Source organism: Athene noctua, chromosome Z (assembly GCF_965140245.1).
Source record: "Athene noctua chromosome Z, bAthNoc1.hap1.1, whole genome shotgun sequence".
Classification (NCBI taxonomy): Eukaryota; Metazoa; Chordata; class Aves; order Strigiformes; family Strigidae; genus Athene; species Athene noctua.
In genome coordinates, this window is record NC_134077.1 from 122958 (window position 1) to 244853 (window position 121896).

The 121896-nt window shown below is 46.1% G+C and overlaps 5 protein-coding genes and 2 long non-coding RNA genes across 11 annotated transcripts; 4 read left to right on the top strand and 3 right to left on the bottom strand.

The window, feature by feature from the left end:
* Positions 1–25359: 25359 nt before the first annotated feature.
* Positions 25360–30100, bottom strand: LOC141973675 (uncharacterized). Its single transcript, XR_012635587.1, has 3 exons — positions 29955–30100; positions 29701–29877; positions 25360–26340 (listed from the first exon to the last, which is right to left on the bottom strand). It is a non-coding gene; the product is annotated as an uncharacterized LOC141973675 (long non-coding RNA).
* A 372-nt stretch (positions 30101–30472) lies between these two features.
* LMAN1 (lectin, mannose binding 1) lies at positions 30473–53205 on the top strand. Its single transcript, XM_074932268.1, has 14 exons — positions 30473–30744; positions 32149–32303; positions 32393–32500; positions 35638–35699; positions 36407–36506; positions 40869–40992; positions 41363–41421; positions 42012–42144; positions 43781–43974; positions 44099–44169; positions 47645–47798; positions 48537–48658; positions 50180–50248; positions 52594–53205. The coding sequence occupies exons 1-13, from the start codon at positions 30531–30533 to the stop codon at positions 50214–50216; spliced, it is 1533 nt and encodes a 510-aa protein (XP_074788369.1). The 5' UTR covers positions 30473–30530; the 3' UTR covers positions 50217–50248; positions 52594–53205.
* A 3090-nt stretch (positions 53206–56295) lies between these two features.
* CPLX4 (complexin 4) lies at positions 56296–80977 on the top strand. Of its 3 annotated transcripts, XR_012635546.1 has the most exons (5): positions 56296–57641; positions 60635–60722; positions 73670–75148; positions 76172–76282; positions 78132–80977. XR_012635546.1 is itself a non-coding variant. In XM_074932269.1 (3 exons), the coding sequence occupies exons 1-3, from the start codon at positions 57475–57477 to the stop codon at positions 73895–73897; spliced, it is 483 nt and encodes a 160-aa protein (XP_074788370.1). In that variant the 5' UTR covers positions 56296–57474; the 3' UTR covers positions 73898–75538. The 3 variants fall into 3 exon arrangements, 1 of the variants encoding a protein (XP_074788370.1); XR_012635545.1 differs by having other exon boundaries at positions 76172–80977; XM_074932269.1 differs by lacking the exons at positions 76172–76282; positions 78132–80977 and having other exon boundaries at positions 73670–75538.
* Positions 80978–81034: 57 nt separating this feature from the next.
* RAX (retina and anterior neural fold homeobox) lies at positions 81035–86093 on the top strand. Of its 2 annotated transcripts, none has more exons than XM_074932621.1 (3): positions 81035–81571; positions 81677–81897; positions 82571–86093. In XM_074932621.1, exons 1-3 carry the CDS (start codon positions 81052–81054, stop codon positions 83021–83023), a joined length of 1194 nt encoding a protein of 397 aa, XP_074788722.1. In that variant the 5' UTR covers positions 81035–81051; the 3' UTR covers positions 83024–86093. The 2 variants fall into 2 exon arrangements, with proteins under 2 accessions (XP_074788722.1, XP_074788721.1); XM_074932620.1 differs by having other exon boundaries at positions 81040–81571; positions 81677–81909; positions 82571–86091.
* A 2857-nt stretch (positions 86094–88950) lies between these two features.
* Positions 88951–96568, top strand: LOC141973192 (uncharacterized). Its single transcript, XR_012635491.1, has 3 exons — positions 88951–89012; positions 89114–89284; positions 96469–96568. It is a non-coding gene; the product is annotated as an uncharacterized LOC141973192 (long non-coding RNA).
* On the bottom strand, positions 90209–95332 carry GRP (gastrin releasing peptide). Its single transcript, XM_074932568.1, has 3 exons — positions 95077–95332; positions 93838–94088; positions 90209–90577 (listed from the first exon to the last, which is right to left on the bottom strand). The coding sequence occupies exons 1-3, from the start codon at positions 95222–95224 to the stop codon at positions 90524–90526; spliced, it is 453 nt and encodes a 150-aa protein (XP_074788669.1). The 5' UTR covers positions 95225–95332; the 3' UTR covers positions 90209–90523.
* Positions 96569–103653: 7085 nt separating the features above from the next.
* SEC11C (SEC11 homolog C, signal peptidase complex subunit) lies at positions 103654–111550 on the bottom strand. Of its 2 annotated transcripts, XR_012635490.1 has the most exons (7): positions 111409–111550; positions 110293–110402; positions 109333–109482; positions 107379–107498; positions 106744–106801; positions 106177–106328; positions 103654–103753 (listed from the first exon to the last, which is right to left on the bottom strand). XR_012635490.1 is itself a non-coding variant. In XM_074931471.1 (6 exons), exons 1-6 carry the CDS (start codon positions 111448–111450, stop codon positions 106275–106277), a joined length of 534 nt encoding a protein of 177 aa, XP_074787572.1. In that variant the 5' UTR covers positions 111451–111550; the 3' UTR covers positions 106131–106274. The 2 variants fall into 2 exon arrangements, 1 of the variants encoding a protein (XP_074787572.1); XM_074931471.1 differs by lacking the exon at positions 103654–103753 and having other exon boundaries at positions 106131–106328.
* Positions 111551–121896: the final 10346 nt, after the last annotated feature.

Below are 121896 nucleotides of genomic sequence, written 5' to 3' on the forward strand. Positions count from 1 at the left end.
CCCCCCGGCACCGGGCACCGCCCCCCGGCACCGGCACCGCCCCCCGGCACCGGGCACCGCGCCCCGGCACCGGCACCGCCCCCCGGCACCGGCACCGCCCGCCGGCACCGCCCCCCCGGCACCGGGCACCGCCCCCCGGCACCGGCACCCGGCACCGCCCCCCGGCACCGGCACCGCGCCCCGGCACCGGCACCGCCCCCCGGCACCGGCACCCGGCACCGCCCCCCGGCACCGGCACCGCCCCCCGGCACCGGCACCCGGCACCGCCCCCCCGGCACCGGCACCGCCCCCCGGCACCGGGCACCGCGCCCCGGCACCGGCACCGCCCCCCGGCACCGGGCACCGCCCCCCGGCACCGGCACCGCCCCCCGGCACCGGCACCCGGCACCGCCCCCCCGGCACCGGCACCGCCCCCCGGCACCGGGCACCGCTCCCCGGCACCGGCACCGCCCCCCGGCACCGGCACCGCCCCCCGGCTCTATTTACACTCTGGACCGAGTGCGGCGCCTCCAGCATCTCGTCACGATTACAATAAAAGCGACACACGCAGTCACTGAAGGCAGGCTTGTACTTAGTCTCCCCCCAGAGCTGCCAGTACCCCTGGAGAGCAGAATCCTCTCTCATTTTTTGTTCGGAGCCTTCAACAGGATGTCAAATCCCGCTCTCCTTTCCTCGATGTCGCTGACGCCACAAAGCTGCGCTGCAGTTACACCCAGAAGGGCCGCAGAGCACAGCAGAGCTGTCCCGGTTGTGACCTTACCGTTGGCAGTGCTGTCCCGCAACGGGAAAGGGACCAGGCGTTTATTGCCGCGGGGCAGGGCTGGGCAGGACCTCCGACAGAGGGGCTTTAGATTGCGCCTCGCTGCTGCAGTTCATGTTTTAAAGCATCTTCCTTGCAGATATGAATCAAACAGCTCGGGATTGCAGAGGAATAATGTCACCTTATGACTTCTGACCCTGTGTGACCTTTGACCCCGATGGTATGCGGCCTTAGACCCTGGGTGACTGATGACCATTGACCCCAGGGTGACCTTTGACCCCTACCCTGAGTGCCCTGTGTACTTTGACCCCAAGCGACCCTTTGACCTTTGAGCCCAGTGTGACCATTGACATTGGGTGACCTTTGACCTCAGTTGACCTTTGACCACGTGTGACATCTTGACACCTGGATGGCCTGTGACCTTTGACCTCTCACCTACACTAACTTTTGAACCCCTCCCAGCCATGGCCAACCTCGTCGCCTCCTCCCAGCCCCTTCCCAGCCCTGTGTCCTCCATTGACCTTCCACAAGGCCATGGCTCTGAATCCATCTACAACAAAACCCACCCACCATCAGCAAACCAGGACGCTCCCGCAGCTGCCAAGTTCCTCTTCATCATCTGCGATAGCGAACAAGCACAAACCAAAATGCAGCTGGCGGTCAGCAGCGACAGCGCGGTCTGACCCCTTCCACACAGCCCCCCCACGGAAGCTCCGTCATGTTCCGCTCACCTGCTCGTTTCGCGCTTGGACATTGCAGCCATCGCGGCTTCTAGTACTGGAGAGACCGAGAGACAAAATTGCTGTCACACTTCTGAGAAGTCACCAGCCCCGCCAACCTCCTCGGTACCACCCCAGCTCACCTTCAAACGCTCCTCCAATCCCAAAGGTGGATCCACAGCACCTGCAAAACCAAAAGGCAAATGCTGGACCAAAGTCACAGTGTAATTCTTCTCTGTTAGATGCCAACCTGAACAGCCAGTACCTTCTCGGACTGCTCGCTGGCATGTGCCTTCACCCCTCTGAGGCTACATGCAGCACCGGCAAGAACCAAAGCACGAGACCCATGCTGAGATACTGCCCTCTCCAGCTCCAGCCGCGGCGGCTCCCGCCCGCTGCCCACGGCCGGGAAGGCTCTGCCCGTCCCTTTTGGCCCCCGAGCCGTGAGAAGCGCCGGGCCGGGCAGAGACACCCCACGCCAGCCCGAGGCAGCTGCAGTCAGTGGCATCCCCGGGGCAGGAACGGACACGCGCGGCCCCAGCGCAGCCGCTGGAAGAGGGAAAGAGGCAGCGCTGACCATTGTTGCCGTAGGTCGCCCCCGGCTCTGGCCCCCTCTTCCACAGGGGCTTCTGCAGACGCACCGCGGGCCAGCCTGCTGCTCTCACCACAGGGCTTGGCGGTGACCTGGGCTACGGGACGGGCTTCAGGGCAGGTGCTGGAGCTCGAGGCAGCTGCACCAAGATGCACAGCTCCAGCTACACGCACCCCCACCCCCACTGGGACCCCCGTCGGGACTTTCCTCAGGGTCGCCCTTTTGCAGGGCCCTGACCTCCCCCCCAGTGCTGCCCAGGAATGCTGCCCCGTGGGGACCCCCAGAGCTCAGGCAGCCCCACGGTGCCAGTGCACCAGCTTCCCGCCACCTCCTTGGGCTCTGGGCCACCCGCAACCACGGCGCCGCACCCTCCCCTCCTTGGCCCTAGCGTGGGTCTTCCTGGCCTGGTCGCTCCGCACCCCAGGCCCCTCAACGCCTCCGTGTCACCTTCCCTGGGATATCCCTGGTGGCCGGGATGCCCCCGGCCCCATACACTGGTTCTGCAGTTGCAGTCTCAGTCCTGGTCCCAGCACGTGGTGCTCAGCGCTGGCTTTGCTGTCCTGGACCTACGCTGACATGGTGATGTGAATGCTACTCTACCAACAGGAGCCCAGCTCAGCACCCCCGAGCCCACAGTGGCAGCCCATGGAACACAGTGTCATGCTCACCGGTCCTGCTGGCCTCTCCAGAGGACTGTTGGACTGTTGTCCCCAGGCCCTTGGCCCACAGCTGCATCCCACAGAGGACATGGGATGTTGCCATCACAGAATTCCAGAATCCCAGAATCATCTGGGCTGGAAAAGCTTCAGCTCCTCCAGTCCAACCATAACGCTCACCCTGACCCTTCCCAACTCCCCCAAATCCCTCAGCGCTGGCTCAGCCCGACTCTTCAACCCCTCCAGGGATCCCGGGGACTCCCCCCCTGCCCTGGGCAGCCCATTCCAATGCCCAACAGCCCCTTCTGCACAGAAATCCTTCCTCAGAGCCAGCCTGACCCTGCCCTGGGCAGCTTGAGGCCATTCCCTCGGGGCCTGGCGCTGGGGCCTTGGCTCCAGAGACTCATCCCCCCTCTCTGCACCCTCCTGGCAGGGAGTTGCAGAGGGCCAGGAGGTCTCCCCTCAGCCTCCTCTTCTCCAGACTGAACCCCCCCCAATTCTCCTCAGTGGGGACAGCTGTGGCTGCTGGGACAGCAGAGGTGTGTCCAAGCTCAGGGCAGCTAAAGGGAGAGTCCGGGGACGCACAGGAAGGGAAAAGGAGATGAGAGCAAAGGGAGAGCTCTGGAGTGCAGGGCTGGAGGGGGGAACATCAGCAGGTGACAAGGAAGACATAGGAGTCTGGGGGTGCAGAAAGGCAAAGGGGAGGGTCTTGGGCCACACAGAAGGGAAAATGGATGACCATAGAGCACACCAAAGAAGCACTGGCAAAACTCTGGGGTGGGAGGAAAGCTAAAGAGGAAGCACTGTAGCATACTGTATGACAAACATGGGGCCTTGGGACACACAGAAGGACTTGGGAGGAACCTAAAATATGAATTCAGGAGTTCAGAAGGCTCCAGGGCACAGCCAAATACAAAGTGGTGCACAACAAGGGGCCGTGCAGCATGCCGTGGGGCTCAGCATGGTGGATCAGAAGTGGCCTTCAGCCACCACCAGACTCTATGGAAACTCCCTCTCCTGGCACCGCTTGCGCTAGCCTCAGCCCTTCACCAGCATCTTGGGTATTGTATGTGGTTGTCCCTTTTGGGGATCCTGGAAGAGGAGGCTGCAGTGACCTCGATGGGGATGAAGAGCTCACAGCCTGTACTCCTTCAGATCCTCCTCACTATCCCCTCTGTCCATGCTTTCTGCAGCCCAGACAGCCCAGACCAGCCCTTGCCATGCTCTGGCCTCACTCACCCCTCACCTGCCTAACACACAGCCTTCTCTCCCCACTAACTTGCACCAACTCAGCCCAAAGCCTGCTTCCAGCACACTTGCGTGCCTGCCTCTCTGCAGCCCCAGAGTGCCTGCACCTGTGAGAGCAAGAGCACATGCGCAGGCGCAGAACAGGGAGCAATCCTGGGTTCCATTATTGTATTTTACTATTGTTTGTGCTCTGTTCCCACCCAAACCTTTATCTGTGCATACCTAACTCAAAAATCACTTAGACCTTAGCAACTTCAGTCACTCATAACACTTTCTGTACATTCTCCCTTAAAATAACATGACTGAAATCAACAAAAAGGGTCAAGCAGCCACTATTCAAGTTGGTGGCTCTGAGAGGATTATCACACAAATGAATCAAACTACTAAGGTCATTAACAGTGCTACTTTTAGAGCACTTTTCCAAAGCTTTAACTGTGGTTCCCTGCTAGGTTATGTTATAAGAAGCTTGTCTCCATAAACGCAGAGTCACACAGAGGCACTATGGCAGGTGAGGAGCCCAGTGACCCCGTCAAAGAAGCAGAGCCCCTGCCGTGCCTCCTGCCAGAGCCACTAGCCCTGGTGTGGGATGACACTCGCCACAGGAGAGGCTCCTGTGTCACCATACAGAGGAAGGTTACTGCCTAAGGGTATAGGACCTGCTATGGATGCGAGGGAAAGGTGTTTGGGGACTGCACAGGAGGTACTCTGGTATGTTTACTGGAGGAAAGAAACAGAGGCAGGAAGGGGAGATGTCAGAGCAGCTTGGGGCAGATCAAGTGCAGGAAAAGAGGACAAGGACAAAAAGGGCTGGTGGCATGCAAATAGGTTGCTGGTCAGTAGGATTGTCTGGCCATGCCCTGCACCTGATCAGCACAGGCTGCCCTGTCTTCTCATTAAACTCCATCTCTAGGTATTTTCATGAATGAAAGGTTCTCTGGTTTTGTGTGTGTAGGTTTGAGTGCCCACAGCGGAAGTCATATTGCAGGTCACAGGGGCCCATGTGTCTATGGTGCCAGCAACTGGAGAGACCTGAAAGAGCAACCAGAGTCAGAGCACAGGTCATAAGGACCTTGTGCCAACAGCTGTAGCAAGTGAGAGTGTGTGTGCCAGTGTGTGGTCACTAACAAATACAAAGCCAGACAGTGTAGGTCTAGTGCTTGGGAGCCAGGTACACATGTATGTCTAAGAGTGAGGGACCTGAAGGAGCTGGATATCACAGGGACCAGGACACTTGCCCGCTGGGTTTGTGTCTCTGTGCAGGAAGAAAGCAGGGAGAGCAAGAATCCAGTGCCAGCTGCGGGACAGCCTGTGTGTCTCAGCGCTGTTGCCTGAGGGATCCACAGTGAGAGCAGGACCTGTGTCAGCCACTGGAGCAGGACTGCGAGCCTCAGGGGCTTGTGTGCCCCGAGGCTGGGGAGACCTGAGACCTAGGGACCAGCCACTGGGGAAACTGAGGCCAGCTGCTGGCGGACTGACAGCGTGTGTGAGAGTGAGGGGAGCCTGGAGGCCTGGAGACCCAGAGCTGAGCTACAGGACAGGCTGTCTGCCCAGCTACCGGAGGGACTCACCTTCTTCTTATGCTATATATTTTCTACTAATGAACCACCATCCTAATCAGCCAGAGAGAGGAACAGGATGAGGCCGTTAGTGCCATTTGCATTTTTATGAGTGCTGGATGTTGCTGCCCACGTTGATCTGTGTGGCTGGCATATATATATTTATATGTATGTTGCATTTGTGTGTTTGCCTGTGCCTGTGAACAGATGCCCAGCCCCATCACTAGCTGGACCCAGGGACATGGAGCTGCAGCAGTTCAGCTGACACCAGGGAAATAACTTATGTGTTCATGACTCCCCTCAGAAGGGTTGCCATTTGCGCCCCACCCCGTAGCCAGGGGTGGAAAGGACTGCCAGGCCTTTAACCAGGACAGACTGGTGCTGCTGGGCACAGCCCTGGAGCCACAAAAGGCACCAGCCTCTCTGGGATAATCATTTTGCCCAGAGACTTTTTGCCCCACGTTGTGCTGGTGAAAGCAGGCAAGTGGAGACTTACATGTGGTGTTTCCAAGATAAATGAGCAGAGGAAATTTGAGGCTGTTGTACTCGCTAAACCACTTAAATGTGTGCTTGTGGGTGTTAGCTACAGTCCTAAAATGTCAGTAATGCTGGGGATCAGAAAGGCAGGCCTGGCCCCTGAGGGACAGATACGTGAACACAGTTAAGTTTCCAAATGCACAGATATGCACCTGCTATTTCTGAGAGGTCTTTGTCCATAGGCTTTGGCTGAGGGGTTCCACCGCCCTGTTAGGCACTGCTGATTGTGCCTTGCTTCAACACGCTGCTCTGGGGAACAAGGGCCACCCTCATGTTAAAGTGCTGAATACAACTTTGGTGGCTGCAACTGCTGGCAATTAGTTAGATCTTGTATTGTAATGATGTCAGTGTAATTTTTTCAACTAACAGTATCAGGAAGAGAAGTGCAATGGACACTTCATCTCCTACCACCAACAGCCGGCTGTCTAACAGCATCTTAAGTGAAAGATAAATTTATGCAGACAATTTGTTAAAAATGTGCCTTCTTCCATCACTGAAGCCTAACTTACACATGTGCGAGGGATAGGTATCCTTCCTACAAATATATTTACCTTTATTACTTTACAATTAAGATCCTTTCTGACACTGTTTATTCCCTGTTCCTTTTAGTTCTTTTACCACAAAGTGGTAAGCCCACATGACAGCTAAATCAGATGCCTTTTCTATGCTCATTTTCTTTTCTTTAATGGTGTTGCTCTGGCTCCCTGATGCAGATCTTCAAAAACAATATGCATTGAGTATTTTCAAAACAGGAACTATCACCCTATAGCTTGCTAGTTTCCTCTAACATCACTGCTGCTGTCGGTTAGGAAAATAACTGATTTTACTTGCTGCTTCTAATAACTCCCTTGTATTTCACATGCAAATACATAAATCACAGACCTTAGGGGAACAGAAACCCCTTCCACCAAAGCATTGCATTAATCACTAGCTTTCTTCTCCTGCAGTCACACCAGTTCTGACCACGTTCTTTTACATGACCACCTCTTAGTAGGTGGTGTGAATTTTCAACCTGTTTTCACCGTAACCACCTTACTGTTACTGTGATGCAGGGGCTAAGCAGAATACCAGTGTCTGCATGCTGCTGGCTTCATGCAGAACCTGACTGACCTGCTTACAAGAAGCAGTGTTGTCTTAATACCCTAACTGAGCCCTACAAAGAATCTCTCCCTTCTTCTTTCATCTACCCTGAGTTCCCACAGGCCTTCATTATGAGGATTTCAATCGATTGCTGTTGACATACACTTGAATTCAAATATGTATGCTATTCATAGTGAAATGCTTGGCTGTCAGGGATCTTTTGATCAAACTGAATAAAAGACTTGACCAGGTATTCTGCATAGCCCCAGGTCATACGAAGGAATTCACCAGTGCAGGGACCACATGCAGTATGCATCGTAGATCACATCCAGGGGTCCAGCAGACAGAAGGAAAGGTCCTGCCAGGGTAGGACTTGATCTGACTTTCAAAGCCTTTCTAAGCGGTAGGCAGAGAGGTGTAGGTAAGTGTATCCAAGTAAGATGATCCTTGTGATCAAGAGTGAAGTGCAGGCTGCACACAAATTACTCATTTATTCTGAGTGTTTGATTTTTTGTCCTCTTTCCTGAGGACTGTAGAGAAATTTGGTGTTGTATTTACCTCCCATTACCCACCTCAGGGATGTGATGTCTCAGTGACGAGATCCCCACTGTCCTACACTTCACTGTCCCACAGCTCCTTGCTGCCTTCCCACAGGGAGCAGACAGCCCTCTCCACTCCCAGACACCTTAATCTGGAAGATGGGGAGGACGGGGAATACGGGGGACATGGCTGTAGGGAGCATCCAGGCCTATGGGCTCCCACAAGCAGCACTGCCGGTTGTCCCACCAGAGTCCCTAGCTTCATTAGACCTGGTGGCTATTTGCTGTGTTCTTATGCGATGCGACAGAGATCTTTCATCTTGGACTCTGCTATGCCCAAGCAATGCATTACCCTAGAGCCTGCTGATACTATACTTCAGCCATTTTTCTGGTCAGAGTAATGCAGAAAGAGATTCTGCCTTCTTACCCTTCTCCCCTATGGTTGCATGAGTCTCCTGGTTATCCTTGCGCTGTTCTCCCAGGATCAGTGCTTTGTAACTAACCCTCCTGGCTTCTGCAACCTCCCCTGTGACATACCACTTTTCCCACTGTGAAAGTCAGCTTTCAATGCTGTGAAGCCTTTCTTCTATGTATGATCCGTTTACAGCTCTCAAAGTCTCATGAGAGCAAAAGGGGGCACTCTCGCACTGCGCTCTCATCTGTATGGGCTCGTTTAACAAATACTCAGGCTGCAGTAGAAGAGCTCTTCTGACCAGTCACCGTTCATCAGTGGGTAGTTAATTCTCTGGTTTGCAACTGATCACCTCTGTTAAGAATCCTTCTTGATAAATGGATGGCAAAGTCATGCTCCTCAGGTGTGTGTCGTTCCTTAAAGTTGCTTTAAAGTGTCTCCTACTCAAGGGGAGACTAGCATTTCCATCAATGCCTGACACGTTCAGCTGTTTCATCCTCCTCTGTTGCTCTTTCTGCTTCCTCCTGCCCAGCAAGCAGTGCCAGCAGATGGATGGAGAGGGCAGTGCAATGAACTCCAACCGGGAACTTAAAATTAACCTGTCAACAACGGGGTGGGTGGGGCCGCTATTTTTAACCTAACTCATTGCCTAGTCCCACAACCAGTTTAATGCCCAAAGGCGGGAGCAAATGGCAGCGGTCAAGGAGTGTGCCACTGCTGCCACTGTGGCATGTCTGTGCAGTGGAGCTCTGCCTGCACTGTCCCCTCAAGGTCGGGAGGGCCACCACAGGGTGCTCTGGGCCACCAAGGATGGAGCCAGGCTGACCCTTCTGGCTGTCACCCCTCTTGGGCAGCACAAGCTTTCCCTGAGACCCCTGTGCCCAGCACACTGCCTGAGAGGCAGTTCTGCTGGCCTTTTACACTACGTACACCTTCCCCTTGTTTCTCTCCTTATGTCTGTCCCATAGACCTGGATTCTCCTGTTTCTTTTTATTCCATACTCACTGATGAACAGAAATGTGTTTGAACTGTCACTTCAGTTGATCCTTGTGGTTTTTTGGTTGTCATTCTTGCTGCTCATACTTAGTGCTTCCTCCCATCTGCCTAAGCCTTCTGCCTGAGCATAGATTGCAGGCACGCAACAGAGGTTACATCCTCGTGTCCTGCAGTGTCTTCAGGCTGAGGCAAATAAGCCTTGGGATCAGCATTCAGACTAAGCCCAGTTTTTCACTGAGCCACTATCTGTAGCCACTCAGTTCTACCCCTGAGCTCACCATGTACAACTTCCTCTTTTGGCGAACAGGCTCCCTTGCTGCTCTCCATACCCCAGTGTAGAAGGAGCAGAGGCTGAGCTCTTTAGGTGATTCCTATGATCATGGTATCCTGCAGCAAGGACCTTGGAGAGAGGATTCCTTCTTCCTTGTCTCCGTTCCTAGTACTGTATTATTAAATAATCATACAAGCATAAAATACAGGGACAGTTCTTGGAGCAGAGACCAAACGCAGCCCTAGCTCTCAGACTGAGGGTCTTGTCTGCTCTCTCTGATTGTTTTTCTGCATAATGTCATGTTGCAGAGGGAAAGAAGTGGATAGCAAGAAGCGTTCCTTCCCCTTTCTCCTAGAAAGACATGGTGTGATGATTTGAGAGGCACATACTTCCTGGGGATGAGCAGAGAATTGGATTGGCTATCTCACTCCTTGATCATACGCTTCAGTCACTGGACTAACAGGGACCTGAGGGAGAATGCTGATGGGTGTCAGGAGAAGCCCAGGTTTGGCAGCATACATTAAACTGCAAAACTCCCTGGACAGGGGCCTTCATGTGGCATAGAGAAACAGTATCTGCAGAATGATTAGACTTAAGCTAGTTCTTCATAAACCACCCATAATATTCTCAGCTGACCTAGAACAGGAACACGACTTTACAGCATGTTCTCACAGCAAAAAAAACAAAGCCAGAGAGCTAGCTCAGCTTTTGAACCCCAGTCACTCACACTGCCTAACTGCTAGCACAGTTCTGGCCCCTGATAAGTAGGAATTTATGAGAGGGCTTTGGTGCACCACAGAGCAATAGCACACTCTGAGGATCATTGACAATGGACAGGACAGGTGAGACGGTATCAAAACCAGTTCCCTGAACCCTTTTTCAGCTGCCTTCTGCAGGTTTTATGCTTCACACCATATTATACACCCTAACGCCACAATGCGCAGCAGGCAATGCACACTCTTTAAGCTTACAGTGCTTGCTCTGTCTCAGGCACTCTGAACTGGAAAAGCACACATGCAAAAAAAACCCCACGTCTTCCATGTTTTAGGGCTAGACAGTCCTCACGTGAAACACAGTGGAAACCCAGAGTTAGAAGTCAGGTAATGGGGATACTCTGCACCGCACGGACTCAGGGCAGAAAGCAGTTCCTGGCACTGTTTCATCTGTAGTACAGATGTAGTCAAGGCACCATCTGAACCAAAAGGCCAAACAAGCTGGTCCCAAAATGCTGCAAAGGGTGGCAGCAGAAGGGAATTTTTGCATGGCAGTGCAGGGGTTGTACCTGTCACTTCCCTTCCGTCTTTCCTCAGCCACCAACAGCCCTCCCAGCTACGTCCTCACTCCACACAGGGTGAGACCTGAATATACGTACCTCAATATATGTACAGGGAAAGGTAACCTGAGACAGGTAACCTGCATACTCTTATAATAAATTTCTATAATTATATTGTAAGATTTAAATAATATAAGTAATAATATAATTCTATATTGTATTATATATGCAATTAATGTATCAAATATTTATATGTAATACATTATTATAGAGTTATCATTTAAATCTGTCCATTCTTTAGAGAGAAAAAACATTGTCATATGATATTTAATGCTTGTATTGAAAATATAATTATTTCCTTATAATGATGTAAGGAAAACGCCACTACGGAGGTGGAACGGGAGCCCGGAGAGGTCATGGGATCTCCATCCTTGGAGACGTTCAAAACTTAAAGGCCCTGGACAACGGGGCAAGGCTGTGAGCCAGCTGATGTAACTGCGCCTGCTTTGAGCTGAGGGTTACACTAGAGCCTTCCAGCAGTCCTGTCCCCATGTATGTGACTGATTTTTGACCTCGGGTAGCACTGCAGCCACACAATAAACTATAACATGCACATAACAAGCAATCTAGAGGTTGCTTAAGTCTTCTGACCTGCATGTTTCTCCGATGCATCTCAGATATTTTGGACCTGAGTTGTAAATGAAAGGAGGGAGAAAAGAGAGCATTAAAGATCAAGGATCAGATGTTAAATCCTGCCTGCTCAGTTGCAGGTATCAAAACAGCTTGTAACTGTGCCTTCACCATTAATAGCAGACATACTTGGTGCCACTGTACTCTGCAAGTAAATCATCGGTGCTGTTAAACATGGCTAAGGTGGTTTCTGTTTGACAATATTTAGAACTCAGCAGTTCTTGCAAATAAAAAGCCTTATCCTACTGACCGTATGTAGGCAAGTCTCCATCCAGACTTTGCATGACTGTGAAGTACAGGATGAGCTCCTGTGTTAGCATTACTAACCAAGCAATGAGGTCAGTGTAGGATAATGGGGAAAACTGAACTCTGCTACAACTAAATGTCATGTTGATAAACGCAACTTCACCGGTTTTTATAAACAAAATTAAACTTAATTTGCTTCACAGTAGCTAAGGTGCCGGTAATTCAAACCCCACAAAATAACTTATTGGACACAGCTAATAGTCAGCAGACCACATAGGCCAGACTTTGAAAGCATTTAATATTCACTGAAGTGCTGCTTGTATCCAATTATAACTCACTACTTGCCATCTTAATAATTTAAATCTGTCCACTCTTTAGAGAGAAAAAAATGCACTAATCAAAGACATGAATGCACCTTTTGCTTTTGACAGCATTAAATTAAAACTAAATGGTAGATCTTGAATGAGTTACTCTGCAAGAATAAAGGCATTAATGAGGTAATTTCATTATAGAGGCTCATCCAAGCCTATGTGAAAACAAGGGAAGTAAATGGAGAGGAAAGCCGCTGAGGAAATTAGGGTTCCTTCCACACTAATTAATGTTTTGGGGCATTTAGTACAGGCACCAAATTAACTGCTCCAAAGAACTCCATTGAAAAAAAAAATACATTGTTGCCCTGCCATGTAATTAGAAGACAGTACAAGCAGAACACTTAATGAGTATAAAGCCAGCCTTTAAGTTATTCTGCCCAGCTTCTGAAAACATGTCATTGTGGAGGCCTAAGTTTAAGGAAGCACTAGGCGTACAATATAGGATTGTTTAGGTCCTTCTGTTCGGTGAGCTGTAAACAGGTAGCCCTGAATGAGAGACTCTGAGACTCCTGGGAGGCCCGGCTTCCCAGCAGAAGGGGAAAAAAAAAAAAAGTCTTAAATGCATCCAGAGAGAAGAAAAAAAGGTGAATAGGCCCGGCACAGCCAGCACAGTGAATGCTCACCGCTGTCTTAAGTGATTACATGATGTTGTGCCACCCCCTCTCATTGAGTTATCTTTACACTGCTTTTGTCTCCTCTAATTGGAGCTGATGAGGTGCTAATTGGTTGCTTTTTTAAAAAAGCACTACTTAAGCACTGGCAAACAGAGTAAGACAGCGTGAGTGGAGTTAATGAGGGCTTAGGAAAAAAAACCACCCAAACCAAAAAAACAACTAACCTCAAAAAACCAAACCCCAACCAAAACTAAACCAACCCCCCATACGAATGTGTACACAAACGTATATGTAGGCTGCCCTCCTGGTGGTATAAACAAAAATGTGAAGGGAAGTGACTGAATTTAGGTAAATGGCTATGAGGATTTGAGTTTTGTGAGAAAAGGGGCCACACCAGGCATAAAAGCCCACCACGTTGGTTGGCATCAATGGCACCTCGGAGGAGTGCTGGAGCACGCTGGTACCCGGTGGGATAGTTTATGGGTCCTGTGCAGTGCCACGAGCATTCCCGTACCCCTGGGATTGCTTACGGGCCCTGGGCCGTGCCACGAGCATTCCCGTACTCCTGGGATTGCTTACGGGCCCTGGGCCGTGCCACGAGCATTCCCGTACCCCTGGGATTGCTTACGGGCCCTGGGCCGTGCCACGAGCATTCCCGTACCCCTGGGATTGCTTACGGGCCCTGGGCCGTGCCACACCGGGCTGTGCCACGGCCTGGCCCGCCCCACAGTGTTCCTGGTCTCAGCATGCCAGGGGTATGCCCTCGAGGTTGTTTTTACCCTTACACGGGTTGCGGAGGTAAGTTTTACATCTGCCTCAGAAAAATGCAGGCTAGTGAGTTGACTTTGTCTCACCCCACTTTGCCGCTCGCAGGCAAGCCGCCTGCCAGGGCTCCCCTCGTGGCCCAGGGAAACGCTGGCGTTTCCAGGCTGTCACAGCCGGGCCTCGCCCTGGCGAGTCGCCGTGGACGTGGCACTGCAGCCGTGGGACAGGTGACATCGCGGTGGCAGCAATGCGTGCCAACCCTGCTCCTGAGGCTGCACCCTGCGAACTGCAGCCTCACAGGTGACACCTGAAAACATTTCTAGTTCAAAGTCATTTAGTATCTTTACTTTTAAACTGAGGTACAAGCAGGTTAGAAACAGCCCGAGCACCTGTGTCTTGTTTAACAGCCGCTACCCGCGGTCCGTGCCACCCCTCCAGCAGAAATGCTCCGGCTTTGGGGAGTGTGCCGGCGGCAGCAGACGCCTGCCCTGCCCTCCCAGCACATCAGGGCAGGACTCGCTCTGCCCTGGTTGCTCACGAACCACACGGAATACGGGACTCGGAAGCGAGTGGGGCTGCAGGCCACGGCGGGAGCAGTGCACCTCACCAGCAGGAGCTGCCGGCAGGACCACGGCCCTTGGCCCCACGGCCTGCAGGAGAGGCTGGCACCGGGCACTTCACCGGCCCCGCTACCCCTGCCTGCAATTAGCACCGAAACCAGCAATGAGGCCTTTTGTCACTGAGAGCCTGTCACCTTCCCACTGTAACGTACAGCCATGATTTATGTGAAAGCAGTAACAGGTGTTGGAGGACACTTCTGAATGACCTTATTTTCAAATGGGCTTGTATTAAAAAATGTTACCTTTAAAAATGTTTAAATGCTTAGCCTTTGGGTAATTTTTTTCTTTTGAAAATATTCTTAATATAGTTACTTTATTTGGGCATGTGTGTAATAACTTTGACAACATTTTCAATAACAACTTGGATATGGAAATACTCTGAATAATTTGAACCCCACAAAGAAAAAGATTTTTTTTAAATGCTTTGTGTGGTTTTACCTTTTCTTTTTTTTTTTTTTTTTTCTGCCAGCTTTATGCAAAGTATCGTGATTAGGGTATATAGTGTTAAACCTGTTGCCATTACAAGTGGATTGAGCTTTGCCATACCTGTACGTATTCCCTAAAAAAAAGTTTTGAGTACCATTAGGTACTCTGCATTTTACATATATTCTGTAGGTGGGTTGATATTGCCTCCTGCATTTCTAGACCAGTTCTGAAGTTCCCTGCTATTTAAAGTATTCTGAGTCCTACAGGAGAGTACAAAAAGTACCTGGTCTATCACTGATGTTGCCTGGCAATACACAAAAATAATTCTGCAAGCTTTTTGAAAAGGACACTGCAAATGCCTACGTTAAACAGAGCCTTCTGCCCTTTCTCAATATGTTTATATACAGTCTACACAGACATGTGGGCATAGAATGGTTTTTCAGTAGCTGCAGGGCTGCATTTCTTACAAGTAATACCTTTTGGACTCCAGGGAGAGGTTGCCCAATGATGACAAGTTTGTCCTCTCTGTCATGGGCTCAGTACCACCAGGCAATTCTCTAAATCCTTCAAAACTCCTCTGCTGACCAGTTTCATATTGGACAAAAAGAGGAAAGTGGAGTCGAAACTATAAAACCTACAGTCATCACAGGAAGACAATGCACCTTTTATTAAGACAACTCAGATGATCTATTTATGCTGAAGAGAGATAAGCAGTCAGGGCCCCCCTTTCCTCACTTCTGTTCTTTTATCTTTTTTTGCCTGTGTGTAATGCAGTTAGAAAAACCAATTAGTTTGCAAACAGCCAGTTACTTGGGCATGTGTTTATGCTTGGTAATTTGTACCCCTATTCACATTCTAAACCGGATTCTTTTCACTTTAATGCATGGTCACTTGCTTTTCTTTCGGTTGTCATGAAAACGAGGGATTTCTTGCTGGCTGGTAGAAAGAAACTTCCTAGTGAACAAAGTTACAATTAATTCCTCTAAACATGTGTTCCTAGAGCCATCCATCTATAAAATAGGCAACAAAGCAGAGCTCCTTGCATTAAGAAGTCCCAAAAGATGCAGAGCTGACAGAAAAACTTGGATCCCCTAAGGCTAATTGAGCAAATATCTTTTATTCTTTTTTTCTTTTGCAATTCATGCACTTGAAAATCTTCATGTGTTTTCCAAGGCAGGTATGACTGTGCCTGCAGAGATCTGTGCTCTCGTCACTGCGGCCTGCTGTGTTCTCACAGAATGCTTGCAGGAGGTAGTCCCTCAGGTTTCCTTTGTTTCCCATGGGATTAATAGCTTCTGGTTTACCACAAGCTAGTGTGACATGAGTTGTGAAATTACATGCTGTGCATGCCAAGATGTAATCCTTAAACATGTTCTACCTTCTTTCCACTTCCTCCTCGGTTTACTTTTTGCCTTGCTGCTGTGGGGCAAGATGCTTCCCAGGCCCCCTCCCTTCCTAATGAGCACGGCCAATTGTGCACCAATTCAAATAGGAATGACCTTCATTTTCTGAAGGTGAAGGTGATCCTATTCTTAAGAAACAAAGAGGCAAGAGGGCTGGGGTCCTTCCCCAGCTCCTAGTGTTCCCAGTCTTGCTGAGTGGTGGCTTCATTGCTCTGGCTGCTGCTTCACAGCTGGGCACATGCAGAGGATGAACGCAGCCCTACCACACCCCTCAAGATGGCCTATCTCATCAGCCACTGCTAATGAGGGGACTAGAGGGGCCTTAACCCATCTCCTCTTGTTGGGAAATTTGGATCTAGAAACCGTATTTTTTCTCTTGCAGAAGTAGCGAGTAGTTTAGTGGTTGCAAAGTGCATGGAGTTGATGTCATGTGACAAAGTCAAAATCACATTTGTAATCAGTGTTGCACCTGCTAGAGCAGAAGCATCTTTTGATTCCTGCTGGGAATTGTTCCTGAATGCATTTTCAGGCTATCTGGTCTGTGAGCCTGAGTCAGTGGCTCCTACAATTGATGGATGATAAATCTCACACCTTTTCCCTCGGAGGCAATGTGGCAGCTCTCCTGGCCTGAGAGGTTCCAGATGGCAGCATATGCTCAGTACAGCAGCACAGCACCTCACGTGGAAAGTGGAAGCATCAACACAACTTCCCTGCCACTGTAATGTCCCCACAGCAGAGTAGAGCAGGTAAGTGAAACCTCCCTGCCCTTCCCCATCATCCTTCCTGCTGCTTTGTCCCATAGAGTCTGAAAATGGCTCTTCCTTGATATCAATCACTCCAGAAACGTTAGCTCAGCACAAATTCACATGGGCTAATGTTTAACAGGTAAGTCCTCTCAAAGGGAAGTAAAGCCTGTTTATGAACATCATGTGAAGGGAAAAGGCACAAGGTGTGACAGAAAAGGACTCTAACATATACCAGGTAATCTCTGAAAGTGAAAAATTGCTGTTTCCAGAGGAAATACCTTAAAACTATCACGAAGGCTCCGAAAATACAAAAAGGTTGGAAACAATCCCTCCTAGGGAAGGGTGGGCAGGTTTTCACTCCTGTCCTTTCAAAGCCCTTCTCTGTGTAGGTTGACCAGGACAGAGGCTGTTGGTGAGTCAGGCCTGCGAGCTGCCTGCAGTGTGCTGTGGCCTTAGACACCACAGGCACAGTGAGCAGCTGGAAAAGCTACCAGACTGATGGCAATGGTAATACCATGAGCCAGACTCCCTGGCTTTAAAGGAAGGCATATGAAATGGGTTGCCTGAAACTGATGAGAGCAAAAGAAACGGCATACTGTGAGTAAAGTGCTCAAAGCAAAACACACCTGATTTGCAGGCTCCGTCTTCTGTTTGTACTTGCTGGCTCTGCCCACTGGGGCTGTATCTCAGGCAGATGAAGTGCTCCCATATGTACTACTACCTTTTCCAAAGCACAGCACCATGCAGGGTGCTGCTGTTAGAGCCTACTCCTTTGGTTTGTGATGACTGGAAACTAACGTGCGTCATGAGGAAGGCACTTGACAGCTCAGGGACCTGATTCTCTGGGATACTGCATGCACTACTAGTCACAAGCTCAGCACTCCAGAAAAAGCAAGCAGTATCTCACGAGAAAGGCGAGAAGTGGCTCCTGTGATGCAAGCTCCATTATCTTCACTATAGCTAACAGAGTAAAAGTGCAGTGTTGGGAAAGGCACATGACCTCTTTTTTTTTAATGCCAAAAGAACAAAAAAAATCTCTCCATCCTTCAGGTAATACTGGATGCTAAAAATACGAACTGTGTGAACCTGCACTGAAATAACTGCCATCTAGGCTGAAACAAGCTTTGTAGCTTTCAGTGTGACTGAAGAAAGATGAGGCACACACAGCCAAGGTCACTGGGAATCAGCTGCAAATTGAAGATGTGGGCTTTGAATGCAGTCGGAGTCCAAGCGGGCTGACCTGAGCAGGGGCAGGGAGTACCAGTGTGGCTGACCAAGGACAGTTGGGAACGGGCTCTCAAATCCTCTCGTGGGGACTCATGTGGCGACCCAGTGCAGTAACAGGGGAGGCTGGGGCAGCCCAGTCAGCTGTGCTGTGTGCTTTCTGGTGGTGGCAGCCCTGACATCCTAGGTCCTGGCCAGCCAGTTGACCAGGATGGTGTGTGTGTCTCTCTGTGTGTGTCCATTTCCCCCTGAATTCTGCACATTTCTTCCTTCTGTTTCAGAGATCTATTCTCCATAAAATCAAACTGAATGGGACTTTCATCTGACTAGTTATGCCTTTAGGCAACAACATCACTGGGAGCTCCTTCCTGCTCAATATAGAAATTAAAGGGGAAAAGTGTGCAGTGCACATGCTTGTGATGAAAACAATCTGGATGGTTCTCCACCCATAAGCTGATGCTTTAGAGATCATTCCTTATATTGTCCTTCCCACTGAGATTGGCACTTGTATTGCATTAGAGAAACAATCAAGTATCTGAAAACATGTCCAGCCGCTGAGGGAGGGCCTATTGTCAGGAGGCAGATAAATATACCGGAGAAAGCAAAGAACAAAAAAAAAGGGAGTTAAGGTAAAACAAATGAGAAAACAGAAGCACGGCAGAGGCAAGGCTCAAGGTCTGGGCTAGACATCTGAAAAGTGAAAGGGATTCGTCATGTAGCCAGAAGAGAGGTAGCAGCAAGAAAATTGGGCAGTTGAAGCTGCACTGTGCTGAGGATCACATGAGCAGTTCCCCCAGAGGCTGCACTCGAGAAGCCAAAGTTCAAAGCCAGGGATGTTTCCATGTTTTTCATGGTTCACTTCCAGGTCATTTGATTTAAAAGATTCTAAATTTGACAACTTCTAATGTTCAAAGAGGTTCAGATGTTTTTAAATCTGTTCAGTTCATCCCTGCTTGAGATAAACATGAATGGGTCAATTGTTCATTTTAATAAAGTTTGACTCAAAAATAGCCATTCAGAGACACAGAAGGGTGTGCTAGGAAGGGGGTCTTTCACTGAACAGGAAAGTGAGGATGTTCAGTTTTTAAAATGCTCGATAAAATTAGGGAAGATCTGGCTGAATGTTGTCACTCTGCAACCCTAGAGCTGAGTAAAGCATAAAAGGTAAGTATGAGACAGAGGATGAATCACAGAATATCTCAGGTTGGAAGGAACCCATAAGGATCATCAAGCCCAACTCCCTGCTCCTCGCAGGACTACCTAGAACTAAGCCATATGACTAAGAGCATCGTCCAGATGTTCCTTAAGCTCTGACAGGCTTGGTGCCATGACCACTTCCCTGGGGAGCTTATTCTAGTGACCACCCTCTCAGCGAAGAACCTTTTCCCAATGTCCAATCTGAACTTCCCTTGATGTAGCTTCATTCCCTTCCCTTGTATCCTGTCACTGGTCACCAGGGAGAGATCAGCAGGTCTCCCTCTGCGGCCCCCCTTGTAGGCTGTGATCCTCGGGCACCCCTCAGCCTTCTCTTCTCCAGGCTGAACAAACCAAGTGACCTCAGCCACTGCTCATAAGTCTTGCCCTCGAGACCTTTCACCATCTTGGTTGCTCTCCTCTGGACACGCTCTACTAGTTTGATGTCCTTATACTGAGGCGTCCCAAACTGCACACAGCACTCGAGGTGAGGCTGTACCAGTGCAGTGGAGAGTGGGACAATCACCTCTCTCAACACATCTACTGGCTTCCCTTAGTCAACTAGATGGATGACCTTGTCATAAAAGGAAATTAAGTTGATTAAACAAGACTTTCCACTTGTGACCCCGTGCTGGCTATGACCATTGACTGCATTGTCTTTCAAGTGTTTTTCCATAACCTCCAGAATAACCTTCTCCATAATTTTACCAGGCACTGAAGTGAGACTGACAGGCCTGTAATTACCAGGGTCTTCCTTCTTTCATTTCTTGAAAACTGGGACAACATTTGCCAGCTTCCAGCCGACTGGGACCTCTCCAGAGTCCCAAGATCATTGAAAAACAATGGAGAGAGGTTCCATGATGACACTGGACAGCTCTTTCAGTACCCTGGGATGAATCCCATGAGCTGCTGTCCCGCTCTGCTTGTCCCTTGGGGATCAAAAAGAATTCTTGCATGGTGAGATATTCCCACCAATTTCCAGTGGACATTTATGAAAGCTAAAACTATCGTACTTGCTACTATGGGGCTTCTACAGGCCAAATTTAGATTAAGTCATTTCCAAATATGTTAAACTCTCCACAGCTCATTTATTCATGTTTGTGGATTCAGCCGCAAAATTTATGCATCCTTTTGAAATCTAGCCTCTTATACTAAGAGGGCTGTAAAAGGACTAATGCCTTTCATTAATTGATGACTATGCACTATTTCTAAGGTTTAGACTCGATCTGGGAATAATAATTAGCAAATTGTGTCTCCTGAAGAAAATTTATCAGTGACAGTATCCGCAAATTGGTGGCTGAGAAGGAGGTGCCTTGCCTTTATCTCATACTCATGTCATTTGTTTAACTAACCTGATACTTATTTTGGGAACTGGAGCAAATATGAACATAAAGCTGTCTGCGCAGTGAAAAGCATTTACTACCTTTACTATGAAATGCCAGCATCAGCAGTATTTCCTTAAGAAAAGTGAACAAACAGAAGGCTGGAATCATTTAAGAAGTCAAGAGCTTGTTGAATAATAACTGATACCTACATGAAAGCTACAAGGCCTCACCATAACCTTCATTTGTGGAGTGTCTGAATCAATCACAGGGTTCATTTGTTACCCTTGGTAAAATTTTGGCTGGTACATCTGCCAGGTCAAATGCTGAACTGAATCAGGCTAAGCTAACTGTTTTCTTTATACATAAATTTTCCAGTGATGTTGGGATTCTGAGACAGCCTCAGTACACTAATATGACTTAGAGCAGATAGAGACCAAAACTACTTTCCAGCCCAAGCTCTGTTAAGTCAGGCAGGTTATTTTTGTTTGCTCCATACCAAGATAAATTCATACCAGAGAACCTCCAAGCCATCTTTGGCACAGCTGAAAGCTTTACTTGGGCTTGCTCAGCAGTCATCTGCAATAGATAACACACACTACAACAATATGTGTGAGAGGATTCACAGCCCAGGGGTATGCCACAGAATATTTTCTGAAACAAAACAGCCTCACTGTACTGTTTGAATCAGGATACTTCATTCTGGAAACTCTGGTGTTAGTCCAGACTGGGGGAACCACAGACCTAGCATGACTGTTGGGTTTTCCAAGCTCCAGATGAACTTTTTGTTGATTTACTTAAGACTTATACAGTTACCTTTGATTCTCTGCAATCAAAATAACCTGAAAAATTATGTTCTTTGTCCCTGTCTGTACAGTGTCTTCAGATGCAGTCAAATTATTACTTCCAACACTGCTCAAGTCCTTTAACTGTAGTGGTAAAAACACTTGAGGAATTAAATACTGTTGTGACTTCTTTAGCCTGGAAGTGTGAAATATGAAGAATAAAGCAGAGCAACAGCGATCACAGGAAGCAGGTGGGAAGGAAAGAAGAAATTCTGAGAGATATCTGTCCTGCCCAGCACCAGGCAGCACAGAGGCTGCTCCTAAAATGGCTTGTGCAGAGATGCTATAGGCCTCATCAGCACTCTCTAGTGACTCACCAGTTGGAAAAAATGCAAAATGTCCACTAATATCTTGCATAAATTCTCCTTGACACTGTTTAACCTGTTAATTATTTAAGGCCATTACATTTTTTTTCCAGCTGCCTGTGGACACAGAAGGTAAATTCCCTTCTGTCTTCTGTTTTTGTTGTTGGCTTTTTGGAGGGTTTTAACAAGAAGTTTTAGGCTTGAATGGCTGTGCTGTCCTTCCTTCCACCTGATCTCTGCTGATATAAGAAGTCTGCCTTTCCTGACAGCGTTTTCCAGATCTCTCCTCATTCCGGCGCTATCCTTTGGTCATGCTTTTCTGTGAGCAACAGTATATGTAACACTCACTGCAGACTCGAACTGTCCCAAACAGCTGTCATCACAGCTTGTCAGCTCACCTTCACTTGACTGTAGAGAGTTCCACAGTGCATGTTTGAGAGAGCAGAGCTCTAAATTCCCCCAGGGCAAGCAGAGGTGGTCTAATGCAAAATGGCCTGCTTTTATGTCAAAGCTGTCCATAAAAAACCCATAATGTCATCTGGTTGTAGCAAAAAGTAGACAACACGCATTTGTTTTAAAGAGAGCTTTGAAAAACACCTGTGCAATTCTTTCTTTCACAGATCACGAGGGATAGCTATGGTACAACTGAACTGAGAAAGCATTTAAGAGCTAATGGGTCATTCCTACTCTTTGTACTCTGTAATATTTCTGTTCTGCTGCTTTATAGCACAATAATCAGATTCACAAATATTTTTTTACAGGATGCAATGCTTGCATGAGAGAATGTTGACTTATTTGCTTGTTAAAAAAGCCTCTTCCACTGAAAACTTTGTGTATTTTCAAAGGAATAAAAGCAGGCGAGAAAAGAAATTTCTGAAATTAGGGGAATTCATTTTAAACAAGACAGAAATCTGAAAATTACTCTGAAATTAAAAAGAAAAAATTGCTTTGTTTTTATAAAGCTAAAAATAAAGAATCTATATAATGTTTTTTTGGTTAATAAATTACATTAAAATCCTATACATATGGTATCAAAATATCCGATTTCGAAATATTACAGCACTAGAAGATGTTTTGCCATCTAGTGAAGTAAGTCAGAATATTCTCCCCATCATTCAAACTCTAGCTGAAATAAATTACCTTGAAAAAATACTCAGTTTTGACAATACAATATTTTTTTCCAAAGAAATCCTGTATTGAAATGCTTTGATTACCTCTAGTTGAAAACATCTTGCTTCCCCTGATTCTATTGCCACGTTTGTACATAGGGTCATTGCTCCCTTTGGCGACAGATTAGTCGTAAGTATTGAAAACAAATTTAAAAATTCCATCCAACTCTGCAAGCTGCACAGGCTTGCAGGTAGTCAGACATCTTAGAGATAAATTCAAGTCCCTGAAAAATCAGGTATGACTTCTGGATAAGTCGGTAGGGGCTGCACCTCCCTTGATTAGCTCTGAAACTTGTTATTGTAGAGCCGCAGTTTGGAGATGTGCATCTGGGAGTTTTATTAAACAGAGCAGGAAGAAAAGCAAAGAAATTCTTCCTGGTGCCAGCAATATGTTGTCACAGAGTTACGGGAGCACAACCTTTATTTGTCAAAACCTGCTGATTATCAGGGGGAGTGGATGGAGATCAAGCCTACGCACTGTTCGTAAAGCATCAAAATTAAGGTTATGAGATTTGCAGCAAAAGCAAACCCCATGCAAGATTTAATTTTTAAAATATTAACATGTTCTAATAAAGCTGCTTATGTTTGCTACGTATGAGCTGCTTGGACATTTTAGCCGTGTCCATGCTGTTCGTGTGGACATTTTGCCCTGTCAAATCTTCCACGAGGATTATTTCCCAGAGCCTACTGTGCTACATCCTGAGCTCCTGGAAGTCTAGTGTCTTGCTCTTCAGAGTGCTAAATCCATCAGGCTGATTTCATTCCGATAGCGTTACACAGGTAGTAACCTCTGTCAGAACTAACCTCGGGAAGAAACGAACATCTAGCACAGAGTGCACGTGTTAGCAACGGCAGCTTACGCAAACATTGACAGCTTCACACTGAGAAGCCATAAAATCCATGAATGATGACTAAAGTAATTTTCGCTTAAAAAAAGAATGAGGTTTGTCAAGCGTCATTGTTTTGGACTTCTTGTGACCTCACTTAGCAGAATGGTGCCACTGCCTGTAACCTTTGTCTCCAGTATTTTCTGCGATAACTAGCTTTGTAGGCATTTGTTTTCTATCATCAAATCATTAAATGGTAATGCAATTGTTAGTTTCATTTCCCCAGTTCTAATACATTTTGCAGCCAGTAACCATTCCCAGTTCATTAACTGACTGACCTCAGCATTAACACCCCCTCTGCTAGGGTTGCCTTGGAAACAAAGCTTCCTGTGCGTAATCCAAGCTTATCTAGCTCTTTATCCTACATGTGACCCTTAATTACTTGCTAAATTAGAATGGTTTTCTGAAAATCACAAGAGGAGGTTAATATGTTCTTCCAGAGCTGGTCAAGCTAAGATGACACTAAATTCACAGGGAATTCAAATTACATGATCCCTGAAGGCGTCTCTTTCAGAAGGAAGATGAACTTTCCCAATGGGAGGCAGTGTGCCATGATAATGCTCCTGTCACTCACTTTCCTTGCCCTGCTTGTCCAGCTACAGCTTAATCCAGTATGAACAATGTAGTAAGTAAATATCAGGTTGATTAATTATGGTGCAAGATTCAGTAACCACTTGTCTTCTGTAATTAACATTGTAATTGAAATTAAGTAATACACTTTATATACAGATTTCTGGACTAGGAGGAGGAAGGGAGAATCCTCAAGACTGCAAGAGGGAAAATTAAGAAAATAATAACAGGATTCAAGATACTAATTGTCTCTTTAAAATTGTGGTACATTTTAAGAAACTCTCCAGTCAAAAAGAAAAGTTATTACTTCCAGGTGTCTCGGAGAAGAGATGAAATCGGGTTGTTTTGTCAAAATATTGTTTACAATTTCTGAAAATACACCTTTCCTTCACCAATTTGATAAATGGAAATCATAAGAAAAGGTGATGCCCTCTAGAATGCCCAGTGGTTTTCCTCTCCATTGTTTCCAGTGGCCCATTACTTAAAGGAGAGTCTTTAGCTTATGTAAGCAGCTTTATAAAGCTGTGCTAAGGCTAAAATGTTATTGCATGGTGTCAGAGAAAACCAAAACCAAAACCCCTCGTGTCCCAGTTGGAGAACACAGGCAAGGCTCAAGTATCTCCTCGGTAGAGCCAAAAATGGGACTAGTGCCATTTACCTCTCCTCACTGCGGCTGGCCCAGCCCTCAGTGCTTCTGCCTAAGCCCAAGCCCAACTTAGCCACACGATCTGGCTTGCAGAGCTGTTCTGAGGGCGACTTTCCAGGGGAGGCACTCTTGTCTTACGTACACTGTTGTCAGGGCATACATCTATCTTGACAGACCAACGCTGACTTGTTCAAAGGCAGCACTTACAAGTTGCTTATATGTCCTCCATCTTTTTTTGACATAAAACATGAGGTAAATTTTGCATTGGTTTTATACTGTTATCTAAATCCATAATTACTGTCTTTATTACCTTACACGTGGGGCACTGACATATTTCTGGAAATATGGAAATAAGTCTATGGATGTGTCAGCACTTTATCTCTCAGCTCTCAATGTGCCCTGGGAAATGCTCTGGATCTTGGTCTGCTCTGGGGCTGCAGTACTGTTTACTTCGCTGCTTTTAAGTCTGTGTTAAGCTTGCAACCTGTCTAGGAAATCTCATCGGTCCTGCAGGCAAAACCCCAGCAGAGAAGGATCCTTAATCACCATCTGACGATAATAGACATGTACCCCTCGGGCAAATGCTGTCTGCGCTGTCTATCTGTGCCTATCTTTGCGGTTCCTCTTCACGCTGTGCATTTGGGTGAATGTGCCAGGTCAGCTGTTTGCCACAATTGCCTTGCGGAAATACCTTTTCTTTTGCAGGTCTCCAGGGAGCAGCACTCTGTGTCAGTAAGCTACTGGAATGCCTCAGTTTCACAGAGCTCACTGGAACAACATGATTTAATGGTTCTTTTCCATCTCACAGGCATACTGCCTCTCTGCTGAGCAGCAGCACACTCGTGGCCTTGCAGATCCATTTTCCCATACAGATGTCACAGAAAAGGAGGAGAAAGGCAGCCTGAGGTTGGCAAAAACACCAGTCCTGGAGCAAACAGCCATCTTCTTTAGGCCCTCCAAAAGTTCATGCTTCTGAACATTACCATCAGTGGTAAGAATCCCTGGGTTCTCCGTTCTGGAGGTGTCAACATCTAGATTGTTACCGATGTAGCATTTTCACCAGGAGTCTAATGTCCAGTTTAGCAATTACGTGTTTCTCCTAGCTGGCCACAGTTTCTTTACACGCAGCATTTAATTCACCCCACATAAATTTAAGCACAGCCAATGCAAAGCCCACAGTCTGTTTCCACATGCCCCTATCTATTGTGAAACATAAACCAGTTTGGGTCTGTATACAAACGCTTGCCTTCATGGATATACATAAAACTCACGGACTAACCATTAAGATGGGAAGAGACTAGTCAGGTAAGTGCAGTCTACCAGTTGTACTGCGGATGTGGTGTAAGACATATTTGTATTTTACGCTTCACAGACACAGTCACCCGCATTTCTGCTCAGAATTCCTAAGTTCAACACAAGATACCTCAGAATTTTATTAGCATGATCAGCAATGTTCCCCCTACACTTTTTAGAAAGACTTCACTGTGGCCTCATTTGTTTTCTCCTTTTTCTTTCATCTGCCCTCTTCCAACGTAGTCTTGTTAGTGTGTCCAAATGCTCACAACGTTGGAGGCTTGGAGACAGATTCATAGGTACTGTATATCAACAAGGCCTTTGACTTCCCTGCTGAGGCCTCTGGAAAATACGATGGCATTTTTCTAAGAATAATGACAGAGAAACAATACCATGTATTGCTTGGCAGGATCTGAGACAGTTAAAGTATTTAATTCTTTATGATTATACAGAATGTATCATCCTGCCAGTGGATCCCCGCCCAAGGAAGTATCCTATGAAGATGCATTCTAGATGTGTGAGAGATTAGCCAGAGCTAAGCAAGAACATACTCACATGTTCTTTGGTGTTTCTGCTGAAACTTCCAGCAAATACGAATATGCTTTTCTGAGTGAGCATCTATCCATTGGTAACTGGACTGATGGTGGTAAATATCTTCTCGAATAAAGAAAGCTGTCAGTCCCTGCTAATCCAAATAGGTTTCAAGCCAGTAAGCCATTTTCTGTACTCTCTTTGCTGAACCATCACCTCCCTGTTACTGTATTTGAACTGAAATGTAATCTTCAGGATAGAATTCAAGAGAGTTCTTACAAATAGGAAACATTTTTTGTTTCCTATAGTGAGCTCATGTAGTCAAAACAACTTGTCTCAGCTGCTAATTTCTATAATTTGGGAGTCTCTGGATGTTTTCCTGTGAGTCACAGTGGATTGCAGGGCAGCTTTCCATGCCTGGAAAGAAGACTTTTAAAGGAGTGACTTTCCATTTTCAAAGGAGGTTTTAAAAATCCTCATGCACAACTGCTAATACAGCCTTGTAACCATGATAAAATCTCTGGATGCCATCCAGATTCTTGAAAGCCACCTAGGTTTTCATGTGAGCACACACACACAAATATGCACACACCCTTTCTCCCTCCCTCAGGGTATTAGACTTCATACATTTCATCTTCACTGAAAAAAACCCCTTATTATCAGGACTGGGGAGCCCTATGACATTTGGGGGTGGGAGGAGGCTTTCCAAGCATTTTGAGTATTTTTTTCCAACTCCTTTGATTTCCCTGAGAACATAGGGAGCATTTCAAGACATCTACCTCAGATATCCACCCTTCCTTCAGTCTCTACATTCAAGGTATGGGGAATTACAGAGATGAAAAACAGGATTATTGCTGTTCATTCACCTGCCCCCTCCTTTCTAGCCCCCTATAACACTAGGAACAAGGAAATTATCTTCCTTCTTCCTTTGGAGAAGGATCAGTTCAGAAACGTGGGCCTGACCTTCACATTCACTGCGGGAACCTCATGACTACCACAAGAAATCAGACCCCAACTATCCTCAGCTAACAGTTACACTGGCCCAGCTTCACATGTATGTGCAACTTTAACCTGCAAAAACCTCTTTTGGCAAGTTTACTGGTATTTTATGCTGTTAAAGATGGCTTTCATGCATTGGTAGGAGTCCTTTGTGCTGGTATGAATTGTGCATGGTACTGTGCATTCTATAGAAAAATCAGGAGCGCAGTACCTTTGCAAACTTGATACGATGATAAACAGGTCCACATTAACAGACCATTGTACAACCTGCAATGTACAGTGGTAGAACTGGCCTGCCAAGAGGCACCTCTGGCAGAAACTGAGTTGGAGTTACCTCGGTGAGACCACAGCGATCTTGACAGCAGGCACTGCAACCAACACGGGCTTTAATGAAGACTTTTCATGCAGTTGCACTGCTGCAGGGCTTCTCAGAATGGTTACATGGTTATACGCGTTGTTCATGTGTGTGGGCCAAACCTCCCTGGCACCAAGAGGGACGAGAGTTTATCAGTGTAAGTGCAAAGGCCACAAAGGGAAGAGATGACAAAAACTGGTCATTTGCTGTCTTTTTAAATCAAGTATTTTGAGGTTTGATATCCCTAGACCTTCTGCCACTTAGCCACTTATATGTTTAAAATACATATTTACACATGTGAGAGTTTGTATGTGTGCATTATACATGTACAGTTTGATTACTTCATTTTCTTCTTCAACTGAGGGAAACGAGTAGCTGAACTGAGAGTTACTGCGGTGAAGAGGAGCCATTCAGTACAGAGTGATCATACAAACTGAGTGGAGTTCTCCTTTTTGATACTATGGTAATTAAGAAATAACCGTATGAGGATGTAGGAAATCCTGCTCCTTCACTGTGGACTGCTGTCAACTACTCTGGAGTTCTGTATGCTCTGTGGCAATTATGAAACAACTATAAAATATTACATAAAACAACTGAGCACAACCAGTCAGATGACAGACAAGATGATCGCAAGAGTGATATACACAAGAGTAACTGCATAATGTTCTATTTTACCAACTAGTAAGTTGAGACAATTTACCATAACATCATAAAGTTATGAGGTACAGCATCTGTTTTTGTAAATCATGTATTGCTTCTATGCTAGTGCCTCTAAGTGGCAGAATTTCAGACCTGCTTATGCGTGTGGGTGAGTGCGTAAGAGAGAGATTTGTTTCAAGGCTAGTGCTTTTGGTTTTCTAGTCTCTTTTGGTGTGGTTCAGTTACTTTATTGGCATATTGGATAAGTTCCAAGATTACTGCCAATGTATGAAGTAGACAGTATAAGGCTTCATGCCGTTCTGTTTGGATCTCTGATGCATACACCCTCCTGAAGTAATTGCAGCATCACTGTATTGCTCCACTGTTCTAGAATTCTACCTTAAAAAATATTTTCTAGATCTTTAAAGAAGAACAGCTGAGTTTTCTGTGTCTAGTTAGCTGCCAAGAGACTCCTAATTCCCTTAACATCTCCCGCAGATGTACTCTAAAAAGCCAAAATACATTATTTAGAGGTTTATAGTTGGATGGAAGACACTACACATAACATCAAGTACTTCTTTCTCTATGTTAATAAGTATTAACTTACCAAGAATACTCAAGACACTTATATAAATTCTTCTAAAATTTATCTCAGAAATATTTTGCTTGCACGTCTCATCTGATCAATATATTTGCTTAATCCTTTGTGTAACTGAGAAAGAGAATGCACCTTTCCCAGTGAATATGTAATATGTAAGGTTTTATTTTCATCCATGCTGAAGTAGATGTGTCCCATTTTAAAAAAAAGAACTTAATCTCTCCTGAATGACTTCAAGATCATCCTCTCTTCTTTAGTAGGCTCTGAACCTACTTACTCTTAAATGGCTCATACTCACAGATTAGGTAAGAGGAACAGAAGGGATGTCAGAAACAAATGGATACGAAAAAGGTAGAACAAAACAAAAGGGTGAAAAGAAACTGAAAAAACCCACTCCTGATAATTATTTTCTTCTGGAATGAAGCTGTAAGACAGAGTGATAGATGGTATTTAAGAATGAAAAAGGAAGTTCTGTTGGTTCGGTCAGAGATTTAACAAGGGCACACTCTGGTGAGGTGGACTGCTGCTCCAGTCATACAAAGCTGACACCTGCCCCTGCTCTGTGATGCTGCACACTGACAAAAAACCATCTGTATTTCTCACCTTTATAAATCTGACCCTCCCTGCAGCAGCGTCCGGATCACTAACCAACTCTCACCACTGTCAGCTCGCATAATCGAGGGTGTCACCAAAGGCTGCCTTCACTCACTTCCATGGAAGAAGGTTGGTCTCATGCTGGGAGAAACGGTGTCATTTTTTTGCGCAGGACTTCCGACTACTCTAAAAATGAACAGAGCCTGTGTAAGTGGAATCTTTGCTCAGGAAATATTACTGAGGGAAAAGAACAGGTTATTTACCGTTGCAACGCTCTGCAGACTGTTACTGGCCTGCAGCGAGCAGTGAGGGGCGCGCAGGGCGGCCGGAGGGTCGCCAGGCCCCGCTGCCGGCGGAGGGGACGGCCGCCGGGCCGCCGCGCACCCCCGCAGCCGCGGCACGGCGGGGCCGGGCGGGCACCCCTGCGCGGGCAGAGAAGGGCCTCGGCAGCGCCGCTGCCTCGGCGGCACACGCGCGCCCGCGGCTGCTCGGGGCCGCCCCCAGCCCGGCCGGCTCCCGGCGGGCCCCGCCGCGGCGGCCCGGCCCGCCCCACCCACACGCGGCGCCCTCCCTCCGCCCCCCCGGGCCCGCCACCCCGGCTCCGGGCCCCCCGCCGGCGGGGTGGGGGGTGCTGCCTCCCGCGTGGCCCCGGGCGGGGGCCGAGGCCCCGGCCCTAAGCCCGGCCCTAAGCCCGGCCCTAAGCCCGGCCCTAAGCCCGGCCCCAGGCCCGGCCCCAGGCCCGCCCAGCCCCGCCGCCCTGTCCTTTGCCCGGCCCCCGCGCTCGGCCAATCGGGCGGCGCCCTGTTGGCTGTGCCCGGCGGCCCGCAGCACGGGCCAAGATGGCGGCGCGCGCGCAGCGGGGAGGCCTGGCCGCGGCCCTCCTCGCCGGTGTCCTGCTCGCCTCCGGCTGCTGGCCGCTGGCCCTCGGGCAGGCGGCGGCGGAGGGCGCGGCGGCCGCTCAGCCGCACCGCCGCTTTGAGTACAAGTACAGCTTCAAGGGCCCGCACCTGGTGCAGGCGGATGGGACGGTGCCGTTCTGGGTGCACACGGGCAGTAAGTACCGGGCGGCGGGAGCGCGAGCGGGGCTGGGCCGCGCCATCTTCCTGCCCCGCGGCGGGCACGTCGTCCTCGTTACCTGAGGAAAAGGCGCGGGAGGCAGCGGCCGCAGGCCGTGGGGCTGAGGGGCGCGGTGGAGGTGGCCGCGGCCGGCGGGACTACCCGCCCTTGTCCGGTTCCGGGTCCGCCGAGGCTCTTGTGGGAGCCGAGAGGGAGAGGAGCCCGACTCGCCCCCCGCGCTTCCCGCCTCCGCCTGAGAGCCCGGCGCCCTCCGCGCCTGCGGGGCCACGTCCTGTGGATATCCAGGTAGCTCGCGCGGGCCGGAGGAGACCCTGTGGTAGAGGTAAAATGGAAACCCGCCCGTAACCCCCCGGCGCCTCCGGCGTGCGGTTCGGAGCTACCCGTGACCTTTCTCGCGATGTGGTAGCTCCGTGCTGTGAGGAGGTGGCTCGAGAGGTACGAAACTCGCTTTGTGGAGTGATGATGTGTCACTCGGTCAGCATGGAAGTCGGCCTCACGCCTGTGTGGTGTGCCAGAGACAGGCTGCCGTGCTCTCTATGGCTAGGAGTCCTGGGGAATTTCAGAATACAGAAGCTTGAAATGGAAACTTTACCTTGGCAAATATGATTTCATTGAACGTAGTTTATGCAATTTATGTATCCTCTGCAGTATGGGTTAAGCATTTGGTTGCACTCAAAAAGGTGTACAGTCTGCTGTAAGGCTTCCCCCTTAATGATATTTATTGTGCATAAGGTTCTACCTTAGTATAGTTTCTCTGTAGTAAATTCTGCTGTGGGTTTTTTTTTTTTTTGGCAGTGTTTAGATTATATTGGTTAATTCGTGAGTGATAATTTTGGTTTCTTGACATTATGCTACATGTGACATGAAGGAAGCTGTATATAGCTGAGCTTTTTTCCTGCTTTTTGAAGCAGATAATAAAAATAAAAGTTACTTAGCAACAAGTGAATGCATCCCCTTTTAAACCATTAAATAGAAAATTTAAACATTTGTTTTTAAAAAGCAGAACAGAAATCTGTGATTTGTGAAAAGTTATGTGGGATACAGCAAAAAGCTAAACCTGATTTAAAAAAAAAATAATTAATACGTATCTTAATAGCAAGACCAGTGTTCTATTAAGTTGTGGTCCCAAAAGAAAGGGGATTAAGTCTTCTGTAAAGCAGTAGTAATTGAGTTGTTGAAAGTAAAAGTATAGGGGTTTGGTTTTTTTTTCCCCCCCCCCTTCCAAGTGGTTGAGTACTCCATTAAAAATTTATTTTGAAAACTGCTCTCTAGTTGAGTAGGCCAGAAAATTTTGTGGCTTTAGAAGATTTGTTAATTGGCTAGTTAAGCACTTGAAATACTTTTTTTCATATATTCAGTGTTGTTTCCTTTCCTTTCTAGATGCCATACCAAGTGCAGATCAGATTCGTATAACAACATCCTTGAAAAGCCAGAGAGGGTCGGTGTGGACAAAAAACAAGTCAATATTTGAATATTGGGAAGTCGAAGTGACCTTCCGAGTTACAGGAAGAGGCCGCATTGGAGCTGATGGATTGGTATTAAGAATTTTATCTAACTGAAAACAAATAGACAGGCTTTAAAAAGTGAATCTTGACTTACCACTCTTAATTTCTTTCTGTCCTAGGCAATCTGGTTTACAGAAGAACAAGGCTTGGAAGGTCCTGTTTTTGGGGCAGCTGATAAATGGAACGGTGTTGGAATTTTCTTTGATTCCTTTGACAACGATGGAAAGGTTAGTTGGAAGCAAACTCTTCTAGAAAATATTATAAATTAATTCCCTGCCTGTTTTGTACATATAACTCCAGAAAAAAAAAAGTTATTTTCCTACTCTCACCTCTTCACTTCAAAGGGATAAATTAAAATAGTTAAGTTTCCCTTATAGAATTTTTACTGCTTTTTCCCACTTCTTTTTTTTTAAGCTTGAAAGTTGAACATTAACACATAATGAATCTCCACTGAACATTGGTTCAAGTGTTAGGTTTGGAGAGAGAATACCATGTACATACATACAAGCTAAAATTTGGAATGACCATGCACAGTTTGAATGTTGCTATGTCTGAAGATGGGTGATTTTGGAAGAGGCATGTTGTACCAAAATATGACACTCTGGAAACACGAATTTCTATGTCTGTCTTCAGAGATGCTCTTTTTCTTGGAACAAATCTGCCTTTAATTCAGCAGCAAAAATTCTGTAGCAGATGGAGGTGACAGTTGCTGTTTTGAATTTCCACTTTTCCAGTCCAGAATGATCCTGGGAAACTTTAATAATACATAGTAGGTTGGCTTTGCTTTTTTGGCTTTTCCTGCACTTGCTTTTAGATGTTTTTAGGTGTATTTTTGTAGGTGTAAAAGCTTTTTTCCTACAGATGGCTTTTGGTCTTTTCTGATCTTCAAAGACAAGACATAAGAGTGTTGCTCAACTTACTAAAAATTTTTGAGTCTTTTTTTTTTTTCCTTATTTTTCTGACTTATGACATGAATATGGACACTGGTGTAGTTTAGCTGGCTGAAGATGCCAAATTTACCAAAAGTTGCATGTAGAACAACACTGTTTGCCAGAACTTTGATAGCACTGGGATGCTGATCATAAGTTTAGTCAGTGTGGTGTGAAACCCTTTTTTAGAAAGTGATGATGTGTCACTTGTAGTCAAAACAAAAGTCTTCGTCATGCCTGTATTGGTCTGACGCATCTTAAAATACTGGAGTTTGTAAGACTTTTTCTAATGACAACCTGTTACCTTCCTCAGTCCCAGTATGGAGAAATTCTTGTTGCTGTTTCAGTGTGTTGGTGCTGTAACTGATCCTCCGCCTAGTATGTTGGCATCCAGAAGTAGACTCCATCTAGTACTGCCAACTCAAAAGCACCCTGCATATGGTGCTGGTTTAAAAACTGCAAAGCCTTTTTCCTCTTCCTTCCAAGGTTCTAGGCTATACTAGAGTTGAATTTTTGTTTCTCTTTAGAAGTAGTGACGAGCTTTTTAAAAAGAGAAACACAGTTTCATAGCTCTGAACACCTGAAATTGTGAGAACCACACTGAATGTCACAAGGATTTATAGCTCATCTTTGCTGTGACCTTTGGAGGCAAAACCCAGAAGTTACTTGGCACTCTGGATTCTCTGCTACTTTTGAAGTTCTTGTATGGCTTGTGTCCAGACATGATCCCCAGCAGAAATTGGGCCGCCCATCAACCGTTAGCATTGGATACTTTTGTTAGTACCTGTCTGCTGTACTCTAAAGTAGATTGGACTTGGTTTGCACTCATGAATGCTTTGAAGTGGAACTGTTTGCACACACTTCGTGCAGAATGCATGCAAGTGTGCTCTGAAATATTTCACTATTACTGCTGTTAAACTGACATAAGTAGTAAGAAGGTGACACTGAAGTATTCCCGTGGTACTGAGGAGGTAATACTGATGTTGAAACAATTAAACTAACCAAATCCCATACTGAGAAGTGGAAACACTGGTGTATTTCTGTATACCAGTTTACCATTCCGTTGTTGTCACAATCTGTGATGAAGGAAAAGAAACATAGTTTGGCTGTAGTGTTTCTCTGAAGACAAAGGACCCACCCTACCCCACCACTGTAAATTGAGAAGGACATTATTTGTTGAATTTTTGAAGTATGAGTCTTGTTTTCTTAAGAGCTGGCAATCTGTCTAGTGGGTCAGTGTATTCCTTTATGTCATGGTTTAACCCTGGTAGGCAGCTAAGCACCACACAGCTGCTTCCTCACTCCTCCCTATTAGCATGGGGGAGAAAATCAGAAGGGTAAATGAGAAAAATTGTGGGTTGAGATAGGACAGTTTAATAAGTAAAGCAAAAGCTGCATGCTCAAGCAAAACAAAACAGAGAATTAATTTACTACATCCCATTGCGAGGCAGGTAGGTGTTCAGCTGTCTCCAGGACAGCAGGGCTTCATCATTCATAACAATGACTTGGGAAGACAAATGCCATCATTCTGAATGTCCCCCTCCTTCCTCCCCTCCCAGCTGCTATTGCTGAACGTGACACCATATGATCTGGGATATCCCTTGGTCAGTCGGGGTCAGCTGTCCCAGCTGTGTCCCCTCACAACTCCTTGTGGACCAAAACTGTCACAGTGTTACCCACACTGTTTTCATCATAAATCCAAAACAAAGCCCCCTAAAATGTACCGTGAAGAAATCTAACTCTGTCCTAGCCAAAACCAGTACACTTTAGATGATGAATTGAAATGTTGAGGGGCGTAACTCTGAAATCTTGTGCTGTTGTAAAAGCTGGAGTTTGCTTCGTAAACTCCTGGAGGCAACCAGAGTAGCACTGTAAATCTGTTCTGCCATTATCATTTCAGCTTGTTCTCATCCTCTAGCAATTTAAACAACTGGGGGTGTGTTTAACAGACTTTGTTTAGTCTCTGACAGATAGCTCCTGAGGCTTTTCCAATGACTGTGATAAGGTCATAAGGCAGCATAGTGTCTGGGTGTTTTTCCCCGTGTTACGTGGCCAAAGATGGATGTATTAAGTCATGTATTAGTTTGAAGATCTGTATCTTCACTATGTATACATTTCTCCTATCTGCGAGTAATTTGTTATGTTAATTGGTAATTACGATAATTGGAAGTATATCCAAGAACTTAATTTATGTGGGTTTTTTCACCCTAACTATGCAAAGAATGTGGCAGCCTGTTGCAAAACATGCAGCACAACACAGTGCTACTCGGTCGTTTTGCTTATGTAGTCCTGAAGTGCAGAAAAAATAAAAACATCTGTGGTGTATCTGTAGTGTAGTGACTTCAGGTGCTTTATCACAGAAGGGCTATCAGTGGTGTTACTTATGCTTCATTTTGAATTAAACTATCCCATTTGTTTGTGATTTCTTTTTCTAGAAAAACAATCCTGGAGTGGTTGTGGTAGGCAACAACGGAAAACTTCTGTATGACCATCAGAAGTAAGTTTATTTTCAGTGTTAATGATGAACGTTTGCTTTTGAATGATGTGTTATATGAAACTCTTTAAGAAACATTATAAAGGTTTATTTCATATGAAGCTTTCTTGTTTCCTTTACATTTGAGTTTTTCTATCTGTTAAAACACTGCTTTGGCAGTAAGAGCGCAGAAATTGGTAACTGATGGATATTTAAATGGCATATGTCCTTTGGGATGGGTGAACTCAGATAAATGGAGGTACAGACTTTTCATTGCTTATGGGTATCTTCCACACAGCTGATCACTGACAGAAGTGACTAACTGAAAGCTAATTGCCTGTTACTAAAATTAATTGGTTTAATTTTGATTTCTGATTGTTTATTGTCAACAGCACAATTGACATTTTGGATTCTCTGAGAAGAGAGGTGTCTAGCTTAGTTGGTGCAGTCCAGACTAGTTTATTTTCATCTCAGTTCACAGGTATGGGAATATGTCTCAGAAGCAAACAGATTTCCCCGTTACTGCATTCTATCTATATTGTGTCCTGTGTAAAGCACGTAGTACTGGTGATCCCAGACTTCAGAAAAGCTCAGTGCAGTTGTGGGACAGCTTTTGAAAAACTTGCATATTGAAAAATTATCATGATGTTGCTTAGTGATACATTGATGCTTTTCTGTCTTAGCTGATAAATCATAAGATATAGTTTTATGCAAGTTGTCTTCTTGCATAGTGATGGTTCCACGCAAGCATTGGCATCCTGTCAGAGGGACTTTCGTAACAAGCCCTATCCTGTTCGAGTAAAGATAACGTACTATCAAAAAACACTGACTGTAAGTACTCTGAAATAATACAATTACTCATGTTTCTCAGCTTTTGAAGTGTGAGAGTGTTGCAACTGTGTGAAAACCCAAAGACCCCATATGTTAATTCCAGTATTCTTGAAAATGTTGAGCTCTGTAGCAGAGGTGCAGTATGTTCGAATGCTAGACGAGTTCTTTTAGCTCCATTAGTGTATCTGTAGTTTTCTGAGCTAATTTGGCAGGTATTATTGATTTTTCTGATGTTACTGAGGAGTCAGTCATGCTAACACCCTCACATGTGTTCATACCCTTCTGTTGCTGTTGACTTGCCTGTAGAGGTGTCCCAAAGCCAGCATCTGTTCCTCAACTTCCAAGCGGTTGAGCAGCTCCTTAATTTGAACGCTATTTCTCAAGCTGATCTGAAAGCTTCAGAGGGGTTTGTAGCCAACTGTAAGAGGTTCTTGAAATGTGACTAAAAAAATTGAAGCTTGCTTTTTGACAGTAGATTTAAATTTGCTAATTGAAGCTTCCCACTTCCAAGAAATAGTAGGGCTTTAAAGCAGATAGAAAACCCCTGGTATAAGGGAGTCTTCGAGACTTAAATGCTATTCCGATGATTGTGAATCCCTTCTAGATATGGAGAGAAAAATACTCGTGGTGCTGGGTTGCAGCAACTATGAAGTGTGTGTTTCTTGGCTTCTGATTTCTTCTGAAAAGGTGCTATTCATAGGTATTAGCCATAAAACACACAGCTGTTATTTTGTAGTAAAAGTTTCTCTAAAAGTAAACATGAATTACACCTAAAAGGGTGGACCTTGTACTGTGTTGTAATGGTAAAAGCTATGTTACTCCTAAATGAAAATCAAATTTCAGACTCCAAGGCTTCTCTCTTTTTGAATGTACCTGATCCCTGACGCCTTATCTAGGAACTCCTTTGGCCCAAATGCTGCTAACCTTAGCAGTTCTGCAAATGCATTTGAGGAGGAAGAGAGAATTTCTCTAAGCTTAGAATCAACCTAAGAACAGAAAGGGATGAGTCTTCTAGATCAGGCCAACAATTTGTGTTACCCAGAATGTTATTGGCTATCTTCTGATAGACTGGCCTTTAGGGATGCCTGAGTCGGGAGTTTCTTGAACCAGGGGTGATGATATTATGGCATGATCAGTTTTAGAATAGAATAATTCAATTGGGAAGGGACCTACAACAATCATCTCGTCCAACTCCTGAGCCCTCCGGGGCTGACCAAAAGTTAAAGCCTGTTGTTAAGGGCATTGTCCAAACACGGACAGGCCTGGGGCAGCGACCCCCTCTCCAGGAAGCCTGTTCCAGGGTTTGACCACCTCTGGGGGAAGAAATGCTTCCTCACGTCCAGTCTGAATCTGCCCAGGCACAGCTCTGAACTATTCCCATGTGTCCTATTGCTGGATACCAGGGAGAAGAGCTCAGCACCTCCTTCTCCATGTGCCCTCCTCAGGAAGCTGTGGAGAGCAACAAGGTCACCCCTCAGCTTCCTTTTCTCCAAACGAGACAAGCCCGGAGTCCTTGGCTGCTCCTCACAGGACCTGCCTTCCAGCCCTCTCACCAGATTTGTTACCCTTCTTTGCATTTAAGTACACATTCAAGTACCTTAACATCCTTTTTAAAATTGTGGGGCCCACAGTACTCAACATGAGGCCATGTCAGTGCAAGATACAGTGGGATAATCACTTCTCTTGACCAGCTGCTCGTGCTGTGTTTAACATTCCCCGGGATGCTGTTTGCCCTCTTGGCTGTCAGGGCGCACTGCTGACTCAGTCGAGCCTGCCGTCACCAGCACCCCCAGATCCCTCTCTGCAGGGCTGCTCCCCAGCCACTTCTCTCCCAATTTATACTTGTGCCCAGTGTCACTCTGTCCCAGGTGCAGAATCCAACGTTTGTTCTTGTTAAATTTCATGCCACTGATGATTTCTCAATGCTCCAATCTATCTGTATCTGTCTGCAAGGCCTCTTGTCCCCTGAGTCAACAACACCTCCCAGTTCAGTATCTTCAGTAAACTTACAAAGTGTGTGTTCAACTCCTGCTTCCAGATCATTGATAAAAATGTTGAATAGCCCTGGCCCTAGAGTTGAGCCCTGAGGAGCACTGCTGGTGTTGGGTCGCCAGCCAGATGTAGCCCCATTCACTGCAGTGTGTTGAGCGCTGCTCTCCAGTCAGTTCTTCACCCGGTGCACCATGAACCTGCTCATCTCGCAGCTGGATGGCTTGTCCAGGATTCTGTGAGGGACAGTATTAAAAGCCTTACTGAAATCCAGAAGAACTATATCCACCACCTTCCATACCTACACTAGGTGGATGACCTTGTCGTAAGATATCATGTTACTTAGACTGGACTTTCCCTTCATGAGCCCTGTCTGTGCCTGATGATTGCATTGTTCTTTAGACGCCTTTTAATAGCACTCAGTATGATCTTCATAATTTTTGCAGGCACTGAGGTTAGACTAACAGGTCTGTAGTTTCCTACATCTTTCCTCATGCCCTTGTAAATTGGAATAACGCTGGCTAGCTTCCAGTCAGCAGGGACCTCCCCAGACTCCTAAGACGTTTGGTAGATGATTGGGAGGGTTCCTGCTGTAACATCTGCCAGCTCCTTCAGTACTCTGGGATGAATCCCATCCAGCCCTGTGGACTTAGAAACATTCAGCTCTTACAGCTGCTCACTTAGAGTTTCTGTGTCCGCAAATGGAAAGTCACTGCTTCCACAGCTATGGTCCTCCAACTTGGAGGACCAGGCAGCACAAGGTCTGTCAGTATTAGTACAGACTAAGGCAAAAGAAGAGTTGAATGCTTCCATCTTTTCTTCATCCCTATTTGTCAGGTGGCCATTTTCAACAAGTACTGGTCCAGTGTTTTCCTTGGACCTCCTCTTGCTATTAACATACTTTAAAAAGCCTTTCTTGTTGTCTGACACAACACTGGCTGATTTCAACCCTTGTGGAGTTTTGGCCTTTTGTGTCTTCCTGCGTATGCAAACCACGGCTCTGTAATCTTCCTGCAAAGCCTGACTTTGCTTCCAGAGATCATACAATTTCTTTTTACTCTTGAGTTCCAAGAGGGTTCCGTGTTCAGCCAAGCTGGTTGCCTGCCCCAGTTGCTTGACTTTTGATGCAGTGGGATTGCCTGCTCCTGTGCATGATTCTTAACAAGAAAAAAAAAGAAGAAAAAAAAAATGGTGGTTCCATGGACCCCAAGCCCTCAAAAGCAGTTTCTCAGGGGACACTCCTAACTTGCTCTCTGGGTATCTTAAAGTTTGCTGTCTTGAAATCCAGGGCAGGAATCCTGATGACCTTTTTTTCTCATTACACTGAATATTTTAAACTACCATTTCATGATCACTATGGCTAAGGCAGCCACCTACCGTCACACTTCCCACGCGCCTGCCTCTACTCACAAACAAGTCTAGGGGGGCATCTTTCCTAGTTGATTCACCTGAGTACTTGTGATGAGAAATTATCTTCATCTTCAGGGATTTCCCAGACTTGCTTGTCACAGCAGTATAGCATTCCCAGTTGATATCTGGGAGGTTGAAATCTCCCACAGACACAAGGACTACTGATCCAGAGATTTCTCCTAATGGCTTATAGAATAGCTCATAGGTGCTCTCATCCTGGCTGAGTGATCAGTCGTGGATGCCCACAATGACATCTGCTTTGTTTTCCATCCCCCTAATCGTCACCCAGAGGCTCTCAACCACATCACCCCTAACTGTAAGGGCCGTGCCGAGACACCTCTTCACTACCACCTTGCCTGCGCTGCCTCTTCTGAACAGCCCGTAGTCCTCCATCCCAGTGCTCCAGCTGGGGGACTCCTTTCACAATGCCAGTGACATCATAGCTCTGGGAATGGACCAGCGTTTCCTGTCCTGTTTCTTGTACAGTGCGTTGATGTGCAAGCATTCCGCATGTGCTCCCAAACCCTCAGTGCTCCCTGGAGCTGGAAAATGGTCCCATTAGCACCCTCAGGCAGTGGCGTGCCATCCCTTGGCTTACCTTCCCCTCTCCTAAAGGTATCCCTTTCCCCCATGTGCTAATTTGTCTTGCTGCTTCTTATAACTGAAATGGATCCATTTTTATACGTGTCTGAATTATATGCAGTATGTTCTCTTACGTGATGAATAGAAAATGTTGAATTTTGTTCATGCTGAACTTTGAATCGGGCCTTTTTTTCCTTTTTAAAATAGAAAGCTTATGCATTTTCTTTGTAAAAAATGTCTTTCAGAAAATAAATAGGTTTTGGTTTCTGGTATCAGCTGCTGAATTAACTGATAAGTTGTATTTGTGACCATTACCGTAAACTGACAAAACAATCGACACAAATAGATTTATATGGTAAAAAATTCTGTTTATCCTTTCAGGTTTTAATTAACAATGGCTTTACTCCGGATAAAGAAGACTATGAATTTTGTGCAAAAGTGGAAGATATGGTGTTGCCTTCACAAGGATATTTTGGAATATCTGCAGCAACAGGAGGACTTGCAGGTAGCAAATGTTAAAAATTCTGACAAATGGTGTGGGGACTTGCAGGGCTTGCAAGAGAGATGGTTTTTTTTTTTACCACTAGTGTTGATCCATTATCCCAATTTTTGACCATGATGATGTAATCCTCTCCCATTCCCAAATTATTGATATGCTCAGGTGTTCCCTGGCTAGAGCAGGACTTTCAGTTTGTTCCAACAGAGATGTTGCACGGTCTCATTCCCTGCTGTATAAACTTGTGAGAGGACTCTGTGTGGATGCTGTTGCCTCGAGATCCTTTGCAAGTGCAAGATTGATTTGGGAAGTACCAGGATTTGTAATGTGTAGCAGTAGCAATTAACAGTGGTTTTTTTGTTCTGTTTCTGGAATACAGATGATCATGATGTCCTGTCTTTTCTGACCTTCCAGTTGACGGAGCCTGGGAAGGAAGTAGTAAGCATCTTTATGTATAATTCATAGAACATGTTACTGTGTATGTTTTATATGTAGTACCAGATGATGGTATTTCCTCTGATGTCATTCTTGGCATCCCTGTTTCAGGATTTTGGCATGTAGCTGTGCTGTCATGTGTTTTAGAAAAATGAAACAAAAACTGTAATGTTTTTGTAATATTTTAATTAACGTTTTCAAGACCAGAATTGAAGCACACTGAATCAACAAAAATCATGATGTTAAATCAAAACATGCAGCAAAAATAAACTAAGTAGTACACTTTGTTTGGAAAGTAGACAAACAATCTGTTCTTGCTTTCAACTTTCCATATCTCTAGAACAGTTCTGTATTGCTAAACAGCATCTATCCTTGTAAAACTTGGTTTCATTTTAATCACAGAAAGTATGCATGTATTGGGAAAAAGCTATGGGTCTCCATAGGAATGTCCGGTTTCTCACTCCAACTTCATATATTAATGTGCTTCACGAATTATGTTACGTCTTCAATTCTGAAATCTGGAAAATAAGTTATATAGGAGTGGTGGAGAACATGAAAAAATCTTCCCCCCCCTCTTTGATAATGTTTTGAAGCCATTACCAGATGCAGAAATTCCTCAAAAAGATAAAGAGAAGTATCAAGAAGAGTTTGAACACTTTCAACAAGAATTGGATAAAAAGAAAGAAGAATTTCAAAAGGACCATCCTGATGTGCAAGGACAGCCAGGCAAGTTATTTGAGAGATTTAAATTTTTTTTTTCCAGTTGTCAAGGAAAATACTTTACGTTCTGGGATATTCAGAACTAAGATCTGATACTCTGACTGATCTTACTACGCTCTGACTGATTTTATTTACTTTCTTTAAGAATCGTTGGTCTTTTGTAAAGTGCTTTCTGAAATATCAAGTCCCTTTTGTCATGCCTGGACTGAGAACAAAACAAACGAACAGAAAGACAATGGGAACGATGAGACTCTGTATGGAACAGTAGAAAGGAGAGGAGGGCACGCATCCCTCTGTAAAGGGGTGGTTAAGGAAGCATGGCTGCCTTGGTTATTTGAAAATGTGTATGAAAGGTCATCTTTTTGGTTTGTTTCTGCACACTGATAACAAACTTTTTTTCCCATCTTGTTTTATGGATGGTTATGAAAGATGGGCTCGTGGATGTGCTGGAACATGTGTGTACTTGGAAAAGCTTTTTAATGCTTGCCTGGTATTGGACATGTCTTGAGTTCTGTCAGGTTCAGCACCTCAGCATTAGCTGGCATTCAGGGGTGGTGTCTGGGTTGCTAATAGCCACATTTCCAGCTTAGTTTTCTTAAAAACTGTGGCCTTTAATTTTGCATTTTAAGCTATTGATAAGAAACTGGCTGGGTAAGGGAGAATTGCCCTTTTCACTATTGACCCCATAAATCTGCGGCTCTCAGCAAGTATTGGTTTAAAGATATTTCAGACTGAACAGCATTTTCCCACTGATTTTTAAATGGTTTTTAATTTAGGAAAATTCTAATAATGACTCTTGCTCACTTTGAGTATTTAGTCAAAATCTTTGGCTTTGATGGGTGGGGGTTTTGTTTGTTTGCTTGAGTTGGGTTGTGGGAAGTTTCTTTGTTTTTTAGAGCTGGGCAGAAAATAATCTGCTTATTTGAATATATAATAAAGTGGTTATTTCTTATTTTTTTGGATTGAATAAGTTATGTTGGAACACACACATAACAGGAATGTACTTTGGGCATCTAGACCTGAGATTTCAGGTTGCCGTATTTTTTTTTTGCACAGTGATAAGTTATGACTGTTCTAAAGGCCCTATGCCACTTTATCTTCATCTGTGTTTTTGAAATATTGTCCAGACTTCCACTGATAAAAAACAGTAATCTTTTTGCCACGGTCTTTTGGAGTTCTTTCTGATGTTGAAGCTGCAGAGGAACTCCCTCAAAATGTGCAGTCACTTCTCTATTTCAGGCTGCTCTTTAAAGATACTTTGCCTAAAAAGGAGCTGTTACTTAATACCTGTAAGTCTCTTTAAAAGAGTACTTGGTAATACAGTATGAGTTTATGCAAAAAGATCTGCCTCCTGAGAATAACAGCATCCTGTTTCCATTTTATGTTGCACATTACCCCAGTATTGAAATAGGAACTTTTAAGGTGGTGTCTGGGTTTGAATGTGTGGTTATCTCTGTTCAGTTGTTCTGATCCCATTTGGGTATCCTTTGCCATGGCAATGACGATAAATAAACACCAGACATGTCAAATTATGGTAAAGTATATCCATGTGGAAAGTTTAAGGGTGCAAGAAAAAGGTTACAATGCAACTTATGAGGAATGCATATGTGTAAGAACTACCTGTGCTTTTTTTCCTTATCAGCGGATGATCTTTTTGAAACTGTAAGTGATCGTGAACTGAGGCAAATTTTTGAGGGGCAGAATCGAATTCACCTTGAAATCAAACAGCTTAATAGGCAATTGGACATGATTCTGGATGAGCAGAGGAGATACGTCTCCGCAGTCACAGATGAGATTGCTAAAAGAGGAGCTGGTTTTCCAGGTCAACAAGGACAGGTAAATAGAAGAAAAACCCAAACCACTGTGATTGGTAGCTCAGCTTAATTTCAGCAGCATAATCGATGTGCTTTTTCTAAGATACGTTGATCTTTTTCTCCCCCCTCACCCTCTCCCCCGCCAGGTTTCCCAGCAAGAGATTGAGACAGTTGTGAAAACTCAAGAAGAAGTCATTAGACAAGTAAATGAAATAAGGTAAATGCTTTCTAAATATTAGGGCTGTATTTTGAATTCTATATAATTTTCCACCTTTTAAATCCCTATTTATTATTTCAGTAGGATAATATTGACAAGCTTGAAATTTTTCTGTGTCGGTTCCTTAGTGATGACTCTGCATACATTTAATTTCTATAATAAAGTAAGTTCATGTCCCTAGGGTGGCTAAGCTTCCTAGTTTGCTTCTTTTTTTAATCATGAGATTCCACTTCAACTAGTAAGTCCAGTCCCTCTAAAAACAATCAATTTCTGCTAACGTGATAACCTGCTACCTCACGGAAACTTGTTGCTCTGACTTTGGAGTATTGATAACAACACGAGCATAAATGCCTTCGATTTTTATAGCTAGTGCGCTCCCAAAAAAAGGGTGTGTTTGGAGTATCTTGTAAATATACTTAGTCTACTTCTGATATAATGTTTACATGGGTTCGTTATTATATTATGAATAAAATATCTAATAGTATATGAGCTGTATTTGAGGTTTTGTTTAGTGTAAACCATCTGTAAAGGCACGTAAGTAATTCTGAGTAGTTCTGTACAAATTAAAAGTGTCTCTGCGTGTAATAAGGGTTGTTGAGACGTATTGCTTATTCTTCTAATGATTATTTTTGAGTTCACTTCCTCCTTCAATTTAGACATATCTTTTGGGTTTGTGTTTTTTCACTAATTCTGCTATGACTGCCTAAAGCTCATATATTGATTATTGCTTCATAGTAGTCTGTTAGTGTTACCGATTTAAAAAAAAGGAGAAAAACCATTCCTACAGTTGTGGGTTTTTTCCTGTATTAGTTCTAGGGCATCTCTTGTGATTTACCTAAGTAGGTCAGTTTTTTGTAGAATGAAGATTAGAAAGCTTCCATTTTTGCACTTGTTCTTCCACGAAAGCTTTCATGTTAATATTCTTGCAAGCAAATTAGATTTTCTTGTTAACATTGCCATTCTGCCCTTTCAGTGACTACTTACTGGGTATGAGTTTGTGTAACATCATCTTAATATTTTTCTTAGATTAAATAAATGTTTTATTTATAGCTAGAAATAAACAGTCCGCTGTTGCATTGCTGTTCATCCCAGAGGAAAAGGACTTACTGTCAAAGTAATTTTCTTGTCAAGATTTATGTATTTCTTAATCATCTGCTTACAGAAGAATCCTGCATGTTCATAGAAACTATCAGCATGGTATTGTTCATGCAGAAGTAAATGTGAATTAAATTTGTTACAGACCATGTCTATTTAGGGAAGTTACTTTGCTCTTAACAAACAGGGGAAGGTGGGTGTGCAGATTTTTATTAGTTACGTAGGGATGGTGGAATTAGGAGCGACACAATGAGTGTTCTAGCACTGGAAATAGTGGGGCAAGACAATGACATGGGTAGATAGAATTCCTATCAGCATTTGTTAGGCAGTGGTCACGGTGGTGGTGGCAAGGGTTTGCATAGGTTATTTAAGAAAAACATCTTCCACAGAAATTCTAAAGTATGTTATTATAACACAAATTCAAAGTACAGGTAAACATTTATCAATTTACTTGAAATAATCTATACCATGACAATATAAAAATACAAAATAATTTCTGGGTAATGTATATGCTAATTTAAGTTAGGAGAGATGAGGGGCTTTTTGCATTCATTTTGTGTGTATAAATTCCAAACCAGAACTGTAGAATGAGAGAAGTGAGAGCTGCTTTGATTGGTTTCGTTTGCAGTGGCTTACAGAAGCCAACAGCTGGTTTTTGGTAATTGCTTTTGGTAATTTTGTAATATTAAAAACAAGTTTATTGAGGTAAGGGTTGAGAATTTTGCAGAAATCATGGCTAACTCCATCTGGCCTAAAGTGTGGTACATTATCTGGAATAACTGGAAATGTAACTGTAGAGAGTAATTGATCTTCTAACGTGTGCTGGAAGTGGAATTGAGTTTTTTACAGTGATGACACAAAAGGGTGAATTGTCTTTTTGTTACTGAAAGTGAGAAGAAATTTTTTCTCGTTCTGTTGGAAGTATGCAGGATACTGGCAGTCTAGTATGTTAAGTTTATTTGTGTGTCAAAGTGGTATTTTTAAGAAAATCTGATAGTCTTCAGTTTGAAGAAAAGTATATATGTCTATGTTAAAGTGGTATGTCTGCAACTTGATATAATTGTGTGGATTAATGTGTGGCTTTGACTTAGTATGTAACTACTTCAAGTAGTTTAAACATGATGCATAGCTCTTACAATGGAGCGAGAGCTGCTGTAACGCTAATACAGCAAAAATCTATGCTTGCGATTTTTATGTCTGGAGAGCTTTCGTAGTGCATAACACAAATATGATTATATGTTGTTGTTGTCAGTTTACTCAAGGAATGGTATTCAAGCCAGGTTTTTTATTTTGTTTTTGTTTTGTTCTTATGTGAAATTTAAAATTGAAAGTGTTCAAGGCCAGGTTGGACAGGGCTTTGGGCAACCTGATCTAGTGAAAGATGTCCCTGCCCACAGCTGGGGGTTGAACCAGATGATCTCTAAAGGTCCCTTCCAACCCAGCTGTTCCATGATAAATTGCTGACCACTGTACAAAGAGTTAGGACTGCACCTGGAAGGCATCGAAGTAAGCTCTCATCTGAAAAAAAAATGTGAAGTTTTAAGTAAATTAAAAAGAAATCCAGATACATACATTTTTATTATTCTGTTAATAATGAAGAGATTAACATTCACATGATAAATATTATTTTCTTTAGCTGTGGAATAATCCTTTTTGCAATTGGAAGGAGACATGACAGCAGGGGAAAATTATATAAACATATTGATTAGAGATTAAGTATTTTTCTCTTATTGACTAGTTTACCTCAAACAGAATTAGTTATGGAACCTCAGCTTTTTATGGATTTAATTTTATTTGCTACAGAAGCAAAATTAATTCACATGAAGACCATGTTAAGTATTATGACAGTGCATATGGGGAATGAGTTTCTTGTATAAATGATAATCATGAAACAAGGATGTATCTAAATCTTTTCTTATCCCTAAAGCCTCTGCTTTATTTTTATTTCTTACATGACTGCTCTTATTTATTTATTTTTCAAACAGCTTTCAGTTTTCTTCAAAGATTGCATTAAACTCTGCTTATCCTGAAGCCTTGGCAAAAGCCTCAGATAAAGCACTTGTTCTAGACTTCCTTAGTCAGGCAAAGCAGATGTCTAGCAATATAATATTTGCCACATCTTGTTTTCAGCATGACTTTGGGAGATGGTGCACTGTATGAATTGAAACTATCTGCAAAATTAAGTATTTTTAAGAATCATGGTTTGAAGGAGTTGTTTCTTGATAGGTATTATTGGAAGCTAGAAAAAATGTTTTCTGCCTTTTGGGGCAACTATGTATTTCAAACTAATTATGATGGACTAAAAGGTGTCCAGGATAACTGCTTTTTGTAGAAAAGCTGTTGTGTACTGAAAGATGTTTTGTTCTTTGTCTTGTTTCAGAAATTCCATGGCTGATACTCTGAGGTTGATCAGTGGAGCACAACATCCTGGCTCTGCTGCAGGAGTCTATGAAACAACCCAGCACTTCAACGACATCAAAGAACACCTTCACGTCGTCAAGAGGGACATTGAGCATTTAGTACAACGAAATATGGTAAATGTGCTGATAGCGTAAAACATGACTGTAATACTTCTTTATGTGACTGTTAGTGAAAAGTTAGGATGAGCCAGCATGCAATTTACGGAGCAATTAATCCTTCATTAAGCTGCTTCGCTAAAACTGCACTGGCTTGACCCAACTGCATGATCTGTGTTTTGGTGAGAAGTTTTGAACAAAGATCATGATTTTTAGTCTGATTTCCTGTTGAAACAAGGTCAAGCAATTCGATTTTCTGGGTGCTTTTTTTTTGTATTTGTCCCTCTACTTAACAGCTCTATACAAAGGAGAATCTTCATTGCTTCTGCACAGAAGGGAGAGCTTTAATCAGAGGAAACTTGGGCAGGCTCCACTTAAAGTCTCTAAGTGTGAACGACGTCTGTGTTCACATTCAGGAGCACCTTAGTCTAGGCTAGGTAGCAATCAAGATGAATTAGTTTATAGTCCCAGAGAAGGTTCTTGATTTCTGGGTTAAATTACTGGAAGACTTATTCTTTCCCCTATAACCCTCAAATTAACATCAGTCAGTTTATGTAAGAAACATAAAAGTGAAAGGGGAAAGAGAGAGGGATTAAGATGATTTTTTTCAGAGTAGTGTCATTGCTGTCTGTTTTCTGGTTGCGTTCTGATTTTTAGGTCATACTGCAAAGACCTTGTTTTGTTTCTTACATAGAACAGTCTTTTGATGGCATGTCTTGTTTGCTCTTCTCAAACACTGTTTTTCTTGGGTTTTAGCCATCTAGTGAGAAATCAAAGTGCCCAGACTTGCCACCGTTTCCATCATGCTTATCTACAGTGCACTTCTTTATATTTGTAGCCGTGCAAACAGTGTTATTCATTGGTTATATCATGTATAGGTAAGTATATTTTTGTTTAAAGACAATAGGGCAAAGGGTTTTAGAACTTCTGACTGGAAGTGCAATTGCAATGGTATAATTGTGTTAATCTTCTTTAAAACAAGCAGTTGTTCAGGTTGGACGAGACCTTGGGAAGTTTCCAGTTCAACCTCTGGCTCAAAGCAGGGTTGACACTGAATTCAGACCAGGGTGCTTAGTGTTTAGACCAGTCATGTCTGGAAATCCTCCAAGACTGGAAAATATACCACTGTTATGGACCCCACTGGAAACTTAATTATCATAATGAAGTTTGTTTTATTCTCCCCCCACTCCCATGGTACATCTACTGGGAACCTGTTTCAATTTGACTGTTGTGTGTCTTTCTTAAAATGGGCATCTCTGTGAAGAAACTGTCCTTGTCTCCTCAATAACATCCTGTGGGTGTTTAGAAAGCTGCTGTTAGACCACCTGAAGCATTCTTTTGTCCAGGATGAACAAGGCCAGTTCCCACCCAAGTGCTTCAGCTCTTGACCACCATCCTTGTGGTCCTTGCTGGACTTACTGAGATTTATTAATATTTTAACAAAATCTGATGTGATTTCCCTCCCCCCCCCATGTACCTACGAGCTATTTATCCCATCTTTTTTTTCACCACTCTCCTACATAGGATACTGATAATGTACAGACTTCCTGACACCCTCCTGCCCCCAGCCCCACTAATTGGGATGTTTTCTCAGTTCTCTTCCTCCTTCTTGTAATGTCATAATGTTCAAATTATATTTGTGTTGGTGGAAAGGAAAACCTACTGAGAGTAAGGACTGACTTGCTTGGTAGTCCTCCCTCCTGCTTCTCACACACACTAATCAGAACAAGGAGTAGGGACCAAAATATCTGCATTGCTCTTCAAAGGGAAAATCCCGTTTGCTACCTCTGTGGAAGAGGAACTAGTATTAATATAAGACCAGTGCTGCCAATAGCACTAACTTTTATTGTGTCTGCTTCTCTGTGAAGTGGAGAGTGCGCGTTTCTTAGGTATGTCGTGTTATGCCATCAACTGGAAAGGTGGCTTCAAGACAGATGAGGAGCTGGTCCCCTCCAGTTCTTTTTGGTACCCTTGCAATTCTAGCATCTGTGTGTGGTTGATCCACAGTACCTGTATCCACTAAGAAAACAACTATGTTCTGTGCCAGAGGGAAAAGAAAATCCCATTTCAAGTAGATTCTTTCACTGCTTAGTAGCATGTGTTTCTTTTTCTATGATGATCTTTAAGCCAATCAGGTACTGAGAAGCTTTAGAAAATTTTAAAAATCAGTTCATATGTTCTTTCACAGTGTCTTGCTTCTGTCTAGAAGGTTTTGTTTCCTTCTGTGCCTGATGCAAAATTGAAACTACAGTGATGCTACCAGTGTCTGTAAATAGAAAAATTCCCTAAGACTATTGACAAGGAGTGGAATCTCTTAATCCCCAAGTAAATGAAATATTTAAGACAGTTACCTAGCTTTGTACTGTATTTAATGAATTCTTGTCTGCCTTTTCTTTCAGGAGTCAACAAGAAGCAGCAGCCAAAAAGTTCTTTTGATGACCTGTTCCTTTTGTGTGTACATAACAGCAGTATGTATGCACAGAAAACGATACACTTCTGTAAATGAGGGAAATTTTAGTGTTTGATATACTTCAATATTGTAAATTATTGAATTTTGTTAAAGAAAATGAGTTCTCATTTAAAATGTTAATGTTAAAGTTAAAAACAGACTGAGGAGCAGTGGGGCAAATGCTAGATAGGGTCTGCAGTCTTCCCCTATCTAGGTCTGTGTTCTCGGCTAATTTTCACAAATACTGGAAGGCAAGTGCTGTATTCCTCCTCTTTTGTTCATATTCCAGAGAAGGGAATTGGAACATCCAGGTTTGGTGGTTGTTCATAATGAGAATTGCAGATGGATGCTTTGTGCAGAAAGCTTGCCACTAAGTGTCCTGACATACCATTTTAAAAAAACAAAAAAAGCACCAAACAAACAAAAAACTTCACAAAAACCCCAACAAGCAAAAAAAAAAACCCAGTTACAGACCCCAAACAACTGTTCTTCTCTATTTTGGGAGAAGAGTAAAAACTTACTATAAATACTTCATTTCTTTACCACTCAGATTTAACAGTTTAATAATTATTTAGTTAATTCTAACTTCATGAAATACAAACGCTTTTTAGTATGTGGACACAAAGGTGGCCCTTTAACAGTCTGACTGTTGATACCTGATGTAAAAAACAAACTACACAGAACCAGCAAATAAAGGCTCATCTCCTTATTTTGGGTTTTTGTTTTAGGCAGTGAGAGAAAACATGATAAAGTAGTTTTCTTCAAGTATATCACGGGACTGATTTCTTTTTTGTAGTTTCAAGTCTGTAATTTTGTTTGGAGATTTGTGGAACTTTTTCAGCAAAGATATCATTGCTTTATACCTCTTAATCTGATTTTATTAGGGATGTGTTTAGCATATGAATATGTCTTTACTTTTACAAAGCTGTCTTGTCTTTCATGTATCAAATACAGATGCCTTGATTTAAATCTTGTCATGGCAAGTATTCTAAACTACAGGTATTGAGTGTTAACCTGTTTCTCACAAGCTGTTGCTTCAGACATGTTTGTTAATCCAGCAGCTATTGTAGAACCAGTATTGTGTGTCAATTCCTGCTTTAATATCAAAAGCATGAGGCTGAACATGTGTTTTTGATACTGCTTATCAGGTGAGCATTTGCTTCAGGAAGGAAACAAAGCAGATAGCCCAAATTAGGAATGTGAAATGAATTCATTTTGCCTTGTTTACATATCTGTGATAACTTTGTCCTTGAGTTGTGTGTAGAGTTAAAATAGGGAGTTTTGTTTGTTTTGTTCAAATTCTATAAAATACACAAATGCATCAGGATATTTCACTTCTAATTATTAATCTGTTTGTCTGAATCTGCAAAAAATTATCTGGAATCTAGCGTACTACTACTGCATTCCTACAATCTACTCCCTTGGAGTGCAACACATGCTGCCAAATTCACTGTAATGAAGAACACTTCAGTATTGTGCCTGTCAGTTTGGAGAAATGATAAATCTATGCAATATATTTTGTAACTTAAAATACAGTGTCCAAAAAGTGGATGCCTGTGCTATACCAATAAAATTACATTGCCTACACACCTATTTACATAGCTACAGTATGTAGTATACTGTAGGTGGTAGAGCTTTGTAGATTCATTTCTAAATTTGAGAAGATTTTGCTGTACTAATTGGAGAAACTACTGCCTCAAGCTAACCTTGCTAGATAAATAGTGTAAATCAATGAACAAAACCTTTTCACATAAGCCAGAATAACATGTAGGAATTTATCTATTCAGTTCTTTCAACACCAGCAAATATGTACAGGTGCCTTGAGTCTAAGCTGTTACAACCCTGACTCTTCAAACTAAATGTATTTTCTTAAATTGTTCTGAAAATGTACAGTGATGTTCCTTTCAATTGCAAGCCTGCCTTCATGAGTGTGACACCTAAACAGAACTCGCCTCTCTCACTGCAGGGTTTGAAAGACCCTTTATGCAGAAAGGCTAGCAATTGTATTTTGATAAGTAGGTGCATGTATCTGGCATAATGAGGGACAGCTCTTAGCGTAGCAGTCGGAGGAAGCCTGTATATTTTGTTACTGTGAATTTACCCAACCATAACTTTGTTTAAAAGCTGGAGCAGACCATGCTTTTTGTGTCTTTTCTTAGAAAGAAGAGAAGGCTGGGGATGGTGTCTAGGGGAAAACTTGAACCTACAATTGTGTCTTCAGTGTGAGGCTCAGCTTGTGTGTTTGTGCTGCTAATAGATCTGACACATCCCATGTGCAACTAGGAAACTTTTGTTTTGGGGAGCAAAAGGTCTAAAGCATAACACCCAAAAAGTGATAACTTTACTTCATGCTTCATTTCACAGTCATCTCTCCTTGGAACTTCCATAATTGCCTCGTCACTCAATGGATCAAAGGAAAGCTCCCAGCTGCCCAGCTCAAATTTTGTCCTGTCTGTTCTTGAGGTGATAGCAACAAATTTGGACTTTAAGAATATTTGTCAGTCAATATAGCTTCCTCTTATGGGTGGCTCATAGAAGTTTCTTTCAACACTGATACTGTGTTTGATTCTTATCAAGTAAGATTTCAGGAGTAGGATGAGAAGACATCTTGGAATCCAGTTTGACAATACGGGGGAGAACAAATTTAATAATTGTATTTGGAGTGTGGATGATAAGTAGCAAATACTTGGCCGTGACAAGAGAATCTCATCGTACTGGTCAGTATATCAAATACATGGTCACACCTGAATCCTTCAAAAGTAAGATTCACAATATTGTTTGTAAATTACCTAACTTCCTATGTGAAGAAAATCTGACATTTATCAGTGCATCAATTCCTGTAATACTGAAGACTGTCTACTGGTTTTTTTTAAGCCCAAACAGCTGACATTTTCATGTTTGTTTCTGACTAATGTAAGTTGACACTTGGAGTTCAGAAATAACCTTGTTTGAATAAAGATGCATATTTTTAGTAAACTTTTTTGTTTTAATTTGGTGCATGTGCATGAAATCCAAGCAAGTGTATTTGAAGCATTCTTTGCCCTCTTGTTCAGAGAGTTTGAACGCTTTGAGATCCGTGTGCAGTCCTGCCTGACACTGGAGAGTTAAGGGCACTTGGAGGTTGAGGCTTGGCCTGTGTTGGGGACAGATGGCTGCCCCACTTAGCAGAATGTGCTGCATCCAGCCCTGGTTCATTCTGTGTGAGGGGATTATCTCCTCTCTGCAGCAGTCTAATGCAAGAGGGACTAACCTGAAAGTAAGATTCGTTCAAAAGCTTGTGTTAAGAGTATCTGACTTGCCTTGAGTGTCAGACACTTGGGGTCAAATGTGAAGTAGTATGTCAACTTCTAAGTCTCTTAACAGCAAATCAAGTTGCTTGCTGGCTGCTTAGAGTATACAAAGTACCTCATTTTTGTGAGTTGAAGATTGCTTACATCTCTGAAGGTCTTTCTTCAGATTCTCCATGCTGGGTGCTCTGCTCCTGTTTGTTGGAAAACAACATGCCTACCCAAAACAAGTCAGTCTGTGTCTCCTTGGTTTTTGTTTGTGGTTTTTTGTTGGTTTTTTGTTTGTTTGTTTGGGTTTTTTTTTATTTTTGTTTGGTTTTTTACTGTTCTATTCAGTAAACTGTGTGTGTCTCTGGTAACCTCCCACAGGAAGAGTAAAAAGTCCTTCACTGGCCATCATTTTGCCCCAGCAAGGAGTAATTTCTCCAATAGGTGGAGGAGAGGAATCTTTAATTGAATCTATTTAGTCTGAGAAGACCTTAGAATATTTATTTCTCTCTTTATGTGCATGTGATCTGATGTTCCAACTTACATAAAAGGTGACATCCCCTTTTAGAGGGATGAAGTGGGGGAAGAGTCTTGGTCCTTTCAGAGAACACTTGGATACTACTGAAACGTGGTTGGAGTTGTCTGCTGTGACTGTGTTTGGGAACACAGTCTGTGGAAGAGGCTGGAAGCCAGGATGCTTGCTTGTCTATGGCATTTCTGTGCTGGCCTCCCTGTGAGGCTTTTAGATTTTGCTCTTTGATTTGCCTGTTGTGGGGCTGGAGATGCCTGCATTCTTTGGGTATGGAACACAGGCTTTTTTCACATCGCCCAGCTCCATCAGATAAAACAGGAACTGGTTTAGTTTTCATTTTACTTAAGCTAGAGGGAAAGGACTTGTTTTAAAGCAGAGGAAGTGGCAACATGAGTACTTAATTAGCAGCTGTCCATATGTTTTCATTAAGCCTGTGATCCCTGTAATCAACAACAAGCAGTAAGTGTTTTGTAACTTCAATATAGGCTAGTAGTGAAAGCACCTGCCAGGAATGGGAGTTATTCTGGAGGTATTGGTCCTTGTTGACAGCCAAGGCAGCTACTTAAAACTTGATAATTTAGGTGCTCTGTAAGCAATTGGTTCCTTGTCAGTCTGACTGTTTATTCATTATTTCTGTACACAGATTTGTGATAGATATCTAAACCCACACTGAAGTGAGCAATTTGCTAGAGAGTTATGCAGTGTCTTCCAAAGTTTCATCACTTCTCCTTTGTGTTTCTCAGCAGTTTCCAGTGCCAGTAGGGCCAATATTTTTTAAAGCGCTTTTTGTTGTCTGATTTTGAATCTAACACTGGAAAGCCTTTTGCTGTTAGGAAGGTTCATGAGACCTCTCTCAAGACCTGGATGGCAATATCTCTCAGGTTCTTAGGAATCCCTTCTCAAGCCAGTTTGCAGCTTTCTTGCCTTCTCAGTCAGTTCTGTGAAAGCATCTCTTTTAGGCAGAAGGTGGTTTCTAGAGATGCCTGAACTGATGAAGCACCTTCTCCCCTCACTGAGGACTTTGTCTCCTGCTCTTGAGAGCCACTGAGCAGTGGAGGGCGCAGTGGAGGGCAAGTCCCTTACATGAGTCTGGCTGCAGTCTAGGAGCTAGGGATTGGCTTTTCAGGGCTGTGCTCGTAAGCAGCATTTAACTCCATTTTCTAGAATTAGCACTTTATTTTCATTTCTTCCTTTTAAAGTTGGTTGCGTAGAAGAGAGAGGCTCTTCTGGTCTTGTCCTGGGTCCTGGGGTGGCCGCTACTTCTCAGCAGTCAGAGTGCTCATCCAAAGACTGTCCTGGAAAGATGCTAGAATTAGGCCTGTTTTCAGGATTTCTCAAATACCAGCAAAGTGAGCAAGGTCTTAGTTTTAGCAGAAGGCAAAAGGTTTCAGGTTAGAACCATCCCTGCTTGTCTCCATGCTGGGAAAATGGTTTAAAAGTACCTTTGAGCAGAGTTGGCCAGCGCTTGCAGATGGCACAGCTGCACACTGGTGGGGCCGTGGCGTAGGTGTGCTGTGTTCTGCTGGAGTTCCGCTGGCCCGCCGCGCTGGCGAGTTGTCAGCTCTTGAACAAACACAGCCTTCTCTGAAGTGTGGAAGGATGGGGAAGGGGGATGCTCAGCCCTTCTGCCCTCGGAATGCCTCGAAGGCAGCAAATTGAGCCAGGGCAGCTGTTGGGCATGACAAAGGCAGCCTGACTTTGCCAAGCCCATTTTGAAGTGACTCCCTGAGGTAGGAGCAGCAATACCTTATGTGTAAACTCAGTGCTGGATTTTTAGGTTTTAAATTTTGCCAGATAACAAACTTTATTTCACTTGAGCATGCAATAGTCTGAAGTTGAATGCATAAAGTTTAGCATTCTCTGCTTAAATTGGGATTAGCTATTCAGTGTCTGTGATCTCAGTTGTGTTAGCCTTTTGGGCAAGTAAAATACAGTTTTGGTAATTAAGGTCAGAGTTGGTCAGATGTAAAAAGTTGATTCTTCCCACAAATTCTCACAACTTTAGCATAGTTCTGAAAGTGCACAGTGATTATAAAAATCAATTTTGATTTAAGAAAAATGCTTTCTAGGTATTTGTAGTATATCAAAGTGGGTTTTTTGTGATTTGGAATTCATCCTTCTGAGTGATACTCCATTTCAAAAAGAAATTTAATGTTTCTTGTTTAATCACTAATAATCCAGGATTACAGAATGTTCTGCCTTTTTTTTTTTTTTTTTTAAATAGTAACAGGTCTGCTTTAATTAGAAAGGCTCAAATACAGATTAAGGCATTAGGCAAACTGGAATCCTTCCCCCTCTCAGTGAAATTATGAGAGTGCTGGGAGAACCATTTTGATAATCAGAATTACAGAATGTTTCCCTAAGGCATGAGCAGTCAGTCATAGTAGGATAAATGGTCAAAACCCAAAATCATGAACTTTTGAGACCTAGCAGATTATTTTATTTCCCAAAATAGTCTATAATCTAGATTGCAGATCCTGCAAATCTTCACCTGAGTAGACCTGGTGAGACTAATGATAGGAATAAAAGCTTGAAAGATGAGAACCTACACAAGCAACCCACAAACAAAAGATATCAAGGCTGTATTACAGCATACAGGATCTGTCAGATTCATTTCTCCTTTACTGACAGTTAAGATTAAAACCACTAGGTATATTCTATGCAGCACCAGTCAAAGTGGTGATCTAGATGGAGAAAACCTGGGGAAGAGTTGAAATAAACCCTAAGGAATGAAAAGTAGGAAGGTGTGATTTGCTTTTTTTGTGATTTTTGTCTTGGAAAAAAAAAAAAAGATTGCCGTAATGCCCCATTCATCTGTGAGACAAACCAACCATATGAAAAGTGGATGAAGAATAATCATTCAATGTACTTTCTGTCCAATGTGCTAAAATGTTAATGGATAAAAAGGATTGGATTTTTCACTTAAAGAATTTCAGTTTTCAAATCTCATTGGGTTGTGTAAATCCAAAAGGGTTTTCTGCTCAGTAGCCCAAATGTTACAATTTTACTGTGGTCATTTAGTCAGCCAGGCTTTTGATTCAGATCTGTTGTGTTCCAGGGAATGGTTCCATCTCTGTGAAAGTGACAGTTTCAAGACTGAAGAAGTCAAAATGCTATTGCACACCATAGTTGATTTGTGTGTGTGTGTACACAATTAGCTTAAGGTATTAATACAAACAGTAGGTAGCTGTGTCTAATGATTTTTTTTTTTGAGTAATCTGAACCATCTGCCTCTAGATATTAAGGAGTTCACTCTTTAATCCAGATTATGGCTGACAAACTGGTTTTGGCATTCACGTTTCACTATCATTGTGCCCTTGAAGAGCTGATGTGACTGTAGAAACTTCTCTTGCTTACAGTTGTTGGTATTGAGAACATTTTTGATTTGCTTTGGCTTTCTTGTAGCTGCTTGCTTATAGCTCCTTTTTTCTTGAGAAGATGGCCTTTCTAATGAAAAGTATGTTGAGCAACCAGGTAAAGAACTTGGGACTTGGAGGTGGAGGGGAAGAAAGCAAAGAAGAAAGCACTCCTTCTGATCCAGCAGCAGCTGCAGGAATGACCAGAGAGGAATATGAGGAATATCAAAAGCAAATGGTTGAGGAGAAGTGAGTACCTGTTCCCTTATTACCAGTATGGGGCTGATTCTTGGTAACTTTGTGCAGATAAAAATAAACCAAGACAAAGCCAAACATTCAGCGCTCTTCCCTTTTTTAAAGCAGACAGATCTTTGCTAGACTTTCTGAGATAAAAATTCCTGACTGGAAATGATAAAATCTGTTCCCCCCTTCCTCCCCCTCATCCTGCACCTCTCTCCTGCAGTTCCCTGCTATCTCCACACCTTGATATGCTGGATTCATTCCTAGCTGATGTTACTTTATCTATCAGATTTTTCCATAGGTACAAAGCTGTTTGTAGTGCAGGAGTTAATTCTAAAATGTGTATGATTTGTTCTCCTAGAAGTCCATGTGGAGTATGCTTTCAATACACGATCTTTTCTTTGTCCACATTACTTTTCCATGTCTGCCATAATAAATGAGTGCCATGTTAAATTGGATTATATTTATCTAGAGAAAAGTTTTAAGACGGTTATTTTTTGTACTTGTGTTTTCAGTTATTTCTTGTAAAATATAGTAAATTAGAACTTTTCAGCTGAATAAATTACAATTTCATTTTGTCTTTAATTATAATCTTTACCGCTTGCTATGTTTAAATATCAAAACAGAATTAAAATAAAGGACTTAGCATGTAGGAGTTCAAATCATGCATAATTGTAAATAAAACGATTGACTTTTAAATCTCAAATGCATCTGTTCCTCTAATGGTCAATTACATAATGGTTGTGTAAATCCTTCACGTAAGGTGATTATAGGTGAAAGGTTAATGACTGACGGAATTTGAGGTATCCGGGTCTGTATTTAGCGGCAGCCATTTCACTCATAAAACCTTGAATAGGTATCCCTTAGTTTGGAATAAAATACGGAATGTTCTGCTATGCATTTTGTCAAGGGATATTTAAAAGAGAAATAACCACCTGCTAGCAGGAAGATGCTTCGGAACTGAGAAGCAAAACAGGATTGCTGAAACAGAAATAATTCTTTTTCCAAGCATTTTCCCTGTATGTTTTCAAGTGTGGCATGTGCCTGTTACATGCTGAACTGTATTGAGGAATTGGTGCAGGAGGACTTCTGAAAGTACAGTTTGGAACTATAATAGGAATGTTTGAAGTACTTTCCAAGAGAAAAACAGGACAGTGCACACTGGTATGGTTATGTAAATGTGTGTCAGAAACCTTTTGTCACAAGCAGAGCATCTGTTTCAGGGCTCTCTGGATTTTACCCAGTTTTCAGCTGTATGGGAGTGCAGATCAGAGAAGTGCCTTGCTGGAGTCGTACTTGGGTGGAGTTTGGCCTTTGCGTGACCATCCTGGCTCTGGGTTCTCAGGTTTGGTGTTTGGGCTTTTATTTGGTGAATAAACACACAAAAATGCGCAGATTGCTGTTTCTCAGGAAAATGTGTAATACACAGGAACAAACAGGTGGCTTGTGCTGGCAGCCTCTAGCATGGTCACACAGAATTTTTTCCAGTATCTCAAGAGTTTAAGCAAGAGGTGACCACCAGTTTGTGCTGCCTGTCACGGGCATTAGACTGTTGTGCAACTACTCTTATACCTGTTTCCTGTTCCCACAAAGCTCCATGTTCCAGGGAATTGATTAGATTCTCCATAACAGAAATGTCAATTAGGCCCACACTAGGGCCCAGGCAGTGCTGGGAGGTTGGCTGAGTGAGTTTTGCCAGGTCTTCCCATGATGCCAGGACAAGTGAAAAGCTCAGACCTTCCTGAGCAGAAAATCCCCTCCTGCCCCGCAGCCTCACAGGACACCTGAAGGGATGCGCAGTGGGAACAGCCCCATACGGGCTACGGCTAACAGCTCCTCTGGAGGAGGAGCAGGCAACAGAAGAGGGAGGTGGAGGAAGAGAAGGAAAATGTGCCAGAAGGGCTCAGAAAATCTCTTTCCAGTCTTTCCATCAATGACTGAAAGTAATTTAAGAGGGCTCTTGTTTAACGTGAAACTTCTTGAGAGAGAGAGAAACAAAAAAAATTATTTGTGGAAGCACAGGAAAAATAACATTTCATCTTGAAAGTAGCTTTTATATGACAAAATACTTGAACAAAATCAATTTTGCCATAGAATTTTCATGATAGTGCTTCTGGGGGAAAAAGGGAGATGGGGAAGGTGAAAGTTATCAAATGGTGACCAAAAATCTTTGAGGAGAAACATTTTGCAAATAAATACATAAATAGTCTAACTAAAAATTGTGCTGAACAGTTCTTAAATCTAATGAAAGCATTTTATGAGATCACAGATAAAAGAATTACTTTTTCATACAAGGAGTCTGTGGAATTAATTGCTGTAGGATGTTCTGAAACAATAAATGGATGCAGAAAAGACCGAGAAAATTCATAGGTGACAGAGGCCATCCAGGGCTATTAGAGACAACAGTGTAGGGGCAATTTCCAGCTCCAGTACCCTACTCCACTGATTTTTTGGAAGCTGGGCAGTTTTGATACAAGATGCTTATCCTCCTCTTAAATTCTTTCTCTGAGTATCCACTACTGTCTGCTGTTGGAGATGGGACTCTAGGATAGGTAAACTTTTGGTCTGACCCAGAAGGACCGTTCTGCTGTTGCGTGTGGTGTTATTCTGTGAGGATGTGGTGGTTGTAGAACAGGAGCATTGGCAGGCAGCCATGTCTCAGTAAGTGCCCCAGCAGAGTAAGCGAGGAATAAGCCTAACTCTTCTGTTCTGCTTATTGGAATTGTTCATTGTTATAGTGAGAAATATCAGCTAGTACACGTACAAACTCCAGACGAGTAGTGTTGGCTTATCCTTCATTCTTCACGGGACTCAAGGGAACTGTTCTGAGAACAAGCTTGGGGTGCCGGAAGTCTGGCCCCTTAGCACTGCTCCTTTTGTGGACAAGTTACATAACTTTGGGAATAACTCCTGCGTGTAGCTTTTTGCAGCTGAGCAACTGGCTCAGTGTAAAAGATCATATTTTATTAGTATCTTGAAGAAAAATCTTTTCTGATTTCCAGGATGGAAAGAGATGCAGCATTTGCACAGAAAAAAGCAGAGCGAGCCTGTCTGAGGGTTCATCTGAGAGAGAAGTACAGACTCCCTAAGGTAAGCCTGTAGTTCTTGATCTCATCTAGTTCAGTGGCCAATTTTAAAACAAACTGACAACCAGCACAGAATTCTGAAAATGGCAAATTGCCTTCATTTTCATCACATCCAGCTCAGTACAGAAATGGAGGCCGGAACCATGGCTTTCCCTAGTGACTGCTCCTTTTAGACCCTTTTTTCTCCATTCAGTAGATGAATCCAACAGAAAGATTCTTGCAATCCTTCTCTACACTGTCAGATCTGAAAAAGGTGACTAGGCAAGTTGAGTATCTGGTCTGACTGTTAGTATAAGTTCTTAACTTGGCAACATGCAACAGTTAAAACCATAAGCAAATAAGCGGAGTCCCTGAAAACTCCTCTGCAAGCTGTACACTTGAGTTCTGCTAAACTTCTCAAGGTTTATTTTTAGTATCTTCTTCCAAGAAGTGCACAAAAACTGTCCATTCTTTTTTCTTTAGTCCTGACACTGTCAAATTTTCCCAGGAAAACCAAAATACAGACAACAGAAGCTTCAAGCAGCAGAGAAATCTAGTGGTTTGTTAGAGGCTGTCCAGGCAGCTTCTCGATTGTGACAGAAAGCGCAGTTAGCATATGGGTTGACAGTATTTTCCTGGCATAAAAACACATGGATGCAAACAAGAATAGCTCTCTACTGTATTTGAAGTGTTTTCCTAGTTTAGAGGGAAGACATGCTCCTCTGTTTATTTTCTGATTCTTCTACATGTTCAGGGATTTAACATCAGAACTCTTGTTTATCGAGGGTTTATCAAAGTACAGACTTTAGCACTAAGCCAATACTGAACATCTACAGATCTTGCCTATTTAAAAAAAAAGTTTGGAAACTTGAATATTCTGGAGATTATTTCCTATTGCAAGATGGTGATACTTCTGTAATGAAGAAAGCTGGTATCTCGTCTAGGACTGTGGGCTGGAATTGAAGGGAGCTAATGGAGCGAGAGCCAGAGGAGGGCTCTGCAACAGAATCAGGGAAGATTAGCCCACAGCAGGATCTCTGCATCCATTTTGACTGCAGGATCGCTGTGAAGGTCCCTAGGTAGGTGTCCCTGTGATAGTCTCTTTTATGGGCGTGAATCAGGTGAGTTTTCTCAGCTTAGTGTTGTAGGACAAGGTTGTGAAATGGCGTGTGGTACACCAGGGCCAGCGGCTATCTACCCGAGTATTCTAAAGGATTTAAAATTAGGAATTGCCAAACTTACTGAGGCATGTAGCCTGCCATTTAACATCAGAAGATGGGAAATGTGAAGACATTTTCAAAAAGAATCTCCCAGAGATATACAGAGAACAACAAATCAGTAGCTGACTTCTGTAACGGAGATGAAGGAAAACTACTATAGACAGCTACCAGATACATGGGCAAAAATGATGTGATGGGGAGAAGAGAAAGAAGACTTGTACCAGACAGCTCAGCCTTTCAAATCTGTTGGCATGCTCTGGAGGGATGACTGATCCTAAGGGTGAAAATTATTAGTTCTAGGGGTTTTTTTAAAAACAAAGTTGAACAAATCCTTTCCCCAAAAACTCATTAAAGAAAACAAACTGTTCACTGGGTGTGAAGGAAGGTCCGTGAAGTCATGAATATTATTTTCCATTCATTTTGAAGACTTGTTTGTGCAAATTAGTATTGGGCCTTTTACTACTTTGCATTTAGGAGCTCCCTAAAATCTGAGATTCTGCTCTGGGCCATGGAATTGGAAGGCTTTGTGTCTGTCCATGGCTTTCCAGCACATGGTTATGGCGCGTGGCTGCAGCCCACTTGTGTTTTATGGTTTTATTCTGAGTGGGTTGCACTGTTAGCTCCAGCATAGAGAAAGTAATTTGGGGTTCTGTGCTTGGAAGAATTGTTATTGTGTGATTTTTGCATGCTTCTTCCATGGGCAGGAGATGTGTAATATGGGATGGAGTAATCTATGTAGGATTTTGGATCATGCATCTGCTCTGAAGTGAGAAGCTAGTGTGAAGATGTTAGTGTTTCTGAAGATTTTTATTTATATCCCACAAGGAAGCATTTAGTGGTTCTTAGCAATTTGAGACCTTGTTTATATTGCTAATACTCACCTGCCATTTCTGAGTCATTACCACTTGTTTTCTAATCAGTACTTTCCAGTGATTTTTAATTAAAATGGAGGAAGGTAAAGAATCCATCTCACCTAAATTTAGCTGCTAAAAAATTTAGTACTTAACCCAAGCAAGTCATTTAAGGACTGTCATTGATGGAGAGACCAGCACTTCTAGCCTCATCTATCCAAACTTTCAGATAAGTGTTTAAGGTGAAGTTGGGTCACTTTCCAGCGATGTGTGCCTCTCTGAGGGAGGCCAGGTTGCTACCTTAGACCAGACAGCTGAAGTCAGGTGAGATGTATTCCACCCTTAAGACCCTGGTTCTTCCAACGCTGTAGCTGGAATTAGCAGAACAACCCAGTCTTTGATTCTGTGCTCACAAACTGGAGCTTGAATCTGAACTTAGTGTGACCATGGAGGGCCCTGGATTTCTGGGTAGGGTCCCTGGTCATTGCCAGCTGGATGCCTTCAACTGGAGAAATGTAGGAAGGTGTGCAGGAAGCTGCAGGTGAGGGATAAAGGAACAGCAGAGATCAGAGTGTGATCACAGTCTTAGTGACAGGATTGTGAACAGACAGGGAATCTGGTGGCCTTGCAACTTTGGACCTGGTTCACCAGGCACTGTAGAGCCCAACGCCTATGAAACGTGCACCAGGAGGCACTGAAGTCTCCTGGAGAGCAAGAAACTGCGGGTTGGAGGGCTGTCTTTGCTAGAATCAGTGCTGTCTTAAGCAGAGTTATACAGAGTTCCCAGAGATCCGTATAGTTCCAGAGACTCTGAAATATGGTTCAGACCCTTCTGAGAGCAGGATCTTTGTTTCTTGAGCTGAATTATTCCACTGTGTACGTGCCTAACCTTTATTGGCTTCGTGTTCTGATCTCTCATGTTTCTTTAGTTTAGCCTAACGTGTTGTTTTACTCTGCACTATTTGCACCATGACACAGGCTCTCTAGTTGCTGGTGTTGACTTGGTAGATTTACTGGGAAAGGAGGAATGTTTGAGCTTCTTCCTTCCACCCTGCCACAGACAAGTAAACCATGTGTTCCCACAGCCTGTGATACCAGTGGGAGCCTTCCCTCTGCTAGAACCTGGGTTGTATCCATCCCTGAACTTGAGTCTGTATGTAGGCAGTGAAAAAAGCTTATTTCTGGAAAGTCTTTGAAGACTCAGGTTTGCGTAGGCTCCTTATTCACAGGTTGTTAAAAGGTCATGTAGAGTTCTCCCAGTAATAACTAATCTTAGACCAGTGGTGGTTGTATGCTATTAAACTGCTCTTATCCTGGTCACTCTTTCTTTCATTGCTTATAAAAGATTTCTAAAGAGATTTATTTTTCCATCTTCACTAAGATATCCTTCAGATACAGTTATGTCAAATACAACATAAGTGACTTGCTGAAAATTTATCATTTGAGCAAATTCCTCCTGGAAATAATGTCTGTTATCTGGAGTTGCCCAGTTGCTTTTCCCTTTGCAGACAGTGCTACAGCTGTCTGATCTGTGCTCTCTGTGATTCTCATTCCATCTCCGGCAGTCAGCAGAGCCTGGGGCTTGCTGGTTCATCGGTCACATGAAGATACAGACTTTGTGTTTTGGTGACCTTTTGTGTATCATCCAGCTTCCAAATAGGATGAACTGAGATATGTTTAACTGAAGGCCCGGGCCCCTGCTCTGTGGCACAGAGCTAACCACACAGGTATTCAGCTGCTGGACTCCAAGGGATTTCAAGGAAATTAGAGTCTATATGGTCCTGTGAGTGTGAGCCCAGGAAGACAGAGGTCTGATTATTATAGGAGTAATTCAAATATTCTAGCAGTATATGGCTTGCATTTCCCAGACCCTTCTACCCTGGGATGATGGCCCTAGTCAAGGTTGAGAACTATCCATGCCACTTTTTAGTCTATATTAATTAAGCAGCAGTAAATAAATTAACTATCAACAGGGAGTTCAACATGTTCAAAATACGCTCAGCTAACAAATTAATAATGCCCTGGCGTACTTCATTCATAATTGCCCAGGGTTACTGTCACAGAAATTATCTAACAGCAGGGAAGCAAGTCAGCTGAGGCCTGCAGGTGCCTACCTTGTTAGGACCCAACTCAAACATTGAGGGAAAAGTCTTCCCGGGAGCCATCAAGTCTTGTGATTTTAGCTCTGTAAAAGCACAAGCATTGTAAGGGCTTGTCTGAATCTGAAATACCTGTCACACCTTCCAGCACCTACAGGAGGAATACAGTATCCTGAAGTGAGGAAGAAAAATGCAAGGTTGCACAGCTGCAGGATAGGCCTGTCTGTCTGAAGGCTGTTGTTATGCTGGTTTAGGCTGTGTTCTTCACAGGCCATCCATTACCTGAAAGCGTTATGCAGTTTTTATCTGCTCAGCATTCATCTCAATACTGGTTTAACTTGGATGAAATAAGTTGTGCTGTAAGAGCCAGTCCATGGCCCAGACTTGCCAATGGAATAGTTGAAGATGAGGAAAAGAGCTTTGAAAACATTTCTTTTTATTGTACTATTTTGCAGGATTTAAAAGGAGCCACTTTTTCTCTTGGATTTTTTTTTGAAGTTATTCATAATATTTTTAATGAAAATATTTTTAATGAAAAATCTGTTAAACAAACAAACAACACCTCTTTGTAAAGGTGTTCTTTCCTGGAAATAAAATTTCCAATTGTGACTGAAAAAAAAAAAAGCTATTATTTTAAAATAGTTGGAGATTTTTGATATAAAAATTTTGATGTGGCAAAACATCACACTGATGTTCTTCTACGGAAACAGGTTTTTGTGTGTAAAATTTCTATCAAACCTAACTAGCAATATTAGACCTCCTCACACAAATGATTTGTTCTTTCCTTCTTGAACTGAGTGGGAAGGATTTAACCTGTCCAAAGGTATTAAAGATACCAAAGATAATTTGCATCCTTTCTTATCCTTGCTCTGGAAGGAATTTGAGAAGATCAGTGGAAGTGTTGGTCAAGATTACATTTATCAGGTTTCCTGACCTATCCCTCTGGAGTCTTGCTCCCAGATACCAAATTCAGGAGTACACCAACAGACTGGGTTTTCCCAGCAGATTATTTAAAGCCATCACATATTCCCACTGTCTTCAAGGACTGATCTTTGACTTTATAGCCACCTCTGCATACATCATCTCCGCTACCTTCTCCCACAGCGCTGAACCTTTTCAGATAGCTCCTCTAGTAATTACTTTTCCTTCTCCTCAAAGTAAATTAATAAATTAATAGGGAGGGTCCATTCAGTCACTTCTGTCTACATCCAGGTCTGTGGGGACACCGATGTTGTTTGGCTGTCTGTGAGCAGAGGGTTCGTGGTTCCACGTGTTCCCTTTCCTGTCGGGGGCTTTTGGTGGTGCTTCTGGCCCTGGGCTAGTAGAGTCCTCCAGCTTGGCAGGAACCGCCAGATGTGAAGGGTTCCTTGTGGAGGGTGCATTTTAAGAAGGTCTACCATTTGCCAGCGAAGGGGGTTTTGTGCAGTTTCCTCAGTGCCCTGTGAATCTAGTGCTAAATCTAACCTCCTAAATGAACCTGTGCTGGGGCATGCTCTTCGGTGCTGGAGTGCCATCACATGAACTACTTGACAGCCCCTAACACAGTTTCGTTAGATTCCATTACCTGGCATGACTTGGGATCAAAGGCAGATATGACTGAGGAATTAAAAAACCTATCATAGAACCTTCAAGCAATAGAATTGAATGTTTATGCATTTTCTGTGGCAAGCACTATTAAATACTAAAACATTTGCAACCATCTTTGCCCACTGAAGCATCAGAAATGCCAGAAGGAAAGGACCCAACAGTCAAGTGATTAAAAGTTAACAAAGTTACCTAGGCTCAGAAAGTGATTATATAATGTAAACACAAATCGTAAATCATCTATTTTTTCTACAGTTGTTAGTTTGATGCTGTTTCTAACCCTGAGCCACCAAAGGCCCTCTAGTGCCACGTTCATGAAATTGCACCACTCTTAAAACAATCATTTGCTTGAACCCTTAAAGGCAAATTACAATTTGGCTCAAAAGTGATTCAGTCTTGTGACTTAGATAAAATTATACTATTTGTATTTAATCAGTCAGGTAGGCCTCATTCATAGTCAGGGATAAAAATTGGATTTTTCTCTAACTTTGAAAACAAGGTTTTTGCAACCAAAACATTGCTAACTGACTTTCCAGAAGGAGAGGTGCTGTCTTAAAAAAGTATGGCAGAATGTTTTGAGACAGGTACTGGGGAAAAGCGAAGCAAGAGAAAAAATCCTGTGGAGAAACCTCAAATAAGCAACTTCTGCCTGCTTTCCCAGTATGTCAACGTTGAACAAAGCTTTCATAAGCAAATTTTTGAAGTGAATGCAATTCTGTATAACAACTTTATTTCAGATCAGCAAACTCTCTGTAAGGACATTTGACTTTTAAAATTATCTGAAGTTACAGTTTGTCATCTTCAAAGATAAAGGCATATTGCTACACCTGTAGCATGACCCCTTTAAGTGGAAGTATGATTAGCTCCTGTGTCTTTCTCAGGTAGTTATCAGGGTCACACACTGACTTGCACTTGAACTTTGATCTCTCTTTCTTTCCCTGGAGATGTTGCTGTTAGGGCTGCAGGTGGCTCTGCAGCGACGCCCCTGTCTGCACTGTGTAGTCTAATTTAGTTTCCAGGCATTATCAAGCTGCAAACGGCACGGATCGTCTGTGATGCATCCTGCTTGTCAGGGATGAAGTGGAGGTGCTGAGCTCTTTCAGCTTGCCGAGGCAGGCAGACTGGGCACGCTGCCTGGGCGCAGCACGAGGTCTGCGCAGTCGCCGGGCTGGGTGGAAGCACAGGATCCGCGCCACGTGCGTGAGGCTGACGTTGTTCCTGCAGTAGGTGTGTTGGGAGCTGCTGGCACTCCCCCACAGCTGTAGCCTGACAGCAGAAAGACTAGAGAAATGCACCATGTCTTCAGATTCCCTCTGGACAGAATATCCATCTGGAAGAGAAAGGAGTATGCCTGGAAAAACAGATATAGGTTAGTGCATGACCAGTATCATGTACAGGTGCAGAAGAAGGGCAGATTATCCACTGTGCTCTTCTGTATTCATCAGTTGCAATATACCTTTTGTCCAGGGTGTTCAGCACAGTGATGAGAAAGAGATCAAATCCTGAGGGCGAGTTTAATTACCAAAAGATTAATTATGCAAAAAAATGAAGTACAAGATTTCAAGTGGGTGATTGGATTGTAGACCTGAATCTCTAAACACCAGCATTTCAATTAGCAGCTGAGTATTAAAATATCATTAGTCTTTGTTTTCCTTTTGGAGGCATACACTGAGCCAGCTACTGAACAGCATTTGCCCAAGGCCTCACCATATCCTGCCAGGCCCCAGCTTTAGCTCGCAAGAAGGGCTAGTTTCAAAGGCTTTGGGACACTTATGTGCCCAGCTGTCAGCTGAAAGTTAGTAGAGCTGGGTGTCTCTCTCTGAGTCTGGAAGTCTGCAATCCGTGGTGCTTCCTCCAGTTCTGAGGGGTGTTTGGGTCCCCACGGTCGCCCCTGGCTGACACCCGAGAGCACACAGTGGCCGCCTGCCCCCTCCCCAGCAGGATCTCAGCTTTGGTATACACCAAGCGGTCTTTGGGGCCAAATTTCAGTCATAACGGTAGAAGGCTTGCCTCCAAGGCAGGACAGGAGCTCTAAGCTAGCAAAGAAGTTAAGCATATCCTTAGCTTTGCTGATTTGCGGTGATTGCAGTTGAATGCTTCTCTGCGTTTGTGTCTACGTATATAGCATTTCTTGGCTGAAGGTCTGTTTTCATCAGCCCTTATGAAAACATATATCGGGAAGAAAATGAAATTATTACATGCATGCTATATGTCTCTGAAAGATTCAACTCTAAGATACAATATTATGGCAGAAAAATGCTCTCAAACCTGTGATAGTGCATTGTGTTTTAAAATGAAAGTATTTTCAGGTAGTCTAGTATGGGATAGAAACCTGGAATATTACCGGTATCAATCACTAGCACACACTGTAAATGAAAGCATGAAATTCAAGACTAAGCAGGGCCCCCTTTTCAGTGCAAAATCTAAAGCTCCATGCTATCTGGGCCAGATTTATAAGAGAAAGCAGTCCCTTAATGAACCTAATCCTATTAACAGAATTGTCAACTTAGGTTTGTCATCAGAAAGATGTTTTTAGCCATGAGACATTTGATCTATGGACAACTTTTTCATCTTTGGAGTATTCAATTCATCACCTTCATACAAAACATTCTTTAAAAATTATATAAATACATATATAAATATTTTAATTTAAAACAAAACCACACCAAACTCTTTTATTCACTTACTGCCTTTTTCCTGAACTGGGATCCGGTAATCAGTTAACTTCAAGGTCTAAACACAGGGGCTTGAGGTGATGGTACCTGTGATACAGGAGAGGAACATCTGATCCCAGGCCTGTCCAACCTGTCCAGAGACACAGGCTGCAGCATGGCGACCTCCCCCATGGGCCCCACCACCCTTTTCACATCACTGGTCTGCACCGTGTGTCCATCATGTCATCTCTAAAGCCACCGCTCTCTCTCAGGGTATTGTCACATCAGTGCTGAGTGTTGGGGGTTGTGGTAGAAGAATTTCTAGCACCTCAGGAAGTGACTGTGTTATCTGCTCCAAGCAGGTGGATCCCTTCCCCTAGTCAAAGGACTGCTCTACAAGATTCTCAGTTACTGAACAGCAGGATGTTTTTTGCTCATTGATATTTAGAGAGAAGGAGTATTCAGATGCAATCAGGTGTCTTTTCAATAACAAGTGCTGCTTAAGACATTAAAAAGCTTCTTACTGTGAAAGGGACATGTAGGCATGTAATCTCAAACAGCTCTTGCTCTATTGTGCTGTGATGGGAATATTGTTAAAACTTGATTTAATGAATAGTGCTGCTCCAGAATTAAAGGGTTTTTCACTGTATGCAGTGAAAACATTACATAAGCTCTAGCTGTGCTGCGGGGGATGCATATTGACCAGGCAGAAAGAGAATCTCGTCTTGGGCAAAGCTCTTCACTGCGCACAGGCTTTATTTAAGTATGTGAAAACAAGTAGTTGCTAAGCTTGAAGAATTCTTTTGCTGACCCAAATGTTTTCTTGATAGGCCAGAGTGAAACAGCTGTGGATCCACTGTGGCAAATGGAGCCATGATGTGGCTGTCAGGACTGCTCCCTGGGAGGGTGCAGGCCGGGGCGATGGGCGCCGCGGCACAAGCTGAGCCCTCAGCCCCCGCGCGGCCCCCCAGGCCGGAGGAGCTGGGGCTGGTGGCAGGGCCCAGGGATGCTCCGGGAAGGCAAAGCATGGTCTGTCCTGGGAAACCAGTCACCACGCTAGGCTCAGCAGGGACCAGCTTGGCACAGGCACAGCTGTGACCTAGCGGGGGCCTGGCACATGCAGAAATGGGGTTTTGGAGCCCCGGGTGCAAGGGGATTCTCACTGAGGCCAGTTTGGGCAATGACATGATGGTGCCTGTGAGGCCCGGAGAGCTGGGGTGTCACACAGCCTCTGCACACCCTCCCTGTGCTCCAGACTCTGCTCTCTGTGCAGGGATGGCACAAGAGGGTGTTTGTAAGAGAGAAGGCTGGTGGTTCCAACCTCGAACCTCCTTGAACCTGCCTGTGAGGTACCTCAGCCCGCGGTTGGCACGGGTCAGTGCTGCTGTATTGCTCACCACAAATTCCACCTGTGGGTCAAGGCATGATGAACTCTGATTTTGTATGTAAGTAACTGGTGCATTACAGGTGATCGATCACCATGTCAGGGCTGGATTCACCTACTAAAGGATCTCTGTGCACAGGCATAGGTAGATTTCATGACAGGGTAAGTTAGACATAAGGAAAGCAGTGCATTGCACAGTGACGCTGGAAAACAGTTTGGCTCCCCTGTGCATTATTCTGTGAGCTTTGATCTCTTTTGTTTACTCAGACTTCATATAAACAGATGTTTAGACTGTCTGTTTTCTGCTTACACCTGTGTATCATGTATGTGTAAAGAACTCTGTATTATATTGCACCTGTAAGAAAATGGATCTGACTGACTACATCAGATGCATCATCAGGGTCAAAGAGTATTACCAGGCACTAGGACTGTGTTGCCTACACTGTTGAATTGTCAGGGTAGTGCCTGTCCCAGTTTTGGCCTGGGCACTCTCCCAAGCAGTTCCAGGGCGGCTCTGGGGGTTAGGTCAGGCATTCCCAGGGGGGAGTTAGATGGGACCACCCTGTTTGGTATGGCAAGAGAGTTCAATAGCATCGCAGTGGGTTGTTTCAGGCCAGCTGGCCTTGGGGCAGGAGACTAGTGCCAGGCATATTTAATTTACTAGGATAGTAAATTAGTTGCTTCTGTGTTCTCGGAGATCCTAAAAGGGTGGCTAAACACTTGCAGAGACCTGTGGAGATTAAAGTCATCAGGAGAGAGGCGTCTAGTGCAGTGCAGGTTTGCCAGGCTCCAGCAGGACTTTGGTACGGGTTTGTTCGAGCCCGTGGCTCCAGCTGTCCTGCCCATGAGATCTGCCTGGTTTGGGTGCTCTCTGTGGTCCCAGGTGAGTGTGTTCTGATGCAGGGCAGTGCTGCTCTCATTGTCAGAGCCATGTCTGGTCTTGGGTGAGGAGCAGTCCTGTGTGCGTGCGTGCTGGGACAGGAGGGGTCTGCACACCCTGCTCACACTCTGATTGTGAGCTGCTGTCTGGAGCCAACAGACAAGGTGCATTTCCAGCACCACACTTCTGGTCCTGACTTTCAGAAGTGAGTGCTTGGAGCTGCAGGATCACTGGATATTTGGACATTTGCAGCATTAGCCTGACTTTAAGAACATCCTGTGGGAAAATCTTCTGGTCTCTCCATGTGAGAAAATAAGCTTTACCTTATTTCCACCAGACTTTAAAAAAAAACCCAAGTAAAATTAGAAACTTAATCCTCCATTTCCATTTAAAATAGAAATAACAGAACCAGATCTGTCAAATTTTAGAAGATAAGAGGCCATACCTATCTGATGTGCTTCTTGGCTGCTTGTTGAGCAGCCCTGTCCTGCTGAAGCTCATACTAGGTCTGCTCAAAGGCAGGCTAAATGCCAAGTGGGTAGAGGAAGGTGACTTGGGCAGAACTCTGCTGCTTTAGACTGCATCTGAATATGTCCTTCTTTGAACCCCTGAACTGCATTGTGCATCACATCTCAGACTTCAGTAGGACGGGGGGCTTTGGTGCAAGAATGTGCCAAACAATTGTTGACACGGCCAAAGTGGCGTTTGTGTACGCTGTATGGGCATCTCTCCACCCCGTACACAGTAGTGTGCAGTGATGAAGTCTTATATTACAAACAGTTCTAAAGAAAACAACATGTGTCATTGTCTGTTTAGTACTTTTATTGCTCGGTAATTAACCCAGTATCTTTTTTTTATCATCGTCTGCTGCTACTTGGGAGAATTTCAAAAGGTCTAACTCATCCAATAGCTAGCACTGGCTGATTAGAAGCTTAACACATTTTTTTCCTGCTACACAATCAATAAAGAACACTTTGGGTAATTGGGATATTGTTTCTAGCTCCCACAGATCTGAGAGCAGCAACCCTTACCCAAAGGGGTCAAGAGACGTCCTCGCCCACTTTAGCCACATAGTAGTAATGATCATGGGGAGAAATCAGGTTAAAGGGAAGTACAGTTATTGCAAACATAAAGCTGTGCAGCTATAGTAACAGTAAATAGTGGCTATTCAGTCAGGCATCCCCATCTGCCTGTCCTTGCTAAGGCCTGAAACGACACAGACATTGCTCATATGTGTCCCTCCATTCATTCTTGCATTCATTCATTCATGCAAACCCAAGACCCCTCTCACTTGCAGAAACACCTCCTGCTGACAGCGTTGCTGCTTATTCATATCAGGCCTTTGCTGCTGTCATGCTTCATTTTGAAGATGTAATGAGGCATTAATGCTTATCTTTGATGTGTGAACTGTGTCAAAATATCCTGTTCTTCTGAGCTCTGGATCCATCAGAATCCACCATAAAATGTGAACAAAATCGCCATTGTTTGAAAAATTGACATAGCCCCACTGCTAGAGCGTTTCAGCGGGCAGCAGGAAGCAAGTATGAGCAGCACTTACTGCGTCTCAACCCTTTTAATTGCTTAACCAGTTCCTTCTCCTGTCTCCTCCTGCCTTCTCAGACTCACATCGAACCTCCATCCTCTCTTGTTTTCTAAGTCCTCCTATTACCCCACTTACCAGCTCTGCAGCGCTGCTCTGATTATGTGCCAGGCAGTCCCTGCTCCTCACCGCAACTCGCAGAGGCCAGCCAAAGGCCTAGATATAATTTAGGCATGGTTTGGGGAAGATGGGGACCTTTTTTCCAGCAATTATTCCCTAAGTGTAATACATCCTCAGGAAGGCTTAAGTTTAGTGCTGATACCTAAAACTACCCACCAACAAATGATTTGGGGAATGGTACCCACACAGTTTTTCTAAAACTATTGCTTCATCGACCAGATCGCATGACAGATGACTGTCTAGGCAGTATATTGCAGCACATTATTTGGTGGATACAACTAATTTGTAGTGGATTTCCTGCAGTATCATCATGTTACCACAGTTAACACATATGGCAAAGATTTCTAAAATGGCAAGTGACACTGAGGGCTTCTGTTCTGACACTACTGAAACTCTTCAAAGAAATGTAATTGACGTTATCTGAAAAATCTTAGCACTTGTATGCTGAACTCACTTTGAAAAAATCTGTGCATATGTTTTTGGTTCTCCCTAAAACAAACGAATTAACAAAAGAGGCTCATTGGTAGATCCTGGAGTAGCAGCAGTATGTACTGTTTTTATTTTCTGTTTTTTGTATCAGAGTGAAATGGATGAGAATCAAATTCAGATGGCTGGAGATGATGTGGGTTTGCCAGAAGAGCTTCAGAAGATGGTGGAAGAAGACCAGGAGGAGGAGGAGGACAAGGACTCTATCCTGGCACAGCTGCAGAACATCCAGAATATGGACATGGATGCGATCAAAGAAAAGGCACAAGCCACCTTCACCGAAATCAAACAGGCTGCTGAGCAGAAATGTTCTGTGATGTAGGAGAGATACCACTATCCCAGGGCTGTGAATTCAGTCTTGTCTCGCAGGGGCTGCAGAGTGAGGTCACGCAGAGGAATGCACTTAACTCTATAGCATTAAATGTACATATAGAAAAGTGAGAGAGAGACTTTAAAACCCCAAGGGGGGTGTCAAAATTTACCTGCTGTGACTGCTTAGTGCAAAGTTAGAACTGGTCCTCATTTTTTGACATAACGTTTTTCCCCTTGGAAAAAAATGACTTCAAAAAAACTAATATTGGAGAAAAAATGTGCCTTTTTCCATTTTTTTTCAAAAAGCGATCAGTATGCTATTAAATATGTATTTTTTTAGCAAAATTGTGCTTCTGATGCATAACATATAGGTAACTACTCATTTAAAACTGCTTTCAGAAATAAAGATATATTTCTAAGAAAAACATGTCTGTTTCAAACCTTTTGAAACAATTCAGATGTTGACATTTTCTACAAAAACTTTTTTTAAAAATGATTTGGACCATCTCTGTATTAAATAGTGCAAATGACAAAAAGTGAAGCATATAACTCTACAGCTTGGGACCAAAATGTCACCATATATAGAACTGAGTGGGAACTTGTAGAAAACCAAGTCTTGGCAGCTCTTAGCGAACTGTGGTCAGTCAGCAATGCAGACGTCTCCAGGCTGCTTTAATTTCACAGCTTCTTGGTCTTGCAGCTCGAATGTCAAGTGACAGCAGTGTCCCTCTGCTTGGCTCCTCTGTGTGCCAAATTCTGAGGCTCGGGGTATGAGCAGATAACTTGCATAGGCTAAAATGAGCTCACCACATTTATTGTAGGAGTTACCTCTGTACGAGGCTATACGTAAATCTGGCCCACCTGGAAGATGATGCCAGGGTAGGGCACCTGAACCCTGAGAAAAAGCTTGGCTTGCACTAGGTCTAAATCTGAGTCTGTAGACAGGCAGGGCCCAGTTCAGTGGTTGTAGATTCAGGACCCAGCAAGATTTTCTTTGATGTTTTTCAGAGCTTTTTCTGGAGAAAACCTCAGCAGGTGGTGGCCTGGTTGCCTCCCACTCCCCAAAAGTGGAGCTGCTGCTGGCTGACGGTGGGAGGTGGGACGAGTGCGGCCGCACACCCAGCAGCTGGCTGGCTGAGGGATGGCTGCTGCACCCCGCGGTGCTGCAGCCCGGGAGCCCCACGCAGCCCGGGCAGGCAGTGATGGGCCAGCAGCAGTCATCGCCGCCGGCCCGGGGAGCAGAGCCCTGTGCTTACGGCAGGTAGGAGCATCAGTCTGTCTCTGCGCTTGCATAGCCAGAGCAGTTCTCGCCCATCATGACCCCCACAGAAGCTGTACGGCCCTTGCACAGGGATGGTGTTGACAGTGCTGCTCCCGAGGGGCTCAGATATTCTGTAAAATTAAGGACTTTGTAAATTCTCCAGGAACTACCCTGTGAATAAAATTTGCAAATGAATACACGTAGCACCTTCCTACAGGTTTATAAGTCTCTTTCTCTCTTTCTCTCTGATTCCACCCACTTAAGTAAAAATACTAATTTTAAATGAATAAATGCACTAAGTATGGTTTCCTTCCTTCCTTCCTTCCTTCCTTCCTTCCTTCCTTCCTTCCTTCCTTCCTTCCTTCCTTCCTTCCTTCCTTCCTTCCTTCCTTCCTTCCTTCCTTCCTTCCTTCCTTCCTTCCTTCCTTCCTTCCTTCCTTCCTTCCTTCCTTCCTTCCTTCCTTCCTTCCTTCCTTCCTTCCTTTTTCTGTATTTTCACTCATCTCTTTCTCCTCTCCACTCCCCTCCTCTCTCATTGTTTCTTCCTTAACCCCGGTATCAGGTGTTGGTCTGTGAAGTGCAAAAGGTACAATTACAGTGCACTCCAGATGTGAAATCCATGCTGATCTGAGCCCCCTTTGCCTGGGCTGGGCCGCATCCCCCAGCCCCACGGAACAGCGGTGGCTGTGCCAAGCCCCAGTGACTTGCTGGGAGCAGCTGGGTGATCCAAGGGAGCAGCTTTGTGGAGGGTCCCATCACCCACAGGGAGGATCCACTGGGAGTTGCAGCAGCCAGCCAGGTGTCCCTGGTACTAGGCACAGGAAAAATGCCTTTGTACCTGGAAATGTAAACCAGGTCTTGTAAACACCTTTAGTGCCTCCATTAGTCACTCCCTGGGCACATTCACGGTAACAGGACCTGTTCATCCTATCTGGCAGTCCCAAGAAAATACAATTTCTTCTTCCTCGCTTCTTTCTTAAAAAATACAGAAGTTGTTGAGTTTACCTCCCTTGCTTTTTCCAGAGGATGCCCTGGGCTGTTCAGAGAGGGATGTCAGTGGCTCTTGTACTGTAACAGGTCATTTCTCTAGCGGAGAAGCCCTACCTTCAGCGCGTTTGTCAAGCATCGGAGCAGGTAATGCTGACTCAATCTCAAACACTCTGCCTAAAACCACCAGGACTTTTGATCCAATTTCTGTCTCTTGGGTCCTTCTCTCACATGTCACCAGAGAATTTAATTATCTATGTGGAAAGACAAGTAGGACCTTTTAAGAGGTCTTTACATAAAGTAGTTAAAATAGTCACCAGCTCAGCTCAACCAGCCTTTGGTTTGTAAGGATCAATCTGTTTTCCTCTGTATTAATCTGGTGTCTCCATACTGTTCTGCTACTTTACAGACTGAATTGTCTTATCTATAAAATACCGAAGTAAACAAGCCTAAGGCTTTTGACCTTTGAATTAAAATGTGCCTGGGACATCCTGAAAATCTTACTGAAAGCAGCTGGTGGTTTAAAGGAGCTAATTAAATTCGTCAGCACATATAGGATCAGCATTTTCATGGTTTAAAGGGTCAGAGAAGAAAGTACAGTTAGAATCACCAAACAAGCGATTAATGAGATTCCAAAAAAATGTCAGGGCTGGCAGAGGCAAACGGGGCTGGGAGGGGGCTGGAGGCTGGCGTGGGACGGAGGCTCCCCCATGCACAGTGCCGATGCTCCCCAGCCCTGGCAGCGCCTGCGGCCGTGCTGATCTGCTGTCGGGAGGGGAGTCGGCTGCCTTAGGCACCACTTTTAGAGCCAGCGACGTAAAACCTCTCGGTCTGGAGTGGCAGAGCTGGGCTACATCCCAGGAGGGGCTATTTTCTGAGCTCCCGAGCACAGTTTCCCTCTGGCGCTGGTGTCAGGGCTTGCCCCCTGCCCCGGGGCTGGCATCAGGCTGTGCACAGGAGCGGCGGGGCACCATGGGTCATGGCTGCATGGGGAGCCAGCACCGTTGCCCCAGATCCCCCTGAGAGCCCCCACATGGAGCATCGCGATGGCCAGGGCACAGCTTGTGCGTACTGGCACACGTGTTCAGGGATGCACTTGTGCATGTCTCTGTGTGTGTTGTGTGTGCACGTCTGTTACGTGTGTCTCTGTGTGCGTGTTGTGTGTGTGCCGCATGGAAGAGGAGCAGATTAAAGCGTTAGGTCACATGGGAGCTACCGCTGGATGGACCCCACCTGGGATTTGGGTTCTTATAGTTAATAGGATCGCTGGAGCTCAAGGCTGTCATCCCATCAAGATAAATGCCTCTAGTGCCCACTTTTAAGCAATCCGAATTCAATTAGGCTAATTGGAAAACAAGTAAAGAAGGATTGCATTAATGCAGCCTTACAGCATGAACCTCCACGCCTTCCCTGCGGAGGGTGGCTGAGCGTGGCGAGCCTCAGTGTCGGAGCCCTTGCACCGGGGCCGTGCTGCTCACCCCGGGAAGGGCCGCCCCGCTCCCGGAGCAGCCGCCGCTCATTCCTGCCCGTAGCCAGGCTGAGCACCGCCCGCAGCTCGGTCCATGTGTGCTCGGGCACAGCGCTGCGCAGGGGTCGGCTCAGCACTCCGCAGGGTACCTGCGGGCTACAGGGTGCCTGGTAGGAGGTGGACAAACACAGCTGACTCTCCCAGGGGCAGAAAAATCTCACCAGAGAAAAAGCAGGAGGTGACTGTCAAGGCATGTGTGATGCAGTGGCGGAGGAGGCAGCAGCTTCCTTACACAGCGTGCTTTCAAAAAGGTTCTTAAACTGCACCCTTAGGAACTTCTGGGGAGAAAAGCAAAGCCAGTTCTTTCAGCCTTTAACAATCTGTTGGATGGTACAGAGTATGCAAACTGCAGCAGGATGCAGGTTCCCACTGGGCAAACATTTCCCCCTTTTCTTCACTCCCCCTTTCCCTTGACCCCTCCCCTTGTCGATTTGCTGTCTGCCCTCAGAAGTCCTGTTTATCTTTCAGGGAGGGGCTCCCTGCTGCACATCATCACTGGTCTGGAGAGCCAAGTCCCACCTGCAGAGTGACTTCAACTTCAAATGTCTGCTCTGCAAGGCAGTAATTATTTCAGCTTGACATAAAGAAAAGACAGGAGGAAAGGAAGCAAGAATCCGTGGCATTTTATGATGCTGATTTCATGGTGCGAAGGCACGTCCCGTACGTAGGTCTCAGCAGCACCAGTGGGATCAAAACTATTCCCATTTAGTCTTCACTATCCATGCACGGGAAGGAGGTATAGCAGACAGCTGTGCCCTAGAGGTTGTCCAACTTGAGAATTTTTGTTAGCTTCCAAACATAATTTCAGCAGTAATTGTAATAATACATTGCAAAAAAACCTAAAAAAAGCGATGAAATGGGGGCTTTCTTTTGGAAAGGCAAGTAACAAATCCCACCTTTTTCATTCCTTAATGGATATTCTCAAATTTGATCCTGATTGCCCCTGTAAATTTCCAAAGGTAAATGGTCTGTGCGAAGCTGTGATGTACCACAGTATCATTTATACTAGTAGGACATACACCCCCAGTGACTCCGTGGCAGCAGGGCATTTAGCTAACAGCCAGTACATTAGACCCAAAAGGAAATGTTCACGCTGTTACCTTTCTTTGCCATCCTAAACTCTCTGTGTTACTTTCTGACTATCAGAGGAACCGTTAGACTTCCTCCCTCGCCAGCGCAGCGTGATGCCTCCTCTGTGTGTCGGGGCACCACAGTCTGTGCCTGAAGCATGGCAAGAGAGAACAGATCTGGAGCTGGAAGAGTCAGAGCTGCTCTCTGCTCTGCTACAGGGTTGTGGGGTTTTTACAGACTCCACTCCTGTGCAAGAAGGATGCTGCAGGACAAATGCAGTTCCATAGAGCAAATGCAACTGTAATAATCTACTGCTGAGAAAAGAGGATCCAAGAAGGAAGGTCTTTTGTGTACTGTGTGGGATGCATACCCTGCTCTGGGGGGTGGAAGTGCTTTTGCCATACACTGTGATTAACAGCAAAAGGAATTGAGTCTTATCCCTGTATTTGACAATTTTGACAGGTGCCCTCAAAGCAGCCTCTGTGCCAGGACCCAGTGCCCTTTGTGCCACTTCCTGCCAGACCAGAGCCTGGCTAAATGGGTTTTGCTCCTTCCTCTCACCTTGGTATCTTTTTTTGCTACAGCAAGCAAAAACGATTCCCAGGTTTGTCCAGGGCTTCTGGAGGGATAGGCATGTTTTGTGCTGGTTGTGAGTGCCATAAAACCCCAGCTCCAAATTAGAAGAAATTAGGGACATTGCACAGTCCATTCAACTTCACTAATAGAGTTCTTGGGAAATACACATGTAGATTAAAGGAACACAATGGACTCTGGCTGATTGCTTTGAGTACCCTCCAATGCCCCTACAATGGTATTGACTTGCTTTTCATATCGTGCACAAAAGCCACACTAACCTTTTCTTGTCTCTTCTGTTGGCCTCTTCCCTCTTTGCCAACGGATGGCTGAGTTCTTTCGGCCCCAGCCCACCCCGGTCAGAAGCAGTCAGTGAAGGCAAACCTCACCTGGAGCTAGCAGGCAAAGCTGAGCGCTTCTAAAAGGAATTCACTTTGGGACATCAGACCGTAAACCTTAAAGAGGGGTGGGCACTGGCAGAGGCAAGCACTGCCAATCTTTGTTTTGAAGCGATTCCTCTGGCAAAATCTACACAAAATGCATCCTCTTGTGGTGGGGGAGAAGCAAAAATGAAGATTTGTTGAGAGAGGTCATACCTTTTGTTAGACTATCTAATATATTTGGAAGAAGAAGCAGCAGTGGTGTTTTTCACTCACATACAGTCTCCTCAGGCTTGAAACAGAAGCATCACCAAAGCTAACTGCAGGCTGGAAACCACTCTGGACGTGACTGCGTTTGTCCCTGAAACCATCTGGGATAAAAGATGGCTGGTGTCTCAGAGGAACCAGCAAGTGCTAGCAAAAAAACTGACCGAGTGACGGGAAGACAAAAGCAGAAAAATACTGATGCAGAAAAGACTGTGCTGGAGGCAGGAGACGTGGTGCTGCTGCCTGGTTCGTACTGCGCTGAGCCCATGTCCTCCCCCAAGCCCAGTGCAAAGCAAGGCGTGGGCTTTGGCTCTCTGCCTTACTTCCAGGAGCGTTTTGTGGATCTCCCACGACGCCATGCCCTGCCCTCCGGCCTCGCAGCCCCACTCACGCCGTGGACGACAGCGTCACAGAACCGGCTCTTCTCACAGGGACTGTCCTATACCAACACATCGGAAAATTTCCTCAGAACTCTTGCCTAGCGCTTTCCCCTGACTCCTGCAGGCCAGAAGGCAGCGCCACCTCCTTCACGTGTCCCCAGCATCCGTTCTCGCCAAGGGCCCGCACGCGTTTCCGCCGGGTCTGTAAACCCGGCTGTGAAGGCAGCCAGATGCCGGGACAAGGGAGCGGAGCATCGACTTTTTACCCCGTGCATCTGGCACAGAGGGGTGCCACGGCGTCCTCCTGCACGTCACCGTCTGGGAGGCTACCTCCTCCTCTGAGAGGGCACCTGTGAACCCGGGGCGCTTCAGAACCGCCTGGGAGAGACGCGGGCGGGGGCTGCCAGGCGAGAGAAAGTCAGAGAAGCCCCGAGAGCCCCAGCGCAGGGAGCCGAGCCGGGCACCCACTGCCCTCCGCGCCGGCCGCCTCCCCCAGCGGCCCCCGGCCCTGCCCAGCCCCTCCGGGGACCCCCCCGCTTCCCGAGCGGCTCCCGCCGGGCCCCCGCCCCACGGCGGTTTCCGACGGCCCGAGGCTCCGGCTGCGCGGCTCGGCAGGCCGCCGGCCCGGGGCCAGCCCCCTCCGCCCCGCACTGGGGGGGGGGGGGGGGGGGGGGGGGGGGGGGGGGGGGCCGGCCCGCCCCGCCTCGAGGGCCCCGGATGGCATCGCCCGGCGCCGACCGTCCGGGGCCGGGCCCGGCGGGGCGGGGCGGCCGCGGGGCCCCGGGGATGCCCTGCCCCCCCGCTCCCCCCCGCCGGGCCGCAGCGGCGCGGGGGCCTCGCCTTCCCTCTGTCCCGCCGCCCCCCGGCACTCCTCCCCCGCCCCGCGGAGGCCAGCCCGCCGGGCCGCGCCGCGCCGCGCCAGAGCTGCCCGCCCCGGGGCCGGGAGCGCAGCGCCGTGCCGGGGCCCCCATGCACCCCCCCGGCGCCCCGCTCGCCATGGCCGAGGGCGCCTTCTCGCTGTCGGCTCAGGCGGCGCGGAGCCCCGGGGGGAACCCCTCGAGGCTGCACAGCATCGAGGCCATCCTGGGGTTCACCAAAGAGGACGGGCTGCTCGGCCCCTTCCCGCCCGACGGCAGCGCCAAGGAGGGGGACAGGCGGGGGCCCCGGCACTGCCTCCCCAAGATGCCCGGAGAGCCGCCGCCGGCCGAGCCCCAGGGCCGCGCCGAGCGCTTCCAAGGTGAGCGCGGCGGGCGAGAGGCGCCGGGTGGCGGGCGGGTGGGCGCCGCTGCTCCGCGCCCTCGGAGATCGCCCTCCCGGTGACCCGCCTGCCTTCCCCTCCCAGAGCCCTTCTGCCCCGGCAGCGCCAGCCCCGAGCTGCCCGCCGGCAGCAGCGGCGAGGGGAAGCCGTCGGACGAGGAGGAGCAGCCCAAGAAGAAGCACCGGCGGAACCGCACCACCTTCACCACCTACCAGCTCCACGAGCTGGAGCGCGCCTTCGAGAAGTCCCACTACCCCGACGTGTACAGCCGCGAGGAGCTCGCCATGAAGGTCAACCTCCCCGAGGTCCGCGTCCAGGTAACGCCCGACGGCAGCCCCCGCCTCGGCCCGGAGCCGCGCTCCCGGCGCCGGGAGCCCCCGCACAGCCCGGCGCAGCCCCGCGCTCCCGGCGCCGGGAGCTCCCGGCACGGCCCGGCCCGGACCCCCGCTCCGGGCGGCCGGAGCAGCCTGGCCCCGGTGTGCGGACGGCCCCGGCCCCGCTGGCCGCGGCCGGTGCGTGGCTGAGCGGCCCCGGGGACACCGCGGAGCCCGGGGCCGTCTTCCCTTTGGTGGCCGCAGACCGGCCCCGCTGCCCAGCCTGGCCGCTGGCTGCTGCCCCTTGTCTGGCGTGTCGCGGCCCGGCGCAGCTGAAGCCGCCGTGCGCCCGCCGGGGTGGTGGCTAGCGGTTGGCTAGCGGGTGGCCGGGCCGGGCGGGTGGGCAGTCAGGGCGGGCCAGCTCCGCCACGGGGTTCCTGCTGTGCTAAGCCTGCGGGGCTGGTCCCCGCCAAGCGCGGGGCTGCGGGGGGCCGAGCCCGCGGGGAAGCGCCGCTGAACCCGCTCCTGCCCCAGCTTGGCACGGCGCGCGTTGGCTGCTCTCTGGTGCTTCCCTCGCTCCGTTCCGTGTGTGCCGCTGCACCCCGGGGAGAGCCTCTGCCTTCCGCGGCGTCCCATGGCCCGGCTAACGCGGCTGTGCTTGCAGGTGTGGTTTCAGAACAGACGGGCCAAGTGGAGGCGGCAGGAGAAGCTGGAGGTGACCTCCATGAAGCTGCAGGACTCACCCATCCTCTCCTTCAACCGCTCACCGCAAGCAGCGCCCATGGGCCCTCTCAGCAGCAACCTGCCCCTGGAGACCTGGCTCAGCCCGCCGGTGCCCAGCAGCACAGCCCTGCAGAGCCTGCCTGGCTTCGTGGCCTCGCCGCAGAGCCTGCCTGGCAGCTACACGCCACCACCCTTCCTGAACTCTCCGGCCGTGACCCACGCGCTGCAGCCGCTGGGGGCCATGGGGCCGCCGCCGCCTTACCAGTGCGGGGCCACCTTTGTGGACAAGTTCCCCTTGGATGAGGCAGACCCACGCAACACCAGCATTGCCGCCCTGCGGCTGAAGGCCAAGGAGCACATCCAGTCCATCGGCAAACCCTGGCAGACGATCTGAACTCCCTCTTCAGTACCTGGGAGAAACCTCCCCGCGGGGAAGACTGATCCTGGGACGCCCAAGGGACGCCCTCGCCCTGCGCTGGCTCCCCAAAGGGCCAGGCACGGGAAGGCTGTCCCTTGCGCCAGCCTTTCCCCCACGCCTTGGCTTGCTTTGTATCCTGTGGTCCTTTTAATTCCCTTTTCTACGTGCCCTGCAGAGTTAGGGGTCTGATCATAGCTTAGGAAAAAAAAAAAAAAATCTCTTTTGCTCTCCCTCCTTGGCTGGACGCTTTAGTTGCAATAAAAGGTGCAGTAGGGCGAAGAGCTGTGTAAGGTGGCTGAGAACTGAGGCCTGCATTACCTGGGGAGGGTTTTCTGCTTTTGCACCCTTAAATGGCACAACCTGCGTGAAGGCTGTGCACGGCATCTCTGCGCCCCGACGTGTCGCGCCGAGGGCTGGGACGGGCCCGGCTGTGGGCCCTCCCCCAGCAGCAGGACTCTGCCCGAGCGCTGGGGGTGCAGCCCCAAGGTGAGGAGCACGCACAGCCCCTCGCTCGGCCGGGGGGGCCGGGCACAACGCTCCCACAGCCGTCTTTGGGGGCAGCCCCGGGCTTGGCTGGGCTCTGCCCACCCCTGCCCCAGCACACCAGGGTGGGTGCCAGCCCCCCGGCCCTTGCTGCCCCCGCAGAGGAGGGAACCAGTGGTGCTGCAGGGCCCGGTGCCCCCAGCCCAGCTGCCCGTGGCGGGGCAGGGATGCCTGGCTGGGTGTCTGGAGCTGTCGGCCCGGTGCAGCCCCCGGATGCTGGCACGGCGCTGGGCTTCGCTCCCTCCCCTGCCCACCCAGTGCCCATCCACAAGCTGCCGAAACTAAAACTGCGGCATCTTTATTTTCCATTATCTCCGTTACTCCCTGTAATGGGGCTGAGAAGCTGTAATGAAACACCCCTTCTTCTCCACTGGGCACGGGGTGCTCTACACACTCTGGAGGTTGTGGCAATTAACGTTTCTCATTAGGGAAGAGAGAAGGATGCACAAGCGCCCTCATTGTGTCCCAGGGATGATTCAATGCAGACTGGGAGACCTCTCCTTTCACCATTTCCCACTCGTTGTGGTCAGACAAAGGCTGGCATCTAATTATATTTTCACAATCTGTGCGTATCTTTTAAGAGTCCTGTCAGAAACAAGCATGTCAGCTTTGTTCAGCTTCACTTCAGAGAGCTTTTTAACCTTAGACAGCAGTTTCTAAACATCCCTTAACAGCGTTCTCCACAGCAGCCCCCATCTATTGTCTGGAGAGCTTCTTTTACAGATAATAAGGGGACTCCCTCTATTTTGAATTGCCTTTTCCTCTCTCCCCAGCCTCCCTGCAGATCCAACCTGCCTCTCTGGACCAGAGCAGACGCTGTGCCTGGCCCCCAGGCTTCTTTCTCCTGAGCTGTGCTGGTCCCGTGGGGTGCAGGGAGGCTCAGGGATTGGGCCCCGCTGAATTCTGGTGGATGTAGCCCCAAATTCTGGGCTCTCTGTCTCTGTGTGTCCGTCCGCGGCGGTGCCCTGGCTCTCCGCTTCTTTCGCAGAGGAAGTGCTGTGCTGCCGGGAGAAGAAAGTGCTGTCACTGTCAGGACTGGGGGGGTATTTTGCTAACTTCTGGTAAGGAGACCTGAGTAAACTTCTGGGGTGGAGGGAGAGAACAAAATCTGTGGTTCTGCAGTTCTGAGGTCTTACTCCAGTGGTCCCTTCAGAGGTGAGCTTTGCATCACCAAGGACGCTGGGCTCGCAGGAAGACGCGTCTCCTCTGGTGGCTGTGTGGGAAGGGTGTCTCAGTGTGCCTGAGGGGTGCCCGCACACCCTGGGCTGGGGCAGTAACACGCTGACAAGTGGCTGCACAGGCTCTGCACACTCTTCCTCCTCAGGGGCAGGAGCAATCCCACTTGTCACTGCTTGGCTGCAGTCCAGCTGTGCCTGCGATGCCGAAAACACGCCTGCGTGTGAGCACATCTAAGTGTTGTCCAACAGCTCTCACCTGTGCCTGCTGCTCGTGATGAGCGAGCAAAGCCCCGGGATTTCAGCGGTGCTCTTCCACAGCTGGACACGACAGCCCTCCCTCCCCGTGGCCTCCCGTCCTTCTGTAGAGCCACTGGAAAGGGCCCCCTGACATTTTGATCAGCGCTGTAACCAGCACCGACGCTTGAGGTAGTCGAAGGCTGAGAGTAGGTGAAAACACAATGTCAGGAGAGCAGAAATAGCAGCTGAAGACCCCTGTTCACTTTTATTAAGCTCCTGATCCAACACCTGCCAGCAAAAAATGAAAGATTGTGTCATGCTATGGTGATTGTTCTTTTATTGACATACTAAGCAGGTCTTTTGTTATACGTTGTACATGTGAACCCTGTAATGGCTAAACTGTGCAGTCATGTACTTCAAGGAAAGCTCCAAGTTTATTGCTAAAAATAAATATTTTAACCAGCTAAACCCAAATGGGCACAGACAGGTAAATATTTTTCAAACAAATAAAGGGACCAAGGCATATATGCAAACTCATATCTTTCTTGTACCCTGTCTAGGTTTCTGTGTTCTTACACTTTCTTTCAAATTGTCCCATTCCATTTTAAAAGCTCATTTGTTCATTTTGTTGTAAATATCTTCTCCTTCTTAATTGGGTGCTGAGTCTAATAATCCTGCCTCGGCTTGTTAACTGTACAATAGCAGTCAGAGTTAATGACCCATTAGTGATTAATTCCTTAAACAGCATCTAATTGCTCACTGTAAAACCTTTTCTTAAAACTGGATTAAATCATCTAGATCCTTAACCACTTCTTTACTCTAACTTTGCTAAGGCTATTAGCCTGGCCCTTTCCAAGTGATCTATTTCTTCTTTTCCTTAAACTGTATTAGCAAGACAGTATTTTTAGTGTCTGTATTTGACTTCTTTGCAACATCTGACGTTCTAAGGAAGAATAATACCAATAGAAGACTGCCAGTGAATATATTGAGGAATTTTCTGCTTTGCAATGAGACAGCTGCAGGCAGGGAATGTTGCTACGCTAACCGTGGCATGCCACCTTGGAGCAGAGGTGGACTTGTAGGACAGGGTTTGTCAGCGGTCGTGGCTACTTGTAGAAGTGTGTAGGCTTTGGCGGGTGAAGCTGTAAATACTTCTTAAGAGTTTTCCCAGGAGAAACTTGGTCTTTGCTCAGTGCCCTGAACATGGGGCAGCCGGCAAGGGCTGCCCCAGGGGACCCCTGGGAGGGATTGCGACCTGGAGACGAATCCTTGCTACCCCTCTGTGGGCACAGATCCCTGCCTCTGGGGTTACTGCCCCTCCACACAGAACAAATGACCAGTGAGGCAGGGCAAACCTTGCTGGGAATGGGGGGCAGGACAAGCTGTGTCTGCTACCAATCAAACTGGACTCTGCCGTGGTCGAACAGGCCTTGGGGAGGGTGTCAGAAGCCGAGGAGTGCTTTCCCCTTTCCTTCCCTGCTGTATTCCACTGTGTGAACAGGCTGAGCTGGGACACTAACTGTGTTTGGAAAGCCTAGGTCATTCCTAGGTAAATCCCGTATGACCAGTCTGAGCTTCCTATCTTTCGTCAGGGAGAGGATGGATGGATATACATTTCTTTATACTATGCAGATCATTAAATTGTCCACTTTGCACTTGCTTCAAAGTTCTGGAAAAGTAAAATCAAATCACCGTCTGTGCATCTGCTTCGTCTGTAGCAATGTCTCCACTGGTAAATGAGGTTAATCCTGGGTGATTCTCATTAAGATGTGAAATGCAGAGAGGTAGACTGTTTTTTCATGAGAAGTCTTTCCATTAGGCCTGGCTGTCTTTGCCCAGCCCGGAAGGCCCAGGCTTAACATGCAGAAGTGCAAAGTTTTGTACAGGTCAGTCGCAGGAGCTATGCAGGAGAGAAGAAAATGACTATGAAGAGCTTTGAAGATCTCTGAATTAATAATTATGAGGAAAATACCATCATGAAACTCAGTCTTAATGGCACCATTTCTCAGCAGAAAGCGTATTCTAATCTCTCTTCCTTCCCACCCCTCTTCACAATCCTGTCAGTATTCAAGAAAACTAGCGAAGACACCTGGCCTATTTAAGCCAAGGAGAGTTTGACATGGAGCTCAGGTCAGTCACTTTCCAGAGGAGCAAGACTGGCTCTCTGTCCAGGACTGACCTGGGGCCCCGCTGGGTGGGGTCAGGAGAAGCTGTCATCCCTCCGGGCGTGGGCCGCCTGTTGTGTCTGCTCCACAGCCATGATGGGTCTCGGCCCCTGTGGGGTGAAAATGCACAAAGCTCAGGCACAGTTTAAATTTCTGTTACAAGCTGTTGGGGTTGAAATACCGTTCCCTTCCTCTGTTGAGGACGTGTCAGTGTCTGCAGGCGAGATGGAGAGTTGAAGGATCTTCTTTCTGTCTGCCTCAGCTACATCTGAGAGGGATTTCAAGCAAGAACATCTAGTTACTTACTGCTGAAAAATCTCAAGTATCTGTTCAAAGCTCCTGGCTACATCCTTGGGTTTTTATCAGCTCCCTTCAGTAGTTTGTCAACCACAGAGTATCCATTAATAAAATGCTATCATAGGAGAAAATGGTGCAATAAAACAAACAGAAGAGACCAGAACGAAAAGCTGGTTAGATCAGGACACTGGTCACTCTGATAACAGTTTTTCTGGTAGAGTGAATATTGCATCTCCTCTCTCTGAGCATCTCTGTGTTCTGCCAATGCATGATGTGAAAATTGGCTGACATTTGGCAGTCATCCCTCTGTCATATGACATTTCTGCCCCACTGAGAACTGTGGAATCAGCTCTGAAATGTTTGGTTCTGTGTAGAAATGCGGTTAAAGTCAGCTAGGCAAGGCATTCGGGAGAGCGTTTAAATGGAGGCAGCAGAAATTTGGGTAGAGGCAAGAAGAGATAAGAACCGAAGCTTTGGCCACTGATACAGAAGGGAGCATTGGGGTAAGCAAAGAGGATGGTGCTCCAGCTGCTGACCAGTGCAGGTAGGTCATATACCCCTCCTTCTACTCCATCTCAGTGAAGAGGCAAGTGCCAGGAGTAAAAGACAGGCCTCTGTCAATGAGGGGATGCTAGTTTTAAGCAATGCTTTTAAACAAAGGCCTCTTTGGGAAGACTGGCTCACCAGCAGCTTGTTCTTGTTCAGATGCCTCCCTTGGCTGCAGCGTGACACAAACCCAGGATGGCTTGTATGGCAGGCAAACCTGCAGTTGTTCATGCCTTCAGAGTTTACCACAAACTGGTCATAAACTTGCTGCTCCAGTTTATTTGATGCTGCCTCTGTGGGACAGGGGAGTCCCATTTTACATGCAGAGAAACTGAGGCACAGAGGAACATGACTCACCCAAGTTCAGAGGGGGATGGCACGACTGAGTTGCCTCATGCCTCCAGTGCCATTTGGGGCCCCTTCGGGTGGCATGAGCCATCCACAAGTGCCTGGCACATACGACACAGGCTCTGCAGGAACACACACACACACACCCCCGATCGCTGGAGGCCAAGGGTGCCAACACCAGTAGATGCCTGCACTCAGCACCCCCCTGGAGTCTGCACAAAGATATCCTGAGTCTTCAGACAGTGCTTTGGCTTCTGGGTCAGGCTTCTTTTTAGTTCCTGGGTGTACAACACACGCACATACTCACTCCAGGGACTCTGCCCACACAAAGGCTAGAGCCAACCTCCCAAGTGCCTTTTTGTGTGCTCCTCTTATTTTGCTCAGCTCCTTCCTCCACTCTGCCTTCATCACTGCCAAGGGTGGGCAGGCGAAGGCTGATTCAAATGCATGAAAAAGGCTTTTCAGGGATGGCCTGAGGGTATGCGGCCTGGCTGAGCTGCTGCAGGCTTTGTGTGAGGTGGGTAATCTGTGCTGAGACCTGAGAGCCTGCCCCCGCCCTGCCCCAGGAATTGCTGCTTCTCCTGCTCTTCTGGGGATTCCTCCTTGTCTCTGTGAGCAGCTTCCTTCTGGGTGTCCTGGCAGAGCAGTTCGGTACGGCTGTCCCGATCTGGCCTTGCACCGAGCCAGAATCAAATCCCTTGGCGGCAGAACGCAGACGGCACGTGAGCTGCCTCACGCGGCCTTTTCCACAGATCCTTCCTCCAGGAGAGGAGAGGGCCTGGAGGGCGGGAAGGGACGGCTGGCGCACCACATGAGCAGGCGGGTTTTTCTGAGGTGCTAATCCAAACTCCTGGCAAGGCTTCGCGTTGTCTTTGGGCAAGGTGACAAACGGGAACAAAAAGAGCGAGACAAAACTGAAAAAGGTAAGCGTTTTAAAGTTATAAAAATCCTGGGACAGCAACTAAGTACATTGGGTATTCCCGTTGTCTGGCACAGGCCGGGATGTCCCCTGAGATAAAGCAGATTTACCCTGGAACTCGGAATATCTAAAATGAAGGTGCAGGCCATCCCTGGTAGTCTGATCGGCACCGCGGCGCCTTTTTCTCCCCATTTTTGTCCGAGAGGACGTGCAGGGCTGGGTGAGGGGGGCCACAGCGCGCGGCCTGGGTGTTCATTAGTCCTGTGCTCGCTTCGGCGGGAGTGAACCAGCCCCGACCCGCCACGAGAGGCAGCGAGACGTGGCGTTAGAGCTGCCTGACTGGCGCGGAGGGGCACTAACGCGAGAGGTGCGGGCACCGCAAGGAGACGCGGGGTGAAGTTTGGACCCGCCCGGCCCTGGGCGCCGCCCCACGGCCCTGGGCCCCGCCGCCGTCCGCGGGCCGAGGGCGCCCCCTGCTGGCGCGGGTCACGGCGGCGGCGCGGCGGGACCCCGGCGGGTGGGCGGCGGTCGCGCGGGAGCGGCCCCTGCCGGCCCGCGCTGCGCCTCGGAGCGTGCCCGCGGTCGGAGTGCCCCGGAGGCCGCCCCGTCCGCGCCCCTGCTCGCCCAGGCGCCCCCTCCCCTAGGCCCGGCTGCCCGGGGCCGCCCCCGGGCGCTGCCTGTCCCCAGCGGCGGGGCCCCCCGCGCGGTCCCTGTGTCCGCTGCGGACGGGGACCCCCCCTCGGGAGGGGGCCGTGTCCGCTCCGCTCGGCCCGAGCGCCACAGCCAGGGACCGGCCCAGGGAGAGCCCCGGTGCAAAACGGACCGTGCTGCTCTCCCTTTGTTACTGCCGTGGCACAGACGGTTTCCATTGTATTAACTCAAATAAAAGTATAGACTCGGCCGTTTTATTAGTACTGTTTATTGCGAATGTTGAAATGTCATGTGGTTTCGAATAAGAGATGAACTGATTAGATAGGTAAGTCATATAATTAATTGGAAGACCCTTCCGTGACAATTATATATATCAAAGCCATTCGAGTGAGAAAAATGCAACCTTGAAAATGAAGTAGAGAGTTTAGTCATTGCTGTAACATAGAAGAATACGTGTATTTAGATATTTTACACAAAGGAAATCTTGTTTACAGAAAAGAGACCTTGTTGATTATCTGATACAATCAAGTACTTGTGAAATATAGTCTCTTACGGAAAGTATTCCATTTCTTCATCATTTAGAGACCTTCCTTCAGCTCGGAGTGCTCTCTTTCATATTCACAACTTGAAGCAGATAGTCCATCATCTAATAAAAAGATAAAATATTATTTATAGACCAGTCCCGAGAAAAGTAATTCACTAAGTTAATAAGCCTAATACACATCTGCTCTGTGTATTCACCTAACACACACGTTCCTAATAATCTTTCCAAAACAGACCTAATTTGTCTTGGTTAGCATAATAACCAACTGCCAAAGAATGAGGAAAGTCATTCTCCCACTTATTCTGTCTGCCATCTCATTTATATAGTGTCTCATTAAGTGTTTAAAAGCCAAGTCAGAGAAACAATTTGAAGCTTATTTTCCAACTTACTTTTACACTTAGGCCAACTTGCAGGAGAGATTTCCCTTCTGATCTTTAAGTACTTTAACAGTAATTTATTCACAGAATAAAGAGCAGGCAAGATCTTAATTTGTCTGGTATTCACTGAAAACAGAAGAAAGTAACTCAGGTGCACCACTCTAAGCCTAATTCCCAGAACTCTTATGCTCATCTCTTTGGCTTTTTTGACTATTTGTGCGTTACAGCACTTTCTCTATTCTGGGTGAGTCTTTTAGACAGAATTTTTTTTATTCTTGAGAAATGTACAGCACAGTCTGCGCATTAGTGGTGAATAGTGCACTGGATGAATCTGAGCTAATAAGCAAGACCCTGAATGGAGTTACCCAAAGTATGTATCTGTATTTACTTCTGCAGCCTCCAGCTTTGATCCGGGATTTCTGATCTTAAACTTAAAATTTTAAATTAAATCAGCTAAATTTGAAAGAGTCCATGAAACAAATTCCTCCTAGTACATATCCTCGCAATGCAGCCTGTCTTCACAACCCTGTGGGCACACAGGGTTACACACACAGAGACAGACTTCGCCGTCAGCACCTCTGCAAGTGCATGCTCAGCTTCGGAGAGCTGTAGACCCCTCAGCAGCGGTAGGGTCTTGGGACAGCTATTCCACCGCCTGACAGTAGGGTTCACGATTTACCTTTTTTTGGTGCCATTTCAGCACCCCAGTCCAAAGCCCATTCCACAGTGAATAGTAACCCACTGTAAATACGGTGTCTGGTTCCTCCTAGAATCAGTTTCTGTTTCAAACTCAAACACAATATGGCTGGAAAAGTATTTAGTGCCGAGTTCCCATGTGTACTGCACTGTCACGGTCAGTTTACTCTGCCCGGCCGCCTTCCAGCGGGGTAGGCAGCTCCACTCATCGCTCCGCACAGGGACCCCTTCGCGAGCTGCGGCACAGTGGCACCTTCAACAAAGGTGGTGTCTACCCAAAATTTGTGCAACGTGGAACCCCCACATCCAGAAAAACTTACAGAATCAAGATTCAGAGGCCATTTGTGCTCCTGTATCACTGTATACATGTATGACTTGAGTTACGTATGTATACCAGAATTCCACCTTTAGAAATAAACAAGGCCTCCTTTATTAAAAATAATGATTATCATTATTTAAACGCTTAGGAAACTATCACAACCCTCAAAAAAGTAAAGCACATTCCTTTTGATCTTCAGGTCCTCTTCATCTGGAAGGCAGATCTCAAAAAGATACGTAGCTTAACTTCCAGAGCCTGGGTTTTTACTTTCTGAAGCCAAAGGAAAAATAATACATCGTATCTTATCTAGACCACATATAATCAGGTATTTGTGATCAACAGGAGGAAAGCACAGGTTACGTACTACCTTCATGATTATGTTTTACTTCAAGATGGAGACAAAGAAACTGCTGAATGCTGGAAATCAAAGGTTCTATGGCACAAGGGGGTTCTGCAAGTTGTCATGTATCTTAGTCACATGAAAGACATGATTTTTTAACTAATCATTGGAGAAATCTGGATATTTAAGGCAATGATCTCATTATTCCACATATATGTTCAATGTCTGACCACAAAAATGTAGATATTAATTTAGCGTAAAAGTACATACATACGGGTATGATTCAACTTACCGGAGGCAACTTTCAGCCTGCCTAAGTCTGATTTATTACCAGATACTTTTAGACACACTTTTAGACCTCTTTACATAGCATAATGGAATTTGTTCATCTGATCTGATTACCAAGCTGCACACTGCAGAGCTGAAGATGAAATAGTTTTCTTTTTAGATAGTATTAATCACAATTATCATTGTCATAAAGCCATAGCCAGAAAGAAACCTAGGGACAGCATTACAGCATTCACATCAGTGGTGTAGGAGACTTAAATCACAGCTTAATTTAATGAGTAAATTTTTACCCATATTCAAGTCCAAACCAAAGTATTCACTGACTTTGCACCAAGATTTCATGAGGGAGACTGGGCTGAAGTTAGCCCAGGAATATTAATTACATCATATTACAGTAGAATATGGGGAGGAAAAAAATCTTCACATTAATGTCTTTAAGGGGGTGTATTAATCTTTTTATTCTACTTCAGTGTCACCCAAAAGAACTCTGCAGCTATATCACCATTACTGTACCTGGAACATTATAAAGAAAGGAGTTTCCTAATGAATTCTGCAATTTACATTATTTAGACCCTGATTACTTTCTGTAAAACTTGACTGATACCCTTCCAAGGGTATTTTATAGGATTTTCCAAAAGAATAGGGGTGAACCTGTTCCAAAGTCTTGTTACCTTGTGAAACACTGCTAGTAAGTACCTTAACCTGAGGGAAGAGGACGTGGGTCCCAGTCACACATTACAGCTTATCAGTAGCCACATACTCATTTTGTAAGACCACAGATGACCACAGTAATGGCCAGCACCATCAGCCGGGGGAAAAGACTTGCAGGAGACAAAGCTGGGAGCAGACAAACCTCTCTGCCCCACTGCTCTCTCCAGGGATCGGCAGCACCTCACAGCCAGACAAGGTACGGACAGCTGGCACGGCAGCCGAGGGACACAGCCGGTGTTGTGTGGCTTCGTACACACTGCACTTTGCCTGCCTCGGGCCCTCTGCATCCACACCTGGTTTTCACACTGGCTTGCTTTTGCTGCATTAATACAGAACTTGGTGCTGATGTGGTCATCTGAGCATGGAGAGCTAGAAATGAGAAGAATGAAACAACCGAGCAAACCTAACGGGAATACAGACTTGGGGCTCGCTGAGTTTATGCCCATTGGCAAATTAATTCATAAAACATATAATCTGTGGGTGGCAGTCCATAATCAAAAGTCTTACTTTACTGAATGACCAGTGCATGAGATGCATTTCTGCTACTTTTCTGGACAACCCACAAGCTAGAGGAAGCTGTAAAACGAAATTCGAACATATGGAATGCCTCTACAGGTTTTCTCTTACTTACGTCTTTCCAGCTGCTATTGTCATCTGTCTCCCAGGTGTTCCTGGTATACCAGGGAAGCCCTCCTTTTAAAAAGTGAGCACTTTTATTTTCATTCCCTTCCAGCAGCCGTAGCAAATATTTTGAGATTTCTTCCCACTGCAGATAGTCTTCCAGCTGCTTGATATTTTCAGGTAATGCTGAAAATGGTGTCTTGTTTTCTTCTTCATAAACATAGGGAAAATCTCCAGTGCTCTTTTTCCCCATTAAATGTCCTGTAACGACAATGACAGTAGCATGAACTTAACCAAAACAGGTATAGATCTGATTGTTCAGACATCAGCTGAAGTTGTTACTGACTGTGTGGAGGGAAGGGAAGGGGTCAGATGATGAAGTTGAAACACAACTGGGACTGGAGATTTTGTCACAGTGTCCCACACGATTATTTCCTCTGTCCCTCATGCTACATGGTCAGAGAAAACGTTGCTGAGAGGGGGGCACAGATGACCAAGCGTTTTGCCTGGAGCCCGGGAGAGGCACCTGGTCAGATTTGCTGGAGTAAGACGCGGATGGAGAAGCCGCAGGTTTTAGACTTCCCCTGTCTTGACGCGGGATGTGGGACCCCGCTGTAAGGCCGTATTCCAGTGCCCTCCTGGGAGCTGAACTGGACGCCCCTTTGACATCCCACGCTGCACCGTCACCGAAGTGAAACCACAGTCGGCTCTCGGCTGCCGAGGAGGGAAGGGGGGAGCCTCCTCCGGGCTGAGCGCCCCGGGGCCCGGCGGGGGCCAGGGCTCCCCGAGGTGCTGCTGGGTCCCGTCCAGCCGCCTTCGGGCCGGGGGCTGGGTCCCCGCACCCCCGAGGGAAGGCGGGAGCACCATCAGCGAAAAACACGTCCAAGGTGCCGGAGAAAGCGGGGTTACCCCGCGGGGCGCAGCGGCGGAGGCCGGGGCTGGCCGGGGCGCGGGTGGCCGCCGCGGCTGAGCTGCTCCGCACCCGGCGCTCCGCGGGGCAGCGCCGCCCGGTGCCGGGGATCGCCCCGACGGCGGGGACAGCGCAGCCGGCCCGGGAAGCCCCCCCGGACGCCAGCCTGTCGCAGCCCTTGTGTGCGTCCCCCCATCCCGGCCGGGACAGCCGAGCCGCCGTCCCCGGGGGCACGGGGAGCCGTCGGGGCGGCGCGGCGCCGGGCGGGGCGCGGCGCGGCGCGGCGCGGGCGGAGGGAGGGTCGGTCCCGTCGGGCTGCCGGGCGGAACGGAGACTTACCCACAGCCCAGTGGCTGCCGCGGGGGTAGATCTTGGTGAGCGCGGGGGAGCCGCCGGGCTGCAGCGGGGCCGCGCCGCCCTGAGCCGCCAGCAGCGCCAGCGCCAGCAGCGGCAGCGCGCCGGGCCGCCGCGGGCCGCCGCCGCCCATCGTGCCGGGGCCGGTGCCGGGGCCGCCGCCGCTGCCGGTGCCGCCGCCGGTGTCGCCGAGCCGCCCTCCGCTGCGGGCCGGCTCCGGCTCCGTCTGGGCGAAGCGCTGCCGCCTCCGCCGCCGCCGCCCCCCATTTATACGACGCCGGGTCCGGGCGCGAGTGGAGCTCCCGCGCCTGACGCCTCCTCACGGGGCCGGGGCTGCGGCCGCCCCCGGGCCCCCCGTGCCTCCGTCCTGCCTCTGGCGGGGGCGGGGGCCGCTGCCGGCAGCCCCGGGCCCCCCCCGCCCGCCTCCCCGCCCCGGCAAGGCTCCCGGTGGGGGGAGGCGAGCGGGTGCCGGCCGTGGGGCTCAGCTCCCCTCCCCTCCAGCCGCCGCCGCGGGAGCCCCGGGGTCGGCACCCCCCGACGGGCTTCCCCGGGGGCCGCTGCCCCGCCGCTGCCCCCCGGCGCGGAGCCTGCGGGGGCCGATCCCCGCCTTCACCCCTTTCTGTGCTGCCGCGGCCGGCCGGTGCCTGGGCGCTTTCGTGCTTTCGGCGAGGCCGGCCGACGCTCCCTTGGGGTCATTTTCTCGGTGGCGTTCGAAAAACAAAAGCTTCTGAGAAGTTTGTTTTCCCCTCCCTTCGACGGGGCGGCCCGCGCGGCTGTGAGGGCCCCGGGGCCGGGATGCTGCGGGGGGTACCCAGCGTGACCCGCCAGCCCCGGGCCCCCGGCAGGCGCCGCCTGGGGGGTGATGGAACGGGACGGCCCCGTGCGGCAGTGGGGGGACGCGGGGGGGTCCGGCAGAGGCAGAGGGGAGGGGGCGGGAGCGCCGACGGCACGGCACGGTCCCACCGTGGGCCGCGCGGGACGGTGGGTCCGTGTGTTCAGCTCCTGCGGGTGAGCGGCCGCCACAGCCCACCCCAGCTGCATTCCCGTTTCTTCTGAAGAACTTTCTGTGAAAAAGAATCTATCTTCTTTACCTGAAAATTTTCACGGAAGTGGTTTGCTGCTCTAGACTAAAATGACCAAACTGCTTAAAAATTTTTACAAGAGCTTATGGGGGGAAAAAAAGCTCCAGTAGTTTTTAAGCAGGAGGAATGGCTGTAAAACGACTGAACTCAAAGGACAACATCACTTGAAGCTTATTGAAACAGAAGATCTTGCGCAAAGAGTTTCTTTTAATTTCCAGTACCACATACATTTAGTGTCACAGGTGACAGTAGTGTGACTCACAGATTTACAGGACTTTCTTCTTTCCTTGCATAGAAAGCCTGTGAACTTTCCAGCACTGGAACTGGCCAACTCTGTAGTAGTTAATGGACGAAAAGATTTCCATCCTGAAGAGGCAGTGCAGAGGCAAGGAGGGATGAATCACTGAAGGAGCCAGAGATGACTGTAAAGGCCATGAAGAAGTGAAAGGCTTAAATTCATACTCAACCTCGGGCTTGTAAGCAGTTTCACTGAAGTGAAGGTGGATGAGTTCTAGAGGGATATCAAGTCCTGATGTGCTGATTGTCCCAGAGGAGAACAACAAAGTCAGGGATGAAGTCATGTGGAACTGGCACAGTTTATGTGATGATTTTGCTGTCTAGAGAACTATGTCAGGAAGTAGGATACACACTGAACAGAGCTGACTGTAAGGAACTTGCCAGATCCTTCAGCTAACCCTGCACAGCTGAAACTGAACTATACCTCATGGAAAGTACCGTGGATGTGAATTAACATAATTACCAGGCAAACCATCTAGTAGAATCACTTTTGAAGCCAATTGTGTATCCTACTGTATGAGCTCAATTGTTCCCTTGTTTAGTCTTGGTTTAGTGCATCCTCTTTTTCTGGTTCATGTGATTCATTCTGGTTATTAATTATGCATTCTTGTTTAATTTACAATAGTATTCTCAAGCCTCAATTACAGGTTTCACTGTGCAGCCTGCAGTACAGCTACAGACAACGTGTGCTCTGTGCTGAGTGACAGCAGATCACATACAATATTGCCATCCGTGGGAAATTCTAATTGTTCGTCGCAATTCAGGACAGGAAATTGAAAATTCAGGAAACACTCTGTTTTCAGAGAAAAAAACAAAATATTTGGGTCTCCAAAGCTGCAGCAGGCCTACTGGAAGGCCCCTGGCTGCCCTCGCCTCCCCAGGCTGGGCCTACCCTTGCGCTGGGCCTCAGGCCTGGGCTGCGGCCGCCCGCCCTCCCCGTGCCCTCCGGGACGCTGGTGCCCCACTCGCCCTCGGCACAGCGCCGCTCCCGTCCCCTTGTTTCAGCCCTGGCCACTCCAGAAGCCACCGATGGGGTTCCCTCAGCCCTGGCCCCACGGGCGGCTGAGCGGGGGGAGCCGCCAGCAGGTCCCGGCCGCCGCCACGCTGGTCGGACTCATTCGGGATGCAGTTGTTTCCCAGTGCGACATTCAGCACGGTACTTTTGTTACTTTCAGCTGTTTCAGTTGGGTTTGCTTCTGCTGCTTTATGTAGGGCTTGTGGAGGGTTGACAAGGCAGGGCTGGAGCCTTCTGGTCAGTAGGGTGTGTAACACCTTGCTGTAGGCAAGCTTCCACTGGCAACGCCGAGCCAGGAATTCTTCCTCAGTTCCTTGCTGCCCAGTAGTCCTCAGTCTCTTCTACCACAAATGCTATCAAAACAAATAAACCTTTCTCATATTTCGTATATATACTCCATCCGAACACATTTCGTGTGTTAAAGGCTGTGCCTTCACATTAAATCTCATTTTGCACCGTCTCAAGCTACATTAAGATTGTTCCTCATCCACTCCCATTTTTATACCTTGTGTTAGGGACTGAGTGAAAGTTTAAATTAGTTTGCCCTTTAGGGGATTAAAGTTACAGTGGAAAATACTGATTTAGAGAGCTGATCAAATTTGGGTTTGAATTTTCTTTTTACTTAAACTTTTCGAGTGGAGGGATATTTTTGCCAAGAAAAACACATTTTCAGGGTTTTGTCATAAAAAAATCTGTTTCACTCCTCCAAACAATCAAACTGGGTTATTTGAAGCAAACTGCCATCAAAAAATCAGTTTGAGGATTTTCCATTATTCTGGAAAACAATAATTTTCCCAAACTAAAGCAACACCACAGGCCTATTTATCTCTTTTAGTTTTACCTTTGCTTTTACACTGACAGCCTTTACGACAGCCCTCTTCTCTCTTCACTGAATATGTTCAGTAGAAGTTTATTCTGTTTTCAAAAGAAACAGACCCTAGTAAAATCTTTAGTCCCATAATTTGCATATGTGCCTTGATTCATGCATACACAGAACTGACACCCACCGTAATGACCCCCCTCAGCTGGCTCCCAAACGTGTCTGGAGGAAGTGTTAGAGGCAGGCTTGTCTTTTTCCAAAGCAGCCTTGGCTGCACAGCTTACGCTTTCCCCAAAATAATGCAATATATTTGTAATACGTGCTGGACACATCACAAGCTCTGCTTCACTTATTTGTACGACACAGCTGGGGCTTTCCACTGCCTGGTGAAATGCTTGCGTGGCTTTCGGGATCAAAATGCCTATCAGGACATTCTTAGGACCTTCCTCATCCTCTGTTAGAATGACAGGAAATCAGTTTTACAACCAAAACTCATCACTGGGGTGAACTGACCCACTCTTCCCCATCCTGCAGCGACAGAGCAGGCGTGCAGTGGCCTGAAGAGAAGAATGTGATGCTGGAATGGTTGTACCAGAACTGCGATGGAGAGCCTTCGGGTTGGCAGGCAGCAAAGAAACCAGCATTTCTTATTTACTTGTTCATAAGGATAAAAAAGGTGATACGGATTGATTCTAATTCTTATTTTTATTAACTTTTTCAGAAAAAATAAGAATTTGATATTATACAGAAATAACATACTGGACCCCCCACAATAAAAAATGATCCAGGTACAATAAACACGTTATCAAACTGCGAGTGACTCATTCATTGGAGACCTTTTTTTCTTAAAGAAGAAATCCGATAACGTAAATTTGTGTTTGAACATCAAGAAACAGCTCTCTTCACTTTAAAATACCCTTCTATTTTTCATATATCCCATGGCAAAGTGAACCATTGTTGCACTCCATGGCAGGAAAACATTAAGGGGTTTTAAATGCTATTAGCACAATAACACTCTTTAATTTGCTTTCTTTACATTTTAGACAACTATGATTGTTCTATCAGCAAGGTAGATTTTATGGAAATAAAAAGGGATAAAAGAAAAATGGTGTGCCTTTCATCGTTTTCTTTGTACTGATCCTGACGTTAGAGACAGCTATAATATATGTACAGAACAAACAACGGTTTAAGCATATCACCAACGTAATAACAGGGCACGGTCACTGAGGAATACTTTGTAAATGTTGAAGATGCTGAATAGACTAATCTCCGGCACTTCAAACCTGTAGTCAGGGCAGGCATTCTGCAAATAGCCTGAAAACTGACTCTCTGCAGTAACAGTTCCCTGAAGAACTGAAGACATTTTTCAGAAAAGAGCTCCATAACTTTACAGAGGCTGAACAATATGAAATAATGTACATTTATTTAATAAGGCAGAGTTTAAGGTATCTGATACTGTTTGTGCTGCATTTTAAAGTCCTAGACCTAGCTCACTGGAGCCTAACTGAAGCAATTGCTTATTGCACATTTAGTGGATGTCACTGTGCGGCATTAGCCATCACATTTTGTGGTTTTGCGATTTTTGTAGGGGAGGGGTTCAATATTTTGAGAATTCAAATGGGAAGCATTGATGTTTCTGAATTCTCAGGAACTATTGCTGGCCAGACAGAGACAGTCCCAGCTGAGCCTTCCCAGCAAAGACAAAAGGATTCAATCAACACAACACTGCTGTGCTCGTGGTCCCGGGGCACACAGAGCGAGGGGATGTGAGCTGCAGACACCGAGCTCGAGCCCTGCTGCTGGCACCGGGCAGGGAGGGCTCACCGTGCGGAGCCGCAGACTCATGGATGGGTTTGGGTTGGAAGGGACCTTCAAAGATCCAGCCCCCCTGCAACGAGCAGGGACATCTCCAGCTAGATCTGGTTGCTCAAAGCCCCCTCCAACCTGACCTTGAACATCTACAGGGGTGGAGCATCTGACTTCTCCAGGCAACTTGTTCCAGTGTCTCGCCACCTTCATCATAAAAAACATTTCTTCCTCTAAACCTGCCCTCCTTCAGTTTAAAACCATGTTGCCCCTTGTCCTGTCACTACAGGCCCTGGTAAAACATCTCCATCTTTCTTATAAGCCCCCTTGAAATACTGAAAGGCCACAAGAAGTTTCTCCCGGAGCCCTCTCTCCTCAGCTGAACCCCCCATCTCCCTCACCCTTTCTCACAGCAGAGCTGTTCCACCTCTCAGACCATTTTTGTGACTCTGCTCTGGACCCACGTCTGCTTGCACTGGGGACCCCAGAGCTGGACACATGAGAGCGGAGCAGGGGGGGAGAATCCCCTCCCTGGGGCTGCTGCCGGTGCAGCCCAGCACACGCTGCACAGCGCTGGCCCACAGCAGTACGTCCAGCACCCCGGTGCAACCTGTCAGGCAACGTGCTCCAGGCTTGGGCCAGGGGTGTAAGCACAGCTATGTGTGGTGCTTACACCTCCCTTTCTTCCCTTCCAGCTCTGAGTGCTCACTGGAGGTGAGTGCTGCCCGGCTGTCGTGGGAGTGCAGCGTGGCAGGGGCTGCTCCTCACCTGGGGTGAGAAGATCCGCCAATGTGTTAGTTTGCAACTAAATCTACAGAAAATAAACACCAAGGAAATTTGAAACTACAAGTTCTGTTTCCCAGATGTCAGTTTCTTCCACATACAGCTGCTGATGCTGGATTTATAAACACCACGTGTTGGAAAAGAGAGCGGCTGCGGAACTTGCATGACCCAAGTCCAGAGATCAAACAAACATCAGGACAAGCGCAGGTGACAAAGTACAGGCATTAGCAAACCACAAGGCCCCAGACACCCCCCACAAGAAGTGAAGCAGAAAAGCAGCCCCGCACACAGCAGCGGGCAGAGGTCACTGTCCTTGGGGGCAGGGAGGCACGGGGGCCAGCCCCGACCCCTGGGCCACTGTCAGTGGCCAGACAGCCCCAGCTGCGCCGTGACCACGGGAAGGTGAGCCAAGGCTTCAGGCACCCCTGGGGCAGGGCCACGCTGTGCCTCATTCCCAGAGAACAACAAAACCCACCTCCTCCTCCTCGTTAGCACCCCTGGACACAGGGGAAGTGCAGCCCCCCTGCCCCCGGGGGCTGGCACACCAGCATCTCAGTGCCCAGGCCCTGTGCAGTCGGGTTTTCCGCACACGCCTTTGATTCTAGTTCTAGCAAACGTGGGCATCAGCACTAGAAACCCACGTCCTAATGTGATCACCAAAGAAACGAAGCTCTGTTCTCAGCTGCTTTATTTGTAAAGCTCAAATCCAGAGATTCATATTTCAGTCAGCTTCAACATTCAGGTGGCGATCATGCCCACATCAGATTTCCATATACCTACAGACACAGACTATATATAGCATATGTATATATAGTTTCTGCTGATAGCATATTTACACACGAACAATAGAGAAGCAGAATTGGTTCTCTATACAAAAGCAGCACACTGGAACATAAATGATGACAGAAGAGAGAGAATATACTTATTTAAGCCAAGCTGTATAGCAGAGAAACATATTAAATTTTTGCCATGTGGGTGCCTTACGTTTTGTTTCCTTTTGGCCCCTAAGATGTTCAAAGAAACACTGATAAAACCCAGGCACACAGAGGAAAATGCCCTTTTCATCACTGTTGCCTGCTATCTTGATTAAACAGAGAGAAATTTCTTGCCAAACAAGGCCTAACTGGAGTTACCTCTCCAGTTACTGCACGCACTCACTTCACTCTACCGGCACAGGCAGCCAGGGCCGACACCTCCAGCGAGCGGTGCTGGGGCTCCCCACACCCCCAGCGACACCCCCAAACACCAGCGTGCCAAGGAGAGAGGAACGGAGGAGACTGAACACGGGCGATCCCCACTCAGCCCCTTCCTGCGGGCACCAGCGTTTGGCCGGCCCTCAGTCACGGCTCCTGCACCCACACCACCTGCAGCGCCTGCGCCGCTCCGGGTGCGCGGTGTGGAAAGGCAGCTGCCCCCGATGGAAAAACAGACAGCTCAGACAGCTTCAACCAGAGCCTGAGCTTCTACTCCCAGCTGCTCAGGTAAAAACATACTGCTGGTGTCTGATCTCCCTCAAAAAAAAAAAAAAAAAAAAAAAAAAAAAATCACCCAGAGGCCTTGCTAGGATGGAGGCACTTGCTTTAAAATGCTCTTTAGTTTTTTCCAGTGACACAATGCACAGTACTGCACACCAGCATCCAGGCTAGCCATCCCTCCCAGGGGTACTGATGTCTACCCAGCACATAAGCGGGGGTGAACGAGTTACCACAGCCTCAAGGATCTATGCAGCACTCTGCCGCAAGTTAATAAGTCAGCCGCTCCACCAATTATATCCTTGATCTGTCCTGACTTCAAAAGGAAGCTGCAGCCTAGAAGCAGAGCAGGCAATTAAGCAGTTGTATTTGTAGAAGAGGGAAAGCACCCTGATGCATCAAATACATAGGATCTTAACTCTTTATTAGTCAGCCTCATCTATAACCTGCTGACACATATGCACACGCAGTTTGCCCCTTATCTCTGAAGAGTCTGCGTAAAATTCTGCTTGAAGCACAAAGAGCAGCAATATACATCAATTTAATTTGGGGCTGGCTTGTGCCCTTGCTACAAATTATTTTAGAGGTGATAAACAGATGAATGGAAGAGAGGAGCATAGTTCAGCTGGAAGGGACCTACAATGATCATCTCGTCCAACTCCTGAGCCCTCCGGGGCTGACCAAAAGTTAAAGCCTGTTGTTAAGGGCATTGTCCAAACACGGACAGGCCTGGGGCAGCGACCCCCTCTCCAGGAAGCCTGTTCCAGGGTTTGACCACCTCTGGGGGAAGAAATGCTTCCTCACGTCCAGTCTGAACCTCCCCAGCGCAGCTCTGAGCCCTTCCCAGGCGTCTTGTCCCTGGATCCCGGGGAGCAGAGCTCAGCACCCCCCTCTCCCCGTCCCCTCCCCAGGGAGCTGCAGAGCCCTGAGCTCGGCCTCAGCCCCTTCTCCCAGACAGAACAGCCCGGAGCCCTCAGCGCTCCCCACAGCACCTGCCCTCCAGCCCCTCATCAGACTGGTTCCCTCCTCTGGACACACTCTGGGACCTTCACATCCTAAAATTTTAAACACAAAGTTACATGTTATAGTTGTGACAACCTAAGTCGCTCTTCCCAAAGGCTAAACCTGTTCCTCCTCCTTTGCCTCCATCATTTCTGTTTTTTTTCCCCCTCACTTGCTTTGCTGATCTTGCCCAACCCACAACCTCAGCAGAGAACTAACTCCTCCCTGGGTTCGCTGGCTCCACCGAACACGAGAGCTTACACAGAGAGAGATACATGACCACCTTGTCTGCAGCAGGAGGATCATCTGGTCTCAGCAACCCAAGCTGATAGCTAAGCTCAGCTGCAACACGTAGGGTCACCACCTTCAAGTTGCTTCAGCAAGACTAGGAGGAAAAACGGGTAATGTTTGGTTACAAAATCTATCAGCAAACTGCATTCTCTCCACTGCAAACTCCAGTAATATTTAGCAGACATTAAATCATTCAAGTACTGTACAGTGCAATTTACAGCAGAAAGAAAAAACATTCTCCAGACACACATTTCACCACCAAAGGTCATTTATCAGCCTAAGAACTAAATTATTCTGTGCTGTTATCTAGCAGAATGGTTTATACCAGATATTTAGATTCTGGGCAAAACTTTTGGCACTCCTTCCCTCCCGGACTTCTACTGTAAGGAAATTAATAAGCAGCACTAACTAGTTCATCAGAAATAGAAATTGTTGGCTTAAAGTATCTCAGACAATTATGGGAATGAAATTCAAGAACAGAAGCTAAAGCAACTCAATCCAGTCGCCTGTGAGTGGTCTCTAAGCATTCACAGGCAGCCGACCAAACCCTGACCAGAGCAGCCACCAAACTCATGTATTTCTCCACAGAAAGGGTAAGCTTGCCAGTGATCAACACAAGTACTATGAGACTTTTTAGAAATCACTATTAGATTCTAAATCTGGAAAAAAAAGAAGTCTTACCCTACAGAAGAATAGCTGTACCATGTTTTAGTGCTTTCACTATGTTTTCAGCCTGTTTCTGGTCCTACTAGCTGAAAAACCCCTATTGTCTGTCACAAAGGAGAAGGCAGATTACCGATGTGGCTGGCCAAAGTTGCTCTGGTGGATGCAGTCAGCAGACCTCCATGTGTCCAGCTAAAACCAGGAAGATAGACTGGGCCTGTGCTGACACCCAACATTTCACTAAATAGGCAACACTGAGAACTGTATTTCGCTCCATTGCGCGAGTCAATTCTGCAGGTTAAGATTTATCAAGGAGAGTTAAAACGAGACACAGGATCTAATACCCAAGAGATCCAACCTTTTGTTCTGAACATGAACCATATTTAGATGCTATCCTTGCATCTTTTAGAACACGTTTCCTCAACACAAGAATAAATTCCCATAATAACGGTCAAATTTGTCTTTTGGGTTATGCCCAAAACCCCACTCTCAAAGTTAGAGCTGACTGACTGCGTTGTGGTGTAGGTGGACAGGAATAAATTCTGATTTGAGCAATACTGGACGGAAAAAAAAATAAAATTAAAACTCCAAATCTTACTACACACACACTGTCTCCAAAATTTTTTTTTTCTTAACTATGACGGCACACTTACAGGAAGACTGCATTAAGGATACCTGAATTATTCTGACATGCCATTTGTTACTCTCAATTTTGTTTCTACACAATTTGACACAAAATAAGTCAATTTTATAATTTTATAATCCAGTTTGTCATGAAAACTGCTTAGTGGGACACAAAAGAAGTAATATGACTTGGAAAAATTCAGCAGTTGTCTGCCTTTCAGTGCTAGCTGTTACAACAGAAAAGGTGCCATTATTGTATAATAGTATATTTTTGTAGCGGTAAGGGATTACTGAAGAAACAAAACTCCATAGGAAAAAAGCATCATGCTGTTCCTTATCAAAGCTACAAAACCAAAGCAAGCGAGGAAAACAAGTTCTGCTTTGCTGAAGGTACAACACTGACATTTGAACCCAAGAAGAGAAAAATCCAGAATTTCATGTAAGACAGTTATCAGGTAAGTTTAAAAATGAAAAATCAATTTTACGTTTAACACTATTCAGGTATGATAGGAGAGAACAATGCATTCTCAAAACCAGAATATGAGTTATGCCTCACCTTTATTTGTAGTATTATTCTAGTACACTACTGTGCTATTCATTCAGTAATTTACAAGTGTTAAAGCCCCATAAAACCTTTTTGCTGGGTTTGTTTTATGGCTAGGAACATAAAGGCAGAATGGTTAACAGCCTGAATTCTAGAAACATGCACAGTGCCTAAAAATCAGGCTGCCAGTTTTTTTGTCCCTACACCACAAAGGGGCAAGTTTCAAATTCAGGGAAAAAGCTCCAAATTTCCATTTCTCGGTTCTTAATCAGAACGAAAAACCATTTCTTGTCTATTTTTGTCAGCCATATCTAGACAACTTTTAGGTCTAAGTCTGACTAAAATCCTACAACTCACTACCTGTTCCAACTCATACGTTACAAGCTGGTTTTGTACGAACGCATGGTCATGGAAAGAGAGGGCACTGGCAGACATTAGAAATAACTATTAACGCACAGGAAGAAGTGGGCTCAGATGCAGTATCAGTGAAGAAAAAACCAGCACAGCATCTCAAGGAGTGCCACAAGCTGCTTTAGCACATGACAGTCAGTGTCTTCCAAACAAGCAAAAGGCTAACTGAAAGCAGCATCCATTTAAGACGGTAAATATGCCATTACATAATTAACCAACAGTCAAAAGCTTTACTCATTAGTTGTACCGTTTATTTAGACAAGACAAAAGCTTACACAGTTTTGTAACTGTATCCAGAAATGAAAACATCTGAAATATATTAGGTTTTTTCCCCCTGTATATTTAACTTTGTTCTTGGAAAAGTGGCTTTTTTTTAGGATTCACGTTTCAGCAGTACGTATGCTCCCATTACTGCCAGAAGAGCATACTGCAAAAGAAAATAAAGACTGATTACAATTTCTCTTCAGAGAAGCTCTGAAATTACAAATTGTTCCAAGTGTGCCCTCTCCAACATTACATCTCCTAGATGAGTATACAATTACAGAGTTGTGTTCCTACAAAATTACAGGAATATTTTAATGTGATCATATTAATCATAAACAGGCATCACAACTGTATACACTTAACTTACAAAATTCCTAGAAATTAAATGTTTCAAATTATTACAAATACTAAGTTCTACTGGAGAACAGACAAACTAAAATAAACAACAGCTCATTTTACATTAGTAACCAAACCACAGAAACAAAATTAACATGCATTCTTATATACACGATTCTTACTATCTTTACTCGTTATTTTACAGTTTTACATTCAAGAATTCAAAATGTCTGTATACGTACCTTAAATTTTGGATAGTCATTCATTATTATCGTTACCATACCAACATAAGGCAAAAAACTGTAACAGACAGAACAGATGAATGTAAAATTAACCCTCAAATATTACATGGAAATGTTTCAGTGTAACTCAGTCTTGAAGTTTTTTGTGTAAAACAATAATTTATGCCTGTCACTAATGCATATCTGAATGGGAAATAATTTTTTTTTCCTTAGATAATTTATTCAAGTTATTTGAGAAAAATCTTAAGAGATTTCATCTCAACTGGGGAAGAAGACAAAGTCAAAAGTTCAAATCTTGCATAAAATTCCTGGTGAATGTGGAAATAATTTCCTAGTAATTTCTAGCTATTCAGAGGTTAAGTTGGTTATTTTTGTATTTATCTGTGAATTATTTATTAAATGTGCCATTAAAAAAAATTTAATAATTTCCACTCTCCACATTAGTGAGAGGACTACAGAAAGCAAGTTTTTCAGGTAAAGCAGTTTGTTTATTTACTATTTAAGAAATTCTAAAAATACCATACCAGATCTAGTTTGTACCAACAAACTGAAATTCTAATATTAAGTTCTGAACTAATTTAAGTTCTAAATTTTCTTTATTTAATTACAAAGAACAGAAATGGGGCATTACTTACCCTCTCGCTCTTCCAACAACATCTTTCTTCTCTAACCAGTTCTGACCTTCTTTGTACAAGCCTCTGTCATCAACTTCATTATTATCACCTTTCGTCAAAAATTTGATGGTCCCATTTTCTCTAGAAGGCAACAAGGTGATAAACTAAATATCACTTAATTAAAAAACCTCAATTAACATCTACAAAGCACAATGAAGATGAAAAGTGCTACAAGATTAGATAACAATGTTTACTACCAGTCCTGCTTATCTAACAAGCACCATTAAATCATTAACATTACAGACTTTACTGATGGAGTCAACAGATTTTAACAAAAAATGTTTTTTAAAACACTCCTAGATTGTCATTTGATGTAAGCAAGTACACATTGGGCATGAAAGGGATATTGTCCACCCAGAACAAGCACCAAACTTCCTCAACAAAAGCAGTATGTGCCTATCTGGGAAAAAAACCAAACCAACCCTCTGCATTTTCAACAGAACAGACATTTAACTCTGAAATACTGAGTAATAGTCCACTAAGAGATTTTTGGTTGGTTTGTTTTTTTTTTTTTTTTTTCCTCTTTTTTTACAAATTGTGGAATAAGAACCTGTGAAGTCATCACACATTAGAGAATGAATTTAATTGAATTTAAATCACAAATTTCAGATAAGGTAAACCCTAAAAACCTTCCCTTAGGAAAGAAATTGTTATAATAATACAGTCCTTCAGGCAATTTTCTTCTAAGTTCTATACACTTGTTTGACCTGTAATAATCACATTTATGGCAAAAAAAAAAAGCTTTGACTTTCTTTTGATGGAAATAAATATTGAAAACCCTCTATCGTAGCTGCAAAACTGCATCAAACCCAGTATGTTGTTACTAACACTGCAAAACAGTTTGAGGTCACTCGTTAGTTGTTGTATGTAGTGAGTTCCAGGCAAAACTTCACTTGTGTTTGGAATTTATTAATGTGGCAAACAAAAAACCGAACACATGTAACCAGTCTTAAAATAACATAATGCAGACAAAACATTATGTGGAGTTTTTAGGAGACTACCATTTAAATACAGTTTACAGTCTCCAAAATTGTTTTTCTCAAGAAGCTGCTAATTGTAAAGAATGATACCAAGGAAAGTTTTTATGAAGACAAATTAGGTTCATTTTTTTAAAAAAGAAAAAGAGGTAATTCTTGGATATACATATTTGTTTCAAAAAAGCACCGAAAACCAGATGTTACTCAGAAGATAAACACGTAACATTCACGGCCCCGACTTCTTGAGGAGCAAATATGTCAGTGCTTGCCATCTCCAGGTTAGCTTTTCACTGTGCAGAATTAGAAACAGAATGGCCTCTCTTGTTTGAGAAGAAACTGTTTACCAAACCAGGCATATGCAATAAAGGTAAGAACGAGTAATCTACCTGTTGCTTTTCAGCATGAATTGTTGTTGGCATTGTGACTAACAGACAGAAAAAGAATAATTTCTTCTTACGCTCTGAGTCAAATCTCTTTTCTGGAAAACTTCAGTTAGCAAAGACCACACATTTGTCAGACCTCGTCTATAGCTCTGATTCTGAATCTTCACCTTCCTTCAGAGATTTGCTTTTAGAAGTAGTTATTTCTCATAACCAAAATCCCAACCTACAACAGTCAGTACAGGAGCAGACTCTGCTCCCATAACATATTGCTACTGTTGGCAAAAATAACGTGTATAGCCTGTGTACAGGACTCCTCTTTGGCACAGGTTTACCTACTCCAAGCCCAAGCAACTCTGCCGAGGGATGGGAGTCAGGGTGTCAAGAAGTGTGCCACAGAACTGCGGATAAAAGCGGGTCACATCCTAGAGATGAGTTTTATCTTACAGCATATCCTCACTTGCCTTTTTCACAGAACACTATCAAATTAAAATGTAATTGAAAGTCATGGTGAAGGAAACTATATTTAGAAACAAGTAAAATGCCAAGTTGCATTACTTTTCATGTATTTTGATTACTCTGTGAACTATTGGAATGTCTCTGCCTTCAACTTTAAAAACAACTATTTCACCAGCTCTGATTGGGTCATCATGGAAATTTGTTAAGAACAACAGGTCTCCCCTGTGAAAAGCTGGTTCCATGCTGCCACTAGAAACAGAAAGAAAGAGAGTTTATTAGCATTATGGTAAATGAAAGAAGAACCATGAAAACAATTAACATTTAATTCTTACTGATTTAAGTCTTACTTTAACCAAAACATGTAGCTTCACCCATTCAGTTACACTACACAGACATTTAACACAACCCAAACCTCCCAAGTCCCAAGCTGAGCCACCTTGTAGAACACTTCCTTACTGCCTCAGTGAAAGAAAGAGGAAGCTGTACAGAAAAGGAACAGTACTGTAGCTATGATAGAACAAAAAGAGCCATTCTGGTTAAGAAAACCCATCCATTAGTGACAAACCAAAAAACGATTCCCAGTGCAACAGGAAGTACTTACCTACATAAAAAGACTTTAATTAACATGAGCAAAAGTTACGATTACATCAGCAATTACTATTAGTGATCAGAAAATCCATGCCTTTTTTCAAAGCCAGACATAGTATCTTTCGGAACAACCTTTAAGGCAGGATTCCAGATCCCATAACTAGTAACACAAACAGAGAATTCCCATTAAAATACTGTTATTTACTGCATACATTCCTTGCGGACACACATTCAACTTCTGTAAGGCTGAATGTTCCATGAACTTCCTGTATTTGGTCAGCACTCAGGGGCCTGCAGGACTGGCTCTTTATATACCAGAAGTAAGATAACACTGAGAGAAGCGACACACAAGTGTAATTCACTCACAAAAGGAGTTCTGCTATTTATATTTTAAAATAAATATATATATTTAAAATAAATATAGATATGGTAAAAAAACCCCAAAGCTAACAAACTTTAACACTGACTTACCTGAGCACCACAACAATCGGGCTTTCGCTTCCAGTAATGACGATCAGCCCCTTCCATATCATAAGGGCAGAAGACACTATCATCGCAAAATTTAAGACTTGGTAATACAGCTATACAAAACAAGAAAATGGTTTTTAAAAGCTACTGTGCTGCATCCAGAAGCACAACGTAGAATTTCAACCCCTACACACCACCGAATCCCGATCTGGGCATGCGAACTTCCAGGCTAAAACTATATTCCCAGAGAAGCCTCATGGAGCAGATGGCCCTCGCGGCAATCCAACTGCACAAACCCTAATGCAGCCTAAAGTTTTCATGCACTGTGTGCCTCAATCCTGGCATATTGCACCCGGGCAATACTCCTACTTGTTAGTGCTAGAAGCTAAAAAACTCACTGGCAAAGGCTTCTCAAGTATAGGAAGCCACATGGCAAGTGATCAAATCAACCAGATGTCCCCGATGCTTGCCTGAGCCCCTGAGTATTTAAAACACACATAAGAAACACTGTAAGATCAGTAACACCAGGCTGCAGTTATTTGCTTAAAAAGAGGAGCTGTGCAAGTAGAAGCGAGGCAACAACGGATCATTTCCTGCTACTGTCAGACAAATTTCTTACGTACAAAACTTTCTATTAATTTAACTAACTTTCTGTCCCCAAATTCTACTATTCTGCCAGCCATTACAGCAGGGGATACGCTTGCTTCACATTACTTTTTTTTTTTTTCTTGAAAACATACGAAGATACTCTGGTGGAAAACGACCCTGCCCACCTCTCTTTATCATGTGACTCACTGACGTAAAATATGGAACCAGAACTTCCCAGAGCATCATTCTAGTTTGAAAATACATATGCCAGGATTTCCAGGGCCATGGCCCACTGAACTTAGCGCTGGTCACGCGCCAAAATCTGCTCCGCAGTCTTTTTTTTTTAACCGATTGATGCCGCGCGGGGGGCAGGACGAGAGCGCAGTGGTGCCACAGGTTCCCGGCGGGGCACGGCCCGGCCGGTGGCGAGCGGCCCGGCTGCCTGGTCGAGCCCCGCCGGCTCCCCGTGCGCCCCCCGCGCCCCGGCCCTGGCCCCCCGCCTGCCCGGCTCCGGCAAGCCCCGGCCGCTACCTGCCGCTTGTTCATGCGCCGCAGGTCCCCGAAGAGGTCCATGGCGGGAAGCTACCGGCGCCCTCCCGGGCGGCTCCTGGGAGCGGGGGGCGACAGCTCACGGCTCGAACCTCAACGCCGGCCACAACTGCCGCCGGCGCCAGCGGCGGCGCGGGCAGCCCCTCCCCTCCCCGGGACTTGTAGTCTCCCGCCTCGCCCCGTGCCGCCCGCAGCCGTGGGCCTCAGCGGCCATCCGGACCACAAATCCCGGCATGCATCGCGGCAAGGGGCCCTGAGAGCGAGGCCCTTCGCCTCCTGCCCCTGGAGGAGCCTGATCAATTTTCCGCCCGAGAGGGCGCTCGGTGGACGCTGGAACCCCACAATCCGGCAGAGGGAACCGGGCTGGCCTGTGGCGCGGCGGCACCGGCCTCCTGAGCCGCGTCCCTCGGGTCAGGCGGCAGCCGGGCAGCTCTCTCCGCGCGCGCGCTGCGTGTGCGCAGCTCATTGGCGGGTCGAGATCGGGCGGGAAGGGGCCGGAGCGGGGGGCGGGGCCGGGGCCAGGGCGGGAAGTGTCTGAGGCGACTGAGGCAGCGGCCTGGCCGCCGCGGCGGGGGGCGAGCCTCCTGTCGGCCGTCAGGGCCGACTCCGGTACCTGGAGTGGGGTCTGCCGCACAAGGCACCCAGAAAGCACCGGGAACAGCCTCCTGCCTCGCTGACGGCGGGAGGCATCAAGATCATCGTAATTCCAGCAGCTAACGTTCACCTCAGGGTGTGTTCAGGGGCCACTGCGTGGGCCTTGAAAAGAGAAAACCCCACAGTCCAAGAAAAAGCTGTACTTTTATGTGCAGCAGCTCAGGCCTCGGCAAGATCCTTCATCTGGTTATTCTTTCAGTGACACCAGTATTCCTGTACTTACTACACAGGAGTTCCTCTGAGTTTGCAGTATTTCAGGTTAGTTTTTTTTGATAGCCTTTAAATACTCAAAAGTCTTATTGAAGTTGATTTTCTGTGTTAACCATACCCCGAAGGGTTGTGTGAGGAATTCTGACATACAAGGAGAGGCTGAGAGAGGTGATCTTGTTCATCCTGGGGAAGAGAAGTCTCCAGAGGGATCTTACCAATGTATATAACACCTGGTGGGACAGAGTAAACAAAGACTCGTCTGGTTGGTACCCAGTGACAGAATGAGAGGCAATGGGCATGAATTGAAACATGGGAAATTCCGTTTAAACATATGAAAAACCTTATTTACTGTGAGGGTGGTCAAACACTGGAACAGGTTGATTAGAGAGTTTGTGGAGTCACCCTGGTGGGACTCAAAACGTGCCTGGACAAGGCCCTGGGTGTGGGGAGAGCCCTCAGCAGCAGCACTGGAAGGAGTGTGTCAGGGCAGCTGCACCCTACACTCCCGTGTCAGAAGGCCCAGATGGCCTTTGCCCCAGCTTTGGCAGTGTGCTGCAGGCAGAGCACGCTGCTTGTGACGTCCTGTACCTGGTGGTGCAGCTGGCTGCCTGGTGGGCTCAGCCCCAGTCACACAGCTGTCCCTTCACCCTGGAGGCTTCACCCCAGAACACGGGTGATGTACATCCCTGGAGCCACAACAAAATACAATTTGCCATTATCCCTACTTGAGCAGGTGTAATATTCAGAAGTAATTACTGAGACAGACATGGAGAAGGAAAATACACAAGAGCAAACTCAAAGGTGGCTAAAAGATTTCTGAATTTTCTGTGTGTAATTAAGAGTTTAATTAAAAAGATGTGGAACAAGGGTATCTATTCTTTAAGAGTGAGATCTCCCCACTGAAATATTTGATAGATTTTCACCCAGCAAAAGGTTTTCTGCAATGCCCCTGTGGCAGGTTTTCATACCATGCTACTTAGATTTTTTTTTTTTTAAATAGAGGTTTTTCTCCTTTGTGTACAAATCTGCTTGCCAGGGTTGTTGTTTTTTGTTTTTTTTTTTTTTTTAATGACAAAGATTAAAATGGTGATTGGGACAAAATGTTCAGGAAGTATAATCAATATAAGAGAGACTAACAAATCACAGTCTCTTGTGGGTGACTGTAGTCCACAAAATCTGCAGCCACATACTGTTTTTCATGCATCTTCTATGACGTATTGCAGAGTTTACAGAGGTGTCCATAGATGACGGGGAAAGGAATGATAAAGGTAACAGTGATGTAATGTGACACTTTTCTATATCCAGTTCTTCTAAGCAAGTTTATAACCTTGTGTGCAAAGTTATTTTATGTTGGTTGTGTTGTTCGAAGTAGTTCGGGTTGGTTAGCAGTTATCTCCTCCGACAAACTGTTTCAGAATGTTTTTCCTGGTTCAACAACTGAACAGTGCAGTACTGTGATGTGTGATTGTGACCTAGCTCTCTGTAAATGTGCTCGGCAGTGCTCAGATATTGCTGCAATGGCATGAAACATGTACTGGACAGGTACAAGGGGGAACGGCAGGTAAGCCCTGGGCTGGCTGAGGCCTTGCTGGGTGTTCTTGTAGCTGCTGCAACCTAGAAGAGCTCACGGGACTTCTGAGGCTGTTGCAGGATTTCACTGATGCAAAGGAGACAGGAAGGCTTAGGATGCTGTTGTGCTTCTCCATCTTCCCACAAACATCCCTGCGTACAGTCTGGCTCTTGTTAAGAAGTCACAAAATGAATGGCTGAAAATAAATGGGAGAGTTTGCATCCTAGATGAGAGTGGCAATGCTGCAACACACAGAATGAAGGCAAGTGGCTGTGATAGGAGAATGATCCCTGAGTATTACTTGTAGGTAGTACTTTAATTCCCAAACCAGGCAGAAAATCATTCTTGCCAATTGTAAAGTAGGAATACATTCATTCTGGAGCTGCAAGACAAGCCATTTAGCAGGGAAGTGGCAGTATCTGAGAGAAAGTAAATGACAAAGACTGGGCAGTGTTAGAACAGGCCCTTGCAGTGGAAGTTCAGATGATAAAATCTAATTTTGTAACAAGTAGAGGGAGAAAGCAGAGCTAGTGTATGGAGAATTTCAAAAAGCAAGAAGGCGACTTTGTGTTGAGACTCGGTAGGATTGAAGCTGCTTAGTTTTTTGTTCACAGCAAGGCTACATTCTTTTGTCCAAGGCACAGACCCACACTTAATTCTGAGACCGTGGTGTCTTTGCCTGTCAGTTTGCTGTTGATTAGAGTTCCAAAGCTCAGAAAACACTTTTACTCACCCACTGTTCATGGTGAGTCAAGGGAAACATATTAGGAACATGCTTTCCTTCCTTTTCCACAGATGCTAGGAATCACCCACACTTCTGTTGGTGGCTTTGTTATTTTACCATCTGAATAATTTAGATTATTAAAGGTTACATGTATTTTGAAATCTTCCCATAGTCTAGATGTTTGGCTTAAATATTTGTACAGTAGATCTTTTGAAGCTCTGCAGGTAGAAAAATATGCTAATTTTTTAGTACACAGAAGAATGTAGCTCTTGACATTCTGGCTGATTTGCCAGACCTTTGCAAACATCCAGGCATTAGTGCTACCTGTATATATAATATTTGAATTGCAGCTCTTTGTTTTCAAAGAGATTGGTCATGGGCAAATAACTAGCACCTTGCACCTGAGCTGAAAAATGTAGGTTAATAGGGAAAGCCATAGAAGTCCATTTGCAGCCAGTCAGAGTAAAGCATGGCAGAAATGCAGTACCTGACCTCCCCAGTGAGCACGCTTTTTTTCCAAATACATTTGGAACTATTCTGCTTCCCGTTCCTGTTGCTTAACAGGCTGTTAGAGCATCCAGTAATGCACACACTGCTGTCCAAAAGCAACAGGATGCCACTTACACCAATACCACACTCTCTTCTGCATTGTTCTCGTCCTTGGAGCACTACGTTGCCCACATGAGGAGCTGCCCCTGAGTGCAAGTAAGTGGGAAGCAGCCTCCTTTGCTCTGAGAGAAGCTACTGCTCTATCTGCCAAACAGTAGTCTTGAGAGGGAAAAGATGTGCCAGAGAAGGGAACTATTTCAGAGGAAAGGGACTGAAGTATGAATGTCAACAGGCAAGTTGGGTATTCACTCAACACATCTCTCTGAACCTGTTGCTTTGAAGCAACACTGGCCCATGTGCACGCAGTAGGTGACACTGTTCTTCACCTTCTTGCCACCCTCTGTTTGATTTTATTTTGCCGTGTCTGTAAGCAGGATCATGACCCCAATACTTCCTCCCCATTACTTGTCCTTTGTTGCCAGAGGAACTATGCAGGACCAGGCATCTCTGGCTTCAGATCTCATTACTCCACGTTTTCACCCAATGTTACACACCTGAGCAAAGCTGCAGGGGATTCCACACTAGACCCAGTGGCTGCTTCTCTTGGGTTTCTCAGAAAAATCAGTCTCTGAACATTATAGCATTCTCTGAGCCACAGAGCTGAGCTGATGGTATGGGCTGGGATGGCCAGGTTACCCGGAGTGTAACCCTGACTCGGTTGCCTCCTTCCACATGAAATTGTGTTTCTGACAAGGACAGGAGCGCTAACAGCTCTCCTGCAGCAGCCAGCAGGGAGTCTTACGTACCTCTTTCCTCCTTGTGTGGTTCGTGTGTAGCTTCATTATCTTCAACATGTCAGCCTCATTCATTTTCACACGCATAATATCCACTGATGTGTTTTTCTATGTGTGAAAAACAGTACGGGAGAATATGGCCCCAGGTACACACCTTTGCTTTTAAAAGTGATTTCTGAAGAAAGTTCAGCTGCTTCGGTTAGACCACACAGTGAGTAGTCTCAGGCAATACTGCACATCTTGCCTTTGAAATCCCATTAAGGTTCCTTAAAATTGGGCACCCAACAGGCAGGACTCTCAGAATGACCTGTCACCGTGGAAATGCAGGCCTTCATGTTTGGGGTTATTAAGGGGCCTTTCTGGCTTAAGTCTCACTCATCTGAGAGGCTTTTTTTTTAAGTCACTGAAAAATCTAAGTGCAGAGTTTCCCTGGAGCTTGGTGAAGGCTCTGATTTATCTATTGTTTTCACTGCAAGCCCCAAAGGGGCATTCTTATTTTATCATTATGTCTTATTCTGGTTTAGTATTGCCTTCAAATTTATCTGCTGCTTATCTCAATAAAATTCCTTTCTTTGCTTTAAGGGTAAGCCTTAGGTGGACAGCAGGAGTTTTATAATTTAAACCATCTCAGCAAGGATTCCTTTGTTAATAGCCTTTGAGAACTCCTCTCTTCCCTCTTTTGGGGCAGTTTATGGAAAATGGCAACCCTCCCTGCAGAGGTGGCTCAGGCAGGGGCTGCCTACTGCTGCTCTGTCGGCAGCCCAAGAAGGGGTCTCCGTGTTCTTGAAGCATCCTCAAAAGTGCTGTTTCCTCACCCCGAATCTGTTGAGAGCAGTGCAAATATCAAATGCCTTTTGGGGGCAATTCCCAGAGGGGTGTCTGGTGCTTGGCCTGGGGCCGAGATGGGTTTTGCCCTCAGCACAGTTGGACAGTGTTCCTGGTGCCCCCCTGACCCACTGGCAGCAGCCCTTAACCTACAAGTATTTTCTGCCATTGTCCACAAGAAAAGGCTTTTTTGTTTCATGGGGTCTCCAAACTTTTCTGATCACACACCCCTATGAGTAAAAGGCCTCATGTGCATAATCAGGTTCTCAGAGCTGCATTATGTTGACAGTGCAGAAGCGATGCCCTGGCAGCAGTACTGCTGTCTGCCCTGGGAGCCATCCTGCAGAACGCTCCTGCAAAATCTGCCCTTCCACCGTCCCCGCGTCCCCAGCCGCACGGCCTCCCCGTCAGCGGCCGGGGGGCAGACAGAGGCACCGCGCGGTGCCGGCACCATGGCTGCCACATGTCCAGCTCCGCCGTCCTGTCCCCTCCCAGCACGGTATTTACAGGGGCACTTCTGCTCCTGGCTTGGTGTTACCCCCGGGCTCTGGTGCTGGCAGTCTCTGGGGTTTACACCCCTGTGCAGCTTCCTCTTGCCCTGAATTGATGTTCTTTGGAAGGGCCAAGGGCAGCGACTGCCAGGGTGGGACCTGAACGTCCCTGCCACCGTCTTGGCCTCTGTTTTGCCTCCCAGTGCCCAGGCAGCAGTAGGGGTGGGGGTGAGGGCAAGTATTTTGGGGACAGCAGTAGTTGCCGGCAGTATTCTGTGCCCCCATCTTCCAGCAGCAGCAGCTGTCGTGCCAGTGCTCTCCTTGGTGCCTCTGCAGCTCCCACCTTCCCCGTGGCAGCTCAGCTGGGAAAGAGTGCTGAGCTCTGCCTGTGCTGCCAGCCAGCCCACAGCCCCCCTGCCCTGTCCCCCTGGGCTGCAGCTCATGGTGAGGTGTGACCTCGTCTGCCCAAAGCACCCGCACAGGGTCCCTGCTGCTGCCTCTGACACGAGGAGGGACACAGAGCAACACTGAATGACACAGCAGTCATTTATTTGAGTGCAGACTCAGATTGCCTCTTTTTATTAATCACAATAGTGATATTAATACCTGATGAATCTCCTGTGAAGCAGGAAAATGGATTGTCTTGGGGGTTTGTAGTAAGCATTACCAGTAAAGGGTAATGTTTCTTGGATGCTTTTGGTCATGCACACAGGCACTGATGTCTTTTGTGTAACAGGGACATGGTTCATCTGTCTGCTGTGAGGCGTTTGCTGCCGTCTCCCCCAGATCCCCGGGGTAACAGTAGGGATGCAAGGAGACAGACCTGATCTGTGGTTAAATCAAGAGCTCTGCTACTGCCTTCTTGGCCTGTGGTCGGTTCACTTTCAGCACAGCTGAACCTAACATCTTTAGAAAATGTCCTCACCTAAGTGAAACTGCTTCTGGAAGGGTCTGGGAGCTCTCATAAAGCCAGCTCCTTCAGCCTGAGCTCAGGTGAGGTGAACGTGGAAAGGCAGGGGTGAAGATGATGAAGGAGAGCAGGAACACCTTAAAAACCTCTGTCTGCTTCCAGACTGAGGTTACGACTCTGTTCCGAGAGCCACAGCTGGGGAGCCTAGAGGCTGACAGTAATTACAGAGGAAGGGTCATGTCTCTTCTGCACTTTACCAATACATTTTGATTCCTAAACAGTTCTGGTTTGTTTTTTTTTTTTTTTTTCCTCCCCAAACTTTATCTGCAGCTCTTAATTTCTTGCCACCTCAGTGTCTTAACTGTTTATGACTTTTCCACGATCTCTTCTCTCTTCTGTAACAGTATTAACTGGGAAGATCAGCAATGTTGCACCAGCAACCGAGCTGGCTGACAACGATACTCATTAACTATTTGCTTAACCTGCACTGAAGAACTGAGGCTAAAATATTGCCTAGGAAAACAAAAAAGAAATTATATATGTGATGGCACTTGAATGCCTCAATCATAGCACCAAATAAGACAATCTGGCCCCTGATCACTGAGTTCAGTGGAGATGAATTTGGCCTCTGGCCACAGTCTGCTATTTGATGCTCATGCCTTGACTTTATGAGCATTTGGGAAATGTTTGACATTACTTGAGTGGAGCACATCATGTGTGGGAAACGTCTCAGTGAGGTAAACCGTCCGGAGCAACGCTGGTGCTGCTTGATGAGGAGACGTTTCTCTGCGTATAAAGGGCTCTGCTCATTTTGCTAGCAGCAACAGTATGTAAATGTAATGGCCAAGTGATATTTTGAGACAGTAACTCCACCAATTGGAGACTGACTGATTGCATTCATCAGGAACTGCTCTGCATTTTAACTGAGAAAGTGACAGTCACTTAAACCAGGAAATATTGTTGTACTTGACCTTCAATCTCAATCTGGCATGCAGAGCTATGGCAATGTTAGCCAAGTGGTGGAGGGACTCAGAGAGAGCAATACTTATAACGCAGTGCATCCATATCCCCACCATCATATTAGAGTCACTGAATACAAAATAGCAGGATTTGAGACTATGAAATAAATGAACTGGGTAAAGGCTTCTGCCAAATCACATTAGGGGACATCTCTGTGAAGGATACAATGCTCAGATTATTTTGCTAATAGTCACATTACTGCTCCAAATACATTTTTTCCTTCAAAGTAGAAACCTGGGGGTCAGAGAAGAAAATTGTGGTGCCTCCAGTTCGTTTTCCAGATGAATCTGGGTCATTTCCAGTGCCTTGCTTTACCAGGTCTTTTCAAAACACCCTGCAGCAGCGGAGGAGAGCACGGTGCCTCAGCCCCCTGCTCGCAGGCCAGCACACGCGGGCTGTGGGCGCTGCCGCGGGCAGTGTGCTGTGGGCCGAGCCGCGGGCAGCGCGGGCCAGCGGCCATGGCGAGCCTGCGCTCGGCCTGCGCACGGCTGGAGGGACAGGGCCGCCCTGCCCTCTTGCCAGCCCACACGGTTCTCCTCTCACCGCTGAGCCGCACGGCAGGGTGTCTGGCTGCCATGTCCTCAGACGGACCGTTTGGCCCCCAGGGAGAAAAGCTATCTTTTTTCCAGCTGTGAAAGAAATAACATGAAAACCAGTTTTCTTACAGTCACTGTTGAGGATAAAATACAATTTCTTACCAAGGGAAGAAGTGCTCCTTCTTTCTTGCTCCTTCTGCATCCACCTCTGGTTACAGAGCCCAGTTTGTTTGCGAAGCCCAGGGATGTAGGTCGGGTACACTTGTGCCTTCTGTGTTTGCCATGTTCTGTACTTATTTCTCTTTTCACTCCATTACCCACCCTTCATCCTTCCGGGAGCCTAGACAGATAACCTTTTAGTAATAATCTGAAATTCAAATACATAGAATTGACTCCTGAACTGCCCTAATATTTGAGAAAGGTTTTAAAATAAAATAGGTTTTTCTGTGTCCCATTATTGGCCTGGCAGCTGCGTGTGCATGCTAGGTGTACTGAGAAAGGTAATATTAACAGAATGAAAAGGTCAGAGTTATATAAAAATCCCTTTCAAACTAAATAGGCCTGCCGTGATGAATTCCCCACAGATACACAGAGGTGAGGAACTGAGAACATTTGGGCCTTTGGCAGGTCAAGCTGTGCATCTGTAAAAGTCCTCCAGAAATAAAAAACCCCAGACAAGTCCAGAAGTACAGCGATTGTGGTCAGCGAGATTCAACATCTGCTGTGCCTACTCTGCAGGCAGGCCAGCTGGCCAAGACAGGGCTAAATACCTCCCTCAGCAAGTCAGGACCAGCCCCACGAATACCAGGGGTACCACGGAGCCGAGTACTGTGGGCAGGGTGCAGGGCGGGAGGTATGTAACCCGTAACAAAGAGGCAGGTACACGTGGGAGGTGTTCAAGGGGCTGTGCACTGGACAATACGTATGCATGCACTGCATTAGACATATTTCTAGCTGAGGTTAGCAGTACATCAAGGTGCATAGCCCCTGCCTGTGGGGGCATGGAGTGCTAGACTGAAACAGTTGAGAACCCGTCCTGCATGGGACTGGTGAGGGTCTGGCATGGCTGTGGAGGGGAGAGAGGACAAACAGCCCAGGAGCACAGGGACAGGCACCTCCTTGCTGTTGGGTTGGGGCCATAGGGGTTATAGAGGACCTCACGATGGGGAGATGACTTGTGGATCTCTGCTTGCAAGTAAAAGCTGCAGTTTGGGTAGGAAAGAATCTAAAGCCATCCCACCCAGACCAGACCTGGCTAGCTTAAGCTCTGTCTCTGACACAGCCAGAACCACTAGATGCCTGGAAGAGGCTGTAAGGACAGGGAGCTCCCTAGCCAGAGAAGCCGTTTTTGTCTTTAAAGAGCCCCGAGTGGATCTTTCTTCCATTAATTTGTCTAATTACTTTTTGATTCATGTAAGCTTTTAGGATCTGTTACATCCTGTTACAGAGAGTTCCCCATCTTAACTACATGTTTAATGAAGAAGCACTTCTGAACCCTCTATTTCGTTTGGGTGCTCCCATTTCTCATCCCTGTTCCTCATCACTGTGGCTTTAGTAACCTCTGTCATACCTTACTCAGCCAGCCCTTAGGCCGATGAGCCGTACCCTGTTTTGACAGCACCCCTGCAGAAGTCCTTGTGGTATCTGTCCTTCCACATGCCTATTCCGGGTCTGCCCTGTCTTTTGAAGTGCTGGTGGGAAATTCAAGCTGCATGAGCTATATTTCCTATTTGTTTTCATATTCCTGTCTTGTTAATCTGTTTGCTTTTTAAACCACTACTATGTGCCAGACAGACAACTTCATAGCACTAGCAGTTGTGACTCTAATTCTTCTTTCCTGATTAGTATGGCTGGTTTGGGGTCTGTCATTTGGTATGTAAACTTGGTCTCCTTTGATCACTTCTGAATTGTGTCGCATTTTTCTGCATTGACTCTCCTCTGCCATTTTTTTCACCTTTTGTCAGCACTGCAATGTCCTTTTGCTGTGCTTTGGAATAATTTTTCCTGCCTTGCATAGCTTAATGTCCTGAGCGACCTTGTGACTTGTGCCTCCCTTTTTCAGGCTGTTTATGAACAAGTACAGTCCTCAATCCAGACACCGCTGAGATTTACTCAAGACTGCCCTCCACAACAAAAGTATCATTGCTTCAAGATGTATGTGTATACAGTCCTTGTCGCTGAGTGCTT

What these genes read in the sequence shown, in the direction of transcription:
- LMAN1 (XM_074932268.1), top strand. Translation starts at nt 30,531, where the DNA reads ATGGCGGCGCGCGCGCAGCGGGGAGGCCTGGCCGCGGCCCTCCTCGCC. An exon ending in ACTATCAAAAAACACTGACT is followed by an intron (nt 36,507 to 40,868) that starts GTAAGTACTCTG and finishes TTATCCTTTCAG; the next exon opens with GTTTTAATTAACAATGGCTT. An exon ending in TGATGTGCAAGGACAGCCAG is followed by an intron (nt 42,145 to 43,780) that starts GCAAGTTATTTG and finishes TTTCCTTATCAG; the next exon opens with CGGATGATCTTTTTGAAACT.
- SEC11C (XM_074931471.1), bottom strand. Translation starts at nt 111,450, where the DNA reads ATGGACCTCTTCGGGGACCTGCGGCGCATGAACAAGCGGCAG. An exon ending in CCGATTGTTGTGGTGCTCAG is followed by an intron (nt 109,483 to 110,292) that starts GTAAGTCAGTGT and finishes TTCTGTTTCTAG; the next exon opens with TGGCAGCATGGAACCAGCTT. An exon ending in ATGACTATCCAAAATTTAAG is followed by an intron (nt 106,329 to 106,743) that starts GTACGTATACAG and finishes TTTCTTTTGCAG; the next exon opens with TATGCTCTTCTGGCAGTAAT.
- CPLX4 (XM_074932269.1), top strand. Translation starts at nt 57,475, where the DNA reads ATGGCCTTTCTAATGAAAAGTATGTTGAGCAACCAGGTAAAGAACTTG. An exon ending in AAGCAAATGGTTGAGGAGAA is followed by an intron (nt 57,642 to 60,634) that starts GTGAGTACCTGT and finishes TCTGATTTCCAG; the next exon opens with GATGGAAAGAGATGCAGCAT. An exon ending in AGAAGTACAGACTCCCTAAG is followed by an intron (nt 60,723 to 73,669) that starts GTAAGCCTGTAG and finishes TTTTTGTATCAG; the next exon opens with AGTGAAATGGATGAGAATCA.
- RAX (XM_074932620.1), top strand. Translation starts at nt 81,052, where the DNA reads ATGGCATCGCCCGGCGCCGACCGTCCGGGGCCGGGCCCGGCGGGGCGG. An exon ending in CCGCGCCGAGCGCTTCCAAG is followed by an intron (nt 81,572 to 81,676) that starts GTGAGCGCGGCG and finishes TTCCCCTCCCAG; the next exon opens with AGCCCTTCTGCCCCGGCAGC. An exon ending in TCCCCGAGGTCCGCGTCCAG is followed by an intron (nt 81,910 to 82,570) that starts GTAACGCCCGAC and finishes CTGTGCTTGCAG; the next exon opens with GTGTGGTTTCAGAACAGACG.
- GRP (XM_074932568.1), bottom strand. Translation starts at nt 95,224, where the DNA reads ATGGGCGGCGGCGGCCCGCGGCGGCCCGGCGCGCTGCCGCTGCTGGCG. An exon ending in CGGCAGCCACTGGGCTGTGG is followed by an intron (nt 94,089 to 95,076) that starts GTAAGTCTCCGT and finishes TTGTCGTTACAG; the next exon opens with GACATTTAATGGGGAAAAAG. An exon ending in ACAATAGCAGCTGGAAAGAC is followed by an intron (nt 90,578 to 93,837) that starts GTAAGTAAGAGA and finishes TCTTTTTATTAG; the next exon opens with ATGATGGACTATCTGCTTCA.